The sequence below is a fragment of the Notolepis coatsorum genome, assembly GCF_963971535.1.
Source record: "Notolepis coatsorum genome assembly, chromosome: 1".
Classification (NCBI taxonomy): domain Eukaryota; kingdom Metazoa; phylum Chordata; class Actinopteri; order Aulopiformes; family Paralepididae; genus Notolepis; species Notolepis coatsorum.
In genome coordinates this window covers 30,518,081-30,662,259 of record NC_140165.1, presented here as the reverse complement: position 1 = coordinate 30,662,259, position 144,179 = coordinate 30,518,081, and positions in this window count along the sequence as shown.

Genomic DNA, 144,179 nt, shown 5'->3' with positions numbered 1-144,179 from the left:
CCGCCAAGGCTGTGGCAAGTAAATGGATACTAAGAGTGACTCTGGTAGTACTCGCCATCACACTAACCCTGGGATTTATAAGGGCAATTGATTATCCCAGGACTCGTACTGAATGGGAGTTTGAAGAACCAATGGTTAAGGACCATAGAGGAATACCAGTGACCCACTATAGGATGGTCACTCAGGTCCCGTGTGAACCAAGAAACGCATCAGAGAGATGGGAGGCCTGGTCGGACTATATATCTACCTCTTTTAGTGACACGGGTCAGGCCAAGGAACAATTCCCTGACTGCTCACTGCCTGATCCGGAACCACAATGCTGGTTACTAAACCCAGAGGAGGGATATAATCCATACATGACATGGAAAGATTTGGCCGCTCAGAGGGACGAGATATGCCTCGGTGCGGCAGGAGCGGAGGTGACAGCAGTATACCCTTCTAACCCCAGAGGCGAAATCTCAACTAAATTGAAACTAGCCAAGGGAGAAGCACGGATATACCCCTGCATCAGGGTCAGAGCACACTCCAGGTATCAGGGTGACCCGGAGTGGGGGCCTTGGGAGGAATTATCTAACTGTTCTACTACCAGACTGAATGGGACCCGAGCAGTAGAAGTGACCCTGGGCAGGAAACCCAGTGATGACACAGGAGAATCAACCTTGACCAAGGTGACCCTGTATACAAAATGGCCCCCGGCATGGGAACGAGAGGTTGAGGCCTTTTTTGGGTTCTTGACCCCCAGACAAGACACTCAGCCGGAGGCTCAGGTCCAGGAACGGCCTGAACAGGATATACCTCTCACAGCTACTGACCAAGCAGGAGGATGTCCTTTTCAGACTACCGCTACATGGTTCAAATGGACTGTGGCGGTAACCAACCCAGGACGGGTAAAAATCAAACCATACCCACCTACACTTCCATGGGTGCGCGGTCTCCCCCTGGCGGGGGGGAGGACCTTATGGTACACAGACGTCCCAACCTTGACCCCGAGCCAGGTGGAGAAACTCGAGGGAAAGTGGGGCATGCAAATACTAGACTCTCTCCTCGATTGCCTATCTGATAACCTGGCAAAAACTGACGAGGTATGGAGGGGTCTTACCACCATTGAAGTGGGAAAAAGAATGATGAGAGAAGCGGGTGAATTAGTCCCTATATGCCGAGAAGCACGGAATATGGGGGTCCCACGCCCATACTCGAATGGAACTCTGGGCCAGGAAGCCACCTGTCGTGTGAATTTCAGGAATTATTTGAGGAGGTATAGAGTATACCCAGAACCCTCAAAATTCGACAGATACCACAGCAGGTGGGCAAAACGGCCCCTCAATGAATGGAAGGCCTATGCAGGAATAGGCCTCACGGATGAGGAGGTCAACCTGGTGGCGGCATGCTGGCAGAAGGAGCCAGATACGGAAGAGACCAAGTTGACCCTGTTCATCCACCAACAGTTAGCTGCTCAGGTTTTGGGGTTCCAACTAAATGTGGGTAGGCATATAGACCCAAATTCCAGCACCCCATACCCCGGAGCATTGGTAGTGGCGGTGGGGAGCAATAACAAAGATCCCCCAAAAGAAAGCAAACCTAATCCAAACCTCAATCCCGATGGATCAGAAAAAGAGGATATATTGGAGTGGGTACACGATTGGAAAGAAAAGGATCCACAGCTACCATTCACTATGGTAAACATTAAAGAGAGACAATTAGGCGAAATCCTACTACCCCCACCTCTTATTCTCACTAGAAAGACCTCTAGTGGCTACATAATGAGGTGGGGTCTGGAACCAAGCTTCAGAGCGACGGGGGCCCAGCTCGGGGCCTACCCCGGAACTACTTATGGTAAATGGGGGAAACAGTATTGTACGCAGAATGATCAGAGTCTGTGTACAGAGAAGGATACTTATCCGCACCTACATGTGGAGGAAGCTACCTCAGCTATGGTAGACCTAGCTTCTACTAGGACCCTGACTAGGGGGAGATCCCGGGATGGGATTAACAGTATGTGGATCCATTGGGGCACTCTCCCTCTGGCTAAGGCTCAGGAGATAGGATGCGACCCTCGAAGAATGGTAGAAAGGTACTACATTGTGCGTAACCCTCCGCCGCAAGAACATGCATGGAGTAATATGCACTGGTTTGACTCTCCAACCTCACGGGACACCAGTGACCTAATGAGATGGAGGGCAGTTTCGGGGGAGGGTGGAACACTGTATTATGACTCAAAATTCCCCCGGCAGGTGAGCATCCCCTTGATAGTGGCTAACTGCTACCGCTCTTCTCCCACTGCGCGATGGGGAGCTAAACAGAATGAAGCCACATGGCAGGCAAAAACTTCAAAATGCGGACCCCTAGCAACGCTGTTTGAACACACCCTGGATAGAGGATTCCCCTACTATTGGCCACCGGAGGCATACCTGTTGAACCGATGGAATTTCATCAATACCCAGTACTGCAATAACAGACGGGGAAACAATCAACATCTGTTTAACACCTGTACGGGATGCAACAAGGCCCTGTTTGACTTTGTATCCCCATGGAAACCCATATCTGATTATTTGGAAACGGGAGGAAAGCTGAGTCCAGAGTTTGGCTGGACAACAAGAGGATTCTACCTGGATGGTGTTTTTCCCATTTCGCATGCTAACAACATGACAAACGGGTCCTGTTCACAGGATCGAGCACCGCATGTGGACGAATGGAGCAGGAGGAGGGACATAACTCAATTTGCGATAGTACTCGGTACCATTATCGGGCGTGCAGCTGAAGATATAGGAGGGGCCGTGAAGGATGGAGTGGGTGATGTTTGGAATTTTGCCACTTCCATGGTACAAACAGCCAGGGCGGTGATGATGGGGATTGTGAGGTGGGCCCTCCCCTGCATTGTGATAATAGGGGTCATTATTACAATAAATCTACTACGTCGTATGGGCCTCCTCTCCCGGTCAGGGAGGGCCGTAAATTATGCAAAAAAGAGAATGTGGCCTTCAACTATGACGGAGCCTCTTCTGAAATGAAGATAAAAAGGACCAGTGCTGTCTCTCTCGCACACTAGTCAGAGACGCTGGGACGCATAGACACCACAACAACTAACGGAGAATGGCGGTTAAGGAATATACCATCTCAGACGAACTTATGTTACATGGTGATAGCGTATTGAGTATTTTGGATCGTGACCCCCTTGTTTCTAGGAGAGCGACCCTCGTGTCATCATCACCAAGTCTGGTTTCACCAAAAATGCCTGACCAGGGCCAGTCAGCAACTGCGATTACATCACCGGAGGATAAACTGTCTCTGGGCCTAGGAGTAACCTGGATGAAGAAAATAACGCTCCAGAGAGGAAAATGGGACGCTATAGATGACGGCCAACGATCTCAGTTATATGCAGGAAATGGCAGAATGATGACAAATGAAGAGCTTAAGTCCCCAGCCAGTTGGCCTGACATAGTGGGAATAAAACCAGGGAGAAGACCTTATTCTGACCCTTTCACCAGGATGCCGTACGAGGACTTCTTCTGCTTGGACGCTGCGTCAGAAGAGAGATCCAGTGTCGCCCATGTTCTGGTGGGAGGTAACTGGGCCGGTATCCTCCCGGCCTGGGTGAAGATCTACATGGTTACCCGAGAGGGTGACACAAATCTCGGCAAGACATGGGCGACCGTCAAGAGCTGGGGAAACAGCTGCGAATATTATAGGGTGGATTTGGTCTTTTACCCTAAGATGAGCACGTCTAACATCAAAGTTGAATCTGGAATCCGTTATGTGCGGAGGGATCCGAAGATTTATCCTGTCCTGCCCTCCACCGAGCACAGTAGTGTGGTCGGTCAAGAAGTCAGGGGAGGTGAAAAAGGTCAAAGCCTGCCAGACCCAAGATCCATGGCCTCTCGACCCGGGGGGTCAAGACAAGAAGTCCCCAGTACAAGTACCTCGCCACCATCTACCAGAGGCTGGGCGGACTACGAGAGGCCGAAGAAAGCACGAAAGTCATCAAAATATCCAACAACACCTTACCAATGACATAAAAATGTTGGTAGAAATATAATCAAAAAAAAGCAAGAGCCCTGTTCTCTAAGAAAGAACAGTGATTACTATTTTTAAAAGCAAAAGCCCTGTTCTCTAAAAAAGAACAGTGATTTCTATTTTGAATTTTTTTTGTTGTTTATGTAACAATATAGCCCTATTTACCTATTTTTCACATGTAATCAAATGCTTCATTTTTTCAATTATTCAATTGACGATGGACAAAGACCTCACAGGATGGCAGAGTGGGTGTAAAGTGTCACAAAACAAGTGACACCTTTTGAAATAGACATCCTGATTCGTTCCAATACAGCCCTATATATCTATTTTTCACATGTAATCATATGCTTAATTTTTCCATTATTCAATTGACGATGGACAATGACCTCACAGGATGGCAGAGTGGGTGTGAAGTGTCACAAAACAAGCGACACTTTTGGACAATGACATCCTGAGTCGTTCCTGTGTGACCAGTATAAATCTTTAAACTGAACTCTGGAAAAATAGCTCTATGATGGCTCTACTTATAAAAAAAATGGAACTGAACCTTTAATATCTCCATAAAGAGAGGTCTGTTCTCCACAGTTCTTCACAGGCAAAAGGGAGGAAACCTGCGGAATGTGGGCCCCAGCAAAGGAGATAGAGAGCTGTAAGATGTTAACCCTTTCAGACAGGAAGGGGATTAAGGGTTGAGGGTTGAAAGACAGAGTCCGGAAACTTTTGAGGAGATCTTAAAAAAGAAACTATATAACAATTAAATGTTTAATGTGTACAGTAAAAGTTTTCAAAATGGCATGCTTATAATTGACTGTCAGTAGAGAATAATACTAAAAGAATAATGTGTAAAAACTGTTTGTCTGGAGGGATTCTTTAAGAGATACTATGGAAGGCCTTGTGCATGGTACGATGTCACGTGGTCACCACAGACAAAGCCGTTGTCTGTTTTGAAGGAAAAAGGGACTTTCTGTTACTTAAAAACCACTAGGTAACTAGCAGTAACGATAGTACAAAGAAGGAGGAGTCCATAACGAATTATGTATTGTATGTTGGTTTGCTAAACAGAAATGACGACCCTTTGACATCACTGTGTTTAGACCAATCAGAAATACGGTACAATGTCAAATAAAAGAGACGGTTGCCGATTCAAGAGCCAGACTTTTTTGAGAGATTTTGAGGAGATGACTGAAACCTGATATATTGTAAGCTGAAAACTTGTGTACTTATATAAATGAAACTGAACCTTTAAATGTAATTTTCTACTGTTAAAAAATAAAAACAATCTTCTTTTGGAAACAACGTTTTGCTTCTATTTTTCCTAAAAAGACGGGTAAGCATGGAGATGTATTTTTGCATTGTAACTTTACCAGTAATAATAATAATAATAATAATAATAATGATAATGTGCCTGAATGTGCCTGTAATGTGCCTAATTTATGATGTAAAAAAGAACTTTATGAGTGTGGTTTTCCCCAGACGGAGGAGGAGGAGAAATAGGATTATTGTGATTAAGGAGAAAGGTGGGTTCGGCAAGCCTGGTTTTATCAAGTAATGCCATACAGTAAACTCAACGGCGAACCGAGTAAATTAAAGCAAAATAAAGAAAAGTAAATATACCCCCTTCTTTTTATGATGTAAAAAACCTCCTGAGTAAGGCTTTAGCCAGACGGAGTATTAATGATGTAAAAACTCTAGAAGTGGGGCTTTATCCATACGGAGGCCTAAAGAGAAATATGTCAACCACGCGGTAGAAGGAGACATATGATTATGCATTAAGGCAAAATAGAATAAGTGGCTTTATCCCTAGCTCAGGCCTAAAGAGAAGCTTTATCCATACAGAGGCCTAAAGAGAAATATGTCAACCACGCGGTAGAAGGAGACATATGATTATGCATTAAGGCAAAATAGAATAAGTGGCTTTATCCCTAGCTCAGGCCTAAAGAGAAGCTTTATCCATACAGAGGCCTAAAGAGAAATATGTCAACCACGCGGTAGAAGGAGACATATGATTATGCATTAAGGCAAAATAGAATAAGTGGCTTTATCCCTAGCTCAGGCCTAAAGAGAGAAATATATATCAAGTAATGCCATATAGTGATAATACGTGTACTGTATAATGGGATTATCAAGTAAAGCCATATAGTGATAATACGTGTACTGTATCATGGGATTATCAAGTAAAGCCATACAGTGATAATACGTGTACTGTATAATGGGATTATCAAGTAAAGCCATATAGTGATAATACGTGTACTGTATCATGGGATTATCAAGTAAAGCCATACAGTGATAATATGTGTAAGTGGCTTTATCCCTAGCTATAATGGGATTATCAAGTAAAGCCATATAGTGATAATACGTGTAACGGATAAGGGTAATGGACCTCATCTGAATAAAGAGAGTCCTTCCCAGTGCAAATAAAATAAAAGATTCCGCAACTTCAATCACTCGACCTAAGGTCGATGACTGACGGGGGTCGGAACGGTGCATTTGCTATCTCTTGTCGGTCAGTGGTAACAACAACATTTTGTAGACTCGTTTGGTTCTGCATGTCAACCACTTCGCAGGACGCTGTTTGATGTCAAGATAAGCAGACCAATGAGTTATGAAGTTATCGATCTGACCTAAGACCTAGCGTGGGCATTCAACAGTCTGTAATGGAGCGAGTCTGTTTTGAAGCGCCAGACTAGTCCTAATGTCATTTCTTGGGCTTCACCTGGGATGGTCGCCATCCAGGTCTCGCTGCTTGCTGCCTTGTTCTCTGGGGAGAGGCTGCGAAGTACTTGAGGGTCGCTGCTGGCCCACTGCCGGAGATCAAAGCCGCCTTTGATCAGGGAGGCGCGGAGCTTGAGTAGGAGGGCTTCGGCTTCTTCTGGCGTCGAGCCGCTTTGCAGACAGTTGTCCACGTAGAAACTCCTCTCTACACTTTGTCGGACCTCCTCGTCAGCTGCTGGGTCCTCTGCGACATGTTTTTGCAGTGCGAACGTAGCACAGCATGGGCTGCATGTGGTTCCGAAAGGGAGGACCTCCCATTGGTAGATGGATGGTTGCTCATCCCCGATCCTCTCTCTCCATAAGAACCGCAGCAGGGGCTTGTCCTCTTCCACTAGTCGCACCTGCAGGAACATCCCTTTGATGTCGCCGCTGATAGCCACCTTGTCTTGGCGGAAACGTAGCAATACGCCTAGTAGAGAGGGGCCGAGTGTTGGGCCGGGCAAGAGTTCTTTATTCAGATTCTGTAGTCCGATCTGGTAGCTGCAGTTGAACACAATACGATCCTTGCCGTTATGGTGGACCTTGTGGTGGGGCACGTACCATGATTCGGTCGTCTGATCGGCCTCTTGAATGTCAATTTTCTTTATGTGTCCCGCTGTGATTAGCTTGTCAATCTCAGCGCGGTACACAGTGGCTTGAGTGGGGTCTCTGGCTAGACGCCGCTCGGTGTTCAGTAGATATCGATCCGTCGCTTCTTTTGAGGCGTGGAAGGTGGGCATACCCTCTCGCCTCAAGAGTGGAGTTGCATATCTCATCACTCCCTTGACCTCGACTCTCTTTGTCCTCTGCTCGAGGAGGGTCTTCCTTTGAACGAACGAGTTTCTTTTCATTCTTAAAGGGCATTGTGTCTAATGTCCATAGCCTCTCGATGTGCTGTAAGAGGGTGGTGTCTTCCTCTGTCACTCTGGAGTGGAGGCAGCGAGTGGCTGCTGGTCGCTTGGGAGACCTGGAGAGGGGGCCTTGTAGTGTCCATCCTAGGCGGGTCTCGACTGCTGCTGGACAGCCTCTGGGCCCGATGTGGACCCGGTCCGTTGGGACGATGAGGTGTGCGTGGTCGGATCCTATGAGCAGGGTCGGGGTGGCGCCGTCGATGAGCGGTATAGGTAGTTGACGTAGGTGCACATATTTTTCCATCAGCTTGGGGATGCGGTAGGTGTACTGTGACAGGCCTATGTCTTGGCTGGTGAAAGCGTTAGTAATCCTATACTGCTTCTTGGGCTGCCCGATTGCTGCGATAGTGAAGGAGACATTTTCACCCTTTATGGTCTTCAGGTCTCTTCTTATAGTACGAATTGTCATTGTTTCTTCGCTCCCCCGCAGACCCAGCCGGGCTGCAGCGGATGCAAGGAGGAGAGTCTTTTCTGACCCATCGTCAAGGACGGCGTAAGTGTCCATGACCTTGTCCTCGTAGCTTAATATCACTCGGACCACTTTCAAGAGCACTCGGGAGCTCCCGCTGCTGGCGGGGTCGATATACATGACGTTCACTCTCGGGCTACTTGGGGGTGCGAGTTTCTTCCTGTTGCTGTCATGCAAGACATCCAAGTGGGCGCCGTCACACTTGCTGCATTTCTTCTTTAAGCGGCACTCGGCTGCCATATGGCTGCGCGCGCAGCGGAAACAGCGGCGGTTGGCTTTGATCCACTGACTCACCTCGTCAGCGGTCATCTTCTTGAAAGTGTCACATTGAGACAGCCAATGTTCTTTCTCGCAGTACTGGCATACAATCTTCCACTTCTCTTTCGTCGAGGGGGTGTTGTGGTTCTTGTGCCGCGGTACTGATTCGGCTTGGTGCATAACGGTCACCGACCGGCGGTTATCATTAGATCTCCGAGGTCTCTTGGGCTTGGTCCACTCCGCACGAACGTATCCAGTCGTAGGCTGCTGACTTCTCTCGCGAGGAAGTCGGCCAGGTCTAGGAGGGATGGCTCGGGACCGTCGGGATCACGGTGGTCTCTCTGCCGCCGAAAGCGCTCCTGGCGGGCTGGAGGGAGCTTCTCTAGTATTCGTTCTACATTAGAGTTAGCATATAGTTCATTTCTCCCTTTTTCCTTTTGGGACCCCAGCATCCCTACCAGGGATTGTACCTTGATAGAGAGGTCATCCAATGCTCTATTGTCTGTGGCTGGGGGGAGACGGTCAATATTCCTTATTTCTTGTATCACGTAGTCCCATATGCGTCCATAACGCTGGTCGAGGGCCACTAGAGCCGCGGAGTATGGGGTGCTTGAGTTGAAATATGCCAGCGCTATATTATGCGCTCTGGGCACCTTGAGATGCTTGAGGAGGATAGCATATTTGTACGACTCATCAGGGACGTCGGACATCATAGTCTCTAAGCACATCCGTAATTCCGTGTACTGTGCTCTGTCCTCGTGCGTAAAGTCCGGGAACGTCGGTGTGCCAAGGTACGATGCCATGGATGGCTGGCACATCGGTGAGCGTTGGGGAAGAGGCCTCCTGGGCGAGTCTCCCCGTACGTGTTGTCGTGGGCTGGTACTTGGTGGGTACCAGAGGCCGGGTACCCAGGTGCTGTTCCTCGGTGCTGGCTGTGCATCAAACTCACCCGTGAGTTGAGTCGGGGGTTTGTAGCGCAGTGACTCGGGGGTAAAGTCTGGGCTGTACTGGGCCTCCTGGTCCTGTGGAGTACGTTGCTGCTTGTGGGCTTGACCTTCCTCCTCTTCCTCTTCCTCTTCTAGGTCTTCTAGGTCTTGAAGTCTTCTATTCAGTCTCTCGGCGGCATAGGCCGGCTCCTCCCGGTTGCTGGGTCTCGTATGGACCGGTCGGGGAGGGGGTTCGGAGACGTAGATAGGATCCTTCTGTTGGCCGGGTTCCGGGTCACTTGGTCGGGTAGGGGAAGGTGCCCTAGACCCTTGTCGTGATGATGCCCTGGAGCTCCGTGCGGAGAGGGAGGGTGTCGCCCTTGCAATCAATTGTTCCACTATCCGCACCTGTAGCCGGTCGCGCTCTGCTTCGCGCTGGACGTAGGCGATGTCGCGCTCTGCTTCGCGCTGGGCCTGGGCTGCGTTGCGCTGTGCATTGGCGGCGGCGCGCTGTGCATCGGCGGTGTCGCGCTGTGCGTCGCGCTGGGCATTGGCGGCGTCGCGCTGTGCATTGCCGGCTGCGCGCTGTGCATCGGCGCGGTCTCTTTCAATGTTCTCTTCCGTCTGGAGGCGTCTGGTCTCCAGTCGTATGCGGTCGTCTTCACTCCTTTGCTGCGCCTGGAAGCGATCTCGCTGGGTTGCAGAGTGTTCGCGTTCACTAAGGGCTTGCGCTTGGAGTTGCGCGTGAAGGCGCTCTCGTTGGTCTGCAGATTGTTCGCGCTCACTCGTCTGTTGAGCCTGCAGGCGTTCTCTTTCCATGGTAGAGTGTTCGCGCTCACTTAGTTGTTGCGCCCGGAGGCGCTCTTGTTCCATGGAAGAATGTTCGCGCTCACTAAGCGTCTGTGCTTGGAGTCGATCGCGTTCAGTGGAGGCTGCCAGGGTGGCGATGAGTGCCTGTGCCAGCATCTGGTCCGCTTCGCTGGGGGATGACACTGACGGAGGTGATCGGCTTCTGACAGTGCTCATTGGAGATCTGTTCTCCTGGCGCGCCCCGAGGTCCATCTCCTGGGCGCGCTTCTCTTCTGGTAGTGTGTCGGGTTCTGTCCCTGGAGCGCTTTCTTTATCCTGGAGCTCTCCGGGGACCGTCCCGTTGACATTGTCTGGGGGTATAGTCATCTCATGTCCCCTCTGGTCCCCCCCGTGAGCTTCGTCAGTTACGTTAGAACATACTAGGGTCTCTACTGGCAGGGTCGCCTGGTCGGTAGGATTTGACATGCTTTGACTATCCGCTTTATCCGCATTTAACGTCTGTATAAAGCTAGGTATTAGACTGACAGCGTATTCCTCTAGATAGGGAGGTGGCTGACGTCTGCGCTGCGGGCGTTCTAGGTTGGGAGAGCCGCTTGGGGAGTGTTCACCACTGGCCATGGTTAATATCAATATTATATTAGATATTACACTGATACTCTCCGGCTCGAAGGACCAATTGTAACTGAGGGGTACAATTCCCTGACTGTATTGAGAGTATGGTATTATTAAACCACTACTTAGTTATGTACTTTAATTACTGGCCATACAGTACATGAATATATCTGGTGAACACCGACACAAGAATACGGCAATGACACATAAAGTTCTAGTTAGAGGTATTTATTATTATTAGAGCAGCAACGGTAGGTTACAGATTGAGAATTATACTTGCGCTTGTAAGGCGAAGAACACTTAAAGTAGGTCAAGAGCGTAAGTCCATGAGAATAGTAAGATGGGTATAACTGACGCCACCTGTAGCATAGCAATTACGTAAGGCACACTAGTAGTCAGCTGGAGACACTGGGGGGTTCCCTCCGGTTGTAAGCCGGCAGGGTAGAGGAATGTTCGGGTGCAAAGTCTGGGTCAACGCGGAATAACGAGGCTCCAGATACAGGAGCCAGTGCAGTACTCCCTTGGTCCGCAGACAAAGCAACAGCTATAATCCAGTATGCCCGACAGCATGGATGAAAGCTAGCCAGCCTCTGGTCCTAGAGGCGGGCTCGAGGGTGCTCCTCACAGGGGTAGATCCCACACTATAGTGGGGTAGATGGTTCTCTGCTCCAGCAGTCACGGTACCAAAGCAATATAATCCAGCCAGAAAAGGCTCTGCATTCGCCGGTGTATGTTCTCCGGTGTATATATCCAACGGTTCTCGTCTAGGACTCCTCGGGTGGTGGCACGAGTTTAGGCCGCCCAGCCTGGATAAGTGCACTAGCTATAGGTACGACGAACCGGTGGTAATGCTGGTCACTGAAGAACGGTAGCCGCACGATACACTATAAATGATAGACTATTACTTCACATTAGAATAAGTCGAACTCAACGATACTGCGTTAAACTCTGACACTTTAGCTATATATTCGCACACGGTTCTCAAGGCTCTATTCAGGGGCAAAGAGGCCCACTTCACGGCACGTTGTATCGTGGTGAAGGCTTCAACGTTTAGGATACTCACTGCTGCTGTATCCACCTGTGACGTATTTATACGTAAGGTGAATAATCTAGTGCCAACCTCAGTTCTGTCTCGTATTACTGCACAAACCTGGACATGTTGAGACATGCCTTGGCGTTGCCTTTGAACTTGCCATTGGGGGTATGGCCGTTGGCGCCTAGGGGTCGCTGTCCAATAGGAGAACAAATATTATGGTCTGGTTTGTACCTAGGTAAAGGGATATTCTGTGTATATATACAAAGAATATACAAGGGATATCAAACGATATACAAATATTATACAAGGGATCTCAAGCAATAAATATATATATTCGGTTTAATCTGACCCTTTGTAACAAACGGCATTGTTTGATTGATTGATTGAAAACTTTATTAACAGATTGCAGAATGGGTACAATACAGTACGGCTCAATAGCCTTGCCGACAAGTTAAATGCATAATCTATAGGCTAATTTTAAATCCGTCATTAGTTACCCCAATCAATCAGATTATATTTATTTAAATGTGCCTGCTGGCAGTAGGCTTAATGAAATGAATAATCTAATGAGATCTGGCTAGCGAAAATAATTAGTTCAACTCTTTCAGAATAGGTAGATAAAAACAAGCCCAACGAGTATCTAATTGATACAAATTATATTATGAGGATATCTGTACTGTATGTGTAACCGATTATGCTGCGTTGTGTTCTTGTGTGGTGTCAGTAACCAGGCAGGAAACAGCACTGCATCTCAGGCTCTTTAATGGCCCTGTCAAACCAGATACACAACAGGGTTAATGTCTTGTCTTGTTAATGTCTTGTTTTATCTTGGCCACAAGATGGCGCCCTCAGTTCACAGGCTCTTCATACACCCAAACAGACTCCATTTTAAATCACATTGAAATAACACATGGAATAAAACAGTACAATAAATCAATACAAAATAAACAATATGGGTCACTCATTCACCTGTTAAAACAGATACATTAAAATAATACAAAACAACTTATAAGATTTACTCATTACCTGTCAAACCAGATACACAACAGGGTTAATGTCTTGTCTTGTTAATGTCTTGTTTTATCTTGGCCACAAGATGGAGCCCTCAGTTCACAGGCTACAATGGGAAAATATATAGTGTCAGGTTGAGGCCTACACAAATGTGTCACACACCAAAAGATCGTCACTTCTAAATAGTTTCACAAAAAGTGCACAACTACTCCTCTTTAACATAGATACTTATTAAATACAACCCGGTTCATTGCCCGGCAACTTATCCACACATTTACACCATCATAACGTTATTTTAACCCAAAGATATGTTTAGAACCACAGAGCAGCTCTTACCTCTTCATACACCCAAACAGACTGGCGTGAAGAGGGATGCAAGGGGAAATACGTCACTTCGGCAGGAAGTGACGATTTCAAAATAAAATACTTTTGATAATAAAAAATTATAATAAACAAATTAAAATACCACGTGAGGGAAGGATTATTCATTGAATACATAACAGTATATTACACATATATACCTGCTACACGTTCAGCATCCACACCAAAACAAAGGTAGGAGGTTCTAACAAAACAATGAAAAAGGGTGTTTTGGCGAAATTCACAAGGGGAACATATTAACCTGTTACATATGCGCTCGGCTTAGGTATCATGTACTATATAAATACATGGTTCCCAAAGTTTTCAAGGCGCGACCCCTGAAATAACATGTCAGAGAGGCTTGGAGGGAGGCTATAATACAATTTCACTATTAATCAGGTTTTAATCTGTTTCGGACATCATCCATACATGCATTGCATTGATTAACCTTTGGTTTATACCAGTGACACCTCATGTTCATCATCAGATAACAGTTCGGTTCTCTTTTGAGATCAAAGAGGTTCTAAAGCGCCTTCTTAAGGAGGGTGAGATTTCTGAGAAGGAATTTAAGTTCATGTTGAATGATAACCCAGTAAGACCTTACACTTTGCCCAAAATTCACAAGGATCTTCATAACCCACCAGGTCGACCTATTGTGGCTGGTATCGGGTCACTTACAGAACCTATCTCAAAATGTGTTGACTCACACCTTAAAGAACTGGCTGCAGCACAACCTGGTTATTTAAAGGACTACCGACTTTCTAAGTAAGCTGTGTATGAGTGCAGTATAGAAGCTACTGATATTTTGTGTACTATGGATGTTTCTAGTTTATATCCTAGCATCCCACATATTGATGGGTTAAGTGCATCTAGATATTATTTGGATCAGAGAATAGAGCTACATCCCTCTACTGAGGCATTAATATCATTGACTCAGGTAAGAATTATTTTCGTTTTCAGGATCAATATTATTTACAGAAAAGAGGCCTAGCTATGGGCAGCCTGGTAGCGGTTAATATGGCCAACTGTTTTATGTCGAAGTTTGAGTCAGAATGTATTTTTAATAATAATCCATATGTTGGACACATTAAAGCCTATTGGAGGTATATTGATGATTTATTTTTTGTATGGTCAGGCACTAAAGAGGCTCTGGAAGAGTTTCACTTGTTTATCAACTCTCAGAGAGAGACTATTAAGTTTACTATGAATTATGATTCACATTCCATAGCATTCCTCGATGTATTGGTGAAAAAGAGAGACAATATTGTCCATACCAAAGTTTTCAAGAAAGAGACTGATCGAAATTCGTTTCTCCATTATAGCAGTTATCACCCGCCAGAGCTCAAAAGGAGCCTTCCATTTAGTCAGATTTTGAGATATAAACGTATCTGTAATAGAGATGACATTTTTGATACACAAGCCAAGGAGCTTTGTCAGAACTTTAGATCTAGAGGATATAGTGAGGCCCTTTATTGAGAATTCTCTTAATAAAACTAAACAGATAAACAGACAATCCCTTTTTACTAGGGCTGTCAGTTTATCGCGTTAATTAGATTAATTAATTACACAGCAAATTATCGCGTTATGAAAATTAACTCAAAATTAATTAAAAAAAAATACGTTTTTTTTCTTTTTCTTTTTTTTTAATAATTTTTTTTTGTATCTCATTCATTCCATAAGAATGTAGAATACACATTTACAGACTTTTTTTTAATATGGTCCATTTGCATGTTCTTGGTATCTGATTCTAGGGACATCTATGATTCTCAAGGAATGTATTCCCAGTGTCAGAAATACTGTGGGCTAGATCCACAAAGAATGGATTGCACGGTGCAAGGTGCACCCTTACTTACAATTCATTATGAATTGAAAATGGGGGACCCTGATGTAAACAAGACGAAAGTCTTTCTCTGGTCTGCATCCCCTTAACAATTGTGTGTATTGAGCCATACTGCATTGTACCCATTCTGCAATCTGTTAATAACATTTTCATTCAATCAATCAATCTGCACGGTGATTGATTGAATGAAAAATTTATTTTGAGTCAATTGTAATGAACCAAATGAGAATATCAATAAATTTGTTTTATCTTTGACTGTGAATAACACCATGCTCTAATTGACCAGACCTGAAAAATCTAAGCAACTTAATAGATGGAAGATGATTAAACAGAAGGTTTTGTAGATACAGTACTGAATTCTGCCATCTGGACACATGCAATTTGAAATATGATTATAGAATATAGAATATCAGGCGTAAAATGGTTATGCGATTAAAATGCGATTAATTAGATTAATTAATTACAAATCCTGTAATTAATTAGATAAATTTTTTTAATCGCCTGACAGCACTACTTTTTACACATAAAGACAAAGTAAAAAGCAACTCAGTAGCATTGGTGTCCACCTTCAGCCCTATTTCTAGAGATATGCGTGATATTGTGAACAAATACTGGTACATTTTAAAGTCAGATCCTAAAATCGGAGGTGTGTTCCAGGAACCACCCAACAAATGGAAACCTAACTTAAGGGACCAGTTAGTTAAAACAGATTTTTCCCAAAAAATGTACCCATTTTATGGCTAATATTCCAAATGGCAATTTTCCATGTTTGTCTTGTACCCAATGTCATGGCATGATTAAAGAGACATTTTATTTACAACCAAGTACAAGTAGGAGTATCGCTGTTAGAGGCTTGATCACCTGTAATTCTGATTTTGTGGCTTACTTGCTTAAATGTCCTTGCAACCTTTACTATGTTGGAAAAACAAGAAGACGTTTTAAAAATCGAATTTCTGAGCACAAATGTTCTATAAGAAGAAATTGTGATAAGTCTTCAGTTGCAAGGCAGTTTAATAAGTTAGGACATGATATTTCTGGCTTAAAATACATGGGTATAGAGCAAGTCTTGAGACCACCAAGAGGCGGCGACAGAGACAGGCTCTTGCTACAAATGGAATGCTTTTATATTCATTTTCTGGATTTTTTTGAGCCTAGAGGCCTCAATGAGGAATTTTTTTTTGACCCGTTTCATTTGATTATTTCATTTCATTCGATTGTTTATTAATTATTTTCATTTATCATTCTTTATATTTATAATTGAAAGATAGCTTATATGGGTCATGAGTGTTTATGTTTAGAGTTCAGTAGTTTAAGATGTAGGCATACTCTACCCAGGCCCCCCCCCAGTGGTTGAGGTCCCCCAGTACTGACACGGGAACCTTCAGCTGCTTCCACTTGCCTCTCACAGGGTCTATTTTCATACTGAAAAACCACCTCTGTATCCTCCTCATGAAGAGGAGGCCAAGAGGGAGCACAGTTTGAGCAGATGCCATCATACCGAGCAGGCGCATCACGGACAGTGCCGTAAACCGTCCTGCCAGGACGGAACCTTCCGAGCGCGCCGAGAATATCCTCTCGCCGCCGCTCTGAGAGGGTTGCCCTCATAGACCTTGAGCTTAGAATTAAGCCCAAGTACTCCACCTGTTGACTGGGAAGCGGAGTACTCTTCTTCCAGTTCACAGCAAAACCCAGGTTGGTGAGGAATTCCACTCCCTGCCTGGTATGAGACCTGGCGATATCCTCTGACCGGCTGAGGACCAGAATGTCGTCGAGGTAGAATACAATTCGTATCCCCTGACGATGCAGAGGTCCCAGCGCAGTCTCCACGCACTTGGTTAAGGTGCGAGGAGCCAGAGAGTAGCCGAACGGCAGCCTCTGGTACTTGTATGCTATGCCCTGAAACAGGAAGCATAGGTATTTCCTGTGAGGAGGGAAGATCGGGATGTGAAAATACGCATCCTTCAGGTCTATGGAGGTGAACCAGTCTCCCACTCTGACAGCGCTTAACAGGTGTTTGACAGTCAACATTCTGAACCTTCTTACCACAATCAACCGATTGAACGCAGACAGGTCCAGTATGGGTCTGACACCTCCCGATTTCTTGGGCACCAGAAAATATCGGGAGTAAACGCCACTCATCGCGTCCTCCCTTGGGACCACAATGATGGCCTGCTTCGCCACCAGAGAACGAAGCTCTTCGGCCAGGGCTGTCACTGCCGCGGACTCTGACAATAGTCTGTACCAAACCCAAAAACGGAGGGTGGGGGTGTGCAAACTGTAACACAAGCCCCGCCCTCAGCGTTCTCTCCATCCACACCGACATATGGCACTTCTGTAACCATACGTGGTAAAAATCCCAAAGCGCCCCCGCCGCCAACTGGCGCTGGTCCGCTAGGAATCGTAGATAGGTGGCCCGGTCCCTCCCGCTGTGCATTGCAAACCCTGGTCTCGCTAACCACGCGAGCAGGGTGTCTCGCGGAGTCTGGATATCGCACCCTGACTCTACCAACGAGGCAATCGCACCCAAGGGGGGACCCCGACAGAAAGGGGTGGTCCGATACGGGGGAAGTGATCATCACCCCCGGTGAATGAGGCTCCCCCGCTGAGCATCTTCCCGAAGCTTGCTGGGGACAGCCTGCTCTGCAGCTGGACATGCATGGTGTGTGGTCCCCACGCTGCCCGATAGGGTGAGTCCCTACACACCGTAGCCCTGTAGTGATATTACTACCACCCAAATTACGTGTGCCTGACACACTACCGCTGCTAGGATTGGAAGTCCGGACGGGGGAGGCACTAACGTAATACCCGGCCTGGCGAGGGCGGGGCTGGGGGAACCCACGCTGCAACCTCTTGGGCCTAGATACAGGGAACCCTGCTTCGTCGTCAGATACAACACCAGGCTCACCAAACACAGATGCAGGACGTGTGGTGTGGGAGCCTCCTGACAGTACAGCATTATCATAGACAGACCCAGGCCTAGCTAGCAGCTGGGTGTCAGCCCCTGTCTCCATGAGAAGTGATATGTGGGGCCGCTTGCGCTTCACTGGAAGAACGCAGCCCGCAGCCAGAGGGGACGCAACAGAGCCATGAATCCCGTAGTGTAGCGGGGGGGGAGTGAACGGAGAGCATGCTAGATGGCAGCGTTTTTTTAGGGCGCGCCCATCTAATACAGCCGATCCCTCGGCCACCAATACCGTGATAACCTCTTCTCCTTGTGTCCAGGTTATCCCAGGCGGGGGACACATGGCCGCCGGTCGGGGGTCTCGCTGCAGCCACTGGCGAGACCATGCTCTCACCTCTGGCGGCTGCGCGGTGTGGGGCGGCGTGTGGCCCGGTCAAATACTGCCCGTGCCTCCGTGGACAGACCAAAAAGTCCATCCACGGAGAGGGGAGCCCTGAGGAGGAGACCTCTCCTCTCCTTCTCCAGGGGAGATTGCTCCAACCAAAGATGTCTGTGAACAAGGGTCGACAGCATCCTAGCCCTCCTTGCGGTTATAGCTTGTGGCTGGGTCAAAAGCTGAATAACCTCAAAACCTCGCGCAATGGTTTTAACGTCGGCTGGCCCTAAGGCCCCACCACCGACACCATTTCGACAGAAAAGCAGCTAATTGAGCAATGTTATTGGTCGCTACTAAATTCTGTACTGCGGCGGTATAAGCTTCATCAGCCCACTCAGCCACCTGCCGGACCGACTCGCATCTTGGTGTCGGCTTCCGGGCGGGATACCGCTCTACCATGTCAGGGCAAAGGGCTGATGCCACCTGCTTCTCTAAGCACGGCACACCTGTCCTGAGCCCTGTCGTCAGACCATCTACCCGTGTAAAGGGTAAATAAGCCTCAGCCAAACCCCCAACATTAGACACCGATTGACCTTCAGTAATGAAATGGTTAAGCGGAGGGAAAACTGGAGACAGAATCCGGCGGGACACATGGGAACGGAGCCCCAAACACATTAGCATTAGCAGTAGATGCGCGCACCAAGATAATTGGAAAAACATTTAACAACGTGACATGTTGACCACATTCATCCAAATACCCAGCCCCCCGCGCCATCACATTGCCCTGTCGTCTCACGAGACAACAGGTAGTAGTGAACATGCTAGTACCAAAGCCTATCGGCCCTATCTGAGCGCGACGTGGCTCGACAGCCGACCGTCGTGCGTAGTCCGTCGGTCCACTGCAAAGAATCGAGGACCGACCAGAATAGGGCCGACGTTCCGTCCGGACGCGCCGAGGAGGGTTCGGGGGCTGGCGAACCTCCGGCGAAAGTCCAACATTGTTTAACTTCTCCTTTCGCTTCATAATAGTTTCCACTGGTTGAAATGCATATGAACAATCTCACGCTGGAAAACGACAAGGAAGGGCATGGACGTGACCACTTCCTGTGTCTTGTAGGCACTAGGGCTGACCCCTATTAGTCGATTAGTCGACTAATCGGTCGAAAGGAGCCGTAGTCGACTGCCAACCTCTTAGTCGAATAAAAGAAAAAGAAAAATTATATATATAAAAAAAAATATATATATCATTCTTTCCAAAAGAAAAGAGGCCTAACGCTAATGGCACGCATACCAGAGGCTAACTGCACAGAGGCACTGAAAGAGGATTTCACCCATCTAATGAACACACTAGACTAGACAAATATCAAGATGTATCCATCAGTGGACCAATTGCATGCTATATAATATTATACTTTTTCTTTTTCTTTTTTTTTGTCAACTAAGGCTGCGGTTACACTATGGCCAGTTTTCGTTTCGTTTTCAGGGTCAGTTTTGCTTTTCAGAACGCAACGTAATGGCAGGCAAGTTAGACGTTAAGACAAGTTAATCGTTTTTGCCTCCTGAGCACAGTGATGTATATACATGTAGTACAATGCCAAAGCAGTAGGTGGCAGTAAGTGGCCATGTAGTTCAAACATGAAGGGCATTTTCAACCAATCAGAAAAGTTGAATGTGCCAATACACTTCCTGCTAAAAATCAACAATCCACCATCTTTAAATGCCTCGCGTGAGCCATTTAGCCAACGTAGCATTTATTTTTCAGCAAAGAAAGTGCAATAAAAGTGCAATAAACAAAACGGATACATTCACTGTGTGTTCTGCCTCTCATTTGTTGATGAAACTAACATCAACACAATTGACCACCAAGAGCGGAGTTTAGTCTCACAAAAAGATTGTCGCTGATTTTGTTAGCTTACGTGCTAACGTGATTGGGATATGCCAGTATAACAGTATAGCATTGTGGCTAGCAGAAAAGTTTGTTAGCTTACGTGCTAACGTGATTGGTATATGCCATTATAACAGTATAGCATTGTGGCTAGCAGCTTGGTAACGTTAATGCCAGCAGAATGAATGGATGTAAACTTTAATGAACAGATTGTAGAATGGGTACAATACAATGCGGCTCAATACAAACAATTGTTAAGGGAATGCAGACTGTTGTAGCTTGGACTGGGCTCCTTATAACAATAACTTGACAACACATGGTAGCCGCAGCTACTTGGGACAGCTCTGCTGTAAACACTGGAAATAACCGTGCGGGTCTCTACTGCGCATGGGCGTTGAGCAACAACGGCTCCGTATCCGGCTCACGCAGATTACATGGTTTGATTGATTGATTGAAAACTTTATTAACAGATTGCAGAATGGGTACAATACAGTACAGCTCAATACACACAATTGTTAAGGGGATGCAGACCAGAGAAAGACTTTCGTCTTGTTTACATCAGGGTCCCCCATTTTCAATTCATCAGGACATATATGACATACATGACATACAGATAGTCAGTACTGCTACATCTACACATTTATGACATACCAGATTTGCAAATACAGTACTGTTTGTGATACAGAAGGAGTCAAGAAAAGGGAGTATATACATTAACGTAGAAACTGTACATTGGAGGAGGTTGGGTGGGGGGGGTTGGGTACATTGGGATATTGACAACCATACTGGGTCATTTACATTGGAGGTGGTTGGGGGGGGGGGGCACACTGTATAAACAAGTAAAACTGTACATTGGGGGGGGGGGGGGGGAGACACTGTACAAACAAACAAAATTGTACATTGGACTATTGACAAAACCATACTAGGTAAATGACTGTACATTGGAGGGGGTTGGGTTAGGATATTTACAGGGGCCAGTGTTGAATTGCAGTCTCCCGTAGGTGTCCCTTGAGAGAGGTTTTGAAAGTGGGTAGTGATCCACATTCCTTTACAGCTTTGGGTAGGGCGTTCCACATTGATGTGGCATAATTGCGAAACGTGTTTAGTCCCTTATTTGAGCCGAATCTGGGTTTAACATGATTTGTGGAGCTCCCTCTGGTGTTGTGATCGTGGTATTCACTGACCTTTGGGAAGTATTTTGACATGTACATGGGTACCTTGGTCGTGTAGTGTATCTTGTAGACCAGGCCCATTGCAAGTTGCTGTACTCTGTCGTCTACTCTAAGCCATCCTAGGTTGTCAAAGTGGGCAGGGGTGAGGTGGGTTCTAGGAGTAAGGTCAAGCAGTAGTCTGACCAGTTTGTTTTGAGATGTTTGTAATTTTGTTTTTAGCGCCTTTGAGGTGCTTTGGTACCATGAGGTGCAAGCATAGTCGTAGTACCCCTGAATGAGTGCTCCTGCCAGAGTCTTCAGGGTATTCTTGTTTACCAGAGAGGAGATCCGGTACAAGAATCGAGTTCGTTGGTTGACTTTTTTTATTACATTGGATGCCATTTTGTCACAGGAGAGATTAGCCTCTAGGATGGAACCCAGGTAGGTAATTTCATCTTTCCTTGTGACAATATTGTCACCCACTGTAACTGAGAAGCCGTCGGTCTTGCTGAGTTTGTTATTTGAACCGAAGAGAATGGACTCTGTTTTGCCCATGTGTAATGATAGTTTGTTATCAGCGAGCCATATGCAGATTCTGCCTAGTTCCGAGCTGAGGGTTTTTTCAACCTGTAACTTGTTCTTGTCAGAGACCAGCAGGGCTGAGTCGTCCGCAAACAGGAACAAGTTGCAGTCACAAGCTGACGACATGTCATTTGCATAAATTAGGAACAGTAGCGGTCCTAGTATGCTTCCTTGTGGAACACCACAGCTCACTGTGAGGGGGGGGGGATAGGGTACCGTTTACCTCCACCATCTGTTCCCTCCCCTCAAGGTAGGATTGCATCCAGCTCACTGATAGACTATCAAAACCAATTGCTTTTAGCTTGTCAATCAGAATGGAGTGATTGACCGTGTCAAAGGCCTTTTGTAGGTCCAGCATGACCATGCCGCAGTATTTGCCTGCGTCCACCTCTTGTTTGATGTGGTCATTCAAATAGAGAAGGCATGTGTCAGTGGAGTGGGATATTCTGAAGCCAGATTGGAATTCGTAGATTCGATTTTTTTCCGCTAGGTACTTTTCGACCTGTTCGTAGACTATTTTTTCCATGACTTTCGAGATGGAGGTGAGAATAGAAACAGGGCGGTAGTTGCCTGGGTCTAATTTGCTGCCCTTTTTGTGCAGAGGGGTCACCCTCGCAATTTTGAAGTCCTTGGGGACGTGTCCCTGTTTTATGGAGAGGTTTATTATGTGTGTGATGATTGGGGTGATGGCGGCTGCTGAGTCTCTGAGGAATTTGGAGGGGATGTTGTCATGGCCAGTGGCCTTGTTAGGTTGGAGGGCGCTCAGTTTATTGAGTACCTCATCTGTTGTTACCATTTCCAGCTTGAAGTCGTCCTTGCGGACCCCTAGGTTTTTGTAGTAAGCTACTATGTGTTCTACCCCATAAAGCCCTGAGTGGGAGGGTAGTTTGTTTACCAGTGTTGTGGCTATGTTTGTGAAGAAAATGTTTAAGTAATTGGCTACATCCAGCTTGTCTGTGATGAGCGTGTTGTCCGTTTTTATGTTTATGTTTGAGAATCTGGTTTTAAGTTTTTTACTGCATCCTAGTTGATTATTGAGTAATTTCCAAAGTTCACGTGGTTTGTTTTTGTTTTCCTCAGTTTTGTCATTGATGAAATTCTTTTTTGCAGTTTTGATCATGGAGTTTACGTCGTTTCTTAGTCTGTTTCTTTCTAGTTTGAGTTCAGTCACGTGGGCTTGGAGTTCACTGCTCGTGCTTTTAGTAAGCTTTGACTGACTTTTACGAAACTCAGAGCATTTTTTGTCTCTGGTTTTCATAGCGGCCAGTATTTCAGAGTGCATCCACGGCTCAGCGCGATTTTTTACCCTGGTGGTTCTTAGGGGGGCCATGTCGTTTAGTATTGTTGAGAATTTGGTTTTGAAACCATGCCATGTTTTTTTCAACCAGTGTACCATTGAGTTCATCTGACCAGTCCAGACTCTCCAGTTCAAGGTTGAAGGCCTCGCTAGAGTAGGTTTTGAGGTCTCTAGATGTGACTGTTTTGTGGCAGCCAGCCTTTTGTTTTAGTTTTTTTCGGGTACAGAATATCATATAATGATCACTTAACCCGCATGCTATAACCCCTTTATTGGAGATCTTGGACTTGTCGGAGGTCAGAATGAGGTCAATGGTAGTCTGAGTTGATTCACATACACGTGTGGGTTGGGTGATTAGCTGGCTGAGGCCGTGCAGATCACAAAACCTACTGAATGACTTGAAGACGGGTGCATCTTTTCGTTGCATATCCGTGTTCCAGTCTCCAATAAGAATTTTGTCTACATCCTCAACTCCAGCCAAACACCCATCCAGTGTATCATAAAAGCCACTATGATCTGGCGGCCTGTAGACTGTGCCAACCAGTAGGGATTTCGCCCTTTCGAATAGGATTTCCACCCATACAGTTTCAATTGATTTATGATTCAGGTCATTTCTGTTGATGAATTTGGTGTCCTTGTGTATGTACATACAGACACCACCTCCATGTTTGTTTCTATCATTCCTGATTATTGAGTAGTTCTCAATCTCTATCTCTGGATCTTTTACAGAATCGTCAAGCTTAGTTTCTGAGAAGCACAGTATGTTTGCCTTACCATTTATGAATAATTGTTTGATTTCATCCAATTTGTTTTTTAAGCTGTTAATGTTAATGTGAAAAATGTTCAGTCCATTGGCGTTGGTTATTTCATTGATGTTGGCAGGTTCGAAGTATTGTTCGTTTGTGATCTGTTCCTCTGTGTGGGGCTGGGGGGCTTTGTTGTTGTGGGTGGGAAGGGGGGAGGGGGGGGTCGGGTCCCGCGCCGTGCTGGAACAACAAAGAAGGGGGGAGGGGGGGGGTCGGGTCCCGCGCCGTGCTGGAACAACAAAGGACTCGTTCCTGGTTGTTTTCGTTGTTAGCTCTGCTAGCTAGCCGGCTATCGGGCGTCGAGATGTTTAAATCCCGCGTCGAGTTGGTCGTCATGGTTTCGACCCTCGGTTCACCTCCTCTCGTCACTGCCTCACGTGTGCTCGTCTGCTGCGGCGTCATTGGGGGAGCTTCGCCGCCCGCGCTGTGGATGTAGCCACAGGTTGCGTTGTAGATGCTGTTGGTCGCGATGGGAACCTCCATCGCTTCTTGCGTTGCCAGACCAAGTCTTCTAGCCTGAGTTCTGGTCAAAACCGGGCCTGGGTTTAAATGAATGTCTCCCGAAAGTAGCAGAACCAGGATGATCATGGTCCTACGGTCCAATCTGCCAGTCGGGGGTAAGTTTTTCCGTACAGGGCTCGCTGTTAGTAGCGTGTGTATAGCCGCTGTTCCGACGTCTATGTGTTTCTTTTCCGAGCCATTGAGAAGGTAGAAGTCACTGTGGGTCTCGTTAAATCCGTTTTCACTTCTCTCCACTTCTGTTTGATGTTGCTTCATTGATGAATTGAGGTATAAGTCCGTAATCCATATTAGCAGGAGTAGAAAATGTCCACAAAACCTTGTTGATTTGGTTGTTTGGCGAGAGCTCTCAGTAATGCGACTGCTCATGACTGCGCCGGAGCTCAATGGCACCATTGTCAGGGAGTTTTGGCGAGTATCCAAAATGGAAACACCTTTTCAGTGTTGCCAGTAGGACAACGCGTGTTCCTCCCAAAACGGCGTTTCTTTTTAACTTGGACAGCAAACGTAATCATTCAGCAACAAAAACGTTGCTGTATTCCCCAGTGTAACCATGGCCTAATAGTCGACTAACGGCAAATTTTGGCCTATCATAGTAGACTATCCAAATCCTTAGTCAGGGACAGCCCTAGTAGGCACACACGGGAGTAGGCGTGGTCACATGCAAGTGACGTGCATGTGCAACTTTTTCACGCGCACAATAGGTGCGTGGAGATGACATCTCATAATGGCAGTGCGAGACGCGATTGGCCAGTATGAAATATAACAGTACCTTTAGGGAGTGACATCACTGATCCACCACAAAGCGGAGAGGAGGCAGACTGAAGGCATTGCTGTCCATTCCCTTAACAAAATGTCTATATTGAATAACAATTTGTATCAATATGTTTTCCACCAATTGTTCATTAAACTACCAAATATTTTATTTCAAACCTTTATTTATACTCGGAAGGCAACTGAGGTTTCCCTCATTTACAGTTATGTTGAATGTACCTAGAGAGACAAGTGATCATAAATACAGCATCGAAATCAGAGGATAGAAATCACAACAATAAGACAATAAGACAAGGGTAGTTAAAAGCAAAGACAAAAAATCAATTAACACACATTAATGTACAACTTGATTTACCAACATTGGAGATCAAGGTCTTAGACTCTGCAACAGAAGCAAGAATCTCAGTCTTTATGGATTGTTGGAGTTCATTCCATGAGCTAGGGGCATCGTAATAAAATGCAAATGTACCCTTTTCCAAAAAAACTCGGGGGACATTAAGGACCAGCCAATCACTAGAACGGGTTACATAGGTTCCAATATTCCATTCCAATAATGATGTGATATAAGGAGGTAGCTTACCAGTAAGGGCCTTAAAAATTTACAAATACCAGTGTTCTGTGAGAGAGGGCCAACCAACCTTCTCATAAAGTAATATCTATCGAAAATATCTTGGTATCATCTTTACCTCATTGTCATTCACTGCAGGGGCGAGGTAGAGCGGTCCTTTGGTAATTTGAAAGGTTCCCGGTTCGATCACGGCTGCGTCTCGAAGTGTCCTTGAGCAAGACACTTAACCCCTAACAGTAACCAGTGGTGCAGTGGTGGTCCCACACGGTACCACGCCGTCCTAGCAGTTTTTTCTGAGCAGAAGTATGCGCGTGCACACAAAAATGCGTTCACAACTTTCACCCGACTCGTCGCGCCGTGCGCCAAGTACCGGCACTTATCGGTCTAGACTTTGCATAATAATAGGATACCAATAACATAACAAAGAACGAGAAGTGCAAAACCAAAATACAAGCCCTGTGGGGGTTTGCTTGATCTGTGGAGCTCTCACTATGTGACAAATGGTCCCGACTCGAAGGATGAGGCATTGAGGCATTAAGTTGTGCTTCAGAAGGAAACTGTCCTTCTGTAAACTAAGTTACATTGTTAATTTAGTTTGTATTTACTTTTCTAGTTTAAGTTAATTCAATTAAAGAAATTGTAACTACAATATTGTATCTACAATTACATTTAAAACATTGTTTGTTTTTCAACCATATCTGTTGACAATATAATTTCTTTATATATTGAAGGCTACATCCTGCTACCTTTTTCAGCTTCTCTATTTCAAGGCAATATTTACAAAAACTAAACTAAAACTAGTAATTTCCTATACAAACATGTTTCCTACTATTTATGCATAATAATCATCTGTTCTGTGCGCACGCGAGGGAACATGTATGCGTGCGCGGGAGAGCGCGTGCACGTGGTGTCCAGGCAGTTCTGATATTACGACTGCACCCCTGACAGTAACTGCTCCTTTTTTGGATTTGGATGGTCTTTATTATCCCCAAGGGGCATCCTGATGAGCAGGTTGGCAACTTGCATGGTTGCCCCCACCATGAATGTGTGAGTGAATAGGTGAATGCAAGGCATAATTTGTAAAGCACTTTGCATAAAAGCGTTCTATATAAATGCATTCCATTACCATTGAGAATTGAGAAAGGATCTATGAATATGCAAATTGGCAACAAGCACCCATTGATATTTACCAAGAATTCCAAGTCTGCAGCATATATTCTTTAAAGACATATCAATACCTACTCAGCTTTCTGTGTAGGCTTAACCTCCGGAGCCCTATTTTCTGAAAATCCGTCTAAAATACATACCTAAGTAAATGGAATATTGCTCCACTTCTACAAGGTCCATTGCATATTCTTGGTATCTAGGGACATCTATGTACCTCAGTGAATGTATTCCCAGTGTCAGAAATATTGTGTCTATTACTAGGCTTGCTTAAATTGTGATGAAACAAAAGAGAATATGAATTATGATTTTTCTTTGCATCTTTGACATAATAAGCATATAAGCAGTGCTTACTAACGTTATTAGTTACGCTATTTCTGACCGAATTAGTCATTCATTTGTCTAGCACAGTCTCTAACAGTGTAACAGTAAGAAGCATTTTGGATAAAAGTATTCTGTACTTCTGTATGACAACAATGTATGACTTTCAAATGTTAAATGATAAATGATTAAATGATACACAGCGAAATCTACGCTCTCACATCCTGCTTTCGCCAACGCGACAATATTATTAAACAGCAGCGATGTGAAAGGCGAAGTGAACTCCAGCAGTAGCGTGCTTGCCGCTGCGGCTGCCATGGGGGCGTGCCACGGCGTGTCACGTGGCCGTCGCGGCCAATCAGGCCAACCCCGGAAATCAAATCCGTTGCGGAAGTGGTACACGCGGGAGGTACAGGTACAGTATAGGCAGGGTAATAGTATAAATAAATAAATATAGTCAATAGAAATATAATAAAGATAATAATAAAAAGTGTAAATAATATAATTCATTCTGAATATAAGAAAATGAGAAAGTAAACAGTGTAATCAAAGGTGCAGATGAGGGTCTGTATGCCCTATCAGTTATGTTATACATTACAATAAATATGGCCAATAATAATTATAATCTGAATATATACTATGATATACTATAAGTAAAGTAAACAGTATACACAATGTACCCTAACGGCATGATATACGTCATACGTTATATGTTGTTGTTATGGTTTGTAACCGACCCCAATTGCACAACACAAGACAGGTATGAGAGTAAGCCAAGAACTGGGCATTTATTGAAACACACAGAAAACGGCACTGTCCCTTTAAGGGAGAACACAAATTACTGGAAAACAAGAAAAGGGAAAAAGGCACAGTGCCTTTAAGAGGCAAGCTGGCTAAGGGGAAGGCTAAGGGAAACAGGACCAGGGCAAGGGACAAGGGCAGGAACAGGGAGGAACTAGGAGGACTGGACGGGATGACTAGGAGGACTAGGAGGACTGGACAGGGAGGGCTAGGAGGACAAGAGAGGGGAAACAGGGACAGAGGCTCGCGGAGGCGGGCTGGGGAGAGGGAGGACTGGAAGGACTAGACAGGGAGGACTAGGAGGACTAGACGGACTGGACGGACTGGACAGGGAGGACTAGAGAAAGCAGGGTAAGGCCTTGGAACAGGGCGAGGGCTGGAGCTGCTTACAGGGACAGAGAAAACAGACAAAGCCTGGGATACAAGCATTAATGAATGTTGCTGCTCTGCAGCTTCTCCCGGGATGGTTCGTCTGAGGAATCAGACGGTGACGTCAGAGCCGCTCTGCAGAATCCTCTCGGCAACTCTCCGAGGTGGTAAACAGGACCGAGGGGGAGAGAGGGAGCGGGTTAGCTCAGAGTACAGTGGGGAACAGAGCAGGTGACAGGAGAAGTGACTTGTCCCAAAACAGAGTAATCCAAGTGACTGAATCTTCGGTGTAAATACACACTGTGAGTAAAGTCCCAACAACAAATCCACGTGATAGAATCTTCGGTGCAAAAACACTGTGAGCGAAGTCCCAATAATAATCCAAGTGAAAAATATCTTCGGTGTGAATACACACAGTGAGCGATGTTCAAGCAAATATTATCCCAAATGAACTATCCAAAAAAGCAGGCACAGGGAGAGTGACAGTCAGACAAAAAGCAGGATCTCTTCAGTGTATTAAACACACGAAAAACGAATAGGGTAAAAGACAGTCTTGCCAAAACTCACCCAGGCGCTGTGCGTAAAGAGAGCGGGAATCAAACAGGGCGAGCGCGTAGCCACGGGGAACGGGTTGTCCAAGCGGAGGTCTGAGTGGTGCGCGACTGCTTGAGTACGCGCCGGTACGGAGGGCGCATCTGGCGCGGAGGTCTGAGTGGTGCGCGTCTGCTTGGAGTACGCGCCGGTACGGAGGACGCATCTGGAGTGCGTCTGAAAGCGCGTCTGGAGTGAAGAGCGCGTCTGCGCGGAAGAGCGCGCCAGGCTCGGATGTCTGGATGGTGCGCGTCTGCTTTGAGTACGCGCCGGTACGGAGAGCGCATCTGCTGCGCGGAGGTCTGGAGTGGAACACCGGAATACCTCCCGTAGAGGTTTAGAGAGCGCAGTGCGGTGTCTCCTTCCAGGCAAACGGCGACAGGTGGCGAAGGCTTGAGTGCATCTGGCGCAGAGGTCTGGATGCGCGTCCGGACGTCTGCTGCGCGGAGGTCTGAAGTGGAACACTGGAATACCTCCCGTGGAAGTTTAGAGAGCGCAGTCCAGTGTCTCCTTCCAGGCAAACGGCGACAGGAGGCGAAGGCTAGAGCGCATCTGGCGCAGAGGTCTGGATGCGCGTCTGGACGTCTGCTGCGCGGAGGTCTGAAGTGGAACACTGGAATACCTCCCGTGGAAGGTTAGAGAGTGCAGTCCAGTGTCTCCTTCCAGGCAAACGGCGACAGGAGGCGAAGGCTAGAGCGCATCTCACGCCGGAGATGAAAACAGCATAACAGACAGAGAACCTCCCGAAAGAGTCTTGGTGATAGAGATATGATACGGAACGACCCGACAAGGCCAGAGGGGAAGAGCGAGGTACTTAAAGCCCACAGGGGTGCTAATTAGAATACACATCAGGTGCGGGAGGTAATTGATAATCGAACTAGAAGTGTGTGTTCGGCACCAGACCAATCAAACACATAATGACAGGTAGTCCAAGGGTGTGGCTGCTGAAGAGCAAACGAACGCGAGGGTGGGGGCTAGTGAGGTGAGGAGAATGCAATTGATTAACAGAAAACTAAAGGAACAGAGCGAGTAGGCTTAAAGGAACAGAGCGAGAAGGTGAGCAACGGATAAAACCTCACAGTACCCCCCCCTCCACGGGAGCCACCCGGCGACCCAAAAATACAGACAGAGCGGCAGGGGACAAAGCAAGGCAACAAACAAAAAGTACCGGGCCATGCCAGCAGGGGAAGCTACAACAAAAGTGGGGCTAGCAAGGAACAAGGTAGCCGAGGGGTAACCAGGGTAGCTGAGGGGTAAGTAGGGTAGCTAACCAGAGGAGCTGAGGGGTAACTAGAGGAGCTGAGGGGTAACCAGAGGAGCTGAGGGGTAACTGCCAGGCACTGATAGCTACAGGGCCTATGCTAGCTGTAATGCAACATCAACATAGAGGCTGCGCTAGCTGCCGAAGCTAGGCTGGCAGACAGGGCTGGAACAGGGGCACTGGAGAGGGGAACAGGGAAGGGGCTAGTAGAGGGAAAGGGTAGCTGCCAGGGCACTGATAGCTACAGGGCCTATGCTAGCTGTACCGCTACATTAACATAGAGGCTGTGCTAGCTGCCGGAGCTAGGCTGGCAGACAGGGCTGGACCAGGGGCACTGGAGAGGGGAACAGGGAAGGGGCTAGCAGAGGGAAAGGGTAGCTGCCAGGGCACTGATAGCTACAGGGCCTATGCTAGCTGTACCGCTACATTAACATAGAGGCTGCGCTAGCTGCCGGAGCTAGGCTGGCAGACAGGGCTGGACCAGGGACACTGGAGAGGGGAACAGGGAAGGGGCTAGCAGAGGGAAAGGGTAGCTGCCAGGGCACTGATAGCTATAGGGCCTATGCTAGCTGTACTGCTACATCAACATAGAGGCTGCGCTAGCTGCCGGAGCTAGGCTAGCAGACAGGGCTGGACCAGCATGAGAGAACAAGCTAGCTGGAGGGACAGTCCTAGCTGTGGGGAACTGACCTTGCTAGCTGAAGGGGCAGTCCTAGCAGCGAGAGAAAACTGACCTTGCTAGCTGAAGGGGCAGTCCTAGCAGTGGGAGCAAACTGACCCTGCTAGCTGAAGGGGCAGTCCTAGCAGTGGGAGAAAACTGACCTTGCTAGCTGAAGGGGTAGTCCTAGCAGTGGGAGAAAACTGACCTTGCTAGCTGAAGGGGCAGTCCTAGCAGTGGGGCAAACTGACCTTGCTAGCTGAAGCGGCAGTCCTAGCAGTGGGAGAAAACTGACCTTGCTAGCTGAAAGGGCAGTCCTAGCAGTGGGAGAAAACTGACCTTGCTAGCTGAAAGGGCAGTCCTAGCAGTGGGAAAAACTGACCTTGCTAGCTGAAAGGGCAGTCCTAGCAGTGGGAAAAAACTGACCTTGCTAGCTGAAAGGGCAGTCCTAGCAGTGGGAGAAAACTGACCTTGCTAGCTGAAAGGGCAGTCCTAGCAGTGGGAAAAAACTGACCTTGCTAGCTGAAAGGGCAGTCCTAGCAGTGGGAAAAACTGACCTTGCTAGCTGAAAGGGCAGTCCTAGCAGTGGGAAAAAACTGACCTTGCTAGCTGAAAGGGCAGTCCTAGCAGTGGGAAAAACTGACCTTGCTAGCTGAAAGGGCAGTCCTAGCAGTGGGAAAGCTACACAAAAAGTGGAGGCCATGCAGAGGGACCGGGTTAGCTGCCTGGGCATGGCTAGCTACAGGGCCTATGCTAGCTGCAAGGGCTGCATTAACATAGAGGCTGTGCTAGCAGCCGGGGCAAAGCTAGCAGACTGGGGCCAAGCTGGTAGTAGAGGCCTAACAAGCTGCAGGGGAGCTAACAAGGCTAACAGGGGAGCTAACAGGGGAGACTAACAAGCTAACAGGGGAGCTAACAGGGCTAACAGGGAAGCTAACAGGGCTAACAAAAAAAAAGGCAAACTCAACATACACCGTCTGTGCTGGCTGGGGTCGTCGATTGGTCGGGTCGTACTGTTATGGTTTGTAACCGACCCCAATCGCACAACACAAGACAGGTATGAGAGTAAGCCAAGAACTGGGCATTTATTGAAACACACAGAAAACGGCACTGTCCCTTTAAGGGGAGACACTGCAGGTGAATAGGGTAAAACAATTAACTAATAGATATCACAATGAAACTTCCCCAGTTGATTACTTATATTAAGACAAGACTTTTTTGTATTACAAGTTTTCTGAAATTGTATGTTTAAATATGCAAATGAGGCATTATCTACTTAAATATGCACTAATTTGCATATAATTCCAGGACAGAAATCTGAACATTGGATAAAGCCATTTTCAAAATTATAGTTTCATTTTGTTGACATATTAGAGCCAAAGGTTATTACAGAGGGGATTTTGGATATCTCTTTTTATCACTCCATAAATCAGAAAATACTCCATTCAGTAAATTTTTATGGTAAAATTCCATATTTCGCCATGTTTTTAGGAATAAAATGTGATATAAATCAGGGTATGAATGCGATATCAACAAACCCTTCTGTAAATACCTTCAGAACATAGATATGAATAGAACTGGAAGGTTTGGTGTATGTGCGTGCTACTGAAGTGGAGATTTCTGGCTCAGAGTATGAGGAAAAACTCTTAAAACTCATTTTTGGGAAAACGCCTTCAAAGTTCTGTATTGTAAAATGCCATACTTTTTTTTTTAAACAGATATTTACAAACACAATACCTAATCAAACCATTAGTAATAGACAACCTAAACACATGCCTGATAACTGAATAATAATAATAATGATGTTATTGAACTGAACAGAACTACACACAGGCTACAAACAGTGTAGTACAGTGTAGTACCCCCTAATAGGCAAAAAATATTTGAATAGATATCACTATGAAACTTTCCCAATTTGTTATGTACATATAAACTAAGAAAAAATATATTGCAAGTTTTCTGAAATGTATGTTTATATATGCAAATGAGGCACTTCCCCATTAAATATGTGCACATTTATGGATGCAATAAGGCAAAATGATGTAAAATAAACAACTAAATGTGTGTTATTGATGTTTTATTGTCACTAGTTTCATAGAAGACATGTTTAGGAAGCAAAATATAACAAAATCTCAAAATCAACAAAAAAAGTATATTTGACTATTCACCTGCAGTGTCTCGCCTTAAGGGAGAACACAAATTACTGGAAAACAAGAAAAGGGAAAAAGGCACAGTGCCTTTAAGAGGCGAGCTGGCTAAGGGGAAGGCTAAGGGAAACAGGACCAGGGCAAGGGACAAGGGCAGGAACAGGGAGGAACTAGGAGGACTGGACGGGATGACTAGGAGGACTAGGAGGACTGGACAGGGAGGGCTAGGAGGACAAGAGAGGGGAAACAGGGACAGAGGCTCGCGGAGGCGGGCTGGGGAGAGGGAGGACTGGAAGGACTAGACAGGGAGGACTAGGAGGACTAGACGGACTGGACGGACTGGACAGGGAGGACTAGAGAAAACAGGGTAAGGCCTTGGAACAGGGCGAGGGCTGGAGCTGCTTACAGGGACAGAGAAAACAGACAAAGCCTGGGATACAAGCATTAATGAATGTTGCTGCTCTGCAGCTTCTCCCGGGATGGTTCGTCTGAGGAATCAGACGGTGACGTCAGAGCCGCTCTGCAGAATCCTCTCGGCAACTCTCCGAGATGTTAAACGGGACCGAGGGGGAGAGAGGGAGCGGGTTAGCTCAGAGTACAGTGGGGAACAGAGCAGGTGACAGGAGAAGTGACTTGTCCCAAAACAGAGTAATCCAAGTGACTGAATCTTCGGTGTAAATACACACTGTGAGTAAAGTCCCAACAACAAATCCACGTGATAGAATCTTCGGTGCAAAAACACTGTGAGCGAAGTCCCAATAATAATCCAAGTGAAAAATATCTTCGGTGTGAATACACACAGTGAGCGATGTTCAAGCAAATATTATCCCAAATGAACTATCCAAAAAAGCAGGCACAGGGAGAGTGACAGTCAGACAAAAAGCAGGATCTCTTCAGTGTATTAAACACACGAAAAACGAATAGGGTAAAAGACAGTCTTGCCAAAACTCACCCAGGCGCTGTGCGTAAAGAGAGCGGGAATCAAACAGGGCGAGCGCGTAGCCACGGGGAACGGGTTGTCCAAGCGGAGGTCTGAGTGGTGCGCGACTGCTTGAGTACGCGCCGGTACGGAGGGCGCATCTGGGGCGGAGGTCTGAGTGGTGCGCGTCTGCTTGGAGTACGCGCCGGTACGGAGGACGCATCTGGAGTGCGTCTGAAAGCGCGTCTGGAGTGAAGAGCGCATCTGCGCGGAAGAGCGCGCCAGGCTCGGAGGTCTGGATGGTGCGCGTCTGCTTTGAGTATGCGCCGGTACGGAGAGCGCATCTGCTGCGCGGAGGTCCTGAGTGGAACACCGGAATACCTCCCGTAGAGGTTTAGAGAGCGCAGTGCGGTGTCTCCTTCCAGGCAAACGGCGACAGGTGGCGAAGGCTTGAGTGCATCTGGCGCAGAGGTCTGGATGCGCGTCCGGACGTCTGCTGCGCGGAGGTCTGAAGTGGAACACTGGAATACCTCCCGTGGAAGTTTAGAGAGAGCAGTCCAGTGTCTCCTTCCAGGCAAACGGCGACAGGAGGCGAAGGCTAGAGCGCATCTGGCGCAGAGGTCTGGATGCGCGTCTGGACGTCTGCTGCGCGGAGGTCTGAAGTGGAACACTGGAATACCTCCCGTGGAAGTTTAGAGAGCGTAGTCCAGTGTCTCCTTCCAGGCAAACGGCGACAGGAGGCGAAGGCTAGAGCGCATCTCACGCCGGAGATGAAAACAGCATAACAGACAGAGAACCTCCCGAAAGAGTCTTGGTGATAGAGATATGATACGGAACGACCCGACAAGGCCAGAGGGGAAGAGCGAGGTACTTAAAGCCCACAGGGGTGCTAATTAGAATACACATCAGGTGCGGGAGGTAATTGATAATCGAACTAGAAGTGTGTGTTCGGCACCAGACCAATCAAACACATAATGACAGGTAGTCCAAGGGTGTGGCTGCTGAAGAGCAAACGAACGCGAGGGTGGGGGCTAGTGAGGTGAGGAGAATGCAATTGATTAACAGAAAACTAAAGGAACAGAGCGAGTAGGCTTAAAGGAACAGAGCGAGAAGGTGAGCAACGGACAAAACCTCACAGTTGTATTCCATGCAGGTTAGGTGGTAAGAGTCAGACTGACACACTTAGTGGTAAGAGTGAGACAAACTTAGGGCTAGATCCACAAATAATGGATTGCACGGTGCTAGTTGCACCCTACTTACAATTCATTATAAATTGAAAATGGGGGACCCTAAACAAGACAAAAGTCTTTCTCTGGTCTGCATCCCCTTAACAATTGTGTGTATTGAGCCTTACTGTATTGTACCCATTCTGCAATCTGTTAATAACATTTTCAATCAATCGAATTTGATTGATTGAAACTTTTATTAACAGATTGTAGAATGGGTAGAATGATGTGTCTGTTTGTTGGACAGTGTCGATGATGTGTCTGTTGGACAGTGTCGATGATTATGTCTGTTTGTTGGACATCCTCTTTTCCTACACTGTTTGAATCACACGACACGTCCCACACCTTTTATATGTTTCATATGTTGATGTCAACTCTTTCACATTTGACTCCATTAGACAGGGAATTATAATAAAAAATACCGTGTACTTGTACAAAATTACCAATTTGCACTTGTGTGATGTTTATGTTTTAATGGGGAAAAATCCACTAATTGTAATTATGTGGAATGAGTCTCTGTCATGGTGTTAATTAGCTTGTTAATATGCAGATGGTATATGTGCGATAGGCTGTGTGTAAGTCATCAGAGCACACACACAAGAGCAGTTATAATTACACAATCTACACACTAGCATATATGCACGCACGCACACACACACACAACCCAACACACACACACAACCCAACACACACACATAACCTAACATTTCCCCAGAGTGTATAAAGTAACTCGCTGACATTATGGGAAATGCGCTTACCGTCTTCTCCAGTGTCCAATTTCCTCTCTGTGTGTTCAGTAGAAAGCTATCCGGCTGCAAGCTAGCCTAGCTTAGCAAAAATGAATGGAAGCGGATAGCCAAGGTGTTCACCCAAAAATGAACAAGCTGGTCCGTATCCGCTTCCATTCATTTTTGCTATGCTAGGCTAGCTTGCAGCCAGATAGCTTTCTACTGAATGCACAGAGAGAAAATTGGTGTCTTCTCTGACTCTGGAGAAGACGCTAAGCACATTTCCCATAATGTCGGTGTGTTCCTCTTAACACTTTGAGTGCCCAGCAGGGGGCGCTCATTTAGTGCTTGAATGCCCACATCCACTCCAATGTTAAAGTTAATATCGCCTAATCTATGTTTTAAATTATGGCTATGTGTCTAATCTGCCCGTCGCATTATCAATGACCTATTTCCAGTCAACATTGTCGAAGCAGATTGTTTTTTTTATCAGTTCATTTCCATTTCATAGCATTTAGAAAACCCCTCGTTTTCACGGAGAAAAAAGAGGATTCCATGATAATCGCCCCGTACTGTAATATTCTAGAACGTTGTCATTTGTCGGCCTATTTATGAATCGTTTTCAAATAAACGCTACGTTATCGATAGTATATGTGTACGTGTGCACGATGGTGCCGCGCGCTGAAAATCGATTATCTCAGTTTCTGATCGCTCTTAGAGTCAAACAGCCATATCACATAATCACATAAAAGCTTATTATCTCCGTGAAAACGGGTCTGATTATCCTAAGACTGGTAACATAGATTCCTTACCTGAGATCAGATGGTATCCAAATGGATTATTCCAATTCCTGATCGCCATTCGAAAAAATCAATCCTTTTTTTGATCCCACGCGTATACTGTAAAAACACATAATCCCCGCTGCTCTGAGGGTCCAGAGTGAAGCTGAACGACGCCGGTTGCATGAGTGAGAAGTAAAATGTGGAGTCTGGGTTTTTTTTTATAATTCATTTTCATTGAGTCCAATCCAAAAGGGTGAATTACCATCTGGGAGCGTTTATATAAAAAATGTCACCAAAATTGCATTCTTCCATCTTCGTAATATCGCAAAAATACGCCCCATTTTAACTCTGGCTGATGCTGAAACCCTGATTCATGCTTTTGTCTCATCACGTCTGGACTACTGTAATGCACTTTTTTCAGGCTTACCTAATTCAAGCATCAAAAATCTTCAACTCGTGCAAAATGCGGCTGCACGGATACTAACTAGAACTAGAAAATTTGATCACATCACACCAGTTTTGTCCGCCCTACATTGGCTTCCTATCCAAGCCCGCTCTGACTTTAAAGTGCTACTCCTCACCTACAAAATTTTAAATGGGCTTGCACCGCTCTATCTATCTGATCTCATCTCCCGATACTCGCCCGCTCGTGCTCTGCGCTCACAAAATGCGGGGCTTCTATCGACCCCTAGGGTTAAAAAGAAATCCGCCGGCCACAGAGCCTTTGTCTACCGCGCTCCCTACCTGTGGAACAAATTACCTGCCGTCATCAGGGGCGCCTGCTCTGTCGAAGCTTTTAAATCCCTGCTTAAGACTCATCTTTTCTCTCTCTCCTTCAACCTACCTTGATCTCACCTGGTCGGGGACTGACCTTTAGATTAATCTGTGTAGTTTAGTTATGGTACAGGGTACTACATGGTACCACTGGGTAGTTTACTATAGGGTAGTTTAGTTAGGGTACAGGGTACTACATGGTACCACAGAGTACTACTTGGTACTGCATGGCATTACAGGGTACTACATGGCTTACATAGCTCTACATGGCACCACAGGGTACTACATGGCACTACAGGGTACTACAGGATACTACGGGGTACTACATGGCACTATGGGGTATTATAGGGTACTACATGGCACTACGGGGTACTACATGGCACTACAGGGTACTACATGTCTGCTCCTTTGCAGCACCACAAACATGGGAACTCTCTAACTCTTCCCCCCCCCCCCCCCCTCTCCCCCCCCCCCCCCCCCCCTCCCTCCCCCTTCTCTCTGAGTACCCGTCTCCTGGCGCTGACCAAGGTGATGGATGCCTCGGGGTCTTGGCCAAGCCTGTAGTGACTGCTCTACATGCACCTCCGAGGCATTGGATCAGTTATTCACCGCCGTCTGTCCGTGGTCCTGTCAACTGATTAACAGACTGTTAACAGATTAACAGTCAACGCGGTTTCATTGCTGGGTTAAGTACTTCTATTCTTTTCACATAATACGCTTACTTCATATATCTACTCCATTCACATATATGCCTACCACTTGTATCTATTGCTATGTCCGCCTACTACAATCTCATGAGCTGTCTAACGCCTGTCCCGTCTCCCTGTCTTCCTATGACTTGCTGTCCTGGAGTGTTGACCGGAGTGTTGGACGTCCCGTGACGAAGGCCGGGAGATTGCGACCCCCTCTGCGTGCCCCCCTGTCTTCGGAGGTCTCGTAGTGGTGACCGGAGTGCCGGATGTCCCCGCGATGATGTCGGGGAGTTCGCGACCCTCTCTGCGCCTTCCCCCTGTCTCCGGCTGTCCCTGAGCAACGACCGGAGTGTTTAATGTCCCGTGACTAAGACGGGGAGGACGTGACCCTCTTGCGCCGCCCCTGTGCCTCAAATAGATCCGCTATCAACTCTATCTTTAATCTTTCAAAATGTTCAGTTGCTATCGCTATTAGCTCTATCTTTAATTTTTCAAAATGTACAGTTGCTATTGCATGAACTCATCTGTGTTTCACCACACACATGAGTGCATGCTTACCAACTGTCCGTCTGCAACACTACTATCACCGACATCTAAGAAGGGAGATCCCCCCTTGAACGGCCCTTCTAAGGTTTCTCTCCTCCACATTGCCTGTGGAGCTTTTTTTCCCTATTGTTAGGTTTTAGTGAGTTTTTCCTTACCTTCGCGTGGGGTATGTCTGGGAGTGCTTGCATTCTTTCATTTATTTGCATTCATCTAAAAAATGTTTAGACCCTATGGTGTTCTTGTTCTGTTCTTGACTTATTGTTATGTTGTCTTCTTGACTTGTTTAAAGAAGACCTGTACGGCCCATGGGGACATTAACGTGTGTTGTCGGGCCCTATAAATAAATTTGATTTGATTTGATTTGATAGGGGGCACTTTTTTCACATCTGAGCACCTGGGGTGGCTGATTTTCCAACGGTAGACTCGGTTGATGAAATATGAATTCAGATCGCCGTTCTCGGGGGTAAACCCGAGAAAACTCGGGTTGGGCAATCAAAGTGTTAATGATCAAAGCCGCTTTTCGTCAGCTCAAAGATTGTGTCGCCGGTCACGTCTATCTCACTTTTTAACCCCGCAAACATCACGTTCCATCTGCTGAGAAAAAAAAAGGTGAAAAAAGAAAGGATTGTTTTGCGTGGCGGGTTACACTCCAGCTTTCTGCCGACATGCGTCTGGGTGTTTATATATACACACTACAATAGTCACTGCTTTCACCACGCCTTCACCACGCTTTGTCATGAGTGAAGTGGGATACAATTAGACAGGCTTAACACTGTGTCTGGAGAGGCTTAACACTGTGTCCAGAGAGAGAGGGGGGGGGGGGGGGGGGGGGGGCTTGAAACACATATCCAAATGTGGCCTAATCAATGAATGATAATTAAAAGGTACTCCAGTCATGCAATTGTGTAATTGGATAGCACACGAGGAAGGGGCAAACTACTGCTGCTGCCCTCCAAACGAAACTATAGCTGTCTGTGTGTATGGATTGATTAATTGAAAACGTTATTAACAGATTGCAGAATGGGTACAATACAGTACAGCTCAATACTAACAACTGCTAAGAGGATGAAGACCAGAAAAACACTTTCATCTTGTTTACATAAGGGTCCTCCATTTTCAATTCATCAAGACATTTATGACGTATACAAATATACGGTACTGTGTAAGAAAAAGAGATCATGAAAAAATATATACATCCGAAGGGGAAGGGTGTGTGTGTGTGTGTGTGTGTGTGTGTGTGTGTGTGTGTGTGTGTGTGTGTGTGTGTGTGTGTGTGTGTGTGTGTGTGTGTGTGTGTGTGTGTGTGTGTGTGTGTGTGTGTGTGTGTGTGTGTGTGTGTGTGTGTGTGTGTGTGTGTGTGTGTGTGTGTGTGTCTGTGTAAACTGTGTAAACTGTCGGGTTGAAAGTGTTTGGGCTGCAGCTGGTGGAACCTGGCATTACTGAGAGCCAAATTAATTTACTTGTGAGTATGTGGACAGGCATGAGATCAATAGTAATTAGATTCTTAATGTGTTTCACTTTGCACAACGTGGTTTTCAGCAGCACCTAAGTTATTTGGGTTGGAAACTTCACACAAGGTGAATATATACTGTAACAAAGGGGAGAGACGCTTCGAGGTTGTACTCCTCCAACGTCCTGACGAAGACTAATAAATGTTTTGCTTCTGGATTTAAGCATTCACCAGTAAAAAATAGAGAGGGACAGTTGTTAGCAGTCGCGTCTTCTATGATGACCAATGGGAACAGTTTATTCGTAGTATTCGATCGCAGGCTTATCGGTCACCAACAGGTGATTATAGTTGCATGGCAACCGTAGCTAATGAGGTGTGCCATATTGTATGAAAAAAAACAAAAAAAAACAATACTGTTGTCATGAATATGACGATTTTTACAGGAGCAGTGTGTGAATGGTTGTAATACAGTCCGATGGTCAAAAACACAAAACAGGCTCGCCGACAGAAAAAGGGATTGTTCAATACTCAGGGTAGTCGTCCGGTCCAGGGTCAGTACACAAGGGGGTTTCTCAGCCAGTCCAGGGTCCAGTACACAATGAACACCTTCTTGCCTTCACCTCTCCTCTCACAAATCATGTGAATCCCAGATTCGCTCAAACAAGGGACAAAACGCGTTTCGCAATTATGCCACATCAATGTGGAACGCCCTACCCACAGCTGTAAAGGAATGTGAATCACTACCCACTTTCAAAACCACTCTCAAAGAGCACCTACGGGAGACTGCAATTAGAAACTGGCCCCTATAAATGTCCTAACCCAACCCCCTCCAATGTACAGTAAATGTCCTAACCCAATAATACACAAGACCCTCTTGGGACCAAGTAAGGTTTCATGGCTAATCCAATGTATACAGTTACCCCACCCCGCCTACCCCCCCCCACCCCACCCACACAACCACCTCCAATGTACAGTTCCCCGCCCCCACCCCACCCTACCTACCCAACCCCCCCCCCCCCCTCCACTCCACCTACCCAACCTCCTCCAATGTACAGTTTCTTCGTCAAATGTATAAACTCTCTTTTTTAGACTCTCTTTTGTACTGTATTTGTAAATCTGGTATGTCATAAATGTATAGATGTAGCAGTACTTTTATCTGTATGTCATGTAGTCATATATGTTATGATGAATTGAAAATGGGGGGACCCTGATGTAAACAAGACGAAAGTCTTTCTCTGGTCTGCATCCCCTTAACAATTGTGTGTATTGAGCTGTACTGTATTGTACCCATTCTGCAATCTGTTAATAAAATGTTCAATCAATCAAACTACCTCTCACCTTACACAACTCCGAATAACACACTCTCTCTCTCTCTCTCTCTCTCTCTCTCTCTCTCTCTCTCTCTCTCTCTCTCTCTCTCTCGCTCTCTCTATACAACAACTCCAACCTCACCTCCGCTCAACTTACTCCTGACTAACCTAGTGGCTTTGTAGTGTGTGTGTCTGGGGCGCGTCTATTCTTTCCCCAATACATTTCCAGTTCCGCGTTCGCCTTTTGCGATCCGATTGGCCACTGACTCTACGCCCAAACAGCGCGTTACGCTAATAACGTATTGTTTTCATCTCTCTATATTAACGTGATTCCATCAACACAACATAAATGTTCAAAACACGACAAGACAGTTTGCATTACTTCCCACGGTTCTCGCCACTTATTCTACCGGTAGTGCGGTAGTTGTTGCCACGGTATTGGGTCTTTGGGTGAATACTTCATTGGCGGGGAAGAAGAACACTGATAGCGGTGTGTGGACCGTTCCACGGCCCCAGGCCACCGCCCCGCGAGCCCCAGACCACCGTCCCGCGAGCCCCAGACCACCGTCCCGCGCACCCCAGACCATCGTCCGTGAGGCCCAGACCTATTCTAGACCTATTCTACCGGTAGTGTGGTAGTTGTTGCCACGGTATTGGGTCTTTGGGTGAATACTTCATTGGCGGGGAAGAAAAACACTGATAGCGGTGTGTGGACCGTCCCGCCAGCCCCAGACCACCGTCCCGCGACCCCAGGCCACCGCCCCGCGAGCCCCACGGGACGAGACCAGGTAGAATTTTAGGCGCACGGGAAACAAGGCTCGCGGGGCGGTGGCCTGCTGGGGCTCGCAGGACGGTGGTCTGGGGCTCGCGGGGCGGTGGCCTGGGGCCGCGGGACGGTGGTCTGGGGCCGCGGGACGGTGGTCTGGGGCTCGCGGGACGGTCCACGAACCGCTATCAGTGTTCTTCTTCCCCGCCAATGAAGTATTCACCCAACAACTACCACACTACCGGTTGGGCGTAGAGTCAGTGGCCAATCAGATCGCAGAAGGCGAACGCGGAACTGGAAATGTATTGGGGAAAGAATAGACGCGTCTGGGGCGTGTGCATGTGAGATGTGGGTGAACTAATGATGCGCAGGTGTGTTCTATCAGTATCAGCTACCTAATTGTCTCTACTCCTTCCGTGGCAATAATATCTCCCATCCTTCACATATCCATTTTCTTACAGAGTTGTGTTTGTATTTTCATAGTGAATGAATGAATAATTTTTTTTAATGAATAATTTTATTTCGAATGTTTACAAATACAAATAAATAAACAAACAAATAAACTATACTATGACAGCACACGTACAGTACACACACCGATGGTGTGTGATGTGTCCAAAAATGAATGGGCAAATGTGAGTGAAATGGTCGCACTGTATGCAGCTGTTTGTCTGCATTGCATCCCCCCCCCCCCAACTCAGATTTAGGGTTGATACAACCATCATAATAATATTGTTAATAATAACAATAACAATAATGATGTAAAAATTATCATTAAAAATACCTGATTATGAGAAAAAAAATGTACGATGCATGGAATATTGTTGAGGCACACTAGTTACAACTATATTTCAAACAGGCACTCCATGTCAAAAAGGTTGCTGACCCCTGCGGTATATTGTTTCACTCCTTTAACTGACACAAACATACTTTTAAGTATGGTTCGAGCTCTAGGCTGTTTCAAATTGAGTGTTCTTCTTAAATTATACGTCACCTCTCGTTCTTTAAACAAAATTTGTAAGTTACATGGCAGTTGATAACTTCTAGCTTTAAAAACTATCTTTGCTGTTTTAAGGTCAACTAAGTCGAGGAACTTTAATGCCCTTAGTTCAAAAAACAGTGTGTTTGTGTAACGCTTGGGTTCTCTGGCCCCGCCTGAGAACCACCCACCATTCTGACACCTGTCACTGGGCTTCCCTGTCACTTATCTCCCTGTCACTTGTCACTTATTGTTTAGGTCTCCTGATTGGTTGTCACGTTGGAACGCTTGGTATGTCAGGAATGTGGTCGTACTTAAACCCCTGTCTCTCTACTTCCAGTTGTCGGATCTTCTCATTCTCCTGCAGAGTACACGGCGGTACCGCAGACACTCGACGTTGCTGTCTTTATTGTTATCATTATTATCTTCTCTCCTAGACGCCCTGCGTCAGTGTAGTATCTGTTGCTATTACTCTAGGTGTACCGTTCTACAAATAAAGAGAACCACCGTTTATGAGTAAACAACCCTCTCTGCCTCTACTTATTACTCCACAACTGGAACCTACCTGTCTCCATCGTAACATGTTTGTAGGATGGAGAAAACTAACATTGTTCACAACCCTTATTGCCTTTTTATGTAAGATGCTAATAGGATTCAGATTAGTTTTGTATGTGTTTCCCCAAGTTTCTATACAGTAAGTTAGATATGGTAATAAAAGAGTACAATAAATTGTGTATAATGATCTCAAATTTAATATGTGTCTGTTTTTTCTTAAGATACTTAAGCTACGCGCTGTTTTTTTCTTTACATAGTTAATGAGTTTTCCAGCTGAGGTTTTGGTCTATCACGACACCCAAAAAAGTATATTCATTTACTCTTTCAAGATGAACATTATCTATGCATATCTCTACTTGAGTATCCGGATGTATTTTTTTATTACCAAACAAAATAAATTTAGACTTACTTATATTTAAGGAGAGTTTGTTAGTATCAAGCCAACATTTCAGCTTCCCCAGTTCACCTGTAATATTTGTTAGGAACTGCTGTAGGTCTGCACCTGAACAAAAAATGTTGGTATCATCTGCAAAAATGACAAATTTAAGTTTATCAGAAACATCAATGATATCATTAATATACAATATAAATAATTTTGGTCCTAAAATGGATCCTTGCGGTACCCCACATGTTATCACTTTGCAGGATGATCTGGTCTCCCCCATCTGCACACATTGTTTCCTATTTTCTATGTAACTTTTTATCCAACTGAGCCCTACCCCTCTAATTCCATACTTTTCAAGTTTTTTGAGTAAAATATCATGGTCAATGGTATCGAAAGCTTTTTTCAGATCAATAAAAACTCCAACTGCATACTGTTTATTATCGATTGAATTTGTTAACTCTTCTGATACCTGCATCAGAGCCATTTATGTGGATCTGTTAGTTCTGAATCCATACTGGCTATCAATCAATATCTCATTCTTATCAATAAAACTGTCCAGACGTGGAACAAAAAGTTTTTCCAGAATTTTTGAAAATTGAGGAAGTAAATAAATAGGCCTATAATTTGTAAAAACATTTTTTTCTCCTGCTTTATGTATTGGAATTACTTTGGCTGTTTTCATTTCAGTTGGAAAGGTCCCCATCCTAAAAGATAGATTACATATGAAAGTAATTGGATCTACAATTTCTTTGATTTGTTTTTTAATAAGAGACATAGTAGCTGTTCTGTCAGCTTTCTGCCATGTTTGTGTATCCGTGTAGGTGTCCCATCAGTGTTTTGTGTAGCTGTTCTGTCAGTGTTTTGTGTAGCTGTCCCGTCAGTGTTTTGTGTATCTGTGTGGCTGTTCTGTCAAGTGTTTTGTGTATTCTGGTAGCTGCTCTGTCAGTGTTTTGTGTATCTGTATCTGTTCTGTCAGTGTTCTGTGTATCTAACCAAAAACGTGAAATGCCCTCTCTAGAGCCAGTGTCTGGTTTGTCCATTCTGGGCTACAGTACCATAGAAACATGGCGGCACAACATGGCGGGCTCCATGGAAGACGATCCACTCCCTACTGTATGTAGATAAAGGACTCATTCCATAGCAACGCAAACACAAATATTATTATTTCCAGGTGATTATACACTAATGAACACATACTTATGAATATTATATTCCATTTCTCCCAATATATCCCCCTAAATCTTACACACTGGTCCTTTAAAAAGAAAAAGAAAAAATTATCATATTTTATGAAATTGAAAGTTTGTGAGACTGATAAAAGAAAAAGTCTGTTTAATCCACTATACAGGAATAGGATGGAATTTGGATATATATAAAAAAGAAAAATGCATCTTCTTTGGGAGGTATGGGCATACATTAAAAAAGTGCTTGTAAGTCGCTTTGGATAAAAGCGGCAGCTAAATGACTAAATGTAAATATGTAAATGTAAGTTCATGTGTAGTTTATTAAAACCTCCATCAGGATGGACACTCTTATTTGTGGTCAACGTCACGCCTATCACCACGTGTTTGGAGGCGAACGCTTGATGCTTTACCCCCCATTTGCATTTCACATCACGTCTGGAATCGCTTTGACTCATCGTCATCATGTGTTTTCTTTTACGTCTTATGTCTTCATTACAGCCACGCTGTCATGGAACATTTGCCAGTGTGCCGTGACACATGGAAAGTGATTACTGCCAAACCGAGAGGCCGCTGACAAGTCTGCCGACGCCCTCAGTCACTGCGTTGTGCTCACGAGATAAATAAAATGAAGCCCATCAGGGAAGCTACAGTAGAATGCCCCGTTACCCCGCGTTGCCAGGCGATGAACGCTTCCCGGAAATAGAAGGGGCAATTGACCCTTCGATGTCAGAATGAATTTGTTAGATGACGCGTGGAGGAGGACCACCTGTACCCTCTCTCCGTGTCCATCTGCTGATGTGGGCGGAGACCCCCGTGGCCCCCTGTTTGCCCACACTTGCTACGTCTGTATTGCACGACAGAGTCCCCTCTGGTAGTTGTCCTGCTGCTATACTATCCTCCTGCATCATGGACTGGCCCAGTGGGGGAGGAGCAAGCGCCATGTAAAACCTTAAAGGAACACGGCAACATGTTGGGAAATTAGCTTACCGTCTTCTCCAGAGAGAGACAAGAAGATAGTTCATTGTGCACGTTAGCCTAGCTTAGCACAATGAATGGAAGCGGACATGGCCGGTTAGCCTTCGGGAGAGGTGTTAGTTGGACAATGCCTACGAGTCGTTTAGGAAAAAGATATTACTGATGAGCTTTTTAAAAAATAAATTAAAACATACGGTACAACTGAAGGGTAGTGGGTCCTCCTCGAATGGCCCACGGAAGCAGGTTTGATGCATTTTTTTATTCAACAAAAAACAATGCTGGTGCAGTGTGAAGTGAATTCAGTCTGTGTGCCAGCTGAAAATGTTCATGGCCTTGATTTGACACCTCTGCCTTACAGATTGTTCAAGTGCGCACACTGAGAGGAGATTATATTCATGATATTTGTTGCGAATAGGCTCTTTAAAATTTTGAATGGAAAGAGGAGCCTACCATTTAAACATTACATTTTCATTTAGCAGTATTAAAAACTGGCATGGGCTAACGTAATGATAATGGACAGCATAATAACAATATGCGCCTGCTTTTAAAAGCAGAGAGAGAGAGAGGGGAACAGGACCTGTGTGACACACTTTCCATAATCTCTCTTTCTCTATCTCTCTCTCTTTCTCTCCATACATGAGAGAAAGCTAGCTGACGTAGGAGGTCGGGAGAGGTAACAGCACGTTGACAGCGCTCTGTGAGAGGGAAGGATATTTGTGTGTGTAAGAAACCAGAAACCGTGTCACTGTGTGTCGTGCGCCACATTTGCACCGCGAGTTCATCCTGGGTCGTGGTGGCAGCCTGCAGCTGCTGCTGTGGAGAGAGGAGAGAGAGCTGGATGCATCCGAGGTATAGTCACAGTCTAAATCAGGGGGGGAACAACTCACACTTGGGAAACACTATTGCCCCTTTGTGCTTGATGGACGTTGAGAAATCATGCAACATGAAAAACACATTTAGTATTAGATCTGATATCCTTGCTAGAAAAACCAGCATACAGTAGCTGGTCACCAACATGACCAGCAAAGACCAGCATAATGCCTGGTGGTTATACCAGCAAAGACCACCATATGTTGTGTTTTGGTGCTGGTATGCTGGTGACCATGCTAGTAGTCTATACGCAGGGCCGCCTCAGGGGGTGTGCGAGCAGTGCGGTCGCACAGGGCCTCGCGGGAAGGGGGGCCTCGCACAAAAAAATAAATAAAAAATAAATATTTTTTATTTATTATTTTTTTTATTATTATTATTATTATTATATTTTTTTTTGCGAGGCCCCCCTTCCCGCGAGGCCCTTTTTCATCACAGACCTAAAATCTAGTTTTGCTTATATGCTTATATATTTCACATTAGACACGTTTGTAGAATGTTCCTGGCTCTGCGGCTCTGCACTATTCTCTATTGGAGCTCTGGGGCTCTGCAGCAGACATACTATTGGTTTCAAGAAGGGAGGGGTTACATCATGTGTACGTCGGCGTGCGTCAGCTGCGTTTGACTATTTCGCGCGTGCAGCTTTGCAGGTTATGCTTAGTTATGCCAGCCAAAACGAAGAGGACGGTCATTCGGCAGATGGACTGAAGATGAAAGTTGTTGCATGTTAGACAGTTCAGTCAGGCTAGCCATCCCGGCTAAAGGCAGGGACAGCTAGTTAGCTTTAGCTACGTTATAATATTGAGTGGTAACGTGTGGTTCAGTCGGGATAGCCATGATGATGTCGGCTAGTAGCTAGCTTAGCTAAAGGCTAACTAGCGTTAGCTAACCTAGAGAGAGCGCGTGCAGCATTGTTATGCCAAGATGAAGAAGACGGTCATTCGGCAGATGAACTTCGTCAACTCCACGCGGTTGTCTCCATCCTCTTGGACGTTTGGTGAGTTTTTAATGCACTCTATTCTATTCCCGCCGTGGATATCTCTCTCTCTCTCTCTCTCTCTCGGGAGCCAAACGGGCCGGCTAGCTGTTGTAGTAGCTAACGGTGTGTGGCCTGGTGTCAGCACCTGGTGCGAGGGAGGTGAGCTTGGTGTTTCATTATGAGAATATCTCCATGCTCAAGTCGGCTATAGTCCGCGAGGGACTTGTTGCCGGCACTGCTATGGTAAACACCACTCTGTAGTGGGACGTGTATTGCCTTCTTTTTCCCTTCCCTCTTCGGATGAGAAGAGGAAAACACAGCGGCTGTCTGAAGTGCTGGCCTGTATTGCTTTTCTCACGTTGTACAGTTTTTCAGTGCTAGCCGCATAGCTTGCTTCTGCGTTAGCTAGTGGTTAGCGATAGCCGGGTTGAGCTAACTGTTAGCCAGTTAGCTGTTTAGCTACGACGTTAGCTGCTCGTTTTCGCTCGGCTGGGAACGTTAGCTTGATGCTATCAGTTAGCCTAGAGTTAGCTGTTAGCTTGTGCTACGACCATTGACATTAGCCGTGAGAATAGCAGGCCCTGGCACTCTGACTACGACATCATCTTTGACAGAAGATGTAGTCGGGCCTGCACCATGACAAGGCTCCGGCCATAGCTTCTTTTTGTCCCGCCAGCGAGAGGCCTTTCGTCAACGTGGAGACCTGTGTTGCGGCCTTTCGCCCTGCGTTCCTTGGTGCAGGTAAGATGTCCATTGGACATTACCCCACTCTTCCTTCCTTCCCCTCCTGAATGTTTTGTTAATAACGATGTTTTTTTCCAGGCAAAATATATGTTACTTCACAACATTTGGAGATACGACATGTGCTGTGTGTGAATTGTCTTGGTTGTTTGTGTAGCTTGGGTAGCGTTGGCCAAAGCTGTGTGTGGCCTGGTGTCAGTACCTGGCTACTCTATTTGCAGTTAGCCTATTTAGCTGATGTCGGCCATTGGCTCCTTGCTACTTTGTTTTCTCTGGTATAGACCCTCTTCTCTTTGGATTTAAGTGTTGATCTTTGTCCTTTTGGATCTATGTATATTCATGTTGCCTTTGTGAAGTTATCTTTTCCTTCTGTTTTGTTCTTCCATTAAAAGTTGAATATCCTTTAGGGCAGACCTGGGCATTGTACGGCCCGCGGGCCGCATCCGGCCCGCGGGATGATTCTGACCGGCCCGCGAAAGATTACATGATAATAAAAAAAAATATTAAAAAATGTTTTTTTTTTTTTTTTTTTTTAACTTTTTCCTTTTCATGTCAACGTTCACACGCACAATATACGCTTAGGAGACATGCTCAGAAGATGTTGGTTCTCTTTGGATCCACCTACATATGTGAACAGACATTCTCATTCTCGTTTACCAAGTCCAGGTACAGATCCTCTCTCACTGATGAACATCTGGCAGCTGTGCTTCGCATCTCCACCTCAGACATGCAACCTGACTTTGATGGACTTGTTAAAGCTCAACAGAGACTGGATTTCTCACACTGAATGAAACAAAAAAGAACTGAAGAACACTAAAATGTGGAAATATAACAAGTAAAATGGGACACTTGATATTTTTTTTTCTTAATGTTTAATATAGGCATGTAAAGTAAAAAAGGCTACAAAACTGGGACACTTTTCTTTACACAGTTCAGTGACATGTCTTGTTTATTTTTGCTATAAGATGATGTGATGTCTTTAGAAAGCTAAGAAAATCCTTGTTTCAATAGTATATGAAACTCAAAATGCCCTTTGTTATTAATGTTTCACATTTTGTTTATCATTTTGGAAATAAATTCTATTTGAATAAATGATATTTTTGAAAGCTAACCTCACCTTTTAATTGCCAAATAATAACATACACTCTTACCAGGGGTCAAAACAATGCCATTTACTGCTTTTTATATAGAAATAAAATGTATATTATGCATAATTGAGTTTGGAATTTTGGCCCGGCCCCCCAACATATTTTCAGTTGCTCATTCGGCCCCCCGGGAAAAATAATTGCCCACCCCTGCTTTAGGGGCTCATCTTTGCTTATCTCTCTCATACATGCTCTCTCTCTAACACACACACACACACACAGACATGCTCTCTCTCTCTAACACACAAACACACATGCTCTCTCTCTCTCTTTCTAACACACAGACATGCTCTATATCTCTCTCTAACACACAAAATGACATGCTCTCTCTCTATATATTTCTCTCTCTTTCTAACACACATATACATGCTCTCTCTCTAACACACACACACAAACAGACATGCTCTCTCTCTATCTCTCTCTCTCTGGCCTTGCTCTGGTGGAGGGTCAGGGGCATTGCCGGGTCTGTGCAGCGATAACACTGTATATTGACTGTAGAACGGGAGCTCTCTCTCGCTCTCTCTCTTGCTATATGTTGACTGTATCATGCCCAGCCTCGGGCAGCGCTATTATTTAAGAATATGTTGACTGTATGAAAAGAAGGGGGGGGGGGGGGGGGGGGGGCCTCGCGTTTAAATCTCGCACAGGGCCTCGCATTTCTCCCAGGCGGCCCTGTCTATACGGGTCCTACTAATCACCCCAAAGTACCAGAAAATACCCCAAAGTATCCCAAAGTATACCCCAAAATACCAGAAAATACCCCAAAATACCCCAAAATACCCCAAAGTATACCCCATAATACCCCAAAGTACCAGAAAATACCTCCAAAATACCCCAAAATACACCAAAGTACCCCAAAATACCCCAAAGTACCAGAAAATACCCCATAATACCCCAAAGTACCCCAAAATACCGCAAAGTATACCCCAAAGTACCAGAAAATACCAGAAAATACCCCAAAATACCCCAAAGTACCAGAAAATACCCCAAAATACCCCGAAGTATACCCCAAAATACCCCAAAGTACCAGAAAATACCCCAAAATACCCCAAAGTATACCCCAAAATACCAGAAAATACCCCAAAGTACCCCAAAATACCCCAAAGTACCCCAAAGTATACCCCAAAATACCAGAAAATACCCCAAAATACCCCAAAGTACCCTAAAATACCCCAAAATACCCTAAAATACCACAAAGTATACCCCAAAGTACCAGAAAATACCAGAAAATGCCCCAAAATACCCTAAAATACCCCAAAGTACCCCAAAATACCACAAAGTATCACGAAATACCCCAAAGAACCTCAAAGTTCCCCAAAGTATACCTCAATGTACCACAAAATACTGGCTCAGAGGTAGAGCAGGTCAACTAATGATCATATGGTCAATGGTTTGGTCAGTGGTTTGAATCCCAGCTCCTTCTGTTCACATGCCGAAGTGTCCTTCAAGACACTGAACCCCAAATGACTCCAATAAGCAGGCTACAGATGTGGGATTGGAAAACGAGGCGTCTCCCGCCGGTAGCAAGCTAGATGCCGGTGGTTGACGCAAGATGACGTCTTTTGACGCTGCTCTGCCTGGTTCAACCAGTAGGGGGAGTCGAGTTACACGGTGGAGAGAGGGAGCTATTCTACAATTGTGTGTGCATGCGACACTAGTCTTGGACATATTATTTTGCAATGTAATGCTTTTCTGTAGATTATTTGACTGTCATTGGTACAGTAATGGTGTGGTATTTTCGATTAACGTGCGTTTTTTATGGATAATCATCTAGATACAGTACAGTGCAGTATTATTCTTTACGAGACAACCCAACGTGCTGGCACCGAAGACCCGCCCCTACTCTGCCTCTGATTCGCAGAATGTGGCTCTAGTTAGGCTCTGGGGGGAATGTAACTGGATGGAACCCAGTTGTGAGTAGGCTGGTGGATCGTGTAGTGAATTAACTGGTAAGATAACTTAGGTTTACCGTTTGTTTGTTTACTGCAGTTATGTCAGAACGACAATCAACTAATCAACTAACACTAGCAACTGCGCAAATAAAGCATATGAAGCATAGCATGTCAAGTTAACGTTATGGTCCCTCGAAAATAGAATGCGACCGCAAGGCTGGCCGTAACATTAGCTAACGTTCATTTAGCTGGATAGATGTACAGTACAGTAGCAGTACTGTCTATCTGTATGTCATGTATGTCATATATGTTATGATGAATTGAAAATACAAGGCATTTATCTATGTTAAAATGTAAACTGGACCGTCGACTCTTGTGATCAGGCTGTCCTGTGGATCGAATAATCATATTTTAAAATAAATGCAACTACTGCAGAGTAGGAATATCATTCGAATATTATTCTTTTGGTAACGTTTTATTTCTGACTACAGTACAGTATGTATTGGGTTGGGTGGACTGTACATTGGATCCCAACCAACGATCCCAACCAACAAACTAGATTCTTGTACCGGATCTCCTCCCTGGTAAACAAGAATACCCTGAAGACTCTGGCAGGAGCACTCATTCAAGGGTACTATGACTATGCATGCACCTCATGGTAACAAAGCACCTCAAAGGCGCTTAAAACAAAATTACAAACATCACAAAACAAACTGGTCAGACTACTACTTGACCTTACCCCCAGAACCCACCTCACCCCTGCCCACTTTGACAACCTAGGATGGCTTAGAGTAGACGACAGAGTACAGCAACTTGCAATGGGCCTGGTCTACAAGATACACTATAATGTCATGTATGTTGTGTATGTCATAAATGTCTATATGAATTGAAAATGGGGGACCCTGATGGAAACAAGACAAATGTCTTTCTCAGGTCTGCATCCCCTTAACAATTGTATGTATTGAGCCGTACTGTATTGTACCCATTCTGCAATCTGTTAAATAAAGTTTTCATTCATTCCAACCCAACCCCCCACCCACCTACTGTACACAACCTCCTCCAATGTACAGTTTCTACGTCAAGTGTATATACTCTCTTTTTTAGACTATTTTTGTATCACAAAGTACTGTATTTGTAAATAGCTACAGGCTATTCAATATCACATGTTCATATTATTCCTTGCACACGGCTTAATATTTCTCTTTTCTAACAGGGGCATCAAAGAGGGTGGTGTCAGATCCAGTCAAGACATTCTCATGGCTCTGTAAAGAACTCATGCTTAAGGGACCCAACACAGAGAAGGTCTTAATATACTGCAAGAGCATTTTTCTGACTGCTCTCTGCTCTACACAGATGTGTTCAAGCCGACCCTTGGGAGTATGTTTTTTCACCCAGAGGGAGCAAAAGACATTTCAGGCAATAGACTAGTGGACATGTTCCACTCAGAGACACCTTCAGACATCTTCAACTCCTTGAAAGACCAGGTGGAAAAGTTTTGCAGGAGAGGAGTAATACTGTAGGAATAACGTTGCTCACCCTTGAGTTACCATTGTGCTTCCTTTATGTTAATAAATAAATATCATTTGTGTTTACAAACCTGGTCATTTCTGAACCTACAGTACGTAGAAAGGTTAACCATCTGTACATTAGTGTGGTAGTGAAAGTTTAACCTTCTGTAGTTTCACCCTTTTTAAGTTTTAAATAGACAATAATAAAAATAGTAAGATAAAATAGACAGAGTAAAATAGTGCAGTGCAATAAAATAGTAGAATAGAATAGATAATTTTTTTTTTATAATTTTATTAACATTAACATAGTCAATACACACAATTGTTAAGGGGATGCAGACCAGAGAAAGACGTTTGTCTTGTTTACATCAGGGTCCTGTATGCCTCCAAATTCACACTAAAATGTGAGAATAATTAAATCACAACAGAGTTCTTCCTGGGATCCTCTGTCCGTGGCGTTCGTAAACGCTCATTGATCCGATCACGAACTGCTCCATACTCAAAAACACTATAGCAGCGTTTAACCATATCGAGCAACGACTGTCGTAGGTTGAGAGGTAAGGCAGACTTTCCCTGTAGGCCGCTCCAATTAACCTTCTGAGCCCACAGTTGGTATGTTGGAAAGTCAATTAGCAACATGAACATTCGAGCTGCATAGTCATCGGCTCGATTGCCGGCTTTGCTAGACATTTCGTACGACTTTTGCTCGTCTTCTGCTGAAATGGCCTCTTTCGTTTAGCCACTGGCGGCTGGGGGGTTTTGAACGGTTCTGGGGTTTTGAACGGTTCTGGGGTTTTGAACGGGGACACCGACAAGCTTATGGTAACCATTAGCTAACGTTCATTTAGCTGGATAGATGTACAGTACAGTAGCAGTACTGTCTATCTGTATGTCATGTATGTCATATATGTTATGATGAATTGAAAATACAAGGCATTTATCTATGTTAAAATGTAAACTGGACCGTCGACTCTTGTGATCAGGCTGTCCTGTGGATCGAATAATCATATTTTAAAATAAATGCAACTACTGCAGAGTAGGAATATCATTCGAATATTATTCTTTTGGTAACGTTTTATTTCTGACTACAGTACAGTATGTATTGGGTTGGGTGGACTGTACATTGGATCCCAACCAACGATCCCAACCAACAAACTAGATTCTTGTACCGGATCTCCTCCCTGGTAAACAAGAATACCCTGAATACTCTGGCAGGAGCACTCATTCAAGGGTACTATGACTATGCATGCACCTCATGGTAACAAAGCACCTCAAAGGCGCTTAAAACAAAATTACAAACATCACAAAACAAACTGGTCAGACTACTACTTGACCTTACCCCCAAACGCTCATTGATCCGATCACGAACTGCTCCATACTCAAAAACACTATAGCAGCGTTTAACCATATCGAGCAACGACTGTCGTAGGTTGAGAGGTAAGGCAGACTTTCCCTGTAGGCCGCTCCAATTAACCTTCTGAGCCCACAGTTGGTATGTTGGAAAGTCAATTAGCAACATGAACATTCGAGCTGCATAGTCATCGGCTCGATTGCCGGCTTTGCTAGACATTTCGTACGACTTTTGCTCGTCTTCTGCTGAAATGGCCTCTTTCGTTTAGCCACTGGCGGCTGGGGGGTTTTGAACGGTTCTGGGGTTTTGAACAATTCTGGGGTTTTGAACGGGGACACCGACAAGCTTATGGTAACCCCTTCAACCGCTGCAGGCGTGGCGGCTTTGAGTGGCGACGGCGACAGCGTCAAGCTTATGGTAACCCCTTCATCCGCTGCAGGCGTGGCGGCTTCGAACGGAGACGGAGAACCTTCATCTCTTTCAGTTGCGAATAGCTGGCGGTGAAAAGCCCGAGCAGTGACAGAGGGTTCGACTAGCCTTGGTCTGTTTAGTTGGTTGCGTAGCTGTCTAAGCTGTGTGGCGTGCAGATGTTCTGTAGCCTCATGTCGTCTCTCCAGCGTAGCACGACCTTGCTCTGTGGCCTGAAGTTGTGTACGCAGTATGGCCAAGTCCTCACTGATATTTATTTCTGTTGCTAAATATGCCACCGACAACTTTGATTTCAAATGGGCAAAGAAATCATGGTAAGTCTCAAAGCTGCCGTCCCAGTGCAAATACAGTGGCCCAATGAATAATGGTGGCTCTCCAGTCTCTTTCTTAAAAAGTTTTGGGTTTTTGAACACAGTCACTGTTAAGAAGCAAGCCCCCAAATTAAATGTGCGATCCACTCCTAAAACAGAGATGTAGCATCCTGCCCACAACAAAATCTTCTAACATCTTCTAATTGTTTATCAAAGTACAGGATGACACAAGGTGGTTTTCCCTTCCTAGAAATTATTTGCTGAACATAATGATTTTCCTGCAACATATTCAGAACTGTCTGAAGCTCATCATATTTTGGGGTATTTTCTGGTACTTTGGGGTATTTTGGGGTATACTTTGGGGTATTTTGGGGTATTTTAGGGTACTTTGGGGTATTTTGGGGTATACTTTGCGGTATTTTGGGGTACTTTGGGGTATTTTGGGGTATTTTCTGGTATTCTCTGGCACTTTGGGGTATACTTTGGGGTCTTTTGGGGTACTTTGGGGTATTTTGGGGTACTTTGGGGTATTATCTGGTATTTTGGGGTATACTTTGGGGTATTTTGGGGTATTTTGGGGTATTTTCTGGTATTTTCTGGTATTTTGGGGTATTTTCTGGTATTTCCTGGTACTTTGAGGTATACTTTGCGGTATTTTGGGGTACTTTGGGGTATTTTCTGGTATTTTGGGGTATACTTCTGGGTATTTTGGGTGTATTTTCTGGTATTTTGGGGTTTTTTGGGGTATTTTCTGGTATTTTGGGGTATAGTTTGGGGTATTTTGGGGGTATTTTCTGGTATTTTCTGGTACTTTGGGGTATACTTTGGGGGTATTTTAGGGTATTTTGGGGTATTTTCTGGTATTTTGGGGTATTTTCTGGTATTTTGGGGTATTTTGGGGTATTTCTTGGTATTTTCTGGTACTTTGGGGTATACTTTGGGGTATACTTTGGGGTATTTTAGGGTATTTTGGGGTATTTTGGAGTATTTTCTGGTACTTTGGGGTATACTTTGCGGTATTTTGGGGTAATTTGGGGTATTTTGGGGTATTTTCTGGTATTTTCTGGTACTTTGGGGTATACTTTGGGGTATTTTGGGGTACTTTGGGGTATTCTGGGGTATTTTCTGGTACTTTGGGGTATTTTGGGGTATTTTCTGGTATTTTGGGGTATACTTTGGGGTATTTTGGGGGTATTTTCTGGTACTTTGGGGTATACTTTGGGGTATTTTAGGGTATTTTGGGGTATTTTCTGGTATTTTGGGGTATTTTCTGGTATTTTGGGGTATTTTGGGGTATTTCTTGGTATTTTCTGGTACTTTGGGGTATACTTTGGGGTATACTTTGGGGTATACTTTGGGGTATTTTAGGGTATTTTGGGGTATTTTGGAGTATTTTCTGGTACTTTGGGGTATACTTTGCGGTATTTTGGGGTACTTTGGGGTATTTTGGGGTATTTTCTGGTATTTTCTGGTACTTTGGGGTATACTTTGGGGTATTTTGGGGTACTTTGGGGTATTCTGGGGTATTTTCTGGTACTTTGGGGTATTTTGGGGTATTTTCTGGTATTTTGGGGTATACTTTGGGGTATTTTGGGGGTATTTTCTGGTACTTTGGGGTATACTTTGGGGTATTTTAGGGTATTTTGGGGTATTGGGGTATTTTCTGGTATTTTCTGGTACTTTGGGGTATACTTTGGTGTATTTTAGGGTATTTTCTGGTACTTTGGGGTATACTTTGCGGTATTTTGGGGTACTTTGGGGTATTTTGGGGGTATTTTCTGGTATTTTGGGGTACTTTGGGGTATTTTGGGGTATTTTCTGGTACTTTGGGGTATTTTGGGGTATTTTCTGGTATTTTGGGGTATTTTGGGGGTATTTTCTGGTATTTTCTGATACTTTGGGGTATACGTTGGGGTATTTTAGGGTATTTTGGAGTCTTTTCTGGTATTTTCTGGTATTTTGGGGTATACTTTGGGGTATTTTCTGGTATTTTGGGGTATTTTCTGGTATTTTGGGGTATACTTTGTGGTATTTTCTGGTATTTTCTGGTACTTTGGGGTATACTTTGGGGTATTTTAGGGTATTTTGGGGTATTTTCTGGTATTTTCTGGTACTTTGGGGTATACTTTGGGGTATTTTAGGGTATTTTGGGGTATTTTCACTGTTGAGAAGCAAGCCCCCAAATTAAATGTGCGATCCACTCCTAAAACAGATGTAGCATCCTGCCCACAACAAAATCTTCTAACATCTTCTAATTGTTCATCAAAGTAAAGGATGACACAAGGTGGTTTTCCCTTCCTAGAAATTATTTGCTGAACATAATGATTTTCCTGCAACATATTCAGAACTGTCTGAAACTCATCATATTTTGGGGTATTTTCTGGTACTTCGGGGGTATTTTGGGGTATACTTTGGGGTATTTTGGGGTATTTTAGGGTACTTTGGGGTATTTTGGGGTATTTTCTGGTACTTTGGGGTATACTTTGGGGTCTTTTGGGGTACTTTGGGGTATTTTGGGGTACTTTGGGGTATTTTGGGGTATTTTCTGGTATTTTGGGGTATACTTTGGGGTATTTTGGGGTATTTTCTGGTATTTTCTGGTACTTTGGGGTATACTTTGGGGTATTTTATGGTATTTTGGGGTATTTTGGGGTATTTTCTGGTATTCTCTGGTACTTTGGGGTATACTTTGGGGTATTTTAGGGTATTTTGGGGTATTTTCTGGTATTTCGGGGTATTTTGGGGTATTTTGGGGTATTTTCTGGTATTTTCTGATACTTTTGGGTATACTTTGGGGTATTCTAGGGTATTTTGGGGTATTTTCTGGTATTTTCTGGTACTTTGGGGTATTTTAGGGTATTTTGGGGTATTTTGGGGTATTTTCTGGTACTTTGGGGTATACTTTGCGGTATTTGGGGGTACTTTGGGGTATTTTGGGGTATTTTCTGGTATTTTCTGGTACTTTGGGGTATACTTTGGGGTATGTTGGGGTATTTTCTGGTACTTTGGGGTATTTTGGGGTATTTTCTGGTATTTTGGGGTATACTTTGGGGTATTTTGGGGTATTTTGGGGTATTTTCTGGTATTTTCTGGTACTTTGGGGTATTTCAGGGTATTTGGGGTATTTTGGGGTATTTTCTGGTATTTTGGGGTATACTTTGGTGTATTTTGGGGTATTTTCTGGTATTTTGGGGTATACTTTGGGGTATTTTGGGGTATTTTCTGTTATTTTCTGGTACTTTGGGGTATACTTTGGGCTATTTTAGGGTATTTTGGGGTATCTTCTGGTATTTTCTGGTACTTTGGGGTATACTTTGCGGTATTTTGGGGTATTTTCTGGTACTTTGGGGTATACTTTGGGGTATTTTGGGATACTTTGGGGTATTTTGGGGTATTTTCTGGTATTTTGGGGTATACTTTGGGGTATTTTGGGGTATTTTGGGGGTATTTTCTGGTATTTTCTGGTACTTTGGGGTATACTTTGCGGTATTTTGGGGTATTTTCTGGTACTTTGGGGTATACTTTGGGGTATTTTGGGATACTTTGGGGTATTTTGGGGTATTTTCTGGTATTTTGGGGTATACTTTGGGGTATTTTGGGGTATTTTGGGGGTATTTTCTGGTATTTTCTGGTACTTTGGGGTATTTTAGGGTATTTTGGGGTATTTTCTGGTATTTTGGGGTATACTTTGGGGTATTTTGGGGTATTTTCTGTTATTTTCTGGTACTTTGGGGTATACTTTGGGCTATTTCTAGGGTATTTGGGGGTATTTTCTGGTATTTTCTGGTACTTTGGGGTATACTTTGCGGTATTTTGGGGTATTTTCTGGTACTTTGGGGTATTTTGGGGTACTTTGGGGTATTTTGGGGTATTTCCTGGTACTTTGGGGTATTTTGGGGTATTTTCTGGTATTTTGGGGTATACTTTGGGGTATTTTGGGGTATTTTCTGGTACTTTGGGAGTTTGGGGTATTTTGGGGTATACTTTGGGGTATTTTGGGGTATTTTCTGGTATTTTGGGGTATACTTTGGGGTATGTTGGGGTATTTTCTGGTACTTTGGGGTATTTTGGGGTATTTTCTGGTATTTTGGGGTATACTTTGGGGTATTTTGGGGTATTTTCTGGTATTTTCTGGTATTTTCTGGTACTTTGGGGTATTTCAGGGTATTTGGGGTATTTTGGGGTATTTTCTGGTATTTTGGGGTATACTTTGGGGTATTTTGGGGTATTTTCTGGTATTTTGGGGTATACTTTGGGGTATTTTGGGGTATTTTCTGTTATTTTCTGGTACTTTGGGGTATACTTTGGGCTATTTTAGGGTATTTTGGGGTATCTTCTGGTATTTTCTGGTATTTTGGGGTATACTTTGGGGTATTTTGGGGTATTTTAGGGTACTTTGGGGTATTTTGGGGTATTTTCTGGTACTTTGGGGTATACTTTGGGGTCTTTTGGGGTACTTTGGGGTATTTTGGGGTACTTTGGGGTATTTTGGGGTATTTTCTGGTATTTTGGGGTATACTTTGGGGTATTTTGGGGTATTTTCTGGTATTTTCTGGTACTTTGGGGTATACTTTGGGGTATTTTATGGTATTTTGGGGTATTTTGGGGTATTTTCTGGTATTCTCTGGTACTTTGGGGTATACTTTGGGGTATTTTAGGGTATTTTGGGGTATTTTCTGGTATTTCGGGGTATTTTGGGGTATTTTGGGGTATTTTCTGGTATTTTCTGATACTTTTGGGTATACTTTGGGGTATTCTAGGGTATTTTGGGGTATTTTCTGGTATTTTCTGGTACTTTGGGGTATTTTAGGGTATTTTGGGGTATTTTGGGGTATTTTCTGGTACTTTGGGGTATACTTTGCGGTATTTGGGGGTACTTTGGGGTATTTTGGGGTATTTTCTGGTATTTTCTGGTACTTTGGGGTATACTTTGGGGTATGTTGGGGTATTTTCTGGTACTTTGGGGTATTTTGGGGTATTTTCTGGTATTTTGGGGTATACTTTGGGGTATTTTGGGGTATTTTGGGGTATTTTCTGGTATTTTCTGGTACTTTGGGGTATTTCAGGGTATTTGGGGTATTTTGGGGTATTTTCTGGTATTTTGGGGTATACTTTGGTGTATTTTGGGGTATTTTCTGGTATTTTGGGGTATACTTTGGGGTATTTTGGGGTATTTTCTGTTATTTTCTGGTACTTTGGGGTATACTTTGGGCTATTTTAGGGTATTTTGGGGTATCTTCTGGTATTTTCTGGTACTTTGGGGTATACTTTGCGGTATTTTGGGGTATTTTCTGGTACTTTGGGGTATACTTTGGGGTATTTTGGGATACTTTGGGGTATTTTGGGGTATTTTCTGGTATTTTGGGGTATACTTTGGGGTATTTTGGGGTATTTTGGGGGTATTTTCTGGTATTTTCTGGTACTTTGGGGTATACTTTGCGGTATTTTGGGGTATTTTCTGGTACTTTGGGGTATACTTTGGGGTATTTTGGGATACTTTGGGGTATTTTGGGGTATTTTCTGGTATTTTGGGGTATACTTTGGGGTATTTTGGGGGTATTTTCTGGTATTTTCTGGTACTTTGGGGTATTTTAGGGTATTTTGGGGTATTTTCTGGTATTTTGGGGTATACTTTGGGGTATTTTGGGGTATTTTCTGTTATTTTCTGGTACTTTGGGGTATACTTTGGGCTATTTCTAGGGTATTTGGGGGTATTTTCTGGTATTTTCTGGTACTTTGGGGTATACTTTGCGGTATTTTGGGGTATTTTCTGGTACTTTGGGGTATTTTGGGGTACTTTGGGGTATTTTGGGGTATTTCCTGGTACTTTGGGGTATTTTGGGGTATTTTCTGGTATTTTGGGGTATACTTTGGGGTATTTTGGGGTATTTTCTGGTACTTTGGGAGTTTGGGGTATTTTGGGGTATACTTTGGGGTATTTTGGGGTATTTTCTGGTATTTTGGGGTATACTTTGGGGTATGTTGGGGTATTTTCTGGTACTTTGGGGTATTTTGGGGTATTTTCTGGTATTTTGGGGTATACTTTGGGGTATTTTGGGGTATTTTCTGGTATTTTCTGGTATTTTCTGGTACTTTGTGGTATTTCAGGGTATTTGGGGTATTTTGGGGTATTTTCTGGTATTTTGGGGTATACTTTGGGGTATTTTGGGGTATTTTCTGGTATTTTGGGGTATACTTTGGGGTATTTTGGGGTATTTTCTGTTATTTTCTGGTACTTTGGGGTATACTTTGGGCTATTTTAGGGTATTTTGGGGTATCTTCTGGTATTTTCTGGTACTTTGGGGTATACTTTGCGGTATTTTGGGGTATTTTCTGGTACTTTGGGGTATACTTTGGGGTATTTTGGGGTACTTTGGGGTATTTTGGGGTATTTTCTGGTATTTTGGGGTATACTTTGGGGTATTTTGGGGTATTTTGGGGGTATTTTCTGGTATTTTCTGGTACTTTGGGGTATTTTAGGGTATTTTGGGGTATTTTGGGGTATTTTCTGGTATTTTGGGGTATACTTTGGGGTATTTTGGGGTATTTTCTGTTATTTTCTGGTACTTTGGGGTATACTTTGGGCTATTTCTAGGGTATTTTGGGGTATTTTCTGGTATTTTCTGGTACTTTGGGGTATACTTTGCGGTATTTTGGGGTATTTTCTGGTACTTTGGGGTATTTTGGGGTACTTTGGGGTATTTTGGGGTATTTCCTGGTACTTTGGGGTATTTTGGGGTATTTTCTGGTATTTTGGGGTATACTTTGGGGTATTTTGGGGTATTTTCTGGTACTTTGGGAGTTTGGGGTATTTTGGGGTATACTTTGGGGTATTTTGGGGTATTTTCTGGTATTTTGGGGTATACTTTGGGGTATTTTGGGGTATTTTCTGGTACTTTGGGGTGATTAGTAGGACCCGTCTATACTGGTGAAATGATGCTGGTCTATGCCGGTTCCTCTAGCATGGATGCCATATTAAAATATAAATAATATATATATACAGTATATAAATATCTATATTTTATCAGCTTATCAACGTATTTTGGGATGTAATTAAATCAGGTTTTTATGAGCTATGTGGTACAATTCATGATCTAGTTTTTACACAAATTAGATTGTGAAATAAGCAGATTCTGTCTGGTTGAACCACTGTTAATTCATTCATTCACCTCTGTAGCGCCACCATCAGGACAAACCTGGGTATCTCCTGACCTGTTTGTTGTACAGTCACAAAATGTGCTGTGAACATTCATGACTCCTTGAGGAAGACACCTATGGATTTTGGTGATCTCATGACCTTTCCTTTAGTGCCATCATCAGGTCAAGAGGTTCAAGTGAGCGCATCTCCTGACCTGTTTGTCATACATAGGCCTTTCACACCGGCCGGAGCCAGTTCCCGAATGTAATCTCGAACCGGCTGGCGCGTTCACACTGGTTCAGAACATGAACAATCGGTGCTCAGTGTTTTCTTAGAGGGCTGAACTAAAGCCTCCGTCATGTTCCAAACCAATTATTCCCCTCCTTCATATGCAATGCTGGAGAACGTGGCACGGACTAACGCAACCAGTACTTGGAATGGCGATCAGATAATTGGATTATTTTTTTTGCATTACATCAGAGACAAGGTAAGAACACTATATGTATATATGCATACACATAAGTGTATGTGTATGTGCTGTTTACCGTTGGTGGCGGTGGGGGGGGGGGGGGGGGGGGCGCCGGTCCAAGCCCCATTTCATGGGTGCATGAGGAAGGATAATAACGATAATCTAACGTTGATTTCAGGAAGATTCGATAATCAGGCGAAAAATGACAACGTGATAACTGGATTTCACTAAAGGGCTATTATCGCATATTTTCCTGGGTTTACTAAGAATCACCCAAGCTATACTCATATTCAAAACGGTATAAAACGGAAATGTACGGATGAAAAAACAATCTGTTTTTTGCATGTTGACCAGAAGCAACTCACTGACAATCGACGGTGTTATTAGATCCATAGCTATAATATTTCATATATTTTATGCACTTGCAAGTTTAGCAGTCTCCCCATGGACATCATACAGCGATGGCGTTCTACCCAGAAGTTAAACAGCGACCCCTGGCGATGAAAAAAGAAAATCTGAAAATAAAAATGTTATAAAAAAAAGGAAGAAATCTGTTGATTTTGGTCACCCTGAGCCATTTCCTCTAGTGACACCATCAGACCAAACTTGCAATTGTCAACTGGGTGCATTATGTCCAGATGCATTTGTCCTACAGTCACAAAATGTACTGTGACCATTCATGACCCCTAGATGATCAAACCTGTAACCCCATGAGATGTCCTGTACCGCCACCATAAGCCCAAAATGAGAAGAATATATCTTGAAAAGGAATGGCCAAATTACCACACAATTTGCTGTGCACATTCATGACCCCAAGAGGAAGAAATCCATTGCTTTTGGTGACCCCATGGCTTTTCCACTAGTGAACACCATCAGGCAACCTTTCCATTTTCAAACGAGCGTATCTCCTCACCCATTAGTCATACAGTCACAACATTTCTTCTGGATATTGATGGCCCCTAGAGGGAGAAACCTGTTGATTTAGGTGACCCTGTGACCTTTCCTCTAGCGCCCCCATATGGATTTACAGCCTTGGTCTGTTGAGACTAGTAATATCATCAACTCTTTTCACTGTCATCTACCCAGTAAAATGTTGCATGTGACAGTAAAGAAGAAACATTTAACTGTCATTATAGTTGCATGTGTTGTACAAGACAAATAAAGTGCCTTTGACTTTACTTCTGTTGATCTAATTTAACGGCTTCAGACACCTCTGAAATAAAACACATCTATCGCAAATTAGATGGCTTTGAAAAGGTGATACTTTACGGTACCAGGGGTTTCAGATACGACACGATCTGATTAAATGGTCCCTAGTAACGACTTAGCAACCAGTAACTTTTATAGTCCTCTACTAAAATCTAACGTCATATCACTTGTCAAGACCCCACTGCTGTCTTTAATGAACTAATGCTGTGACGTTAGAATGGGAGGGTGTAACTGAGGGGTTACAAAACCCTGACTGTATTAAAGATTGTGATATATTAAACCACTGCTAGTTATGTACTTTAATTACTGGCCAAACAGTACATCAAATATTGATGGTGAACACCCACACAAGAACACGGCATTGACACAGAAATTCTAGTGGAGGGTTATTTATTATTATTAGGCAACGTTAGGTTACAGATTGAGAATTAGGGTCGCGCTTGTATGGCGAAGAATATACGTAAAGTCAGTCAAGAGCATAAGTCAATGAGAATAGTAGGAATACTATGATGGGTCTAAGCTGACGCCACCTGTTGTATAGCAATTATATAGGGCAACACCGGTACCAACTAGAGACACTGGGTTCCCTCCGGGGTGTAAAGCCGGGAGGGGTAGAGGAATGTTCGGGTACCCAGTCTGAGTCAACGAGGTATAAAGAGGCTCCAAGTACAGGAGCCGGTGCTTGTACTCCCTTGATCAGCAGACCAAAGCACTAGTTGTAATCCAATATGCTCGACAGCATTGACGACAGCTAGCCAGCCCCTTCCACGAGGCGGGCCCGAATGGTAATCCTCACGAGGTTAAATCCCAAACGACAGTGGAATCAATGGTGCTCTTCTCCGGTGGTCACGGTCCCAAAGCAATATAATCCAACCAGAAATGGTTCTGCAATCGCCGGTGCCAATTCTCCTGTGTACATGTCCAACGGTTCTCCGCCTAGGACTCCTCGGGTGTGGGCGACGTATTTAGGCCACACACCCTGGTTAAGTACACTAGCTAAAGACACGACGAACCGCTGGGTAATGCTACACACGAACGAACTGTGGCCGCACGATATACAATAAATGAACGACTATTTACTTCACATTAGATTAAGTCGAACTCAACGTTACTTCATTAAACTCTGACACTTTTACCATTCTATTCGCACGCGGTTCTCAATGCTCTGTTAGACGCAAGGTTGCTCACTTCACTGCACGTTGACTCGTGGTGAAGGTGGGTAAGGTACTGAACGAAGACACGAAGCTAAGCACGGTGTGCGCACCTTGCGCTGTATTTATACTTAAGTGAATATCTAGTCCCAACCTCAGTCCTTGTCTGGTATCACTACGCTGACTCCGGGCATGTTCCGACATGTTCCTGAACTTGCCGTTGGGGGCTTGCGCGCTGGCGCCTGGGGGCGCTATCCAATAGGAGAGCGAATATTACTCTGGTTTGAACGCAGGTAAAGGGATATTCCGTGTATATATATAAATAATATACAAAGTATATCAAACAATAAAGGTAGATTCTCAGTTTAATCTGGCCCTTCACAACACAATGAATACAACAAACAATAACAAAAAAGAAAAACAACTCAATCTGCATGTTCGAAAAGGAGTAGGAAGAAGTACACTTATTTAATCCTACCCCTTTTCCACTACTCAAATGAGTGTACTATTTTAAACATAAAAAAGAAAAGAAAAAAAAATATATATATATGCAAAACAAAAAACAAAAACTATATATGTATAAAATAAAATAAAATAGAAAACAAAATAAAAATGTAAACACCCGTGAATATCAAGTCCCTTCCTCATCCCTGTACCTTGTGAACATAATTTCCTTATACATCAGTTTGAATTGTCTCATGTTTGGACATTGCTTTAGCACCACATTTAGACTGTTCCACAGTTTCACTCCACATATTGAGATGCAGTGTTTTCTCATGGTAGTGCGTACGTTTAGCACCTTTAAATTGTGTTCTCCCCTCAGATTATAACCCCCCTCCCTATCAAAGAACAATTCTTGAATGTTTCTTGGAAGTGCATGACTTTTTGCTTTATACATTAATTGTGTCGTTTTAAATTCCACAAGATCATTTAACTTCAATGTCTTTGACTCCAGAAACAATATGTTAGTGTGATCACGATAACCTGCAATGTGAACTATCCTTATGGCCCTTTTTTGGAGTATGCCCTACGGGGTTGAACATTCTCCTGTCTCCTGTGTTGTGCATTTGAGCCTACCTGTTACCAGTTCCTAACACTGATAAAGGATCTCCAACTCGGCTAAAGATCCTTTCAATGAGAACCTTATTCTGTCCAGTGTCAGAGCCTGTAGGAACCCCTTAATCCAACTGCTGTGTGTACATTTGTCTTCTTTTTTAAGAAGTTCACACTTCTTACGAATCTTACACTCTCCCCTTTTAAAATCGGGAGTAATCGGGGGAATATCTGAACATTGATACACAAATCAATCGCAAGGGAACAGATATAGCTTTTTGATGAAGAGCTCCGGGGGTGCCTGACCCTGCCTCCGTGGCCTTATTAGAAATTAAGTTCAAATCTATTGCGATGGAGAGAGATGGTATCTTCTGGATGTGGCACGTGATTTTAGCGAGACAGACGGCGGTGATCTCGGGGACGTGAGGGATGAGGCGAGCGAGTCGTTGCAGATGGATAGCAGACGGTCGGGCAATGGCGTATTGATCGGCACCCAAAACTCATCAAGCCGTTCCAAGAAAACGTCCCGTGGATTCAAGCCGCCAGGCTGCCGGGGCCCCTCGCTGTTCCTCGGGGCCCCAGCTGATGGATCCACTGCTGTATGTCATGAGACGATAATATGGCCAGCCGTCACATTTGTCGCTGGCGCTGGTTACAAATTGATGTTTTTTTTGCTCCTATCGAGATCTTGAGTGTGGAGACCGACTTCACTGTAATACATCCGTATGAGGTATATCATGTCAGGTACATAGCGTATACTGCACCTTGTGTATACTGCTTATTTTACTTCACTCATAGTATATATTCAGATTCAAATTCTTTATTGCCTATCTTTATTGTAATGTATAATATAACCGATATACATACAGACACTCAACTGCACCTTTGTCTACATTGTTTATTCTTTCTCATATTTTTATATTCAGATCAAATTGTATTGCCTATACTTATGTCTTTCTTCTATTACCCTGCTCATACATGTACCCCCCCCCCCCCTGATATGACACCCAAATGTCCCCAAGGGTATCAACAAAGGAATATCTTTATCTTATCCTCTCTCCCTTTTTCTTTATTTTCTCCCTCTCTCGTTACCGACATTAAAACTGCAGCACTGATCCCATATAAATCACAAGTTGATATTAATATTACATTTTAGTGCCCATTTCTACCCCATAGTATTTGTAGACAAATAAACACTAACAAATCTCTATTTAGGATTATTTACCTTTATTTTAATGGTATCTATGTGTACCACAGTTTTTCTTTATATTTGATAGAGCCTACTTGTGTGACACCTGACTGTTAATATATATATATATATATATATATATATATATATATATATATATATATATATTTTTTTTTTTTTTTATATATATATATATTTATATATATATATATATATATATATATATATATATATATATATATATATATATATATATATATATATATATATATATATATATATATATATATATATATATATATATATATATATATATAGGGCTAGGGAGAAGCACTAGGCTTGCCGGGCCCTACCCCTGGAGACTTACGTTTAGTTTTTCTTTCTCGTTTTTTTCCATTTACATACATACATAGTACATACATATAGTACACATTACAGTACACACATATAGTACACATTACAGTATACTATACCTGCAGTATATAATAGTATATATAATAGTATATAATACATAATAGTGTATACAGCACATATATAATGTGATATGAGATATATAGTACATGATATATACAATAATATAATAATAATAGTACCATAAGAAGGACCCTTCATACACACAACTAACAGCAAACACAAACATTTCAGTACATTCAGTACAACATTTCAATTTCTCGATTCTGATTGGCTGAAACAGTCCATTTACACGTATGTATAGGGAACAATCCACGCTCCTGGTCCCAGAACCCGCCCACAACTGAATCACATCACTCTACGTCTCCGCCGTGCGGATTCTTCTGAGAAAACAAGATGGCGGACAATAATCTTTAACAAATGGATATGTTGATAGCGTCATAACGACTAAATATAAAGCGATTCTGTCACGGCGAATGTCTTAGTCCTCAATGTTGGATGATGTAATTGATGGGTCATGAGTCATTGTAGAACAAAAGAAAAATCGCGGATTGATTGATTGATTATTTGCAATTTTATTTTAAATGTCTTCTTCCTTCCCCCTGATTGCAGCGCTCACTCTCACACTGTCCGACGCTGGCGTACCCACCCACCCCCACACCCCCACACACACACACACACACACACACACCCCCACACACACACACACACACACACACACACACACACACACACACACACACACACACACACACACACACACACACACTCCTGTCTGCAACGGCGGGGGAGAGTCAGACTGAGAGAGAAGCAGCTGAGTGCTGCGCTGTTTTAAGTGAGCATGGTCTATTGAATTGATTGATTGGTTGATTGCTAATTTTATTACTGTACGCCTGGTTTCCAACTGGTTAAGTTTAGGCCCTCTAAAGTAGGTTTAAAAAAATAAATAAAAAAATAGGGCGAAGAAAACTTTTTTTTTCATATAGGGCAAAGAAAACGTTTTAATTTGTTTTACCTACTTTCTATAGAAGCATCTAAGAATGAAGTTCTATAGAAAGTAGGTCTGCATACCCTTAACAATTGTGTGTATTGAGCCGTACTGTATTGTACCCATTCTGCATCTGGTAATAAAATTTTCAATCAATCATTCCAATAACACACAGTTGGATGTGTTAGTTTGTTGGATCCGTTGGATGCACTTCCGAGCTGCTTCCACATGAGGCAACTTCTCTCAATCATTCCAATAACACACAGTTGGATGTGTTAGTTGGTTGGATGCACTTCCGAGCTGCTTCCACATGAGGCAACTTCTCTCAATCATTCCAATAACACACAGTTGGATGTGTTAGTTGGTTGGATGCACTTCCGAGCTGCTTCCACATGGAGGCAAATTGTCTTTTTTGTTGTTGTGGGAACTACTTTTTCTGGCGGATGGTTTTTTCAATAAATCTTTGATTAATGTGTGTTTATTGTATAGCAATAAGGTTGGATGAATGTGGCAGTTGTATAAAAGCATTACACCACTTGCAGTCATGATTTGTGAACAATAAACCATGCCTAGGGGGTCTAACGACCACCCCTAGGCATGGTTTATTGGTCTAACGACCACCCCTAGGCATGGTTTATTGTTCACAAACCACTCCTGCACGTGATGTAATGCTTAATTATACACACCACCATTCTATACCTCTACACAATAACACTTGACTTTCTACTATTACCCTGCCCATTACCTGTACCCCCCTTCCCCATGCTTCTATGACGCCCGGATTTCCCCAAGGGGACCAATGAAGGAATATCTTATCTTATCCTCCAGTAGTGCATGTGTGACTCTGTGGTGTGATTCAACCAGGGGCGTCGTTCTGGTATGGCAAGGTATGGCACTCGCCATACCTTGGCAAATAATAAAAAAAAAATTAAACAATTTATATAATTACAATTTGTATATGTTGATTTAGAATTTGAACTATTCAGTACAGCCCTAGCATGTTTTGATATTGTCAATTATCTCACTTTTACTAGGTGACTTTTACTGTGACTAACTGAAATATGCCACAAAAAAATGGAAAATGGACATACAGAAGTTTTTTAATCAAAGGGCAGCAGAGACAAGTGATACAGGGACACAGCAGGTAAGGTCTTGCAATGGCTTAGTGATTATAACAGTGCAGTTCAGCATTTAGTAACCCATACTTTTTGTGAATGTGTTTTTGATACTACATTCTGTTGAACACACACCTCAAAACCGTACTCTAAGGAAAATTGGCTCAATTGCAAGAAAAATAATAGACAGTTATGATATTACATTCTGCAAAATTCGTATGCAAAATATTGTGGTTCCCTGCTTTAGTCTGTTGACACATTTCTATACTAAAAATGCTTGTGTAGTCCTGTGTCATACCTAAATGTCATATAACTGAATTGTATAGAAACAACTAACCAAAAGTGACTATTGCACAACTGATTTGACAAAAAAAATCAACCAAGGGGGGGAAACCGTCTCTCCTCGCCATACCTTGGCTTTTACTGAAACGACGCCACTGGATTCAACACCGGGGTTCTTAAATACCTCAATTAATTAACCACAGGTTCGAGAGCCTGCAGCTGTGCAAGTGACCAGTCCTCAAGTGAGGTTAAGTCCGTGTGCATTACCAGTCAGCAAACCTGCCAAACGCCGCACCACACACACACAACCACTCGCCATGCACTATAAACCCATTCTAAACATGACGCCAAACACGTACGACAGCATGAGAAGTACATTACAGAAAGTACAAGCACACAGAGTGGAGTACGAGAGCTGCATCACATTATCGAGTCACAGACACAATGTTCCTCTGACTTAGGCTGGCGTATCACATCCTGCATGTGTCCGGTGGTGTGTTTGTGCCTTGGCTTGTTTTATAAGAGGCTTTCTGTGTCAGTGAATTCTCAGGCCTCGTGCCTCCCGTCCAACACACTAACCTCAGGGGCGCAGCCTTGTTTTATGTGTGTCCTCCCCCAACGCCGGGGCCAGAAATGGGCTGGCAGTAGGGAGAGAAGTGGGCCAGATCATCCATTGCATGCTGGTCACATGGGAGGAGACAGTCTGCCCTGAGCCCTGCTCAACTCTCTCTCTCTCTTTTTCTCCACATTCACATCTACTGTACACACACACAAACTCACGTGCTCTATATTGTCACAGAATAGCTCTACTGTGGCAAGACTAAACAAATAGTCTTTATTTGACTTGAGGTTATAAACATCACAAGACGGACCATACCTTCAGCTCAGAGTCTTTATTTGACTTGAGGTTATAAACGTCACAGGACAGACCATACCTTCAGCTCAGAGTCAATAGCCATGTTTCAATAAAGAAATTTGATGACTTCCTCAATTGAGCAAAAACATGTTTACACTTGCTTGAGGTGGTTTTTGGAAATTTCACTAAACAGTTCATGGGGTAAATGGAAACACATTTATTGAATAAATAATGATGTATATGATAACTGGTTTTAAACTTTCTGAAATCATGCAGCAAATGACTTAAATTGCTCAGATACGGTGCTGCGCTCAGTGTGCTGGAGATAACTGTCAGATGTGGCTGCTGCTGGGGATGCTCCTCATAATGCTGTTATATTTAGTCTGGTGGGAGCATTTTGACCAGAGGGATGTAACATATCATATATCTAATATCTATAGCTTTAGGTACCTGATACATCACCCATGTTACAATTACTCCCGGCAGGGGAGTTAATAAAGAGTGAATCTGGTGCCTCAAAGCATTGGAACATACCAGGTTTTTGACCATCCAATGTCTGATATGAGTGTAGATGGGTGGATTATCCCTGCTTGTGAGAGTAGTAGTACACAGACACTGGGTAGTAGGATACTATAGTATTGGACCTATATGTACCCCCGTCTTTGGCCCGGAACGTCGTTCTGGAGGGCTTGCAACTGGAGTGGATGGGGCCCAGGATTTACTAACCTGGGGACTGGTACTCTGGTCTCCCTCGCCTTCCAAGGCGGTCAGCAGTAGCTCCCCACATACCCTCACTTCCCCCAGTACCTCCGACAGCCCTCCCACACCCAGTGACTGTCAGTTCAATAGTATTATTGGGCTTCCCTGTAAGCAGTACCCTTCCTTGACCACCTGTATAGACCCTTCAAATGCTATTCTGTGAATGGGGTGTAAGGGTTAAATAATTATGCAGTCACAATATTTACCCAGGGGTTAGAATAGCAAATTGAAAACGGAAGAAACAGACACACACAATGATCCCGATCAAGTCTACTTTTACTGAAGCCTGGGCATGTTATCCATTACAATTAACACTGTCCTTTATTCATAATTGGCACCGGGTGCTTTCACTGTTATAATGTAGGGGAAGCTCTTCCCACCAGAGGCACCGCATGCTCAATACATTAAAACACCCCGCTTGTACTAGGGGAACCCAGGCATGAAGTAGAGAAACATTTGGGAATTCAAATAAACAAATAATCAAATAATCAATAACAAAATAAAACCAAGTAAATGTGGGCCCACGTTACCAAAAGAAAACCTAACCTAAGCCGGCTTAAATTGTTCGGGGTACCCCTTAGACACTGGTTGTTAGCGTTCACTTGAATGGACGTTGCTGTTGATACACGTGGTATCGTTAGTACTTAGCCAAGATGGCGGACCCACCCTTGTCACCACTCGTCCAGGTGACAAGATGGCGTCGGCGATCCCGCGAGCACAGCCAGCAGGCTGGGCAAACAGCATAGGCAGTGGTTAGCTGGAGGAGCGTGCTGGATGGCGTCCTCTGCTGGTGTACCGTCTGGGAGTACCGTCTGGGAGACGTCCACCGCTGGCTGTTGCTGGCTTGCTGCTGTCGCGCAAGCTAATACTGTTGCTACCCTAAACACAGCTAAACTTCGGGTCTCGACGCACCCTCCTGCTATATCGGTTGTGCTACTAACGCAACGTGGCTGGCTATACCACCGGTTCTTCAGCGCCGCGCGCCCGGTAGTCTACTCAAGTCAGACGGAGCCGCTAGCAGCATACTAATACACTGCACACAGTAACTACTATAACCCGCTAACATTAGACGTTAGTCTCGTTAACTCTAGACGTTAGTCATTCGGTTCGGTTTCTCTTACTCACACACTATCGCTGATACTTCTAGGATAACCCGTCACTAGCAAGTACTTCTCATCACCCGCTGCTCGTTCCAACGGGGCTCTCTTCTTAACACCCGTCGCTCGTTCCGACGGGGCTCTCCAACAACGGGGGCTCGTTTGAGCACCCGCCCACTGTAACTGCGACTGATCACGGTCAAGTCCAATGCCGAAGAGAGCTTCCTGGTACTCTCGCTCCCAGGTAACTCCCTCTTCCTCGTTGCTTCTCCTCTCTCCTCCGCTCCACCTGCCACCACTGCCACTCTGCCCCCTGCTGGCAACCTCCACTGGTCCCACCCAAGGACCGCTCCAGAAAGTGAAAAACGGCTCAATGTTATTGTTAGTAATCCATACTGCAGCCGGAGAAGAGTAGCACCTCACCTTGTCGTTAGACTGGGTGAGCTATCCAAAGGAACACTGTTAATCACACGTTACACACACACAGGGAAAGTAACAGTTAGTTAGCACTACTGAATACTTTGTAGAATATTCAGGCTGCTACATGAGCAATGCATTGATCTTCCAGTAGAAATGAAGATAAGCCAGTTAACCCTTTAAGCTTACCCCACATTTAGCATAAAACGCCTGACGATTGCATACCCAAAGTAATTTGCGATTTATTATACTTTATACTTATAGCACATGCATGAGTCTGGTCTCTTTTGAAAGGTAACATTCTGAAGTTCTTACATTCTTACACAATAAAGAAAAATCACTTTGAGTGCTAATGTAATAGAGAAAGAAACAGAGGTTGCATGGGTTTTGTTTTTGGGTTCCAAGAGGTAGGAGCTGGAAAACATAACGGTTTCATAGCCTGAAGTCCATTTTATGTAGTACAGGTCCAGAGTTTATATAAATCCCATGGAAAATCTGTGTTTAACAAAGGTTTTTGTAATGTGTGTGTAACTGAGGGGTACAATTCCCTGACTGTATTGATAAGTATGGTATCATTAAACCACTACCGATTATGTACTTTAACTACTGGCCACACAGTACATGATATAGATATGATGAACACTTTCCCACCATGAAACGAAGTCCACACAAATGTATAAATCGAATATTTTATATAGCAAAGGGTATATACAACGTTCACTTAATGACATTTATGATTTGAATGCACTTGTAAGGCAAATGAGTATTCGTAGGCAAATCAACATTGAATGTCCAATCTCTGGTTACGCAGGGAGCAAGTATGCAACCTGGTTCTTTAGGGAACTATAGCGATGGTACTTAAATGATTATAGCTGGATATACTAAAAGGGGGTCCCGCTGGTTGTAAGTCAGTAGAGGGGGGGGGGTTGGGAGAGCCGCCGGCGATATCCCATCTGGCCAACGATTTCTTGGGAGAATTCAGAGTGCTGAACACGGTGCCCACAGAACCTCGGTCCACAGATGAATACAGCTGGGCCCTCTTGTAGACGGTAGCTGCCGGTCCACAACGAAGAGACGTGAGGCGACCTCACTCGGGGTAGAGCGCCGTCTCACCTGGACTCCTCTCGGGGGGTAGTTCCAACACTCACCAGTGTTGGTTGGTATCCATGGCATAAATCAAAGCACCCAAAGCAAGTAGATAATCCAAGCCGTGTAGGGCTCGCCGTCGTCCGGGTAAGGTAATCCAATGTGCAGGTCCACTCGTCCTGGCCCAGAACTCCTCGGATGAAAGCACCACACGTGGTCTGCCCAGCCTGGTTAAGACTCTAGATAACGCCAGGAACGATGGGGGTACTGCTCACTTTATAACTCTAACCGAACGATGCACCATACATAATAGACTATTATTAACTTAATAGAAATACGTCCCACTCGACGGTATAGTGCCAAACTATGACAATTCAACTATTAATCCACACGATGTCTCAATGCCATTCTGAGGCCAAGTTGACCATACTGCACCACACGTGTATCGTGGGTGAGGCTTAACGTCTTGCCACTAGGTTGGAGGGTAAAGAACTAAGGGCTAAGGGACTAAAAAAAAGTTCTACTTTACTTACGCCATATATATATGCGCTGTGAACAAATAGTACCATTCGTATTTCGCCAGACGTATTCCTACACGGAACCGGGCTAGTAACGACATGTTCGTCGGCACGATTGAACTTGAACCAAGGGGCTTGGCTGCTGGCGCCAAGTTCTTGTCCAATGAGAGAATGAAACTATTATGGGCTGTTAGTAGACTAAAGGGATATTCAGTGTATATGTACAAGGAATATACAAGGGATATCAAACGATATACAAATACTATTAAATATATATCCATAAATAAATATATATATTCGGTTTAATCTGATCCTTCACAACAGTGTGTACCGCAATAATTCTGCGTGATTATCAAAAATGGCCGTCCGCTGCCATTCATTCAGACGTGCGAGTCAAAACAAAGAACTTGTTGGTCTTCTTCTGCCCCTTTCTTGTTGCAATCAGCGCTCGTCTGGGATCGCTTTCGGAGCAGACGCTACTAGTATAATAAATTGCTAAATTTGTAGGACTATTATTAAGGGGTTAACCTGGCATATCGTGCAGCAAAGGGAATGGCTCCTGCCTAGCTCCGGTCAATGGTCTCTAATTACACACCCTCAATACCCCCTCCGCTCTACATCTTCTGGCCACCACTCCTATTCGAGCTCCGTCGGGGGGGTCATCAAAGAGAAGCCGGCTATTCTCGGTCCTTGCTCCACAGTGGTGGAACGAACTTCCCACCACAGTTAGGACAGCCGAAACCTGACCAATTTTCCACTGTCGACTAAAAACACACTACCTCAATCAATATCTGAAATTAAGAAAAAAATTATAATAAAATAACATACAATATATATATTTTTAATAAAAAAATAACCTTCTTTTTATTTTACTATCATGCACTTTGCCACAAAATAATCGGCCTTGCCTATATTACTAATACAGTGGCGGCTGCTGACCAAATTTTTTGGTGAAGCACAAATTATTATATTATATGTTAAATTATATTTTTAAAACATCCCCCAATGTGTGTTGCAGTGGTGGCTGTGAGTTAAATATATTGGGGAGGATGGGAGAGATAAAAAAAATATATAAATAAGTACAGACACACAGTGTGGTTATGAAGACAGCAGACAGACACTACAGTTAAAGACAACAGGCACTAGTAATAAATACCTTGGAGTAACTCTTGACACACACGCCTCACTTACAAACATCACAAGAGAGGAGGAGGAGGAGGAGGAAGAGGAGGAGGAGGAGGGGAGAGGAGGAGGAGAGAGAGAGGAGGAGAGGGGAGGAGGAGGAGGAGGAGGAGGAGGGGAGAGGAGAGATGAGAGGGAGAGGAGAGGAGGAGAGGAGGGGGAGAGGAGGGGGAGAGGAGGGGGAGAGGAGGATGAGGAGAGGAGGAGGAGGGGAGGAGAGAGAGGGAGGAGAGAAAGGAAGAGGAGGAGGAGGGAGAGGAAGAGGAGGAGGAGAGGAGATGTTGTACAGAACGCATCACCAGATCAATCTCAGATGCACATCACCCAGCACTATATAGAACTGAACTATATACACACACACACACACACACACACACACACACCAGTGGAGGCTGGTGACCAAATGTTTAGGTGAAGCACAAATTATTATATTATTATTAAAGGAGCTCTCGTCTATACGGAGCTACTGAGCCAGTTTGATCCCGCAGCTAGACTGGCTGACGCGCCGTTCTACTCCTGGTCTCATACCAAAACAGTCCTTTGTCCCAATGATACGTGCAGGCAGCTTTACTGGGAAAATGGTGTTTATTTTCCCTCACCGTCAAACAGGATGTCTTCATAAACTGATAAAATAATAATGAACACAATAACTAATTAGATACAAACATTTCGACCTGTGATCTGCGTCGTGCGTGCGGTCAAAAACCATTGCCCTTTTTCCGGGTCAAAACTCCTCCTCATACAGGTGTACCTGAGGCTTAAATAAAAGAAGCGCCACCCCCTGGTCACATAAATCCACTGCACATTAAATCCATTTTGGCCGTTACAATTATATTATATATTAAATTATATTTTTAAAACATCCCCCACTGTGTGTCAGTGGTCAGTGGACACAGATGAAAACATAATATTAATATACACTATATATTAATATTAATACCAACACCAATCAATCAATTAATTAATATTAATATCAATATACATACTAATATACTATCAATACTACTATTGAACATAAACTATTCATTTCATTTACACTATACATTTCATCAAACCAGCATGTCATGTCTCCTTTAACTGTGGGTGAAAGCGGTCCGAGAACTACATACACCACCATCACCATCATCACCACCATCATCACCATCATCACCATCATCACCACCATCATCACCATCATCACCATCACCATCATCACCACCATCATCACCATCATCACCATCATCACCACCATCATCACCATCATCACCATCATCACCATCATCACCACCATCATCACCATCATCACCATCACCATCATCACCACCATCACCATCATTACCACCATCATCACCATCATCACCATCATCACCATCATCACCACCATCACCATCATCATCATCACCATCACCACCATCACCATCATCACCATCATCACCATCACCATCACCATCATCATCATCATCACCACCATCAGCATCACCATCACCACCACCACCATCATCACCACCATCACCATCATCACCATCATCACCATCACCACCATCACCACCATCATCACCATCATCACCATCATCACCATCATCACCATCATCACCATCACCACCATCACCATCACCATCATCACCATCATCACCATCATCACCATCACCATCATCACCATCACCATCATCATCACCACCATCACCATCATCACGCCTGGCAATGTTTACTTCTGCATCTCACGCAACACACACAAGCCACCGGTCGTTTCAGACACAAACCCACACACAACGGACAAGATAGCAGTTGTCATTCATAAGAGCACACCAAAGTTCCACCACATGAATCTCACCGTGACAAATCAGCAGAGCCACAGAGGCACTAGATCAGCCGTGCATCAGCAAAGTACGCTAGCCTAGCCACAAGCTAGCGGCAACATTCATTCATTCATTCATTAATTCACCACTAACAGTGCACATGCAAATATTATCTGCAGGCTGCATTAGCAGCCAGCAGCCAACGTGATACATTACATCCAAGCTAGCGTGATAACGTTAGTAGTTATTAGCATCCAAGCTAGAAACTGCCAGGCTGCCTGCTTATGTTTACAGTACCTGCAATAATGTTGTCATCCTCCTGGACAGATAGACTTGTTAAATCATAATATCCACATGTGTGTTGTGCTGGTCCTCAGTAAATGTCCCGCTATTAAAGTGCTAAATGTTAGATACACTAATATAGAGGTTTTGAACGTGGCTGCTCTCAGTGCTCTGTTAATACAATTTTCAATCAATCAATCAATCCCGCAACGGGAGAAACAGGCGTGTAGCTACAGAGCTGCAGTCATAGGAGCCATACTCTGATTGGATTTGCAAGGCTGCCAATCATTCAACCTCCGTGTATTGGATGTCAAGGGCTGTCAATCATTAAATCCTCCATTCAATGGCAAGAGTTTAACTGCACAGACCGTGCTTAGATGACATTAATAGCCTATTTTGATTGGCTACTATTTATTATTTATTTAACCCTGGTCAACCTGTGCAGATATTCTGCACAAATAATTACTGCAGTGCAGGCCTGCTCAGAGCGGTCAATTTTGGCCATTTTTGAAGAAGAAAAAAATTCACTGGCATTTCTTTTACAGAGGAAAACATTTATAATAAAAAAAAAATAATAATAATAATAAAAAAAAATATATATATAACGTTTTTTTCTTTTTTCTTTTTTAGTAATAATTATGAATTATGAGTGAATTTTTTTTTCACGTGTTGTCATAGAGAAACCTCCACTGACACACACGCACACACAGAGGCCAGGCCACAGCGGACCAAAATAAATCGCTCGTTACCCACAGAAAGGCAGAAAGCATACCAACGCCGTACGCAGTAAAATACAGCCAATTAATTCATAATCAACACAGACCCGCCGTGCCCCACACAGCTACTAAATATTAAAATAAAAACATTTGTGTGTGGGGGTTTAGTCCAGGTTCTGTGGAGGCAGGTAAGAGAGGGGGGGGGGGGGGGCTGTGTGTGTGGGGGGGGGGTTAGTCCAGGTTATGTGGAGGCAGGTAAGAAAGGGGGGGAGCTGTGTGGGGGGGGGGGGGTTAGTCCAGGTTCTGTGGAGGCAGGTAAGAGAGGGGGGGCTGGGTGTGTGTGTGTGGGGGGGGTTAGTCCAGGTTATGTGGAGGCAGGTAAGAGAGGCAGGGGAGCTGGGTGTGTGTGTGGCGGGGGGGGGGGGGGGGGTTAGTCCAGGTTCTGTGGAGGCAGGTAAGAGAGGGGGGGGAGCTGGGTGTGTGTGTGTGGGGGGGGGTTTAGTCCAGGTTCTGTGGAGGCAGGTAAGAGAGGGGGGGGGGGGGGGGCTGGGTGTGGGGGGGGGGGGGCTGGGAGAGAGTTCAGCTTCCTGACAGCCTGGTGTATGAATGAAGCTGTCTCTTAGTCTGCTGGTCCTGCAGCTCAGAGGCTCCTCATTCTCCTCCCGGAGGGCAGCAGAGTGAAGAAGCGTTGTGAGGGTGGTCATTATGTAGTCTGGGTGGTCATTATGTAGTCTGGGTGGTCATCATGTAGTCTGGGTGGTCATCATGTAGTCTGGGTGGTCATTATGTGTAGTCTGGGTGGTCATTATTTAGTCTGGGTGGTCATCATGTAGTCTGGGTGGTCATCATGTAGTCTGGGTGGTCATCATGTAGTCTGGCTGGTCATTATGTGTAGTCTGGGTGGTCATTATGTAGTCTGGGTGGTCACCATGTAGTCTGGGTGGTCATCATGTAGTCTGGGTGGTCATTATGTGTAGTCTGGGTGGTCATTATGTGTAGTCTGGGTGGTCATCATGTGTAGTCTGGGTGGTCATTATGTAGTCTGGGTGGTCATTATGTGTAGTCTGGGTGGTCATTATGTGTAGTCTGGGTGGTCATTATGTGTAGTCTGGGTGGTCATCATGTGTAGTCTGGGTGGTCATTATGTAGTCTGGGTGGTCATTATGTGTAGTCTGGGTGGTCATTATGTGTAGTCTGGGTGGTCATTATGTAGTCTGGGTGGTCATCATGTAGTCTGGGTGGTCATCATGTGTAGTCTGGGTGGTCATCAAAAAACGTGGATGAATAAGAGGAATCGTCAAAATCGCTCATTTCTGACTATGTTTTATCCCAATGGTCACTTTTGTGACCATGGTTACATTTCCACCTCTTGAGGTTAAAATATGCATGCAAGCATATCATTGTCATTACATATCAGTAGAAGACCCTTTAATTAGTATATATACAACATACTATAGTTTAATCTGTAAAGTAAGATGTTGTACTTACTTCTTTTTGTGGGGTGTTCTGGCAGCCATTTTGTGCTGCATGGACAAACAATAAAGTAGACTGGCCTGGTCATGTGATGATTCAAGCTAGTCACATGACCTTTATACAATTTGAAAGTAGACAACATGTTGTTTCTTGTTAAAGTGTATTTTTTTATCCAGAGCAAACTACCATGCTTCTCTAGAGCTTCTAGAAGTAAAAAAAAGAAAAGTCACAAATGTGACCATTAGGATTAAATGGGTTGTCTAAACAAACAGCATTGTTTGATTGATTGAAATTCGGATTCCTCTCTCGGATTAATTCATTGAGGAGACCTGAAATTCGCTCAGCTGCAGAAGAGTTTAGGAGAATACCTGAATACCCACAGGACTTGGAGAACTTTGTGATTGTGGACGTTGCTTTACTTTACTTTGCAGCGTCAGCTGCAACAATGGTGACTGTTAGTACCTAATAACCTAATAACTTTTCATAAGTGATGCCGCTGTGTGTGTGTGTGTGTGTGTGTGTGTGTGTGTGTGTGTGTGTGTGTGTGTGTGTGTGTGTGTGTGTGTGTGTGTGTGTGTGTGTGTGTGTGTGTGTGTGTGGGGAGCCATACTGTATATTCTGCCGTGTCATATCATACTGTGTTATTGTGTTGATGGGGCGGCGCCGACTCGCCGAGTCATACTGTACTGCTTGTGTTTGATGGGCCACAGGCTACTGTATACATGTATGTTCTGCCATGTCAGCAATATCTTGCAAGATGCTGAGAAACGCTCCGACGGCGACATCAGGCCATATCTCTATCTATCTATCTCTCTCTCTCTCTCTGATTCATAATCAAACCAGACCTCCTGCAGGCAACCACTGTGTGTGTGTGTATATATATTTGTGTTGTGTGTGTGTAATATTCAGAAAGAGAGGGAGAGAGAGAGCGAGGGAGGGAGAAATATATTATATATATTATTTGGCTTAAATATGAAAATAATTCTACAGTCCCCTCCCCATCATATGTATATACTCTGTCAGGATCTATGGGTAACAGTACTGTATATTTGAATATCGTATATGTCACAAATGTAACAGTACTAAATACCTGATTGATTGATTGATTGAAAAGTTTATTAACAGATTGCAGAATGGGTACAGTACAGTACAGCTCAATACATACAATTGTTAAGGGGATGCAGACCAGAGAAAGACTTTCGTCTTGTTTACATCAGGGTCCCCCATCAGGGTCCCCCCTGTATGTCATGTATGTCCCTATGCCATAAATGTCATGTATGTTATGTATGTCCCTATGCCATAAATGTCATGATGTCTTGTATGTCATAAATGTCACTATGAATTGAAAATGGGGGACCCTGATGTAAACAAGACAAACGTCTTTCTCTGGTCTGCATCCCCTTATAAAATTGTGTGTATTGAGCCGTACTGTATTGTACCCATTCTGCAATCTGTTAAATAAATAAAAATAAAGTTTGACTGGCCGCCGAGCCATACTGTAGTGTACATGGTGACTGCTTGACTTAAATATAAAAAATAAATAAAAAATAAAAAGAAATATTAATAAAAATATTAAATAATAAAACATTTAAATTAAAATAAAAAAATGTGGCATCCCCTGTTATTTTACCCACGCGACGCCACTGCGCCATTACTGCAGTTATGTGATGAGCAGGCCTGATCAGAGAGCTCAGAGCTGTCACTTGGCCATTTTTGAAGAAAAAATTAATTTCACTAGCATATTTTACAGAGGAAAACATTTCTAATAAAAAAATAATAATAATAATAAAAAATAAATATATATATATGTAAATTAATAATAATTATGAGTTAATTTGTGCTTCACATGTTGTCATTGAATAACCTCCACTGCTACTATATTAACACTTTGATCGCCATGGTTAAATTCATAATTTACCATCCCTCGCCATCTCTATTTGTCTATGGAGAAGTTCCCCTTCTTTGCAGGGCTATAACTTTTTAAATTGTATTGCTAAATTGACATTATTATGGCCCATTCAATGTCGTATATCTATTGTTCAGGGTGTAGCAACGTTATACTTTTTCATTCACATATTCATACTAAAATACGGTCTAAAGTATAAGTATGTTTTTATCGTTTTCTGCAGCTTTCTCCAGAGCGTGATTTATAGCTCCAAATGCATTATATTGATGATAAAATACAGTTTGATAGCAATCGGCGCGAGATAAAAAATGTCAACTGGACGTGGTTCTAGAAGTTACTACGTATCATCTGATGTTGACCGGATGGGCGGGGGGTCGTTTATAATTCCGTGGGCAACGTTATATCATTCATCTAGTGTGGGTGATATGATCATCAGAGCAGTTAGTAAAGAACACGTTGGAAAATAACGCTGGATCTTACCGTATCTTCCTCGCGCCGTTGGGCGATGAGCGTGGAGCAGAGATATTCCTATTATGGGATGTATAAATACCCGATCCATTTCCAGGTTGTATAATAGTATATACGTCCAAATCATGTTGTTTGTCGAGTTATTTGCACCGATCGGTGTTCACTGTGTCAAGATGGAGTCCTGCTAATGATAGCGAGTGCCCGGACGAAATATGGGTGAGCACCACTTCATCCACATGACTTCCTGTTGGGCGATCTGCCGATCGGCCACCAGATGGCGCTCTTGAACCGTTAGAGAGTTGAGTGGAGCTCAGCAGTATATCTCAGGTCCCCGGGAGAGAAATATGATTTCGATCACAGATTTTTGAAATATCAAAGACGTGTTATGGCGTCTTCGGCAGAATGAGCATGGCGGGCAATGACGAGTTTCGGCGTTTCCGGCGATTAAAGTGTTGATATGTCTTTACTACTACTCAAGACTGCACTGAAGACTGTAGAATCCAAGTTTCAACACTGTTTGACGAACATTGCTACTCTGTCAATCGGGTTGAAGGATTCCCTCTCTTCTCTCTCTCTCTCTCTCTCTCTCTCTCTCTCTCTCTCTTCTCTCTCTCTCTCTCTCTCTCTCTCTCTCTCTCTCTCTCTCTCTCTCTCTCTCTCTCTCTCTCTCTCTCTCTCTCTCTCTCTCTCTCTCTCTCTCTCTCTCTCTCAGATTTGTGCCCCCCCCCCCCCCCCCCCCCCCATTATGATTTGGTGTTGGTATGTTGTTTTACAGATGACACATCACATCCTCACTCACTCACACAGCAGAATGGTTGACTTCATGGGGGGTTGGGATTATGGTCAGGGTCATCGGGTGGAATGGAACTGATGCCTTTGTGCCATGTTGTGCAGCTAGGGTGACCAGATGCAAAAAGTCCAAAAGTGGGACAACAGTAAGATTTTGGTGGGACAAAGTGGGACAACAGTAAGATTTTGGTGGGACAAAGTGGGACAGATAGATAATGTAAATTTTTTTATTAGAATAACTGCCATGGTCTTCACTGAATAGATTTAAATCAAAGGTTAAAGGTTAAATCAAAATAAATACAAATTAAATACCACCTAACATCTGTTTTAAATATTCAAACGTCATCACTGTGTTTGATATTCCCTGTTAACACAGAACTAGGGAAAACAGTGTAGTATAATACAAAAATAATAATACAAATAAATTGTGTTTCTATATTAGAATAACTGCCATGGTCTTCACCGAATAGATTTAAATCAAAGGTTAAAGGTTACCACAGTCGGCTGACCTGTATGAATGGGAGTGTTGTACTGTGTGATAGACACTTGTTATCTCAGCTGCAGTGACCTTGTCCGTCTGGCTATCATTGTTTGGTTTAAAAAGAAACGTATCCATAGATCTGGATGTTTCTTTTTGGTGAGCCACTTTCAAGTGAGACTCACGTCCACTGTGGTGCTTCAAGTCGTATTCTCCTCCATGCGCAATTGAAAACGAACTATGACACAAAACACAGAAAGCCTGCTGCGGATTTCCTGCCATCTGCCTCACCCAGTCATGTGTCGTTTGCCAGTCTTGGTTGTAACTGCAGGTCCGTTTCTTTTTACTGCTTTCCATCTTGAACTAGTTTGCTTGTAATGTTGTTGTGTTTTTTTGACCAATCAGATTTGCGATATGAGGTAGCGTCTCGACTCAGTCTCAGTCACGTCACAAGCAGGCAAGCAGCGCGCTAAAGTACTATAACCAATCAGAGCAATGTGTGTGGACAAGAGGCGGGTTGCTACGTTTACTGTCTGTAGGGAGGGGCTTTTAGACGCATGTTTTTTTTGGCTTCGAAAAGAGGGACATCCTCTCAATATGAGGGACGTGGGACATTTGGTCAAATGGTGGGACAGTACAACCAAAAGGGGGACACCTGGTCACCCTATGTGCAGCACAGCACATGCCCTAATAACCTTGCAGGCCTTTTCTGCCTGGTACAGCAGCCTGGTAAAACAGCCTGGTAAAACAGCCTGGTACAACATCCTGGTACAGCAGCCTGGTAAAACATCCTGGTATACAACAGCCTGGTAAAAGCAGCCTGGTACAACAGCCTGGTGAAACAGCCTGGTACAACAGCCTGGTGAAACAGCCTGGTACAGCAGCCTGCCACCGGATGCATCAAGGCATCACCATTGGCCTTTGAGCAGCCGTGCACTCAGCGGCTGAATGTGCCCAAGCATGGATGTCATTGAAGCTCTGCTCCTCCGCTCTCTGAGGGCTGGGGAATGGGGTGAGGAGCCTGTGTCTGAGCGGGTAGCGGCTGTCCCCTAGGAATGATGAAGCACATTGCGTTTTTATTTATATTTTTATTTATGTAGGCTACGGGGCACACAATTTAAAACCAGTTCTGCCAAGCTCAGCGTTTTACATGTGATGTATCTAAAACCAAGTAATCCTGTGACATACAGTAGAGCCAATTTTCTATAACCAAATGCATAAATGTATAACATTGTACAATTTCTATTTGAAAACACATATTTAGACGGTCAGTGAAATTGGGTTATTAACCCTAGACAACTTAATTCATATGATTTTCATTGTGTTGCTGCTGTCTGAGAAGGGCGGGTCATTGGGTACCTTCAGGATGCTCACTGAGGTCATTGAATGTTATTGTATTTCCCTGCTCCCATTCATGTTTTTTTTCTACCAGCTATGCGTTTGCGTGATTTTTTTGGGTGACGTGGACGACATCAGCCTGGTCTCTGACCACGTAGAGCAGGCACAGGAACTCCTGTGCAGAGTGGAGACGGAGTGCGCCAAGGTTGGCCTTAGGCTAAATGCCAAGAAAACCGAGGTCCAGTGGCGGCTCTACCACTAGGGGCGCTAGGGCGCCGACCCACCTGCTGGCCAGCTGCTGTTAAATCAGAGAAGAAGAGAATAAAACTTTTTCGTTTTTGTGTTTTATAGCCCTATAAATAATATAAACATGTTTAAAATTAATAATATTTACTCATTTTAAGTATGTTTGTATTTCCAATGCACAATATAACGTTATTATCTAAATTAAAAAAACACCGTTTTCCAGAGCAGGAAGTGACATCACGTTTTTTTTATTTTTTTTATTTTTTCGTATTTCTCGGGGGCAATACGCGATAGCGCTCTGCGTGCGCGTCACAGTTTGATCGCTGTCTCCGTCACAGCCAATCAGTGCATACGGCGTTGTGCGTTGAAATATGACTATTATGTTGGAATCCGAGCGCGATTTGAAGCGGTCTAGCCAGCAGCGTGAACTTCCGTGAAGGATTTTCCATAGCCGCATTTCGCGGAGACGCTCTCTGATTGGCCGACGCCAGTATTTCTTTCCATGGCAGAATTTCACAGAGACGATCTCTGATTGGCCGAATCCAATTTCTAGCTTCTAGCTTGGTTGAGATAGTTGTGTTGTTGTGAGATGCATGCAGCTGTTTGTCTTAGAGCGTGCCGTGCCGTGACTGCAAGTTCTTAAGCTTAGGCACTCTTTCAAAGTTGGTTAAGGTTAGAGTTTGTCTTAGAGCATGGCGATAGAACGCCAGGTAGTTTTGCAGTCTGTTCGAGCGGAAATGGACAAGGGAATGTACTTGTTGAGTGTTGTGGCAACGAGCTCAGCTGAGCTAACACTTGGCTAACTGCTAACTTGGCCCTGGACGTTCAACTAAACAGTGAGTCTCTCTCTCTCTCTCTCTCTCTCTCTCTCTCTCTCTCTCTCTGTATCTGTATCAATCTTGGATGCAATAATAACGTTACTTACCACACTGACTATCTCGATGGCTCATTGATTTAACTACTGCAGCTCTCTCGGATTGAAAATACGTGGATTATGGCTTGTTCAATATCGTCTATGTTTGAATGAATGAATGAATGAATGAGAACTTTATTAACAGATTGCAGAATGGGTACAATACAGTACGGCTCAATACACACAATTGTTAAGGGGATGCAGACCAGAGAAAGACGTTTGTCTTGTTTACATCAGGGTCCCAGATTTTCGATTCATATCGATAGTTTAATAGCTAGCCTTGGCTCGTTTAACAATATGCAAAATATGTGTACAGCCCTGTACTCATACTGAAGTTATTCTTGGTATATAATAGGTCTGATTGTGTAACGAATCGATTCCACGTCGCGCTGTGTGTGAGAGAGAGAAGGAGAGAGGGAGAGATCTGCCTGTTTGTAGACGGGCGAGTTTTGTTTCTAACTTTTCTATTTATATATTGTGTTTCAAGTTGTGAATTAGAGTCTAGACTATACTTTATTTGACTGGTTGTGTGTTGTTGTAGTAACAGCTGAGCGACTCGTTCATAAGAGCCGATTCATTGCCGTGAGCGTGAGTCGAATCGCTCACGTCTGGCAATGAGTGTTGCGTGGTACTGTACTGTACATGTTTGCATTTTGCAAAATGTTTGGTATAGCGCCCCCTAGTGGCGAAACCCACCGGCCGCCACTGCCGAGGTCATAATGTATAACATCCTCCCGGATCATCCACCTCTAACGACAACAGGAGGCACTGCTCTAAAGGAAGTCGGTGATTTCAAATACCTGGGCTTGTGGGTCAACTCGTCCGAGCAAGACCTTAAAGTGAGGAAGGCGCTTGCGTGGAGGGAAATCCAACCTCCCCCGTCAAATCAAGCTCAACTTCTTTCATGCAACAGTTTAGTCTGTCCTTTTGTATGGCAGTGAATGCTGGACCCTGAAGCCCACCCTGCAGAAGTCCCTGGATTGTCACGATCCTAGGCCCGGTCCTGGCTGGACTGGGCAGGATGGTAACATTGGGCAGTGCCCTCCACCTAACACTGGGCAGTGCCCTCCACCCAACAGTGGCTCTCTACCTAACATTGGTCTCCTACCCTCTGGTGGCCATCCGCAGACGGTGCGGTCCAGTACACTGGACATCCTGACTACTATTTTAACATTAATTAATAGTGTGATCAATGTGGTGTCTTGGTGTGTGCTGTCATTGACTTTCGCTTCCCTTGTGTGATTTGGTGTACTGTTTGGGTTGTTATGAGTTGCTTTTGTGTTTGTCATTGATGTGTCTAGGTTGTTGTGTTTCTGTGTTGGCCAGGTGTTTCTAATTGTTAATTAGTTGGGGTATTTAGGTGTCTGTCTGTCCTCCCTTCCTTGTGGCGACATTCCTCCTGTCTCCTTCCTCGTTTCCTGTCCACGCCGTATTGTGCTGTCATCCTATAGTAAGTGTTAGTGTTTGTTGTTTTGTTGAGAAGGTTGTTAAGTAGTTTCTGTTTGTTCTTTGTATTGCACTGGATTCTACAGTAAACTCCCTCTCCAAGCTTCAATCCTCGTCTCTGCCTCCTCCATACCTTTCCCTTTCTGCAAAACTGTATTCTACCTACCTCCACCGTAACATGGATGGGTGCTACACCAGAATGATGCGTGTGGTGCTCAACATCAACAGGGATGAGCATGTCAAACTTGTATGGGGGGGTGCTAAGGGTGAGCGAGAAAGTGGCAGTCAGGAGAATGAGGCTGGCAGGTCACTGCCAGAGACACCATGAGCTGCCAACCAGCAAACTTGTGCTGTGGGAGCCAACACACGGGCAACGATCAGGAGGACGTCCCACACTAACCTACGTGGACGTACTCATGAGAGATGCAGGAACAGAAAGCACCGGCGAGCTAGCTAGATGCATGGAGGATCGGGATGACTGGAAGCACCGATGGAGGTCCTGTCCGAGGACGACCTAGATAGATAGTGATAAGAGGGTAAAATATTTTCGGGTGATTTTCACCCGACATTTGTGATAGAGGGTAAAATATTTTTTGTGTATTTCAAGCGTAACAACGCATTCTGCTACACCTCCTGCTATATCTGCTACTCCTCCTGCTGTCCCTGCTACACCTCCTGCTGTCCCTGCTACACCTCCTGTTGTCCCTGCTACACCTCCTGCTATATCTGCTACACCTCCTGCTGTCCCTGCTACACCTCCTGTTGTCCCTGCTACACCTCCTGCTATATCTGCTACACCTCCTGCTGTCCCTGCTACACCTCCTGCTGTCCCTGCTACACCTCCTGCTATATCTGCTACACCTCCTGCTGTCCCTGCTACACCTCCTGTTGTCCCTGCTACACCTCCTGCTATATCTGCTACACCTCCTGCTATATCTGCTACACCTCCTGCTGTCCCTGCTACACCTCCTGATAAATAAAAGAAGAGTACCTCAATTTGACATGTATTGTTGTACTTTAAGATATTTGAATGAGAAGTATGTTTTATGGGGTATATTGCATCGGGTAAAATTCACCCGACGTTAGTGGTAGTGTGATTTAAAATTACGTTAGTGTTTGTGACGTAGGTGGGTTGGTCATTATCATTATTATTGTATTTGTAACACCATGTGAACATCAGCTTGGTAAGCAATATTGTGTTTGTTTGCTTATGGTGTGTGTGTGTCACCTTTGTAATGATTCCCTTTTTGTTTCCCCCGTCTCAGGTGCCACCCGCCCCTACATAGCAGTGTGAACACCAAATTAACACACAGTTCCACACACAAAGGGAAACAAAGGCCAACACACAATCCAATCCACTGTCAATGGTACTGGCAAAAGGCGCCCTGGGTGTGTGTCACATCCCAGGTTTTATCCACTCGCCCCTTGAGGCATGATTGCCCTCAGCTGCCACATCTTCGGGTATTGCCAGAACATTGATTATATCAGAAATCACTCTGACAATATTATTTGGTGAAAGAACGCCATACTCAAGATAATTCCTATTTTTTAAGTTTCCTTACATTCAAAATACTACTGCATGCTGTGGTGGAAGGCCGCCTGGCTTCCCCCGTTAACACTTTGATTGCCTAAGGCTAAATTCATGATATACCATAGGTTGCCAGCTCTATTTGTCTATGGAGAAGTTCCCCTTCTTTGCAGGGCTATAACTTTTTAAATTCTATTGCTAAATTGCCATTATTAGGGCCCATTCAATGTCCTATATGTATTGTTCAGGGTGTATGAACGTTAAACTTTTTCATTCACATATTCATACTAAAATATGATCTAAAGTATAAGTATGTTTTCATCTCTTTCTGCAGCTTTCTCAAGAACGTGATTTATAGCCCCAAATGCATTATATTGATGATCAAATACAGTTTGATAGCAATCGGCGCGATATAAAAAAAATCCAACTGGACGGACTTCTGGAAGTTACTACACGTCATCTGATGTTGACCGGATGGGCGAGGGGGCGTTTATAATTCCGTGGGCAGCGTTATACCATTCATCTAATGTGGGTAAAACGTTCATCATAGCAGTTAGTGTCGAACACGGAAATATTACACGCTAAAACTCACCCCAGTCTCCGCGGGCCGTTGGGCGATCAGCGTGGGGTAGACAGTTTTCCATTATGGGATGTAAAAATATCCGGTCCATTTCCAGCTTGTATAATAGTATATACGTCCAAATCATGTTGTTTATCGAGTTATTGGCAACGGATCGCTATGTATTGTGACGAGCTAGAGTGCCGGAACCTATACCGAGTGCCCGGAAGTAATATGGGTGAACAGCACATCGTCCAAGTAACTTCCTGTTAGGCGATTGCGCCGATCGGCCACCAGATGGCGCTATTGAACCGCTAGAGGGTTCAGTGGGGCTTTTTGGTGGGTCTCAGGCCAGCGGATAGGAAATATGAATCCGATCACAGATTTTTGAAATATTGATATCAAAAGACGAGTTACGGCGTCTTCGGCAACTTGAGCATGGCGGGGAAGGACGCCTAAACTCGTCTTCTGGCAGTTAAAGTGTTAATACACTTCCCCTTTGTCTCTATACCACCTACCTTTACCATCCCCCCTTCTGGCCCCCATGTGTCTCCCCACCTCCCTCCTTCTCCAGCCCTCCCTGCCCCCATAACTCCTCATTGATTGATTGATTGATTGATTGATTGATTGATTGAAAACTTTATTAACAGATTGCAGAATGGGTACAATACAGTACAGCTCAATACACACAATGGGGTAGGTGGGGTGGGGGAAACTGTAAAACTGTACAAGCAAAACTGTATATTGGAATATCGACAAAACCTTACTTGGTCCCAAGAAGAGGGTCTTGTGTATTATTGGGTTAGGACATTTACTGTACATTTACAGGGGCCAGTTTCGAATTGCAGTCTCCCATAGGTGCTCTTTGAGAGTGGTTTTGAAAGTGGGTAGTGATTTACATTACTTTACAGCTTTGGGTAGGGCGTTCCACATTGATGTGGCATAATTGCTAAACGTGCTTAGTCCCTTGTTTGAGCCGAATCTGGGTTTAACATGATTTGTTGAGCTCCCTCTGGTGTTGTGGTTGTGGTATTCACTGACCTTTGGGAAGTATTTTGACATGTACATGGGTACCTTAGTCGTATAGTGTATCTTGTAGACCAGGCCCATTGCAAGTTGCTGTACTCTGTCGTCTACTCTAAGCCATCCTAGGTATTCAAAGTGGGCAGGGGTGAGGTGGGTTCTAGGAGTAAGGTCAAGTAGCTAGTCTGACCAGTTTGTTTTGTGATGTTTGTAATCTTGTTTTTAGCGCTTTTGAGGTGCTTTGGTACCATGAGGTGCAAGCATAGTCGTAGTACCCTTGAATGAGTGCACCCCTGCCGGGTCCTACTAATCACCCCAAAATACCAGAAAATACCCTAAAGTACCCCAAAATACCCCAAAGTATACCCCAAAATACCCCAAAGTATACCCCAAAATACCCCAAAGTACCCCAAAATACCCCCAAAGTACCCCAAAGTATACCCCAAAGTACCAGAGAATACCCGAAAGTACCCCAAAATACCCCAAAGTACCCCAAAATACCCTAAAAGACCCCAATGTACCCCAAAGTACCCCAAAATACCCCACAGAATATTTTTAATAATAAAGTGCATGATGAGCGGTAACATAGTGGTTATCAAGTCCAGGTAAGTGCATGGTGCATGTGAGGGGACAGTCAATGAGAGTTTAACAGTCTGACTGCTTGGGGGGAAAAGCTGTTCATAAGTCTTGAACTCTTCGCATGTATGGACCGGTATCTCCTCCCTGAGGGAAGGAGCTGAAAGAGGTGATGTGCTGGGTGAGACTGGTCCTTGGTAGGTAGAAGTTGTCCTGTTGTGCTAGTGAAGCTAGCCGCCGCTTCCTGGGTCAGCAGACCTAACTGTCGTCTCTGGTTCCGTGTCATGATGGGTCCCGGGTTCTGGTGTATGTCACCCGACATGAGCAAATATAATAAAAACATTGATTTCCTATCAAACATGCGTGTCGGGGGTACTTTCTTGCGTTCCGGATTCACAGTAAGTACTGTGTGGATAGCCGTGGCTCCGAAGGCTGGATGCATATCTCATTCCTACCTGGTTACCCCATACCCAGGTATAAATGTCTACGGATAACATGATTCTGGAGCTCTATAGGGGATACAAGGCCTGTATCTTCGTGGAGTCATCCGCCATAACTCTTGACTAACTTGTATTTTGAGACTTCTGTTTGGGTTAATAAATCTGTATTAACCAAGTCTATTTGACTAAGTATATCCTTGGTTCCAGCTAATTTCCTCCATAATGCCTTAGAAAGAGGAAGGTTATGATAGCCGTTGAACAAAATAATTATGTATAGCCACTGAACCTAGGCTAACCTTGAAGACGGCCTTAGAACAAGGCTTGACTTCATTCTTGTAACAATCCGAACATTATAATTCATAGTAGGGCTGCTTGATTATGGCATAAATCATAATCACGATTATTTTGGTCAATATTGAGATCACGATTACTCACCGACTTTGGACACATCATGCATTGAACTTAAAATAGTATTTTTAAGAGTGGATTTCCTTTCAGTGGATAATTCCACTGTAAAACTCAAACTTCACGTCGCTCAAAAACATCACCTGGTTAAAAGTCGATTATCTTATTTTCATAATCGTTGGAAGCCAGGCCCAGCCCTAATTCATAGTTTCCTTTTGCAGACATCTTGGTTGCGAACATTTCATCAGTTGACAACCCTGGCCAATGAGCTGTGTTACTGCATTAATGGAATTCCCATACAAGCCTCCTTATGTTACGAAACCTAAAGATGTCTCTGTAAAAACTGTTCCCAAACCCATCTGGTCTAAGGAGTCCAGCTAAAGTAGCTGTTACTTTACTGGCTTCATGACCTGACAACCATTCACAAAACCCACTAAAATGATACACAGTCCTAAAACTATACAGCACAGCTTGACTTAATTTTTACTGTGACTGTTGTTGAGAGGATTTGGAATAGACTCATGCAAAGCACATAGAGATCAGCTTTTCCTGGCTGTCGACTCCAGGCAGGGACGATTATAGAATCCTTGTGGAGGCGGTCACCATAGCATTTTAAACAAGTGATTTTGCATTACTGTGTGTCAAGCAACACAGAAGGTCACAGGAAAAAATTTCTAACTGGAAAACCAGCCATTGGGTCCACTGTCTTAGACTTCCAACGTTGGAACAATATATATGTGTTTTACCTATATGATATTATTTGATACAATCTTGAAGCACACGTTTCCAATCTGCCACAGAGTAACTAAAGTAAGTAACTTGTGCATCAATTTGAAACCTGGTACAATTGGCATCAACACTTTAGTATACCTACATTGGACTCCATGCTTCGAGGAAGCTTTAGTATACAGGTACATTGGACTCCATGTATGGAGGAATTATTTTAGGTATTTTAGTCCAACAGTGATGATTTTAGTCCCATGGTCATGTGATGATTTTAGTCCCATAGTACCCATGGTCATGTGATGATTTTAGTCCCACAGTACCCATGGCCATGTGACAATTTTAGTCCCACAGACTCCCACAAACTAAATAAATAACAGCACTGAATACTTTGAAACTAAATACAAGACACCGGGGCAAAACAAGAATACTACAAAGACTAATACTAAACAGAGAACGCAATACAAGAAGACTTGACCAAGACAAGAGACACATAATACATGCAAATACTAAACTAACAGGGGGACATGAATAGGAGGGAGAAAGAGCAGAGGAGAGAGGGATAACAGAGGAGAGAGGGAGAACAGCCAGAGAACAGCTAGATCACAGAGAGAGGCAGAATGAGTGAGAAGTCCAAGGCCTGGGAGAAAAGACAGGAAGGGCAGATTGTTACATCAGGACCTCTTCGCCAACTTTAAAGTGGAATGACTTCACATTCCTTATTAAGCATGTCTCATACATCCTGGGAAATATTTATGTTCTGGTAAATCCCAGAAACATATGAAATACTTATAATCCCATTTATAGGCTGCATTTATCCGGAAATGTTTTTGTTAGCAAAGTTTTCGGGAAAATACATGTGTTTGGGAGGCACTGAGCATAGGACGAGACGTGGATTATACTGAGTTTGAGAGTTGTTTTGATATAGTTTTGCTAAATTGTTGTTAAATGTGTACACCATTAACTTCCATCCATCAACCATTTCTGGATTCTCTGTTCAACGTGGGGGCATGCCAGAGAAACAAATATTCTTCAGGAATTCAAGGCAACACTGCGTGAGTAATTTATATACAAGTGATCATTTCTGGTGAAGTGTTTAACCCATGACTGAAATTAAGGCATCTTTAAGGATGTTTGAAGTACTCCTTGGTTTTTATTCGGGGAGTGTGCAAACTGTAGATTAAGGCATTTTTAAGGCATGGCTGTTCCCTAGTGTCGTACATCTTTCTGCAACATGGTTTTTACCTAATTAAAACACAGTGCTCATGAATAAGTCCACTGAAATACCATCACGGTTGACGCCGAACACATATCAAACAAAAATAAATAATGTAAATGCAATATACAGAGACACCATGCACTGTAAGTCAGTATCTTGATGTCAAATGCTAACGGCATCATTTGCAACACCCCACGTTCCATGCTGTTCAGGAAACCACAACACGTATTTCTAAAGCATTCCAAATGCAATGTTAACACGTCTTGTTTCACAGTTCTGTAACCTTTTGGGTATGCAAACCGCATTATACATGGATTTGCTTACATACATAATAGGCTTGGGTCTGCTAACTTCCCATCAGTGGGAAGTGGGGATATTAGGTGCTTGACAGGCAGGGTTGGATGCTTGTTGACAGGCAGCGTTAGGGTTAGGTATTCTACACAGCATGCAGACACACACTAGGCAAACACTTATGTAATACACTAAGGCTCCGGGGAGCTAGGCTAATGCTACACACTGAGCTAGGCTTGCTAAGACATTCATTCGTTCAAAATCCACACAGTAAAATTCTGCCTGGGGTTAGGGAGCCTACTGGCAACAGCCCTCAATTTTCCCCTAAACCACCCTGCCTAGCAGGGTGCCTTGGACTGTCCACCTCACGCTGCAAGGGGGAAGACAAAAGGGCACATACAGAGGGAACTAAAAATACTACCTCAATTATTCTTTACCTCGCTTAATTTAAAAACATCAAACATTACAGGGGAGGGAAAGGTACAGTACAGACAATGGGGGAGACAGATTCCCAAGCCAAGGCATCCAGCTGGTTCTGCTGTGTATGATTGGGTTGGAATTAACTGGCTTGGCATTGTTCTTATGTACCCCAGTTGCTATTGCATATATGTACATATTTGTGTTTTATTACACGTATATGTACCTACATACCAACTATTTTGCCTGTTTTATTCTCCACCCATTGATCATCCATAGCAACACTACTATCACTGACATCTAAGAAGGGAGATCCCCCCTTGAACGGCCCTTCTAAGGTTTCTTTCCTCCACATTGCCTGTGGTGCTTTTTTCCTATTGCTAGGTTTTTTGTGAGTTTTTCCTTACCTTCGCTGGGGTATGTCTGGGAGTGTTGCATTTGTTTATTTTACATTTTTCATGTTTTTTTTTTGTTTTGTTCTTGATTTATTGTGATGTTTCTTCTTGACTTGTTTAAAGAAGACGTGTCCATGTGTAGCCGGTTTCAGGCCTACTCCTCTATGTCGGTCGTGTATGTGAAGTGAAGACAGGCCGTGATCCATTTCAGTATTTATTTCTGTCAAGCAAACAGACAAGACAGTATTACATCTTGTCCACTAGATGGCACCAACAGCTCACAGGCTCTTCAAACATCCAGTATAGACTGATATTTTGAATTGGACATTGGAATAACACATTATAATAAAACAATACAATAAAATAATACAAAACAAATAATAGGATTCATTCATTTACCTGTCAAGCAAACAGACAAGACAGTATTACATATTGTCCACTAGATGGCACCAACAGCTCACAGGCTGCAATGGGGAAATATCAGTCACATTTATCAGGTGCGGCCGCGTGATTACACAAACAAGCCGCATTTCTCGGAGACGCTCTCTGATTGGCCGACGCCTGTTTCTACTGATTGGTTGAGCGAAGCCCCTCTCTGATTGGTTTAGCTCGTCACGACACGCTAATCCTCCCTACATAATAACCATGCAGGTTAATCAGCAGTTTAATCAGCAAAGGTTAATAATAATAATAACCACGCAGGTTAATTAGCAACGCTCGCACAATACGTAGGTTAATAATAAGTAGGCAATTGGCACAAGTGTAAATTATACATTCGTCACTCAGTTTTAACATTGACGCACTTAGCTCAACTCGTTTGCCAGCTTGCTGTGGAGCCTATGGTCACAAGTTCAAATCACTTCAATTATTAAATTTTTTATTTTTTTACGTTTAATTAATTTATCATCTCTCTTTATTAACGTAACTAGCTATTCATATCAATCGAAATAACGTTCATCTCCGTGAGCCTTCAGAGCTGCTCTTATTTGTAAATAGAAGAAAAAGGAGTTTTTCATTGTTCAATAGTGGATATATGTTGCAGAACATGCCTGTTAATTACCTTTTACATATCTGTTATGTGGTTGTGACGAATGCATAATGCCGCGGCGGCAAAACCTATTAATATTACCTATGTGTTGATGGAATCGCGTCAAAATAGAGAGTAGTGACGAATGCATAATGCCGCTGCGGCAAAACCTATTAATATTACCTATGTGTTGCATTTCTCGGAGACAACCACATAACAGATATTTAAAAGGTAATTAACAGGCATGTTCTGCAACATATATCCACTCTTGAACAATGAAAAACTCCTTTTTCTTCTATTTACAAATAAGAACAGCTCTGAAGGCTCACGGAGATGAACGTTATTTCGATTGATATGAATAGCTAGTTACGTTGATATAGAGAGATGATAAATTAATTAAACATACAAAATAAAAAAAATTAAGAATTGAAGTGATTCGAACTTGTGACCATAGGCTCCACAGCAAGCTGGCAAACTGAGTGACGAATGTATAATTTACACTTGTGCCAATTGCCTACTTATTATTAACGATAGGTTATGTAGATAACCTAGTTATATTAGTATTGGCTGAGCGTCCCGCTCTGAGCCTTATGAGATACCCCTTATCTCCTATGATACCTATTGTATCTCCAACGAAAACAACTACATGCACCCCACCTGTCTGGGGCCCCGCCCCTATGGTGGCACCGCCCATATAACCGTGACTCTGGTCACCAAAACACCCTTCCTCGCCAAATCCCGTCCCAGGAAAAGATCCCTCAAGAGGGAACTCAGGGCCGCGCAGAGCGGGACGCTCAGCCAATACTAATATAACTAGGTTATCTACATAACCTATCGTTATATATCGTATTTGCTTTCGCGTCCCTCTCTGAGCCTTATGAGATATGGGGAAGAGCGGACGCGAGACCCGACAAATGTACCCCCTGAGGACCCGTAAGCCCACATCAAGGGGTGCGGGGAGCCCTGTCACCCCATCCTTCCTAATGAAGGGGGGGCGCAGTCAACTCCACCTGAATGCGAACAAGAGGGAACTAGAACCCCTTGAACACACCGTACAGGCGGAACCACGTGTGACTCAACACGTTGACAACACGCTCTGAGATGGATGCCCATAGCCCTCCAACCGTTGACTGGGAAGAGGAGTACTCTACATCCAGTCTACCGCAACCCCAGGCTGGTAGAGACCTGCCTGGTACGAGACCTGACGATCCACCTTGACCGCGAAGGACCAGAACGTCATCAGGGCAGAACACTCCATAACCCCTGACGACGCAGAGGCCCCAGTGCGGCCTCCACGCACTTGGTGAAGATGCGGGGAGCCAGAGAAAACCGAACGGCAGCCTCTGGTACTCATACGCTAACCCTGCAAAGGAAGCGTAGGTAAGCCCTAGGATGGAAGATCGGAGATGCGCATACGCATCCTACAGGTCTATGGAGGAGAACCAGACCCTCACCTGACAGTGTTCAACAGGTAGGAGATGATCCAAAAAATGCTGAACCTTCCCATGGGACAGGTCCAGCCTGGGTCTTACACCCCTCCCTCCCGACTTCTCAGGCAGAGAACACCGGGAGGAGAACGCCACGACGATGGCTTGCTTCGTCCACAGAGATTGGATCTCGTTGACCAGAGCTGTCACTGCTGGAGACCCTGACAATAGGGTCTGTACCAAACCTGAAAACGGGTGGGGTTGTGTAAACACAAGTCCCCGCCTCAGCGTTCTCTCCATCCACCTCGACATATGGTACTGCCGTAGTCATATGTGACAACACTCCCAACGCACCCGCCGTCACGTGGCGCAGGTCCGCCAGGAACTGTAGATAGTTGGCCCGGTCCCCCCGCTGTGCGTAGCCAACCCTGGAACCGTGCGAGCAGCGCGTTCCGTGTCGGAACATCTGACCCTGACACCACCCACGAGGCAATCGCACCCAAGGGGGAACCCCGACAGAAAGGGCCGGTCTGATACGGGGGGCTTCGGATGAAAAAAGCCCCCCCACTGAACACCCCTCCAGAACATGCTGAGGAGTTGTTCTGCAGCCGGACATGCAAGGTGTAAGGCCCCCATGGGTTCCTACACACCGTAGCCCTGCAGTGATATTACTACCACCCCAAATCATGTGAGCTGCGACCACTTGCCAATATTTCAGGAGTGGGAGGCACCAACATGATACCTGGCCTGGCGAAGGCGAGGCCGGGGAAGCCCGCACTGTGTGCCTCAAAAGGTTTCGAGCCCCCCTGCTGACAACACTTAAGTTGACAGACGTAACACCAGGCTCAACCAACACAGTTCAAGGTGTGGGAGCCGCTTGACAGCACAACATTCTCACGGACAGACCCAGGCTCAGCCATCAACTGGGTGTCAGCCCCTGTCCCCATGAGAAGCGAAAGGGGGGCCGCCCGCGCATCAATGAAGGCACGCGGCCCGCAGCCAAAGGAAACAACCAGAGCCCACTTTTTCCGCTGGTGTTGGGGAAGGGAGTGATCGGAGAGCGGGCTGCTCGCGGCAGGACGGTGACGGCTTGTTTGTTCAAGCCGAACCCATCCTACATGGCCGATCCCTCGGCCGCCAAGGCTGTCGGCCTTGTGGACACCTGTCGAATCAACGCCCAGGATACCTCCGGCGGGGGAAAACATGGCCGCCTGTCGAGGGCCTCTTTATCGCCGCTGACGAGGCCGTGCTCTCTCCTCTTCTGGCTGCGCGGTGTGAGGCGGTGTAGGGCCTAGGACAATACCGCCCGCGCTCCAGCAGAAGACCAAAATCCCCTGCGGAGAGGGGAACCCTGAGCGGTTATAGCTTGCGGCTGGGTCAAAGCTAATAACGTCAACAACCTCGCGCGATGTGTCGACGTCGGCTGGCCCTCAAGGCCCCGCCACCAGACACAATTTTTTTAATAGAAAAAAAACAGCAATTCGAACACAGTTCTAATCGTTGCCAATTCCATACCGTGGCGGTACAAGCTTTAACAGCCCACCAGCCACTCGCCAGGCCGACCCACCCATGGCGTCGGCCGGGCGGGGCACTGTTTCAATATGTCAAAAACAAAGGACTGATGTTAACACGGAGCACCAGTGGTGGTTGCAAACAGCAACCTCCACTGTGGTGTGCACCATGAAAGGGTTAAATGAATAAAAGAACTAAACCACAAAATACTGTAGAATGAGCAAACCCATACACACAACGTTAAGGGGAGGCGGACCAGAGCGAACTAGTCCCGCCTTCATTCAAAATATTCACAATAGCACACCAGCCCTAGCTTAGCCCATTTACCAAAAAAAGGTAAACAAAGCCCCCCCCGCACTACTCCCCCAGTATACCGATTGACCGTCAGTATGAATGGTTGAGAGGAGAGAAAACTGTAGCAAGACAGACCTTCTCATAGCAGAGTGACAGAACGAAACAATAGCCCACTACTCAGGGGGTGGGGGGCCTCGCGTTTAAATTCGCCCAGGGCCTCACATTTCTCCCAGGCGGCCCTGCCCCTATACTACTACAGCCTAGCGTGAGGCGATGTGGGACCCAGATCGACAACGCCTGCGCACAGACACGCAACATGTTTACCATGTCGGCTGGACCCATAGCCCCACTACCCGACGCCAATGTGGATAGGAACTAGCCAGCTGAGCCATAACCCGCCGTTAAGTCCCATCCTGCAGTAATATAGCTCTATGGGACACCGTTCCATAGACCCCGCCGGAACACAAGGTAACATACCTGGCTAGGATACCTAGCCACGGCCTACCCTGTTGTCAACCCATTTACCCGAAAAAAGGTAAATAGGACTCAGCAAAAAAAACCACAACAGCTACCGACTGACCTTCATTGATGAACCGGGCAAGAGGAGGGAGAAGTGACAACATCTCACGGCGGAGACCTTAGAACAGCGTAGCAGTTAGCAGTAGCAATAGCATGTGGCATTAGCGATAGCATGTAGCATAGCATTAGATGTTTAGTAGTACGCCCAAGACAGCTTGGAAACCGTTCCCTGCAGTGAATGTTCACCAAACCATCCTGCCCCCGGCGCCAACACACATGGTTGTGTAACAAAACAAACCAGCATTACTAACACTAATACCCATGCCTGAAGACACAGGGCCTACCTGAGTACAAGCTGGCCCGACAGCCAATCTTGTACAGCTGAACCTTGATCTGCTGTGATTAGACGAGGAACATCAACATAGGCCCGTCGTGTTGCCGAAAACATGTGTCGAAGATGCCAGGGGCCAGCAACCTCCGGTAATCTTTCAACATTATGACTCTGATCTTTTTCATCCTGCTAGTTAACGTATGGTGCACGCAGCCATTACGCTGGGACGAAAATAGAGGAAGGGTGTTTTGGTGACCAGAGTCACGGTTATATGGGCGGTGCCACCATAGGGGCGGGGCCCCAGACAGGTGGGGTGCATGTAGTTGTTTTCGTTGGAGATACAATAGGTATCATAGGAGATAAGGGGTATCTCATAAGGCTCAGAGCGGGACGCGAAAGCAAATACGATATATAACCTAGGTATTGTGCGAGCGTTGCTAATTAACCTGCGTGGTTATTATTATTAACCTTTGCTGATTAACCTGCTGATTAACCTGCATGGTTATTATGTAGGGGGGATTAGCATGTCATGACGAGCTAAACCAATCAGAGAGGGGCTTCGCTCAACCAATCAGTAGAAACAGGCATCGGCCAATCAGAGAGCGTCTCCGAGAAATGCGGCTTGTTTGTGTAATCACGCGGTGCGGCCTGTACACCTCTCCTCATCCATACTACCAGCCCATTTAACATGTGTTCATACAAAAGTTCGTCACCACGGTTACATTTCTTTACAACAAGTGCACAACTGCTCATCATTAACGTAGATATTATTATACACAACCGGTTCATTGCCCGAAACCTTATTTACAATATTTAGACCATCATACGTTCTTTTAGACCAGAAACATATTTACAGACACTGAGCAGCCATCTTACCTCTTCAAACATCCAGTATAGACTGAACGTGAAGAGGGACGCAAAAAAGGAAATACGTCACTTCGGGAGGAAGTGACAACGCAACTATTTCAAAATAAACTACTTTGAGAATACAAATAATAATAATTAAATTAAAATAAAACGTGAGGGATTATTTGTGGAATACATAACAGTATATTATATATACCTGCTACACATGGGGACACCTAACAGGCGCCTCCAAAATTGGCCATTTTAGTTTTCGTTTTTGAGGACTGCATACTTTTTTTGCAAACCAAAACACCATACTTTATACTTATAGCACATGCATGAGCCTGGTCTCTTTTGAAATATGACATTCTGAAGTTTCTGATTCCAGAAAGAAAATTCACTTTTAGTGCTAACGTAATAGAGTAACATAGGTCTGAACTTGAGTTGTAGAAAAACGTATTACTAAAGTTTTTCTGTAGTAGTTTGTAGTATTTCCCAGAATGTGGTATGGCTGGTATCCATTCAGAAATGAGTGATTATGAGTGATGTGTACTCAGTTTTCTCATAGACTTTTTTTTCTCTTCCTGTTTTCGTGTTTTATTTTTGTTTTTTTCATTTAGATCCCCATGTGGGGTATCAGTGGAAAGCCACACTCATTGGCTACAACCCTCCACAATCATTTTTTAGATTGGATCTAGATTGACGGAACTACTGCAGCCTGAGTCTGAGTGGGATTTTGCGCAATACCGTGTACTTTGCACAAGCCTCAAATACGGCATTGTAACTCGAGAACCGCTGAACGGATCTTGTCGGATTGTATCGCTATCAACAGGCAACAAATAAGCCTTCAATTCGATATATATATTGTATTACAAAATATGCACACCCGAGCCACTAGGGGTCGCCAAAGTGCCGGTTGCAAAAAGTCTGAAAAACTTCCCATATGTGGGATGTTGCAGCTTAAGGGGTTTTAATTAACGTGTGTGGTCGGGCCTTACAAATACATTTGATTTGATTTGATTTAAAGAACTGTCATGGAGGATAGCAGATGGTCGGCATCATATGGCATGATACCTCCTCATGAAACCAGTCTGTCATTCCATGTCTCCTCCTGGTTTTAACCCCCAGGTGTCGGCCCATGATGTGATGACCACCCTATAGGAATGCTCAAAGGGACAGTAGAGGGAGGGGATAGGGGCAGGCACGAAAAACAAACCAACCAATCCACACAAAATGAAGGCCTGGAGCCTGTCCCCAATTAGTTCCAAGTTCATAGCTCCAAATTAACGTAATCACAGCCAATGTCAATGTTTTCACTAGGGCATGCACACAACCTGGAGGAAAATGGCAGTTTGCACATATTTAGTCACAAAAAACGGTCGTATACTATAGGAAGGTCCTGTCAAGCTATGACAATAGCCCATTCTGAACCCTGAGTGAGTTTTATCACAAAATCCATTATTGTCTAATGAAAATGCAGTTCACGTTTTACATCAGAAACTGCCAAACACCAGTGCTGTTCTTTTAGAGAGTCAGATAAATCCATTCACAGCGAATCAGCATGCAGTATTTGTGTCAGATGACACAATATGGCTGCTACCCGCAACTGTGCTGTCTGAAAGCAAATTGCAGTGTAATTTTTTATTATTTTTTTTAATTAAATGTGAGCGTGACATGCGTTTATGTAATTTAGGGCTTTTATGCTAGGTTTATACTCCTGCCATTGCCCTTGACCAAGGTACTGGCATAACAACTGGAGTTTGTCCCCGGGCGCCGCCGCCGCATTGTGTGGCTGCTCCATTGCTCCTAAATAGTTAGGACGGGTAAAATGCAGAGGACGAATTTCCTCAACGGGGATTCATAAAATGCCATGTTCTTCTACCCATGTATGACATGTCAAAATGCTGCTGTAAATATGGAAACATTTGTTGCAAACAAAAAGGTGGGACACCCTGCCCTCTAGCATGAAAAAGGTGAGACACCGTGCCCTCTAGCATAAAAAAGGTGGGACACCCTGCCCTCTAGCATGAAAAAGGTGGGACACCCTGCCCTCTAGCATCAAGAGACAAAGTAAGCAAACAGTTTAAGATCAAATAAAACATTTATTTTGTAGAAACATCTTCATATCTTCTTAACTGGTGTGGTAAATTCCCAAACATAGACTCATGATTAACTAATGTGTGGAAATACTTGGCTCTCAAAACAATAATTCATAGATTGTGTGTGTGTTTACATAGACTGATTGCCATTGTCACCCCAGGAGGGCATTTGCACATAGTGGCAGCTGGGGTAAGACTTACTTCCCTTTAGGGGGTGGGTCAGAACAAAGGGCAGGAAATTCTAGAGAAACATGTCTCCTTTTAGGAGACATCAAAGAGCCAACTGGTCTGCCAAAGACAAAAGGTCACGTAGACATGTTATCTCGCTGGAGTTTCCTGTCACACACACACACACATTCACACACACATTCACACACACACACACACACTCACACACACACATTTTCAAATACACACACACACATAGACACACACACACACACTCACACACACACATTTTCAAATACAAATACACACACACACACAGACAGACACACACACACACACACACAGACAGACACACACACACACACACTCACACACACACATTTTCAAATACACACACACACATAGACACACACACATAGTCACTCACATACACACACATAAACACACACACACACACACACATAGTCACACACACAGACACACACACACTCACACACACACACATTTTCAAATACACATCCACACACACACAGAGAAGATCACTATTGAAATCCTGGTATATTGTACTTATAATCTTGAATTAAGTCATTGAAGTAAGTTAAAATATAATTAGGTTTGGTCATACTTAAATGTCTACAATTAGTTAATGTGTCTGTGCTGTTTTCATTTATGTTCAATATGATTAATTGATTGTTATGGTATTGATTTGTATTCTATTAAGCTAAATGATTAGATTTGTTAGATATTTTCTGAAAGTCAGTAGACTTAGTGATAAAGAAATATATCTGTGTTTATGTGGGCAATTGTAATTCAAATATAAATATTAGTAAATGAGAATGATGCAATGTTTAAATGAAAATGATGCAATGTTGAAATGAAAATAATGCAATGTTTAAGGTAGATGGTTTGGGACAGCCTCTGTTAGTATTATGTGAAGGGGGTTGGGCTATTAAGCCAAACCCCTATTTTTCAAATACAAGCTTAGCAGGCTTGTGATTGGGGCAATAATGTGATGATGTCATCAACTCCGAGACACTGGGCCTGGGCTATAAGAATGGGTGTGTGATGGGGGGAGAGAAACTCTGAACCAACCAAACCAACAGGACAGACCTCTCCACCATCCACACTCAAGGCGAGCAGGCAGCAGAAGGACAAAGGAACTTCTTGGAGGGAAAATCAACTCTTTGTTCACTAGCCAAGACAACAAAGACCAGCAACAACTTATCAACTATCATTCTTTATACTGTAATATTAGTCTGGTTGTTATCACTTACGGCATAGTGTTCGTGATCACAACCATAGCAGTTTCTTATTGTAATTTGTATACACTCTTAAACTTTGATTAAACAACTGTTAAACTATCTTTCCTCCTAAATTCCTTCTGCCTGCACGTCTCAGTTTGAACAGAAGTGATTCCCAGAGCTTTAAGGTATTGAATCACAACGCAGAGTACCACCAGCAAACAGGTTCTGATCAGAGCAGAACCGAAACAGCTTGGGAATCCACTTCACTGGCGCCCAGACAAGTGGCCATTTTTAAATGAGTGATTAGGAGCGATTTTGGTAAAAAGAGAGAAAAAGAAAAGCTCAAATAAAAAATTAATTTTGTAGAAACGTCTTCATATACGACATGTTTGTAAACATAGGATTGGCTGTAGGTTCGACCGTGGCTCGGGAGGTAGAGGAGTCGTCTGGTAATCCGGAGGTTCCGGGTTCGATTCCCGCTCCTCCCGGGCAGCGTGTCAAAGTATCCTTGAGCAAGACACTTAACCCCTAACTGCTCCCAATGAGCAGATTGGCACCTTGCATGGTTGCCTCCACCATCGGTATGTGAATGTGTGAGTGAATGGGTAAAATCTGAGGAACAAGTTGTAAAGCGCTTTGGATAAAAACTGTTATATAAATGCACCATTTACCATTTAGAATGATAGTGTTGTCCATCATACCAACACCGGGTTGTTGAGCAGCCCCCTATATAGTGTGTTCTTGTGGTGACTGGATGGATGCCAACAGGTCCCTCTGCAGGGTTTCTCCCACTTATGTAAACAACAATGTTGGAAAAGTTGATAATTGGCACACATGGAACAGACTCAATACTATGTAGTCTGTACATTAGCCTTTTAGAGAATTGCAGGGTATAGAAAATACATTTAACATTTTCAGGTTTGCATGTGTAACATATGCCTCTAGCACAGGGGTCTCAAACTCGTGGCCCGCGGGCCAATTGCGGCCCGCGGGATGATATTTTGCGGCCCCCTACTGGACATCAAAGTGTAGTGTTAATGTGGCCCGTGCACTACTGTTTGCCAGTCGTTGCGCGAGAGTTGGAAGTTTTATTTATTTTATCACTTGTAGGCTACCATAGCGCAGGCTCATGAATGAATGAATGAATGAAAACTTTATTTAACAGATTGCAGAATGGGTACAATACAGTACGGCTCAATACATACAATTGTTAAGGGGATGCAGACCTGAGAAAGACGTTAGTCTTGTTTCCATCAGGGTCCCCCATTTTCAATTCATATAGACATTTATGACATACACAACATACATGACATTTATGGCATAGGGACATATAGGTATTTAGTACTGATACATTTGTGACATAAACGGTATTCAAATATACAGTACTGTTACCCCTAGATCCTGACAGAGTATATACATATGATGGGGAGGGGACTGTACATTAGGAGGGGGTGGGTGAGTGGGAGAGAAATATACATACGGCGGGGAGGGGATATATACATGCGGTGGGGAGGAGACTGTCTATTAGGAGGTGGTGGGGGTTTTGGGCATTTAGGGTGGCCAGTTTCGAATTGCAGCCTTCCGTAGGTACTCTTTAAGAGCGGTTTTGAATGTGGGCAGGGATTCACATTCCTTTACAGCTTTGGGTAGGGCGTTCCACATTGTTGTGGCATAATTGCTAAACGTGTTTAGTCCCTTGTTTGAGCCGAATCTGGGTTTAACATGATTTGTTGAGCTTCCTCTGGTGTAGTGGTTGTGGTATTCACTGACCTTTGGGAAGTATTTTGACATGTACATGGGCACCCCGGTCGTATAGTGTATCTTGTAGACCAGGCTCGCAGCACTCTCTGCGAGCAGTGCTGCGCGCTGTCCGCCTGCACTGCCACATTATGTCTGTCTGTGTGTACGGGTCTGGTCCAATCACATACGCGTCCCGTCAGCGTTTTTCCCCCTCAGCCACAGTCTGCGAATCAGAGGCAGAGTAGGGGAGTAGGGCGGGTCTTCACGGACTTGATTGATTGATTGAATTGATTGATTGATTGATTGATTGAAAACTTTATTAACAGATTGCAGAATGGGTACAATACAGTACAGCTCAATACACACAATTGTTAAGGGGATGCAGACCAGAGAAAGACTTTCGTCTTGTTTACATCAGGGTCCCCCATTTTCAATTCATCAGGACATATATGACATACATGACATACATATAGCCAGTACTGCTACATCTATACATTTATGACATACCAGATTTGCAAATACAGTACTGTTTGTGATGCAAAAAGAGTCAAGAAAAGGGAGTATATACATTTGACGTAGAAACTGTACATTGGAGGAGGTTGGGTGGGGGGGGGGGGGTTGGGTACATTGGGATATTGACAACCATACTGGGTAATTTACATTAGAGGTGGTTGGGGGGGGGGAGAAATACTGTATAAACAAGCAAAACTGTACATTGGGGGGGGGGCACACTGTACAAACAAGCACAATTGTACATTGGAATATTGACAAAACCATACTAGGTAAATTACTGTACATTGGAGGGGGTTGGGTTAGGACATTTACAGGGGCCAGTTTCGAATTGCAGTCTCCTGTAGGTGTCCCTTGAGAGTGGTTTTGAAAGTGGGTAGTGATTCACATTCCTTTACAGTTTTGGGTAGGGCGTTCCACATTGATGTGGCATAATTGCGAAACGTGTTTAGTCCCTTGTTTGAGCCGAATCTGGGTTTAACATGATTTGTGGAGCTCCCTCTGGTGTTGTGATCGTGGTATTCACTGACCTTTGGGAAGTATTTTGACATGTACATGGGTACCTTGGTCGTGTAGTGTATCTTGTAGACCAGGCCCATTGCAAGTTGCTGTACTCTGTCGTCTACTCTAAGCCATCCTAGGTTGTCAAAGTGGGCAGGGGTGAGGTGGGTTCTAGGAGTAAGGTCAAGCAGTAGTCTGACCAGTTTGTTTTGAGATGTTTGTAATTTTGTTTTTAGCGCCTTTGGTACCATGAGGTGCAAGCATAGTACCCTTGAATGAGTGCTCCTGCCAGAGTCTTCAGGGTATTCTTGTTTACCAGAGAGGCGATCCGGTACAAGAATCGAGTTCGTTGGTTGACTTTCTCTATTACATTGGATGCCATTTTGTCACAGGAGAGATTAGCCTCTAGGATGGAACCCAGGTAGGTAATTTCATCTTTCCTTGTGACAATATTGTCACCCACTGTAACTGAAAAGCCGTCGTTCTTGCTGAGTTTGTTATTTGAACCGAAGAGAATGGACTCTGTTTTGCCCATGTGTAATGATAGTTTGTTATCAGCGAGCCATATGCAGATTTTGCCTAGTTCCAAGCTGAGGGTTTTTTCAACCTGTAACTTGTTCTTGTCAGAGACCAGCAGGGCTGAGTCGTCCGCAAACAGGAACAAGTTGCAGTCACAAGCTGACGACATGTACTGCATGTAGTCTCTCTCTTTCAGTTCAAATCGGAGCAGAGTTGAAAGCGCATATACAGTAAACTCACTCCCAGTTTTATCTCTGTGAGATAACTGTAGCTATTAGCCTATTTTCGCCAGCAGGCAGCCAGCAGAAAAATATGGCATTTTCAAAGATGGTCAGTAAAAGAAAAGTCGACTGCAATTCAAAGGTGAATGGACGGAAAAAGTCCCAGCCAGGGGCGTAGCTGGAGATTCTGGGCCCCACTAAAGAATCAATTTGTGGGCCCCCAATCTATTAAAAAATGTGGGGCCCCCAATCTATAAAAAAATTTGGGGCATTTATTTATTGATGAAAACGCATAATATGGTTTTTACCTATTTTTTTTATAAACAGCTTTGTGATAGAATAAAAAAAATGCACAGTGCATTTCCATAGCTGTGGATGAGTCCACTGACACCACTGAGAAGCCTGAAGAACCGTTCATGTTCTGAAGAACTGTTCATGTTCTGAAATGTTATTGCTAAAGATTGAGAAGATTGGATCAGTTGTACTTTTTTTTTGAATACTTGAAACCCTTTTTTTGTGGAATATTTGATGCGGCCCAGCCTCACCCAGACTCTACCTCCAGCGGCCCCCAGGTAAATTGAGTTTGAGACCCAGAGTCTAGCATGTTACATTAAATACATTTGGGCTTCAAATGGTTACTATTATCTAATATCAAAATCTCTGTCAGTAATTTAACCTTTTTATTAATATTTGTAAAGTGTATGTTGTGTTATTTTCATATTTTGATGCTGTTATATTGTATTTCATATTTAATACTCTGGTATCCATGGTAACGGTGCAGCTATAAAGCCCATCACTGGGGGAACAAGTCAGATCGGGCTTGTATCCCCATTCCCCCAGGTTTGATTGATTGATTGATTGAATAGTTTATTGATTTAAATCGACAACGACATATTGCAGACAACTTACAATCAATTGATCAACTATTCAATACTATTAATACATACACAAATACAGTAGTAATCCATTTTACAAACAACAAAAGAACAAAAGGAAAGACACATAATATAATCCCTACTCCCAGCTTCTGCTACTCATGATCCACCTCTTTATAGACGATTTAAAAGTGGAGAAGGGGCTCATGGACTTCAACTTCATTGGTAGGCTATTCCATAGTACTTCTGCTGAATACAGGAATGAGTTTTGGCCTATTACTCTCTTGCATCTTACTGGGACAAGGTCTGTAGGGCTCCCCCTGGTGGTGTGTCCGTGTACATCCCTAACCATGTTAGTCAAGTCAAGAGTCAAGAGTTTTATTTGTCACGGCATACAAGCATACTGTGAAATGCGGGTGGTCATGCTGGCAGCGATTGTGCAATAATACAAGTAATAAAATAAGAATAAGACATATAATGAGACATAACAGGTATAATGTACATACAGTTTACAAAGGCATGGTAAATACATGCTAAGGTCCTGTGATAGTGCAATACAGTGATAGCTACGGATGAGGCACTGGGTCTTATGTACACTACTATACAATACTATACAATATACAGTTATACTATAGTGTTCAAGACTCTGATGGCCTGGGGGAAGAAGCTGAGCCGAAGTCTCTCTGTCCTAGTTGATGGTGTGCGCAGGCGTTTGCCTGACCGCAGCAGCTTGAACAGGCTGTTGTTGGGGTGGTGAGGGTCTTTCATTATTCTGCAGGCTCTGGATTTGCACCTCTTGTTCAGCGTTTCCGTTAGAACATATTCGTGCCGGTCTGAGTGTCCTGCAAGATTTCTATCACCGGACATATTCGAGATATTCCGGTCAGAGTTTTAAACAGCAGTCTATTATAATCACATTTTTATGAGCTAACGAATTCCGTTATAATTGGACATGTGTATTAATTACATCAAGCGAAGAATGAGAAATTGATTTGCAGAATCAAATTACTATCTCTCGCCTCTCAAGTTAGTGCGATACGCTACCAGCATCAAGCTCCCGCTGCAGCAGCTCTGTCACACGCACCCCCAAATGAATCTCGAGTCGACATCGCTTCACCTCGTTGTATCAGACACGTCACACATATCATAATGTTCAACTTCACGTATACAGTCATTAATATATTCCAAATAAAATAAGTCCCTCGATACTCCGTGCTGCTGCTGACTTGAAATAAAATAGACCGATACGCAGTCGGTCCGACACTAAACAGCAGTCTGTTATAATCACATTTTTATGAGCTAACGAATTCCGTTATATTGGACATTTGTATTAATTATATCAAGCGAAGAACTGAGAAAGCAGAGAGACGGCAACATTATCGTGGGTTTGCGTGACGACTCTCTCCACCTCGCAACGACTTATTTGCAAAGAGTATGGCGCTGCAGAGAAGCTGTTCAGCTGTTATTGGCTCTTTTCTGAGAACCGCACAACAGCGCCCCCCACCCAACATTGGCTGAAAATGGCTGAATTGGAGTACTGCTGGAATATTGCATTGTACTGCTGGTACTGCGGCTCTACAGCTTCAGAAAAGTCCGCACACCCAGCACTAAGCTCTCGCCGACAACGTCGTTGTCATTATTAGAAGCAACGAGGAAACAAATGTAATGATCGTTTCGTTCATCGCATAGGCTATTTAATTTTAGCCTATTTTAATACAATTCAAATAATCAAATTGTGCTTAGACTCAGGGAATTATTTTCACCGGACATTAAGACCGGAGAGATAAAATATGTCGGACTTAAACAGATTTTGCCGGTAAAATACCGGTAATTACCGGCTAACGGAAACGCTGCTCTTGTTATATAAGACCTGCAGGGGTGGTAGTGCAATACCCGTAGTACGCTCAGCTGAGCGCACCACTCTCTGTAGGGTTTTTGTCCTGTGCCTTGCTGTTTCCATACCAGGCAGTGATGATTCCAGTCAATATGCTCTCTACAGCTCCGGAGTAGAAGGACTGGAGTATCTTCCCCGATACTCTGAACTTCCTTAACTGTCTCAGGTGGTAGAGGCGCTGCTTCGCCTTTTTTACAACTGAGTCTATGTGTGTTGTCCATGTCAGGTCCTCTGAGATGTGGACCCCCAGGTACTTAAAGCTGCTCACCCTGTCCACGGTAACCCCGTTTATCCACAGTTGTGTGTGTGTCCCCTGCTGTGTTCTCCTAAAATCCACGATCAGCTCCTTGGTTTTAGCAATGTTAAGGAGCAGGCTGTTGTCCTGACACCAGCATGCCAGTACATCAACCTCCTCCCGGTAGGCCTTCTCGTCGTTGTCAGAGATCAGCCCCACCACCACTGTGTCGTCCGCAAACTTCACTATGGAGTTGGAGCTGAACCTGGCCACACAGTCATGTGTGTAGAGTGAATACAGCAGGGGGCTGAGAACACAGCCCTGGGGGGACCCGATACTCAGGGTGATGGTGCTGGAGGTCTGACCCCCCACCCTGACTGCCTGAGGCCTTTCACTCAGAAAGTCCAGTATCCAGGCGTTCAGAGCGGAGCTCAGACCCAGCTCGATCAGCTTGTCCACCAGTCTGGTGGGGACTATGGTGTTGAACGCTGAGCTATAGTCAACAACATGAACAACAGTCTCACATAGCCCCCCTTCTGGCTGTCTAGGTGAGAGAGGGTGTTGTGTAGTACCTGAGAGACCGCATCGTCAGTGGACCTGTTTGACCTGTATGCAAATTGCAAAGGGTCCATATCACTGGGGAGGGAGGCACAAATGTAATCCTTAACCAGCCCCTCAAAACATTTCATGACCAGTCGGCACTCCCGATTGAGGGGGCGCTGACTTTGTAGTCAGTTATCGTCCGTAGTCCTCGCCATAAACCTCTTGTTCTCGTTCATTTGTGCCTCCATCTTGCGAGCGTATGTCCTCTTAGCAAGCTTTACGGCCTTGCGCAGAGTATAGACTGTAGCCTTATACTCATGCATCTTTCCTGATGCTCTGCCTAGGTTATAAGCAGTGGTGCGAGCATTCAGGGCCACTCGGATAGTATTGTCAACCCACGGTTTCTGGTTCGGGAAGATCTGAACCATTTTCATGGGTACAATGCTATCGGCTAGTGATGTTATGAAACTGACAACAACATCAGCAAACTCACTGATGTCACTGGAGCTCGCCTGAAGCATTCCCCAGTCGACGTCATCAAGTGCGTCCTGTAGCGTGGCCTCTGATTGGTCAGACCACTTCTTTACCTCACGTGACACGACAGCGTCACGTGATCTCTGCCAATAGGCGGGGATAAGCAAGATGATGTCGTGATCCGATGTGCTTGTTGAACCAGCTAATGGAGGGGCTGGTATTGCCTTGTAACCGGTTCTAAACGGGGTGTAACAATGATCAAGCGTATTTCCTCCCCTGGTGGTGCAAGCGATGTGCTGAAAGAAGTTTGGCATCACCTTCTTCAGATTTGCCTGGTTGAAGTCGCCGGCTATGATCATTGCTGCGTCTGGGTGCTTGATCTGTTGCTTGTTTAGATGTCCCTGTAGATCCGCCAGGGCCCTGGCGGTATCTGCTTGTGGTGGGATGTACACTGCCATCATGATAATGGCGGTGAATTCTCAGGGGAGGTAAAACGGGCAACATTGTGGACAGATGTTCCAGGTCCGGCGAGCATGAACGGGAAAGTATCTTTACTTCGTTCGGATTGACCCAGTTGTTGTTGGTCAGAAGACAGACTCCCCCTCCAATGCTCTTATCGGATTCTTCTGTACGGTCCGCTCGGAAGACGGAGAAGGAATCCGACGGAGAGATGATGTGATCTGGAGTTGTTGCCTTTTTGTAAATCTAATAAAACCATCCCACAGAATTTACCTTTGTCCACCTCTGTTCTAATTTGGTCTGTCAGATATAATAAACATGTCTGTGGAATGTGATGTTCTAAATCCAGACTGGAGCTCGAACAACAGGTATTTGTTTATTTGATCATGAATGATCCTTTCTATGACCTTGGAAAACTGCACTAAGAATAGACACAGTGAGCAAAACACGTCTTTTCAACCTAGCGTCTTTGCTTAGCTCTCATATAACCCAGGCAAATCGTGTTTATTTGTAGACGTATTTTAAACTATGCACTAAATATATTATTACAATGCATTAACATCTGCAAATATAAAAAATATGCACCAGAGAAGTCCTGCAAGCATGCCTACAAATATCTGAGCACGATATTTTCGAAGATTTAATGTGGCGTCTATCCATAGCTCTCATTTAGCCCAGGAGAATCTTGTCTATTTGTAGATGTAAGTTAGACTACGCACTAAATATATTTTTACAATGCATTAACATCTGCAAATATGAAGAATAAAGTTTGTTAGAAGTCTATGTCATGACGTTCAAACAACGTGCTTAGACATTTAAACAACCTTAGACGTTGTTTGAACGTCATGACATAGACGTCTACCAAACTTTCACTTTTCACCCCACTTTAGACTTAATTTAGCCTAGACGGCTATGGGCCATTTAGACGTATTTTAAACATCTCTCCGGCGTAAAATTGCTCAGTGGGCCTATAGTTCCCTGGGTCTAGTTTATTACCTTTTAGGTCACCAGATAGGTGAGTGTGTGACTTTTTCAAAACCTGTAAATATGAATGTATAGCCAGAGTGATTATCTGTAACAGAAGTGATTTGTAATAGTATAGTAATAATAATTGTCAACATTAGGTCGTTATATATATATAATTAACGTTAGACAATTACCGGTTAGTTTGTGTCATAATCACAGCACGGGCCTACTTCACTCCCCCTCCTTTTCCCCTCACGTCCTCCACACGCTCCTCTTCATCCCCCTCTCCATCCACTGCACACTCCTCCTCATCCTCTCTTTCTCCAGTCACCCCTTCCTTCACCCTCATACGCCCAGCTGTATTCCATCCCCCTAATTCACACGCGGTCAAGCACCCCACTCTCCACAGCTGCACTCAATCCTTCCCTGATGGGGGGACTATTTCTACACCTCGACGCTGACCAGAAGCTGTCGTGGTATTAATTACCACTGCCCAGGTACGACGTCTCTGCCGACAGCTCTGCTGCTAGATACCCACGTGTATTTGCTTGCTCTAACCCGTTTCTCTCCTGTGCCCCAAAGGGCCGCCGTCCCTGCTTGGACGTCACCTGTTCCCGAAGAGGAACACTTGTTCTCCCGCTGCAACCCAGCAGCTCCCAAGACAAGCACCAGGACTGCTTGCTCGCTCACTGCCGCCGCGGCAGCCACAGGACAGAACATAACCCCGTTCTATTTCCCCCCAATTCCTGTGTTGCTCAATTGACATTAAACACCCTTGAAACCGCTCCTATCTCTTCTCGTGTATTCAGCAATTGGGCTGTGCTCCAGACCCCAGTTCTCACAGTTTGATTAGAGAAATAATTCATTAGTATTGTAAGTTTCCTTTAATTATTATTTTCTGTTATACTGAATAGTTGTACTGAGACCAGGCTTGTATCCCCCAGATCCAACACCAGTGCTTGTAAGCAATAAAGTCATCATTGAATCGAGATCGGAGCTGTCTGTGTCGTTGGAGTCAATTAGCAAACTGTCAACCGTCCACCATCATCAAACATAGCGCAGAGACTCTTGGCTGTCACCACTATTAGCAATGTGAAAATAAATTCAACAGGGTATTAACTATGTACAGTGTAGACACAGAAGATTGACCCCTGTTTGACATGTCTGGAAGTGACAAGCCAGCAGTAGAGGCTTTTTACAGAATGTCTATTGTTGGTATTTAGGTCAGGCATACGTTATACACACAAAGTATAAAACATAAATAATTATATATATATAAATATATAAATAAAGTTGATAATATTAAATTGTGTCTACATATCTTGAAAGTGACAAGCGATTGCTGTGAAGGGGAAAAGCATCATCTCCAACTCGCTCATTTCACGAACACGATTACGTTGTGTTTTATTTTCTGTGACTATTCATCCCAAATCTGAACGTGATGTATTATTTGTTAGTGGATATTTCAAAGTACCTATTTGGTACAATTTTGAAGCTAAAAACTAAGGATTTCCAATGATATAAAATATGTGTATGATTATCATCATTATTATTGTTATTATTCTTCATATGTAGTTAAACTTCAACTTGAAACAAACAAATGCATTTTACTGTACTTTACTTACATGGGACTAGAACAATTAGAGTGTATGGCATTTAGCCAATCTTGTGGGCAATATAGAACAGTTGACAGATTAGAAATAGCATCTATTGTTCAAAAGTTATGAATGAAACTAAATATCACGAAAAATTTATTATTATCATTTAGACCCGGACAAAAAATAAATACAATTTTTTTATTATGTGACCTGTATTACATAAATAATGTGTGCGTTAAAATTCTTATTCAAACTTACCCCGTTCTCTTCCTCGAGTCTTGTCTTCCACCATGACTCTCTGCCTCTTTCCATGCTCCTTCTCTGGGACAACAATGTTGACTGCAGGGCTGGTTGTTGGGCTAGCTGAATGGGATGATAAAATTGAATATATTATATAGAATATGACCCAGTAATGAATAAACAAATAACAGCAAATACAGTATTTGAAAACATTGTTAGACTGAATAAGATAGGTAAAGGATCCGTCGTGGTCGCGGGGGAGAGACATGCTAAATCCTCACACTCAGCTTCGGAAAATGCTGCGGCCTCCTCGATTGGTTTCTCTAAACGCCTGTCTCTTTTCCAACCAATCCCATTCCGCCATCCCTGGGAAATCCGAGATTACCATATTAACACATTGGTTGCCAACAGGGGGTGCACGATTTATCGCTTGGTTGCCACCACCACTCTAATCAATGAGGACAAGCACATTTGCGAACGCATAAACTATATCTTAAATTATGTGTCTAATACACCCGTTTTGAATACGAGTATAGTTTTGAAGATTTCTAGTGATTCCAGAAAAATCCGCGAAAATAGCACTTTACTGGAATACACAAAACACGTTGTCATTTTTTGGCCTATTTATGAATCGTTTTAAAATAAATGCTAGATTATTGATAGTATATATGTGTACTTATGCACGCTAGAGAAGCGGGCTGAAAAGTCGATTATCTATGCCGTGCCTGGCGCTAACGTTACGCACACACTGTACACACACAGGAGACACGTTGTGAACGCTGTGAAAAAAAACTCTGATTAACCCAATACTGGTCAAATAAAGTCCTTACCTCAGATCAGATGTTCTGCAAAAAGATTAATCCAATTCCTGATCGCCATTCCAAATATCGATCGCGTTTATTGATCCAACGTTATACCTCAAAACACATAATTGACGCTTCTTCCAGTTCCCTCAGTGGATGCAATAGTCTCAGGTTACATGCCTCAGAAGTAAAATGTGGAGCCCGGAGTTCTTTTTTTCTGATGCATTCCCATCGACTCCATTCCAATGGGTGCAATACCATCCGAGAGACGATAGGGGGCGGTATTTGCCCTTTTCGAGCTCAGTGCCAGTCCCAATGATAACGTGAGGCTGGATGGATGAAAAATGTATGGATGTCGCTAATAAAAGAAATAACGAATAAATAACGAGATTTCTCATCATTGGCACTCAACGCATGGCGGCACCCAATGTGTTAAAGGTACAGAAGCTGTAAAAAAGCCGGAATGGTGTCGATTGGACGTGAACTGGAGGCGTGACAGCCATTTTGATTGACAGATGACGATGCCGACAATAAATGCAACAGTTGACAGGAAATACAATGGAGTCCAAATGTTTCCCTAGCAACACAATTCTAGTTAAACGGTCTATAGCCTACATGTGGTCTCGGGCAGTCCAGTTAATATGGTGACCATGAACAACTCAGAAGGGGTTGGACTTCTATATGATAGAGCGACTCCATAATTTACATCTTGGTGATGACAGCGTCACAGGTTCAAACCTCAGTTCACATTCATGAATATATTGTTGGGCTGTCCTAGACCCTTAAAACAGAGGTATGTCTTTTCAATCTATATCTGAATAAAATAAATAAAAACGAATCTTCTTACCGTCTTTTACCATTATATACAATGTACTGTGTCTATACTATTATCTACTATGCTACTGTAACCGAGTGGATTTGAACCTGGGACCATAGGATCAGGGGCGGATTTAGGATTGTAGGAGATCCGGGGCTTAGCCCAGATAGGTGCCCGCGATTTTTTTTACTTCGACACCACAACCTATAACTTATACCACCACCTTAAAGCTGACAAAAGGCACTAGAGAACACTTAAATTCACACCCTTTAATTAATGAAGCAAACTATAATAATAATAATAATAATAATAATAATAATAATAATAATAATAATAATAATAATAATAATAATAATAATAATAATAATAATAATAATAATAATAATAATAATAATAATAATAATAATAATAATAATAATAATAATAATAATAATAATAATAATAATAATAATAATAATAATAATAATAATAATAATAATAATAATAATAATAATAATAATAATAATAATAATAATAATAATAATAATAATAATAATAATAATAATAATAATACACTGTGTTTGTATAGCACATTTCATACAAGAATTGCAGCTCAAAGTGCTTCACAGCAGTACAAAAAGACAGGCATAAAATGAGCACAACATTGGCAGATCAAGAGCAATGCATAAAGTGCAGACATAAAGCATAAAATAGATAGCAGTAAAATAGACAAAGTCAAGGTAAGACATAGAACATTAAATCACATCGTTTTTCATATTAGGATCTAAGATCTAGGATTAACTCGCCGAACGTTGAGCGCCAGGACCTCATCGTTGTTTCTTTTATTCGATATTTCCATTCATAAAGACATGCCGGCAGCCTGTGTTATCACTGGGGATGGGTCTGAGATCTCAAAAGTCCAATACCGCCGCCTAACACCTTGCGGCCGCTATTGCACTCCATTTGAAACTATGTGGCTTGGTGTCTGTCATTTTGGAAATGACACCAGACCACCCTGAAACTACACTCATATTCACGACGGTATAAAACGGAAATGTATGGATGGAAAAATCTGTTTTTTGCATCTTGACCGGAAGAAACTCAATGACAATCGACTATATTATTAGATCCATAGCTATAATATATAATATAGCTTTAGGCCTGCAAACACAGCCACGTATCCCCATGTTAAAAGGCGCTGGCCTTTCAACAGTAACAGTAAACAGCGCCCATCTGGCACTGAAAGTGTTAATATGCCGGTAAGGAGTGCATTACAGTAGTCGAGTCGGCTTGAGATAAAGGCATGGATCTGGTTTTAGCGTCCTTTTGATTTATAAATGGCCGTACTTTAGCTATGTTTCTAAGGTGGAAGAATTATGTTTTTGTCAACTTGTTGATTGTGATTTAAAGCTTAGGTCTGAGTCTACCATAACACCAAGACTTAACTCACTCAAATACAGTTAGCAGCTGGATAGACTACAGATGGAAATTAGCTTCTGCTAAATCTGGTGCAAACATATTTGCATGTAACAATGATTAATTGTAAAAAATAAAAAAAAAAAAACTTTTTTGGAAAATAGATTCAGGGCTTTTCAGAAAACATTCGGGGCTTGAGCCCAAGTAGCCACCCCCTAGCCCCGCCCCTGCATAGGATCCACACTAACCAGCTCAGCTAAAGGGACAGACCTGTTAGCATGTGCTAGTTGACTCGTGCTAGTAACTACTACTATGCACTCTGAGTGTAGTTGACACTGCTAGATGAAAAATACCACTTATCCTTAGCCACCAGAGGTGTACCCCTCCAGCTGATTGTACACAATTTGTATGTTGCTTTGGATAAAAGCATCAGCTAAATGTAAATGTTGTCAAACGTAAGACGGTGAATTATGGCACCAATTAATGATTGTTAGTTTCCCTTTTCAGGCTAACAAACATCTTCCCAAAGATTATAAACATTTGTACATCTTTTCGCGAACCCCCAAAATCATCTAGCATAACGAGTTTAAGAGCCAGAACCCAAACACAGAACGAGCAGAGTCGAGGAATGGAGTAAAACCCAAATGTGGTTCCATTTATTTTATAAAAAAGATGTGGAACAGGGGAATACTAGGAATCAGGGTAAACTAAACAAGAAAACTAAATGGAATAAAACATCCAAACAAAAGCAATGCCGAGCGGTAAAAAAATAAACAAATTAAACAAAGTGTCAACAGAAAACCACTAGAACAATTAAAGTCCAATTTCCTGGGAACAAAACTATTTGAAAACTCACAGGACAAAACAAAGAGTAAAAGATCCAGGGAATAAAGGCAGAAAAAACAAAGTTACAACTCAAACAAAACAGAGCACGGAATATAAACTGGTATGGAAAAGGCATAGGACTCGACTAATGGGTTGTAAGTCTATGATCTGGCAAAGTGGCAGAGTTGTAACCAGTCTTTTATGGCAGGGTTGATTGGATAGGAAACAGAGAGAGAGAGAGAGAGAGAGAGAGAGAGAGAGAGAGAGAGAGAGAGAGAGAGAGAGAGAGAGAGAGAGAGAGAGAGAGAGAGAGAGAGAGAGAGAGAGAGAGAGAGAGAGAAAAACAAGGGAGACAGGGGACGGAAGCCTGGTGGCTTGGAGAGGTATGCTGCCAGCAACCCCCAGGTTTAGAACCACTGTCCTAGAAACCACAGAAAGTACATTTAAAATATAGTAGTATTTCCCTTATAAGTTGTTTAATGCTTTTTGTAAACCTGACACAATTGGTACATACTAATGCTTAAATAATAATAATAATAATAATAATAATAATAATAATAATAATAATAATAATAATAATAATAATAATAATAATAATAATAATAATAATAATAATAATAATAATAATAATAATAATAATAATAATAATAATAATAATAATAATAATAATAATAATAATAATAATAATAATAATAATAATAATACTATAATAATAATAATAATAATAATAATAATAATAATAATAATAATAATAATAATAATAATAATAATAATAATAATAATAATAATAATAATAATAATAATAATAATAATAATACATTCGATTTATATAGCGCTTTATAATTGATATAGGGTCGACATTTAAAAATACCGTAAATCCAATAGTCTTACAGAAAAAGCTGGCCATTTGTAGTAATAAGACTGATTACTATGGTCACACAAATCCACTGTTCATAAAGTCCCATGTTATGAAATGTAATTATTTGGTTTATTATAAAATAATGATTTGAAAGATGTTTGTAAATTTACTGTACAAAATGCTAAGAAAGGGATTAAAAGGAGGTACCTTTCTATTGTTGGGGTTAACTGATATAACTGTGCTGATATACATTTAAGAATGAGTAATTCACTTTTGTAATAAAGAATATTTCTTTAAATAAATGGTTTGTATACCTATTTTTAAGGGTTACAAATGTGAATAATTTTTATTTAGAAATAATTTTCTTAATTACTTAATTTGGTAAGATTATAGGACAGCCAGTACCTTTTCAGCCACGGCCAGAATCAAAGACCATTGGCAGTCTGGAATGATTGTGTGCATATTGTATTGTACTATGACTACTACTACTTTTCCGTGCTCAAAGGGGGCTGCTCAAAGGGTGTAGCTTAATCACAAGCATAACCAGCAGTCATTACAGCGGCACGAGAATCTCTCCTTCGCCTCACGTCTACTCCCCAAATCCCGTGATCATCTCATTGACCTCAATCCACAATGTCACTTCCCCCCGCATCTCCGTCTGCCATTGATGAAGGGGCTGATCGTTGACAAATTAGCCTGTCTAAAGACTTCCTAATCACCAGCAGAATGGGGGAATTTCACATTCCCCCCCGATGCTTCATAAATCAGGGGGATCAGCGTAATCTGGCTCAAAAGCCATCTTCAGAGCACAGGCTGCTGAGAACTTCATTAATTCGCCAGCTCCAACACATTACTGTTGCTTCCCGATGGAGAGAGGTCTCTCTCTCTCTCTCTCTCTCTCTCTCTCTCTCTCTCTCTCTCTCTCTCTCTCTCTCTCTCTCTCTCTCTCTCTCTCTCTCTCTCTCTCTCTCTCTCTCTCTCTCGCTCTCTCTGAGAGACAGGCTGTGGTGGACATGTCACCAGTGTGTCACCACACCAGTATTCTCTGTTACAAAGGAGCCAGTACACAATAAACAAAAAGAAAGAGGGCAGCAGAAAGTCAGTGGGAGGAGAATTACTGAGTGGAAGTGTCTTTTTTTATTTGCTCATATATAAAATGAAGCTAGTGTAGAATAAGACACAGGGACAGAATATGTGCCGGCAAGGTATGAAGCCCAGGGGTGTATTTAAACAAAGACCTCCATTCCATATCTCTCTCAAAGAGAGCAAGACAAACAAAATACATGCAGTGTAAATAAGACCGAGAACAGAAAACAATTGGCCGCCATCTTTTCTCAACCAACCAATCACACCATGGCATCTGTTGCTATCCGCCTCAGCTTGACTGTAGTGACGGACCATAGTCAACTTCGTTAAGAGCAGGGGTCTCAAACTCCATTACCAAGGGGGCCAAAATGAAAAATACAGATGATACCGCTCCTTCTATTGGGCGACTTCAACCTGCCTGACTCATCTCAGTCGGTCCCAGTGGTCTCCCTCCTACAACAATTTGACCTGACTCCCACTACCATGCCTCCCACCCACAAAGCAGGCAACTCCTTTGATCTCATATTTTCCCGTAACTCCAGCATCATTAACACCACGGTAACTCCCCTACATGTATCTGACCATTCCTTCATATCCTTCTCACTAACTCTCATGCTTAACCGAAAGGTCTTCACCCCAACTCAAACCGTCTCACTCAGACGTAACCTGGCCTCCCTATCCCCCTCCACCCTCTCCTCTGACATAATATCCGCTCTACCTTTGAGTGACACCTTCTCTGCTCTCCCCACAGAGATGGCAACCTCCACCCTCCTCTCAGCCCTTGCAACCTCCTTTGACAAGCTCTGTCCCCTCGTTGAGAAACCTGCCCGCCGTTCCCCACCCAGTCCATGGCTGACGGATGCAGTGAGAGAACAAAGACAGGTCCTGAGAGCGGCTGAGAGGAAGTATAGAAAGTCACGCCTCACTGCTGACATCGACACATATCACAACCTCTTGTTAACATTATCCAAAACCATTACTAATGCCAAAGCTTCTTTCTTTCACCATAGGATCGAGGCCTCTGCCAAGAATCTTCACAAACTGCATGCTACCATGTCCTCCCTCCTCACTCCCCCCCCACCCCCTCCTCCCTCATCTTTTTCTGCCGAAGACTTTGCGATCTTCTTTGAGGAAAAAGTGGAGAACATCCGCAGCTCCTTCTCCCAACCCCCACCCATTCCAAACGCTGAACCTCATCCTTCACTCTGTCATCTTTCTCTCCCATTACAGAAGCCGAGACCCTGACACTGGTAACGTCGAACCGTCCGACTACATGCCAGCTGGACCAGCTACCCTCCCCACTCCTCCAGACCATAGCACCGGACATCCTCCCATTCCTAACTGCAACCATCAACTCCTCACTCAACTCGGGGGTGGTCCCCACCTCCCTAAAACAAGCCAGAGTCACGCCCCTCATAAAAAAACCAACCCTGAACCCCACCGTCATAGCCAACTATCGTCCTGTCTCTCTTCTCTCCTTTCTTTCTAAAACACTTGAACGTGCTGTATCCAACCAACTTACTGCTTATCTCTTACAGAATGACCTCCTAGACCCCAATCAGTCTGGCTTCCGGACTGGCCACTCCACAGAAACGGCCCTCATTGCGGTCACAGAGGCACTTCACTTAGCAAAAGCGAAAGGCCTCTCCTCTGTCCTGATTCTCCTAGATCTATCTGCAGCCTTCGACACAGTCAACCATCAGATCCTCCTCGCGGCCCTTGCAGGAATGGGAGTGGCTGGATCTGCGCTGACATGGCTGACATCATACCTCAACGACCGCTCCTACCAAGTGTCATGGAGAGGGACTCTGTCGGCCACCCGCCCCCTCCGGACGGGTGTCCCCCAGGGCTCGGTCCTAGGACCCCTTCTCTTCTCCCTCTACACTAAATCACTGGGTAACATTATCACGTCTCATGGCTTCTCATATCATTGTTATGCCGATGATACTCAACTCTTCCTCTCCTTCCCTCCCTCAGATATCCACGTCTCTGAGCGGATCTCGGCCTGTCTGTCCGACATCTCCGCCTGGATGACGACCAACCACCTCAAACTGAACCTAAGCAAAACAGAATTGCTCCACCTGCCGGCCAAATCCTCCCCCCTGACCGACCTCTCCATCACAGTCGAGAATGCAGCTGTGACCGCGTCCCAGACCGCCAAGAACCTTGGTGTTGTCCTCGACGACCAGTTGAACTTCTCTGCTCACATCGCAGCGACAACCAGAACCTGCAGATTCCTCCTGAGCAACGTCAGAAGGATACGCCCCTTCCTGACAAAAGAAGCCACCCAACTCCTCGTCCAATCAACAGTCATCTCCCACCTCGACTACTGTAACGCACTGCTAGCTGGCCTCCCGGCCACTGCCACCAAGCCTCTTCAACTCATTCAAAACGCAGCGGCCCGCCTGATCTCAAACCTACCGAAGTCGGCCCATGTCACCCCACTTCTTAGGGACCTGCACTGGCTCCCCATTGCTGCACGTATCCGCTTCAAGGCCCTCGACTTAGCATACCGTGCGGCAAAGGGAACCGCTCCCGCCTACCTCCGGTCAATGGTCTCTAACTACACACCCTCAAGACCCCTACGCTCTGCATCTTCTGGCCGCCTCAGACCTACTCCTATCCAAGCTCCCGGAGGGTCATCAAAGAGAAGCCGCCTATTCTCAGTCCTTGCCCCACAATGGTGGAATGAACTACCCATCCCAGTTAGGACAGCCGAATCCCGTCCAATCTTTCGCCGTCGACTAAAGACTCACTTCTTCAACCATTATCTGAAATGATTAAAAAAATAATAAAAAAAAAACCTGACTAACCTTACTGTCATGCACTTGTCCTAATAAACTAACCTACACTGTAACACGCAACACTTGATGAACATTGTTACTCAGCTGATAGAGTTGTACCCTTCTTGCTGTCTTGTCGTACAGAACTTGTAAGTCGCTTTGGATAAAAGCGTCAGCTAAATGACTAAATGTAGATGTAAATGTAAGGTGCATTTGCCTGAGGTCACTAGCCTAATTTGTCATTTAGTTTATCTATTCAATTTGTGCATACCAGCTCAATATGTTGGTATTTCTACATGGATTTGTATGGCTTTATTCTTTTAAAATCACAATAACGTTCTGGGTTCACTAGACCCACAAATGTTTGGTGAGTAACAGAAATGTGAACACCACACAAGGGTTAATACTAACGGAGCAGTGTTCCACAGCCTACCTCAATACGGTTGCTGACTATGTGCATCCCTTTATGGCCACCGTTATATCCATCGTCTAAAGGCTACTTCCAACATCTCCAGCTGGTTCCACGGACATGACACGGTACTCCATTCCAATGGTCTCCACAGTCACCAGATATCAATCCAAATTGTAATGGTTTGTACTAGAGCCAGATCCCAAATGCAGACATAAACAGTCAGAGACAATGAATCAGAGAAAACCCAACAGCGGCTATATTTATTATATCGGGGAAATATGGTAACCAGGTTCTCAGACAGTCCAGGGAGTAGGCAGACAAGTGGCAGGTCGTAGACGGAGCCGGGTTCTCAGACAGTCCAGGAGTACAGTACATGAGGAGAAGCATAGTCAGGCAGGCGAAGGTCATACATGGGATCCAGAACATGAGGACCGGGAGAGGAGCCAGGTAGAGCACTGTGAGAAAGGAGGACAAGACAGGGTTAGGCAAGGCAAACGGATAAAGGACTGATACAAGAACGAGCGCTAAATACAATGACTGACTGGTATACTAGAAGTTACGATCTGGCAGCATGATGAAATCTGAGCCAGGTCTAAATAGGTAGAGCAATCAGCGGGTAGATGTCAATCAGCTGCTCCTCTTTTCTCCACACACCTGAACCCCATGCCTGTACTTAGAGGAAAGAGAGAGAGAGAGATGACAATGATGACACAGCAATCCTGGATAACACAGAGTTAAGTGTAAGTGTTAATATGATTGTATGTAACTGCACTTTAACTGTTCCACAAGAGGGCGCTATAGGCGTAAGGAGACGCAGCTATTGTAGCTGACGTCATGTATCACATATAAGGGAATGTTCCCTCCCCTTCTATCTCTTACTGTCTCTCTCTCTCCAGCTCTCATGGAGAGCAGGTCTCGTGGTGGAAATGTACATATGAAATAAAGCACGCCAGTTAACGCTAAAGAAGACCTCGTCGTCATGACCGTTATTTTGCCCAGGTGACTCTGTCAACACACAGCAATCCTTACACAGCAATCATCACAGCAAAAAGTTGCAATCTATATTCATGTCATGTCATGTCTATATTCATGTCACTTGCATGCGTAGGAACCTCACCACGGGTGCCTAAAGCCTCCTCACAATATAGCACCAAAAGAAAGAACTAAATCAAAAAATAATCAAACAAATAGACAACTGAGTTGGTTTGAAAATACAAACAATATAATGATGACTCAAACTAACAATAAGAATGAGGACTCAAACTAACAATGAGAATGATAACTCAAACTAACAATACCAATGATAACTCAAACAATTACAATGATAACTCAAACCAACAATAACAATGATAACTCAAACTAACAATAACAATGATAACTCAAACTAACAATAACAATGATAACTCAAACTAACAATTACAATGATAACTCAAACTAATAACAATGATGACTCAAACTAACAATAACAATGATAACTCAAACTAACAATTACAATGATAACTCAAACTAACAATAACAATGATGACTCAAACTAACAATAACAATGATAACTCAAACTCCAGACAGAAGAGGTCTGCACCGGATGCTCTCTGATGTTACGGATAGTTGAGGATGTTGGCATCACGTGTGAGTTGTCCCAGGATGACCTAATAACTTAACATTATTAGTTGAATAGTTACTGTACAGTAATTACAGGAATCATTTGAATACATGCGAGTTAAGTGAATATATCTTGCCCGTGGACACAGACATTCATACGCATTAACAGCTCCGTCTTTTAATACACACTGACAATTATATCATACAGTAATGTTAAATAAGATATTGAAAGATATTGAAAGATGAAGGATGAAGTTACAAAGGAAAAGGGGCAAAAGCACTTACTCTTTGACAATTCTACAGTGCACAATGGGTATTAAACTGATGTCAAATTGGAGCAAAAAAAGCTGAATCCGCTTCAAGAAGACTCACTACATTTATTATTATAATTACAACAATTGCATTGTTACTGTTCACATGTGTGGTGCCGTCACAGTCATATATAAGTAAGGATACAGTTTGAATTACCTACTGAACTGGTGTTGTCAGTCATTCCATACTACACTGCTCGTCTGCCATTTCAGCACCATGGCGCTGTCCAGGCCCGGACTGGCCATCGGGAGCACTGGGAGTTTTCCCGCTGGCCTGGCCTGCACAGATTAAAAAAAAAATTATATAAAAAAAATAAAAATAAAAATTAATTTTCTTTTTTTATTATTATTATAATTATTTTATTTGCCAGGCCATTGTTTCTAGTTGTGGCGGCAGCGCGGCGCGATAGTTAGATGACCTAGGTGGGTGGGGAACAACCACGATTTCACTGTCTGCAAGTGCAACAGAGTTGGAGAACTATCTGACTCTCCCTCAAGCGGATCACACACACACAATGGAGCCGTGCTGCCGCTTGTGATTGGTGGAGGCGGGACCAGGCGATACAACTGATTGACAGCGGAGGCGGCGAATGGAATGGCAGACGGCACTCAGATGCAGAATAACAGCCAGGCAATGAGCCAGGTAGTGAGGGACTCGGGAGAGATACAGTAGAGCGAAAGTCAATTAATGTTGATGTCAAGATGGACAGTGGAAGAAAGAGAAAGGGTGGAGGAGAGAGGGATAAAACAAAGAAAAAGAAAGGCCCTTACAGGAGAGAGTGGTTAACTGTATTATAATAGTAAATAGACAAATATGTTGTGCTCTTGCTTTTTTCTTTTCGAAGGTGGAGAGAGTAGCATTGCTAGTGCCACAACAGTTTTATTTGAGGTCCATAACAGTACATTGTACTAAGCAATTGTTGGCTCATTAGTTTGTGAGTTTGTTTGTACGCCTTTCATGTTCGACAAATAAAACAGTAACCTTTGTTTGAGAATCAACACCTGTCTCTCGTCTATCCGTTCTGCACTGCACCTGGGTCCAACACACCTACCCAACTCGTAACATTATAATGTGCTCACTAACACTACACATTATACTGTGTTCACTAACGCTACACATTATACTGTGTTCACTAACACTACACATTATACTGTGTTCACTAACACTACATACTGTGTTCACTAACACTACACATTATACTGTGTTCACTAGGGGAGCAGTCCCCACCACACATGGTTTTTAACCCCCGCTATGCCACAAGTGGCTCTAAGGATGGCAATGTGAGTCCGTCGGTTGCCTCCAACCTGTGGTGCTCAGATCTCCTGTTTTAGGATCAGCATGGTCGCTAGTGGGCCTGTGGTTAGACTCCTACGGTTGTCTAAAGATTGACACGGTCCAATGGTGTTACAAACAACACCTATAGTGGTAGAATTACCACAGACATGGCGTCATTCATCCTTCTTCACTAAAAGATGCGTTTGGAACTTGTCAAGGATCCTCAAATTGTCACGTAATACAGTATGTCAGGGACATTTGTATCAGGGGCCCCTATCTGAGCAGAAAAGATTTTTCAGAATTCCATCGTCTATAATGTATGTAGGTGGGGAGATAACAGTGGATATATTGACACCTATGATCAGAAGTCATTCTTGTATACTCTCATTGAATTAAATATGAGTGAAATTAAACTATTACTAATTTCGCTGGGGACCCCCTGGAACCGTCACAGGGACCCCTGGGGGTCCCCATACCCCACTTTTAGAACCACTACTTCATGCCTTGTGTTAAAGATTAGAACACCCTCAAACCAAAACAGCTAGTCTAGTTGTTGGCCAAAAATACCTCTCCCAGAGTTTAACCCATTTAGACCTAAAACGCCTGCTAATAATGCATTATATTGTTAAGGTTAGGCGTCTTTAGAACCCAGGAGCTGAACACAGGCACAAGAGAATAGAGCGGTTTAGAATATTTGATGAGAGTATGGGAAGCGAGGTCCAAGGTGGTGAGAGGAGCTCAGAGACAAGGGTCAAGGAGTAGAGGAGCGACAGACTGGGTGGGTGTGTGTGTGTATGAGGTCCATGATGGTTCAGGCTGGTGAGGGTCCGTGGTTGAGGTGTAGTCCAGAGAGGTGAGATCCTGGACATCAGAGAACAAAAGTTAGTATGGAGCAAAAAGTCACTGGGCACAAGAATCCATGAACTCTGAGGTCTGAATAGAGTCCTATACCACGTGAGGTGAAAACAACACTCGGACAAGGAGTGACAGGAGTGCAGGCCTCTTTATCCTGGCTCCTTGATGATGTGAGGGTTCTCAGGTGTGTAGGCCGCGCCCAGGTAGACAGTGGTTGTGAGGTGGGGACAGGAAGGACCATGTATGGGCCTGGGAACCTGCTGACACACACAGGGGAGAGAAAAGCCCTGGCTGTGTCTGTAACATAATAGCCTGCATATACACACAAATATGTTTCCCGGTTTCAATGGGTTAATGGGTTATCAATCAATCAATCAATCAAGCTAGGCTATAGTGGTCTGTATCTGCTTCTGTTCATTTGTGCTAAGCTAGGCTACCTTGCAATCGGACAGCTTTCTACTGAATGCACAGAGAGTGAACTGGTATCTATCTTCTTGTCTGACTCTGGAGAAGACTTTACAACTAGTGCTTTACAACTTATGCCTCACATTCACCCATTCACTCACACATCCACACAGTGAGGGCAGAGGGTAGCTAGGAAGGTGCCAACTTGCTCATCGTGAGCGGTTAGGGGTTAAGTGTCTTTGCTCAAGGACACTTTGACACGCTGCCGGGAGGAGCCGGAATCGAACCCGAAAACTTATGATTTCCAGGCGACTGCTCTACCTCCTGACTGAACCACTGTCACCCCCTCACAAGTTACAGATGCAAGTTGATGCCAGTTGTAATGGGGGAACCTTGTTCAGACCAGAGCAAACACCATTCAGACAAACCCAGATGCCATCAGTCCAGAAACAGCAGCCCAACTCAAGCAGACAATATCCTCGCTTTTTAAATTACCTAGCTAATAAAGCCCACTTGAAGCCATGGTGAATCCATGCCATACCACAGCTGTCAATCACACAGACCAGCTGCAGCACTGAGACTTTCTGTTCTCTATAGATTTCTATGATAACCCCATTTCCTATTCCGATCCACGGCGCCCCATGTGTCCGCCCTGCCTGTCCGCCGTGGCAGCTGCCGTTTAAGATCTGGATCACAGGCCAGGGCAGGGCAGTGGATGGCCTAGGATTTAAAGCGGTCCGGGGTTGAGAGGAAGGGTGGGTATCAATTCAAATTCACCGGTGACATGGGATGTCTGAGAGCTGCGCTTCTCCTTTCCCCCGATCAGGATCACTGTCAGGTCAAGGAGAGACGGGGGTAAAAAGATCTGGACGCGTAACACGTATGCTGTAAAAAAAAAAAGGGGATAAAAAGTTCAGAAAATAAATTCTTGACATGATATTTCAAAGTGGATACGTTGACGGAAATCAAATCTGTTAATACAAATACAAATTTTAATAAATAAAAAAAATTATAATAATGATCAATCTGCACGGTGATTGATTGAATGAAAATGTTATTAACAGATTGCAGAATGGGTACAATACAGTACGGCTCAATACACACAATTGTTAAGGGGATGCAGACCAGAGAAAGACTTTTGTCTTGTTTACATCAGGGTCCCCCATTTTCAATTCATAATGAATTGTAAGTAAGGGTGCAACTTGCTCCGTGCAATCCATTCTTTGTGGATCTAGCCCATAGTGTACTAGCTATATTACCATTAGCTTCATGATATGATGATAATAAAACAGATAGTGTATTAGCTATATTACCATTAGCTTTATGATATGATGATAATAAATCAGATAGTGTACTAGCTATATTACCATTATCTTTATTATATGATGATAATAAATCAGATAGTGTACTAGATATATTACCATTAGCTTTATGATATGATGATAATAAATCAGAAAGTGTACTAGCTACTAACATTAGCTTCATGATATTGTAGCGACCCTGGGATTTGGGTGATTGGTCAGCCGAACTGTCACTCTGCAATCTACCAACCTGGGGATGGCAGGCGGCGCTATTGGTCACGCGAGCCCGGGGTTGGTAGAGGGGAGGGGGCAGGGGCTGACCTGGGGAAAGGTATAAGAGGGTGTGGCACCTAGGGTGTACTCTCTTGGTGTATGGGAAGTTTGGAGATGAGTCGTACATTTTGCAAGCAGAGGTGATGCACCCCGACTTTGTACTGAAACCTATTGCCTACCTGAAGTTGCAATAAAGCAAAGTGAGAAATAACGACAGCCTCTGTGACTCATCCTTTTCCGAGGACGTTACAATATGATGATAATAAGTCAGATAGTGTAATAGCTATTAACATTAGCTTCATGATATGATGATACAGAAAACAGATAGGAGGGGTGTGAGCCTATGCTGTGAGAGGCCATCATTATGGGAGGATATGGAGGAGAATGAGGTAATGGCATGAATATGTATGTATTGTGGCACCCTGGCGCCCCAAGGAAGACCAGTATTTTGTAGTTGATCTGGTGGGCGTCAGGAAGCGAATGGAGTGAGGTGATGTGGTACCAGGATTTGCTGTGGGTTAGAAGTCAAGCAGATGTGTTCTGGACCAGTTGGAGTCTATTGATGGAGCTACAGTATAGTGCTGATGGCATAGAGGAGTGAGTTGCAGTAGTCAAGACGGGATGAGATGGAGGCTCAGTGTTTCAAGAGTTTTTTATCACATACATACAGTACATGAGATTGTGCAAAAATACAAATAATAAAATAGAATAGATATGATGTTTCAGCAGCAACAGCTTGTGAAACGTGACAAACGTCCGTGTGTGAAGACATATAGCATAGCTCCAGAGTGCTTTGGTCGCATTTTGCTAACTAAATCATTCCCAGCTTTTTTTTTCAAGCTGTTTCTATGTGCAGTGTAAATTCCAATGCTTCTAACAAGGTTGGCATCCTAGTCATTCATTTCCGTTGCTGGAAAATAACGTTAGCTGCTAGCTAAGCTAAACTAGCCAATCCTGCTAGTCTGCTGAGCCGAGGTTAGAAAGGGGGAGCGTGGCTCTCTCTCCATCCCTCTCTCTACTTGTTCAATTAAGGAGCCCTTTCTGTGTGTGTGTGTGTGTGTGTGTGTGTGTGTGTGTGTGTGTGTGTGTGTGTGTGTGTGTGTGTGTGCATGCATGCGTGCGCGTGGAAAATACCAGATGACATATGAGTATTTACTGAGGATTGCCAGATAATGTTGATATTTAAATGCGTATTTAAATGCATATTTTTTTTGGTCGGTCAGAAATATGCTTGGCGGGTAGAATTTTCCCATCTGCCCGCCACTGGCCGGTGAGTCAAAAAGTTAATTTCGTGCCCTGCTCATACATGCTTAATAAATGGCATTGGGTAGTCAGAAGCCACTCGTCATCATTGGCCAGTAGGTCTTGTCAGTAGGTCATTGGCCAGTAAGTCTTGTCAGTAGGTCATTGGTCAGTAGGTCTTGTCAGTAGGTCTTGTCAGTAGGTCATTGGTCAGTAGGTCTTGTCAGTAGGTCATTGGTCAGTAGGTCTTGTCAGTAGGTCTTTTCAGTAGGTCATTGGCCAGTACTGTAGGTCTTGTCAATAGGTCTTGTCAGTAGGTCTTGTTGGTCCATGAAGACTCTCTCTCTGAACTCCTTCATCCTCCACATCATCCAACAGTAGTACCAATAGCAGCCATTGTGCGTCATTACGTATTGGAATTACAAGCCTTTTTATATCAATCCACGAACATTATAAGGAACAGGTGCGAAGCTCAATGACAATATACAGTATGAACCATGATTCATTGATTGGTTTTATTAATGGATATAGAATCAATATAAACTATGCCCAACTGAGGAATCGAATATGGCATCAGTTTAAACAGAGCCCTAAAAGGATGATGTTGCAGTAGAGTATATTATTTATCAATTATACACAGTGATTTATAAATAGCCTATAGCCTTTAATCTACACATCCTATGAATTAGATTTTTGCATCAAACAATGAGGCAGTTCTCTTTCGACTGCACACAACTGTGCCATTTATTTTCTGATTCAGACACAAACAGTACCACCAACAACAGCCTATTTCTGTGTAGCAAAGCTTATGGTGATAATATTATCCATAAAAGTCATAAGTAATCATGTCATGCGCAACAGTCAACACACTTCAGAGATTGGTTTGAGCAATTACGCTGTCCACGCTATTATTTATGAGAATCAATTTCATCACATGCAAGTAGGCCATTATTTAGCAATGACAGATCCAATTGAGTATGATCCCCGATTGGACTGTGCAACATATTTCAGCGGTTTTGCAATATCAGATATTATGTATTGTTCACAATGGTGTCAATTTCAAAACCTTTCTCAGGTTTCATTCTTCTGCCACTAGGTTTGCAGTTTCTCATTTTGCCAAACATTTGCGTATGCATGGGTCGGAGCTTGCTTGGAGGTAAGAACATTCATCCATCAAGAATGCGTATGCATTTGTGCGTATGTAAGCTTAATAAATGAGGCCCCTGATCTTTACAATATTGCAAATGTGGTAGAAAGTGGATTTGACTATTTGACGGATATGGAGCTTGAGGGAGAGGGTGGGATCAAGTATCAAGCCAAGGTTGCGTGCCTGGGAGGAAAGGGAGCATCAATGGTGAACGTGGGTTTGTTGGTTTCTTTTGAGGATAGACTTGGAGTCGATGGGGAAGGGTTCAGTTTGAATGGATACCGTGCAGCAAAGGGAACCGCTCCCGCCTACCTCCGGTCAATGGTCTCTAACTACACACCCTCAAGACCCCTACGCTCTGCATCTTCTGGCCGCCTCAGACCTACTCCTATCCAAGCTCCCGGAGGGTCATCAAAGAGAAGCCGCCTATTCTCAGTCCTTGCCCCACAATGGTGGAATGAACTACCCATCCCAGTTAGGACAGCCGAATCCCGTCCAATCTTTCGCCGTCGACTAAAGACTCACTTCTTCAACCATTATCTGAAATGATTAAAAAAAAAAAAAAAAAAAAAAAAAAAAAAAAAAAAAATCTAACCCTGACTAACCTTACTGTCATGCACTTGTCCTAATAAACTAACCTACACTGTAACACGCAACACTTGATGAACATTGTTACTCAGCTGATAGAGTTGTACCCTTCTTGCTGTCTTGTCGTACAGAACTTGTAAGTCGCTTTGGATAAAAGCGTCAGCTAAATGACTAAATGTAAATGTAAATGTAAATGAATGCATCCTGACTTTTATTGCAGACAGGCATGATTCAATGTGAGAGAGGGGTGGTTTGTGGGGGGGGGTTTGTGCTGGGGTACTGTATATCTGAGTGTCATCAGCATAGCAGTAGAAGTCCAGGGTGAAATGGCAGATAATCTGACCGAGGGAGGATGTAGATGATGAATTGGAGTGGGCTGAGAGCAGAACCTTACGAACAAATTTCTCAGTAGTAACGGTTTCTTTTCAGGGATTCGTTCATAGTTAAGAACCGGATTTACAAACGCGGAAAAGTTCATTTGGGAGAAATCATTGGTGATTCTACAGACATCCTCAGATTTGAATAATTAAAATAAATACGACAATATTTGTATCATTAACTCATCCCATGCTGCCTTTTTGGTTGGCTTTGTACACGTATTGACACTACTAAATAAAATGGCATGCTAAGATGTCATGTTCTATAGTATGACTTACTACTATAGGGTCTTTATGCCTGTATCACTGTACATATGAATACTACAACTCTGTACATGCATCTGAAAGCAACCTGTTGAATATTTTTTGCACACAGTACTGTGGTTGCATGCCTTATTAGGAGCTGGTGGGGTGTTTCTGTATGCAAATTCAGGTATACGAGAACGCACTTTCAATTTAAGAACGAGTGACATTCTTTATTTGGGGGAGCACAGCTAAGAACAATTTGGCTATTTACAAACACGTTTTCACGAATCCGAACGAGATTTTTCGTAAGTTTGTTCCCACAAAGTTTTTGTGAAGATATTTACAAAGATACTTACAAACATGTTCGATCATGAGGTACAATGTTTTCAAACTATTATCTAAAGATGGTAAGTTATAGTGTTCATTCATAGTTAGACAGTATAGAGGTTGAGTCACTCCAAATCACTCAAGATAAAGTGCAAATAAGGTATTCTGGTTTCATATTCTCCACATAACAACATAAGTAGGGAGTAGGGACCTGTGTTGTTATTCCAAACCCTATGATCGGAATGGTGACAGACAAGAAAAGAAAAAGTGTCCGTTTGGTCGACATTGGTGCAATCGAATATTAAAACAGTTGACAACTCATAAGTCAAATGTAATCCAGGTTTCAGATTCATAACTATTTAGTTATGAACATAAATAGTTAATGCTATTGTATATGAACATAAACAGTTCATGCTATTTGGTTAACAACATTTTGACCAAATCCTTTGAATTGCCTCACTGCCCGTTTAAATCATCTCAGAATGGAAGTAGGTGAACAGTTCACGCCATACGGCAGAATGGAATCAGAGATTGACGGAGATTGATGCAGACACTGATAGAACCGGCATAAACTAGTACCATGATAATAATTATCAAACAGTCATCAAATATTTCCCCCATTTACAAAACCGAAGCTGGTGTTGCTGTTAAAACACACCACTTCCCAAGACGGTTTTGGCTAGGTTTTTGTACCCCCCGTTTCTACCCCCGGGAAGAGTTCCCAGGAGTTTGACGACCGACCACCGCTCATCACGTGTGCGCACGCACGACGAGGCAGTGTGTCGGACCGATGCAAGATGGCGAGCCACACCCAAGAACCTCAGATATAGCCCAGATCAGACATCTCAGTTACTGCATACGAACTTCCCGGACCGTTGCCTCAACAATCGGGTAGGATTGTGAATTGCCTTTCTCACTCCCAGTGAGGAAGTGGATCAGGAATTAACAAACTAATTGAACTTGATCAACTAATCACAAGAACTTCCAAAGACCTTCATATCCTTTTCTATGATATGAACTGATTGAACTTGAATCACAAGGACTTCCAAGGGCCTTTGTACCCTTTGCACCTTTGTATTTTGATATTGTATTTGATTGATGCACATTGTATATATAGGTACTGGTATTTCTCCTGTAAGGAAGGAGCATTGTATATATGGATACTGATATTTCTCCTGCAAGGAAGGAGAGTTAAAGGGTTAATTCACCCAATGAGATACTTGAATCTCACTGATGTTCTCCTGTAAAGAAGGAGAGTTAAAGGGTCAATTCACCCAATAAGATACTTGAATCTCATCGATACACATTGATTATAATTGAATCACTGATGGTTCTCCTTTAAAGAAAGAGTTTAAAGGGTCATTTCACCTAATAAGGTACTTGCATTTCTGTTACATTGAAAGATTTCTATTGGTACTTTGTTGGTATTACACCTGCAAAGGAAGAGTTTAAAGGGTCATTTCACCTAAAAAGGTACTTGCATTCCCTGTATACTTAAAGGTTTAAATTAACATGTTTAAAGATTTACCTACTAACTGAAAATGATAAACTAATATAGAGTTTACTGAAAATGATAAACTAATATAAAGTTTACTGATCTGCACCTGCATCTGGAAGCCGTCCTTGGAGGGGGGAGTACTGTAAGGGCCCACCTGTCCCAGGACTTTCCCCTCCTGTCTGTACTCCTCAACAACCCCCACATTTGAACTTTCTCTTCCATGGACTTCCTCCATCTGCTGAACAATTCCCAACATGGCACCTTGTTCAGTTATGTCTGCTCAATACCTTTGTCACCTTGTTTACCTCATTAGTGTCTTTGCCTGTAATTCTGTTGTCTGCCTTGTTTCCCCTGCCTTAGTATTGTGTTCCTCCTGTCTGTGTTGTAGTTGTGTTCAGTCTTGTGTTTCTCAGTAATTGTATTTTGATTCTAGTCTAGTTATTCCCCAGTGTGGTTTTGGCCTTGTGTTCGTTCTGTGTTGCTCCCAGGTGTGTCTTGTTACCAATTACCCTCTTGTGTTAGTCAGCCTGTGTATTTATGCATGTGAACCCCTTGTCTCCCTGTTGCGCCATTTTCCTGCCTTGCTCTTGGGGTTTGTCTCTCCCCGATGGTCTGTTCCTGAGTTCTTGTTTATCGTGACGCTCCCTATGTATTCTGTTCACTGGCCTGGTAACGTTTGCACTATGTTCCTTTTCCAGCTTAGCTGTGTTTATGTTTTCTAGCTTTCTAGCTTTCTCAGTTTAGTGTCACTATTGATTGTTTTTGCCTTCTTTAGTTCTAAATTCTGCAGTGCCGTCTTGTGACGTGGTTTTTTGTTTTTGTATTTTGTGGGAGACTTGCTCTCTCTTCTCTGTGCATTGCCAGTTACTCGAATTAAAGGAGCAGTGCTCAAGATTCGACAATCTACATCTACCTCTCCCTCGTCTCTGTTTGCGTTTGGGTCCTCTGCCAACACAATCCTTAACAGAATGACGCCACCATGTTTGGACCCAGCGAACAGAACAAGGGAGGCCTTGAGCACCCTGGCTACCCTAGCCATGAGTGATGTTCGATCTTTCTCCTTGATGGAGAAGGGGGCCGCTCAGCAGCTAATCCACTCTGTAATGGATTGGAACACTGAGCCGGCCCCACAGCTGGACAATTACCTAAGGACCTGGTTGGAGTGCCTATTCCCAGTTCCAGTCTCCAGCCAGGCCTCTACTGCCAGCACAGCCTCAACAGCTAATACAGCCACGTCTGCTAGCTTAGCCCCTGCAGCTAACCAGGCTTCCACAGCTAGTCCAGCGCTGTCTCCTAGCTTAGTCCCTGCAGCTAACCAAGCTTCCACAGCTAGTCCAGCTCCGTCTGCTAGCTTAGCCCCTGCAGCTAACCAGGCTTCCACAGCTAGTCCAGCGCCGTCTGATAGGTTAGCCCCTGCAGCTAACCAGGCCTCAACAGCTAGTACAGCCCCGTCTGATAGCTTAGCCCCTGCAGCTAACCAGGCTTCAACAGCTAGTACAGCCCCATCTGCTAGCGTAGCTCCTGCAGCTCGCAGATCTAAGAGAGCATCCACAGCTAACCCAGCCTCTACTGCCAGCCTAGCCCCTGCTAGTGTAGCCCCAGCTGCTACGCCCGGTCCGGCTCCTACGCCCGGCCCGGCCTCCATGCCTGGCCCGGCTCCCATGCCTGGCCCAGCCGCTACGCCCGGTACGGCTTCTACGCCCGGTCCGGCTCCCACGCCTGGCCCGGCCCCTACGCCCGGTCCGGCTTCTACATCTGGGTATGCTTCCTCGTCTGGTCCCGGCTCCTCGTCTGGTCCCGGCTCCTCGTCTGGTCCCGGCTCCTCATCTGGTCCCGGCTCCTCGACTGGTCCCGGCTCCTCGACTGGTCCCGGCTCCTCGACTGGTCCCGGCTCCTCGTCTGGTACCGGCTCCTCGTCTGGTCCCGGCTCCTCGTCTGGTCCCAGTTCCTCGTCTGGTCCCGGCTCCTCGTCTGGTCCAGCCCTACGCCGTGGTCTGCGCCCTGGTCTTCGCCGTGGTCTTCGCCATGGTCTTTGCCGTGGTCTTCGTCTGCAGAAACTCCCGTACGGGGTTCTGCGCCCGGTCCCGAGGTTTGCACCTGGTGTGGTCCCCGTCCGGGGTCCTGCTCCGAGGTCATAGCCTTCGCACCTCTGCTCCGGCTCTTCTGGTCCGGTCCCGAGTCCTGCGCCTGGAGGGTCCCCCGTCCGGGGGTCCTGCTCCGGGCCTGTCACCCTCGCCCCTTTGCTCCAGACCCCTTCATCGGCCCTCTGTCCTGTCCCTGTTTCCAGTCCCCCTCGACCCCCTCATCGGCCCTCTGTCCCCGTTTCCAGTCCCCCTCGACCCCCTCTCCGGGCCTCTGTACCTGTTTCCAGTCCCCCTCATCGGCCCCCCTTCTCCTATGCCCGTCCTGGGTTTCTGTCACCGCCCCCTTGCCCCAGTGTCCCTCGTCCATCCTGATTTTTCCCCCTGGACTCCCCCAGTGTTCGCCTTCCCGGGATCCCGACCCCCTGTCTTGCCCGTTCCCATACAGGTTTTTTTGCCATCTGGAAGCCGTCCTTGGAGGGGGGAGTACTGTAAGGTCCCACCTGTCCCAGGACTTTTCCCTCCGGTCTGTACTCCTCAACAACCCCCACCTTTGAACTTTCTCTTCCATGGACTTCCTCCACCTGCTGGACAATTCCCATCATGGCACCTTGTTCAGTTATGTCTGCTCAATACCTTTGTCACCTTGTTTACCTCATTAGTGTCTTTGCCTGTAATTCTGTTGTCTGCCTTGTTTCCCCTGCCTTAGTATTGTGTTCCTCCTGTCTGTGTTGTAGTTGTGATCAGTCTTGTGTTTCTCAGTAATTGTATTTTGATTCTAGTCTAGTTATTCCCCAGTGTGGTTTTGGCCTTGTGTTAGTTCTGTGTTGCTCCCAGGTGTGTCTTGCTACTAATTACCCTTGTGTTAATCAGCCTGTATATTTATGCCTGTGAACCCCTTGTCTCCCTGTGACATCATTTCGTTTCCTGCCTTGCTCTTGGTGTTTGTCTCTCGCCGATGGTCTTGTTTATCATGACGCTCCCTATGTATTCCGTTCACTCGCCTGGTAACGTTTGCACTATGTTCCTTTTCCAGCTTAGCTGTGTTTATGTTTTTGTTTGTTTTCTAGCTTTCTCAGTTTAGTGTCTCTATTGTTTGTTTTTGCCTTCTTTAGTTCTAGTGTCTCTACTGCGAGTAATTCTGCATTGCTGTCTTGTGACGTGGTTTTTAGTTTTTGTATTTTGTGGGAGACTTGCTCTCTCTTCTCTGTGCATTGCCAGTTACTCAAATTAAAGGAGCAGTGCTCAAGATTCGACAATCTACCTCTTCCTCGTCTCTGTTTGCATTTGGGTCCTGCCAACACAATCCTTAACAATAACGAGTTAACTCACGAAAAGGATACATCTAATGTCCAACCTTAAACCTAGCTTTTAGCTAATTATTATGATGTGTTGATTCAATCAACCTAGAACTTGATACTGAACTAACCTTCTTGAGAGAAGGAGTCGTCCGAACCAAATCTGTTGATTCAATCTGCTATGGTTTGTAAGCAACCCCAACAGCACAACACAGACTGAACTACGTTAGCCAAAAACGAAGGGCATATTTATTTTTACAAAACAGAAATGTGCAACAATAATGTTAATCCATTTGAGACTCTGCGGCTCTGCAGCTCTACCTCTAGCAAGGTTGACTCTGCGGCTCTGCAGCTCTATGCTATCCCACTCGCGAGGAAAAAAGAAACGGAGAATGTCATTAGTTCCAACACGTATAAATTACGAGGGAGAGTCCAGAAACAACACAAATCAACAATTCTTCAGTGTTTAAGGAAACACACAAAAACGGATGAAGGCAGTGAGTCCAGGACAACAACGAGAAAAATAGTCTTCCAAAAGACTCCAAAAGCAAGGTCGAAGTGGAAAACGGATCTATTCGAAATGGCAGACCAACATGTCCCGGAGGCTGCAGCACAAGCTAGCCTTCCACCCAGAACAGTCCCAGAGCAGCAAGTCCGACCAGAGCACAGCTGGCCTCCTTCACCAGCACGCTCTCAAGAGAATGCACAACCTGCTCTGAAATTCTCCGATGCCAACCCACCTGAGGTACAGAAGATGATTATGGAGCACAAGACTCAGCCATGCACAGGCAAGCATCACTGAGACTCAGACTCTTCTCTGGGCGAAGTCCTCGACCCGACAGAGAAGTAGACTATGAGACATGGCATTCCAATGTGGGGCTTCTTCTCAAAGACACAAAATTGTCTGATTTACACAAGTCCTGGAAACTCCTTGATAGCCTCATGACACCCGCCATTGACATCGTAAAGCACCTGACACCGGAATGTCCTCCAGAGGTGTACCTGGAGATCCTCGACTCTCCCTTCGGAACTGTCGAAGATGGAGATGACCTTTTTGAAAAGTACCTCCATACAATGCAAAACAATGGAGAGAAACCTTCCGCTTACCTCCCACGGCTACAGGTGATGCTAAATACCACCTACAGAAGAGGAGGCGTGGCTGCAACCGACCTTGATCAGCAACTTCTAAGACAGTTCATCAGAGGCTGCTGGGACAACACCATGATAACCGAGCTGCAGCTAGAACAGAGAAAGAGAAACCCACCTACCTTTGCAGAGTTCCTCCTGTTACTCCACACAGCAGAAGACAAGCTCTCCTCCAAAGAATGCCGCATGAAACGTTTCAACGTTTCAAAACCAAGGGTATTGTCTAACTATCAAGGCATCTGGAAGCAGTGTGAAGAGGAATGCACTTCACAGCCGATCCCGGATACCAGCTCCGACTCCAGGGTGACAGTGGGGCAATGTGCACAACGACCAGGAAGGGAATTGGCCTAACGACTAAATTGGGATTGGTGAAAAATACAGAAAGCCCAAAAATAAATATAATAAAAAAAGATTCTACGCAACTCCGAACGGCATTGAAAGGAGAGAGAGGGAGAGAGAGAGCAGGGGCATCGTTTTGGTATGTCAAGGGATGGCACTCGCCATACCTTGGCAAATTAAAATGAAATTATTTTTATTTTTTTATTTTTTTAGTTAATTATTTTTATGTTGATTTATAATTTGAATGTCAACATTATGAACGAAGCTTCGAACTATTCGGTACAGCCCTAGCATGTTTTGATATTGTCAATTATCTCACTTTTAGGTGACTTTTACTGTGACTGTTAGGATTAGGGGTGCTGAGAGGGTCAGAACACAATTTGCAGAGGGAAGAGAGGAGGCAGAGACGGCAGGATACGTGGAAATCAAAATAAGTTTACTAACAAAAATCATACAAAACAACACTGAGGGGACGGTAAAAAAAAGATGAGCGAAAACGGGATATATAACAACTTACAGCACAGACAAACATGAAACAAGGCAAGGGGAGGCACGAAGTAGGTGAGGGTACAATGAGGGTACGGGAGACAATGACGCCACGAGGAAGTGATGACAAACAGACACCTAAATACCAACACTAATTAACAACAACGATCCACACCTGGCAGGGCCAGGCCAAAACACAGAATCACAAACACAACCTAGACACAAAAAGCAATGACACCATAAACACAACTAGACACAAAGGCAATGACACACACAACAACCAGACAGGGGGACGACATCAAACACAGACAGGGATGGCCCAGGATAACAAATAATTAGAAATACATTCAATTACTTGAAACCAACATAAGATGGTCGCCTGCACCATCCGGCTTTGGTCACTGGAGGGAGGTAGGGAACCAATGTCAGGGGAAAGGAAATGTCCACTGTCATTTTCATGTCCGGCCCAGAAAGGGCCGGACCTGGGAATGTTCAGTTCAGTTCAGTTCAGTTCAGAGTTTTTATTTGCCACATGGAATAATACAATCATAGTTTCTTCATTAAAAAATCATAAATAGCCATTCCATGGACAAAAGGAGCAGGAAGAAGAATAAATCTTATAATTACCTGCCCCTTATTCCTAAACTAACATGTATTTTCTTAATGGTCGGCGTATAACCTTATTTACACAAATAATCATGTGACATAATGTAACATGTGACTAACTGAAATATGCCAAAAAAAAAGGAAAATGGACATACAGACGTTTTTTAATCAAAGGGCAGCAGAGACAAGTGATACAGGGACACAGGTAAGGTCTTACAATGGCTTAGTGATTATAACAGTGCAGTTCAGCATTCAGTAACCCATACTTTTTGTGAATGTGTTTTTGATACTACATTCTGTTGAACACACACCTCAAAACCGTACCTAAGGAAAATTGGCTCAATTGCAAGAAAAATAATAGACAGTTATGATATTACATTCTGCATAATTTGTATGCAAAATATTGTGGTTCCCTGCTTTAGTCTGTTGACACATTTCTATACTACAAATGCGTGTGTAGTCCTGTGTCATACCTAAATGTCATATAAGTGAATTGTATAGAAACAACTCACCAAAAGTGACTATCGCACAGCTGATTTGACAAAAAAAATCCACCAAGGAAGGGAATCCGCCCCTACCCCCCCTCCCCCCCTCCCCCTCCATCCTCGCCATACCTTGGCTTTTACTGAAATGACGCCACTGAGAGAGAGAGAATCAAGGACAAGCATACACGCCGACAGACCCACTCCCTCAGAATGGAGCCGGTGCTTAATTAGTGTTCATCCCCCTGGGCTTTTCCACACCAGCCCTCGTTCGTCCTACAGAGTGGATCCTGGTAGAGTGGATCCTGGTAGAGTGGATCCTGGCAGAATGGATCTGCACTCCGCCTGCTCCACGGAGTCATTGGTATCGGACTGCTAGGTCTCCAGCAGCCATGTCTGCCACCGATCCAATGTTCGATCTCCACCTGCCCTTCTGCTTCCAATCAGCCGCACGCACCCCCACAGCTCAGCTGAGTACAATTGGGGGTCATTTAGCATCCCCCGGCCAGCTCTCTGCAGTACACAGGGAAAAGCCCTCTCCGGTGTGTCAGAGTGGGCTATTATCTTCTACTGAGCTTAGTCTCTTTGGGCACTGCTTCTGTCCATAGTCTAATGGTCTGCACCACTTACACATGCACTGTCCCCATAGTCAATGGCATTTTAGTTTCCATACATGAATAAGGGCAATTACACTGTTCACAATAACCATAGGTGACACAAATACGAAAATGTATAATGCAATACAAAAATGTATACATGCAAATGTATAAATATATAATATATTATATTTAAAAACCATATTAAAATATATGGTTCTTAAGTTCAAGGGTTCAATTGTGTATGTTTTCCTACTGTAGACACAGGGGGTGGGGGGTCTAACTTACCCACCGGCAGTGATGTACCTGAACGCGTTCAATGAACGATCGTTCGTGAACGCGTACGTATTGTGGGCGAACGTGAACTGAACGTACTGTATTTCCGCTAAATGAACGTAATAGAGAATGCGTTCATTCTCAGCGCTGTATAACGGCGTTCAAAAGTGCGTTCATTCTCAGCACTATATTATAACGGCGTTCAAAAGTGTGCC